Source organism: Engystomops pustulosus, chromosome 11 (assembly GCF_040894005.1).
Source record: "Engystomops pustulosus chromosome 11, aEngPut4.maternal, whole genome shotgun sequence".
Taxonomy (NCBI): domain Eukaryota; kingdom Metazoa; phylum Chordata; class Amphibia; order Anura; family Leptodactylidae; genus Engystomops; species Engystomops pustulosus.
Window position 1 is genome coordinate 9939944 of NC_092421.1, and position 144179 is coordinate 10084122.

The 144179-nt window shown below is 45.7% G+C and overlaps 3 protein-coding genes across 5 annotated transcripts in view; 2 read left to right on the plus strand and 1 right to left on the minus strand.

Moving 5' to 3' along the window:
* The window catches only part of RBP3 (retinol binding protein 3), a 21698-nt gene extending 6011 nt beyond the window's left edge, over positions 1–15687 (plus strand). Inside the window, exons 2-4 of the mRNA XM_072130171.1 lie at positions 4318–4508; positions 12403–12545; positions 14873–15687. Coding sequence (XP_071986272.1) covers positions 4318–4508; positions 12403–12545; positions 14873–15201 — 663 coding nt within the window. The 3' untranslated portion in view covers positions 15202–15687. The remainder of the gene's footprint in view (positions 1–4317; positions 4509–12402; positions 12546–14872) is intronic.
* Positions 15688–20855: 5168 nt separating this feature from the next.
* On the minus strand, positions 20856–33486 carry ZNF488 (zinc finger protein 488). 3 transcript variants are annotated; one of them, XM_072130394.1, is made up of 3 exons: positions 33465–33486; positions 23969–24189; positions 20856–22261 (listed from the first exon to the last, which is right to left on the minus strand). In XM_072130394.1, exons 2-3 carry the CDS (start codon positions 24117–24119, stop codon positions 21510–21512), a joined length of 903 nt encoding a protein of 300 aa, XP_071986495.1. In that variant the 5' UTR covers positions 24120–24189; positions 33465–33486; the 3' UTR covers positions 20856–21509. The 3 variants fall into 3 exon arrangements, with proteins under 3 accessions (XP_071986495.1, XP_071986493.1, XP_071986494.1); XM_072130392.1 differs by lacking the exon at positions 33465–33486 and adding an exon at positions 33083–33225; XM_072130393.1 differs by lacking the exon at positions 33465–33486 and adding an exon at positions 26521–26864.
* A 29931-nt stretch (positions 33487–63417) lies between these two features.
* ANTXRL (ANTXR like) lies at positions 63418–111234 on the plus strand. The gene is made up of 18 exons (XM_072130305.1): positions 63418–63594; positions 78690–78761; positions 80520–80591; positions 81561–81642; positions 82352–82385; positions 82548–82627; positions 82995–83063; positions 86756–86836; positions 87176–87236; positions 92579–92677; positions 97536–97605; positions 97784–97862; positions 104902–104997; positions 105900–105938; positions 108212–108310; positions 108819–108986; positions 109067–109147; positions 109307–111234. Exons 1-18 carry the CDS (start codon positions 63476–63478, stop codon positions 109529–109531), a joined length of 1626 nt encoding a protein of 541 aa, XP_071986406.1. The 5' UTR covers positions 63418–63475; the 3' UTR covers positions 109532–111234.
* The last annotated feature ends 32945 nt before the right edge of the window (positions 111235–144179 follow it).

Sequence of the window (144179 nt, forward strand, 5' to 3'; positions counted from 1 at the left end):
CCGGTGTAATGGAGTGCCGGTGTAATGGAGTGCCGGTGTAATGGAGTGCTGGTATAATGGAGTGCTGGTGTGATGGAGTGCTGGTGTAATGGAGTGCTGGTAAAATGGAGTGCCGGTGTAATGGAGTGCTGGTATAATGGAGTGCTGGTGTGATGGAGTGCTGGTGTACTGGAGTGCTGGTGTACTGGAGTGCTGGTATACTGGAGTGCTGGTGTAATGGAGGTCTGGTGTAATGGAGTGCTGGTGTGATAGAGTGCTGCTGTAATGGAGTGCTGATTCATTCGTGTGCTGGTGTAATGGAGTGCTGGTGTAATGGAGTGCTGGTGCAATCTAGTGCTGGTGTTATGGAGTGCTGGTGCAATCGATTGCTGGTGCAATGGAGTGCTGGTGCAATGGAGTGCTGTTGTTATGATGTGCTGGTGTAGTGGAGTGCTGCTTCATTTGAGTGCTGCTTCATTTGAGTGCTGGTGTAATGGAGTGCTAGTGTAATGGAGTGCTGGTGCATTCGAGTGCTGGTGTACAGGAGTGCTTATTCAATCGAGTGGTGGTGTAATGGAGTGGTGGTGTAATGGAGTGCTGGTGTACTGAATGCTGGTGTAATGGATTTCTGGTGCAATCGAGTGCTGGTGTAATAGAGTGCTGGTGTACTGGAGTGCTGGTGTACTGGAGTGCTGGTGTACTGGAGTGCTGGTGTAATGATGTGCTGGTGTACTGGAGTGCTGGTGTACTGGAGTGCTGGTGTAATGATGTGCTGGTGTAGTGGAGTGCTGCTTCATTTGAGTGCTGGTGTAATGGAGTTCTGGTGCATTCGAGTGCTGGTGTACTGGAGTGCTGGTTTAATGGAGTGCTTATTCAATCGAATGCTGGTGTACTGGAGTACTGGTGTAATGGAGTGCTGGTGCATTCGAGTGCTAGTGTACTGGAGTGCTGGTTTAATGGAGTGCTTATTCAATCGAATGCTGGTGTACTGGAGTACTGGTGTAATGGAGTGCTGGTGCATTCGAGTGCTAGTGTACTGGAGTGCTGGTGTAATGGAGTGCTTATTCAATCGAGTATTGGTGTAATGGAGTGCTGGTTTAATTGCATGCTGGTGTACTGGAGTGCTTATTCAATCAAGTGCTGGTGTAATGGAGTGCTGGTGCATTCTAGTGCTGGTGTAATGGAGTGCCGGTGTGATGGAGTGCTGGTGTACTGGAGTGCTGGTGTAATGGAGTGCTGGTGTAATGGAGTGCCGGTGTAATGGAGTGCCGGTGTAATGGAGTGCTGGTGTGATGGAGTGCTGGTATAATGGAGTGCTGGTGTGATGGAGTGCTGGTATACTGGAGTGCTGGTGTACCGGAGTGCTGGTGTAATGGAGTGCTGGTGTAATGGAGTGCTGGTATAATGGAGTGCTGGTGTGATGGAGTGCTGGTGTAATGGAGTGCTGGTGTAATGGAGTGCTGGTATACTGGAGTGCTGGTGTAATGGACGTCTGGTGTAATGGAGTGCTGGTGTGATAGAGTGCTGATTCATTCGTGTGCTGGTGTAATGGAGTGCTGGTGTAATGGAGTGCTGGTGCAATCTAGTGCTGGTGTTATGGAGTGCTGGTGCAATCGATTGCTGGTGCAATGGAGTGCTGGTGCAATGGAGTGCTGTTGTTATGATGTGCTGGTATAGTGGAGTGCTGCTTCATTTGAGTGCTGCTTCATTTGAGTGCTGGTGTAATGGAGTGCTAGTGTAATGGAGTGCTGGTGCATTCGAGTACTGGTGTACAGGAGTGCTGGTGTAATGGAGTGCTTATTCAATCGAGTGGTGGTGTAATGGAGTGGTGGTGTAATGGAGTGCTGGTGTACTGAATGCTGGTGTAATGGATTTCTGGTGCAATCGAGTGCTGGTGTAATAGACTGCTGGTGTACTGGAGTGCTGGTGTAATGATGTGCTGGTGTAGTGGAGTGCTGCTTCATTTGAGTGCTGGTGTAATGGAGTGCTGGTGTACTGGAGTGCTGGTTTAATGGAGTGCTTATTCAATCGAGTGCTGGTGTACTGGAGTGCTGGTGTAATGGAGTGCTGGTGCATTCGAGTGCTAGTGTACTGGAGTGCTGGTGTAATGGAGTGCTTATTCAATCGAGTGCTGGTGTAATGGAGTGCTGGTGTAATGGAGTATTGGTGTAATGGAGTGCTGGTTTAATTGTATGCTGGTGTAATGGAGTGCTGGTGTAATGGAGTGCTGGTGTAATGGAGTGCTGGTGTGATGGAGTGCTGGTGTAATGGAGTGCTGGTGTAATGGAGTGCTGGTGTACTGGAGTGCTGGTGTAATTGTGTGCTGGTATAATGGAGTGCTGGTGTACTGGAGTGCTTTTTCAATCAAATGCTGGTGTGATGGAGTGCTGGTGTAATGGAGTGCTGGTGCAATTAAGTGCTGGTGTAATGGAGTGATGGTGCGCTGGTGTACTGGAGTGCTGGTGTAATGGAGTGCTGGTGTAATGGAGTGATGGTGTGCTGGTGTACTGGAGTGCCGGTGTACTGGAGTGCCGGTGTGATGGAGTGCCGGTGTGCTGGAGTGCCGGTGTGATGGAGTGCTGGTGTGATGGAGTGCCGGTGTGATGGAGTGCCGGTGTGATGGAGTGCCGGTGTGATGGAGTGCTGGTGTGCTGGAGTGCCGGTGTAATGGAGTGCTGGTGTAATGGAGTGCTGGTGTGATGGAGTGCCAGTGTGATGGAGTGCTGGTGTGCTGGAGTGCCGGTGTGATGGAGTGCCGGTGTGCTGGAGTGCTGGTGTGATGGAGTGCTGGTGTGCTGGAGTGTCGGTGTGATGGAGTGCCGGTGTGCTGGAGTGCCGGTGTGATGGAGTGCCGGTGTGATGGAGTGCCGGTGTGCTGGAGTGCCAGTGTGATGGAGTGCCGGTGTGATGGAGTGCTGGTGTGATGGAGTGCCGGTGTGATGGAGTGCTGGTGTGATGGAGTGATGGAGTGCCGGTGTTATGGAGTGCCGGTGTGATGGAGTGCTGGTGTGCTGGAGTGCCGGTGTGATGAAGTGCCGGTGTGCTGGAGTGCCGGTGTGATGGAGTGCCGGTGTGATGGAGAGCTGGTGTGATGGAGCGCTGGTGTGATGGAGTGCTGGTGTAATGGAGTGCTGGTGTAATGGAGTGCTGGTGTGATAGAGTGCTGGTGTGATAGAGTGCCGGTGTAATGGAGTGCCGGTGTGATGGAGTGTCGGTATGATGGAGTGCCGGTGTGCTGGAGTGCCGGTGTGCTGGAGTGCCGGTGTGATGGAGTGCCGGTGTGATGGAGTGCTGGTGTGATGGAGCGCTGGTGTGATGGAGTGCTGGTGTAATGGAGTGCTGGTGTAATGGAGTGCTGGTGTGATAGAGTGCTGGTGTAATGGAGTGCCGGTGTGATGGAGTGCCGGTGTGATGGAGTGCCGGTGTGCTGGAGTGCCGGTGTGCTGGAGTGCCGGGTGTGATGGAGTGCTGGTGTGATGGAGTGCCGGTGTGCTGGAGTGCCGGTGTGCTGGAGTGCTGGTGTGATGGAGTGCCGGTGTGATGGAGTGCCGGTGTGCTGGAGTGCCGGTATGCTGGAGTGCCGGGTGTGATGGAGTGCTGGTGTGATGGAGTGCCGGTGTGCTGGAGTGCCGGTGTGCTGGAGTGCTGGTGTGCTGGAGTGCCGGTGTGATGGAGTGCTGGTGTGATGGAGTGCCGGTGTGCTGGAGTGCCGGTGTGCTGGAGTGCCGGTATGCTGGAGTGCTGGGTGTGATGGAGTGCTGGTGTGATGGAGTGCCGGGTGCTGGAGTGCCGGTGTGCTGGAGTGCCGGTGTGCTGGAGTGCTGGTGTGCTGGAGTGCCGGTGTGCTGGAGTGCCGGTGTGCTGGAGTGCCGGTGTGCTGGAGTGCCGGTGTGATGGAATGCCGGTGTGATGGAGTGCCGGTGTGCTGGAGTGCCGGTGTGCTGGAGTGCCGGTGTGCTGGAGTGCTGGTGTGCTGGAGTGCCGGTGTGCTGGAGTGCCGGTGTGATGGAATGCCGGTGTGATGGAGTGCCGGTGTGCTGGAGTGCCGGTGTGATGGAGTGCCGGTGTGATGGAGTGCTGGTGTGCTGGAGTGCCGGTGTGCTGGAGTGCCGGTGTGATGGAATGCCGGTGTGATGGAGTGCCGGTGTGCTGGAGTGCCGGTGTGCTGGAGTGCCGGTGTGCTGGAGTGCCGGTGTGATGGAGTGCCGGTGTGATGGAGTGCCGGTGTGATGGAGTGCTGGTGTAATGGAGTGCTGGTGTTTTCCTCTGGCATGTGGTTTCTGATATCCCTGTGATGTGGTCAGTGACTCCTCTGAGGCTTCTTTGTCCTTCTTTCAGATCCCGTCCCCTGAGATGTTTGAGGATCTCATCAAGTTCTCCTTCCGCACTGATGTCTTTGAGAATAACATTGGATACATGAGATTTGATATGTTTGCTGACTGGGAACTTCTCCGCCAAGTATCAGATCTGTTAGTTGAACACGTGTGGAAGAAAGTGGTTGGTACAAAGGCCTTAATCGTGGACATGAGGTAGGTCACTATGTGCGATTTGCCCTGAATTTGTGGTGAATAATGTTCTACCTTGGTTTGAGAATAGCAAAAAGCTACACTGTACACATAAATACTGTCGTACCTCTACACTGTACACATAAATAGTACCGCTACACTGTACACATAAATAGTACCGCTACACTGTACACATAAATACTGTAGTACCTCTACACTGTACACATAAATACTGCAGTACCTCTATACTGTACACATAAATAGTACCGCTACATTGTACACATAAATACTGTAGTACCTCTACACTGTACACATAAATACTGTAGTACTGTAGTACCTCTCTATACTATTCTCATAAATAGTACCGCTACACTGTACACATAAATAGTACTGCTATACTGTACACATAAATACTGTAGTACCTCTATACTGTACACATAAATACTGCAGTACCTCTATACTGTTCTCATAAATAGTACCGCTACACTGTATACATAAATAGTACCGCTACACTGTACACATAAATACTGTAGTTCTGTAGTACCTCTCTATACTATTCTCATAAATAGTACCGCTACACTGTACACATAAATAGTACTGCTATACTGTACACATAAATAGTACTGCTATACTGTACACATAAATACTGTAGTACCTCTATACTGTTCTCATAAATACTGTAGTACCTCTATACTGTTCTCACAAAAAGTACCGCTATACTGTACACATAAATAGTACTTCTATACTGTACACATAAATACTGTAGTAGCTCTATACTGTTCTCAGAAATACTGTAGTACCTCTATACTGTTCTCACAAATAGTACTGCTATACTGTACACATAAATAGTACTGCTATACTGTACACATAAATACTGTAGTAGCTCTATACTGTTCTCAGAAATACTGTAGTACCTCTATACTGTTCTCACAAATAGTACTGCTATACTGTACACATAAATAGTACTGCTATACTGTACACATAAATACTGTAGTAGCTCTATACTGTTCTCAGAAATACTGTAGTACCTCTATACTGTTCTCACAAATAGTACTTCTATACTGTACACATAAATAGTACTGCTATACTGTACACATAAATACTTTAGTACCTCTATACTGTTCTCAGAAATAGTACCGCTATATTAAGCGCCTAAATAGTACCGCTATACTGTACACTATAGTACCGTTATAATATATTCATAAATTTTACTGCTATTACACATAAATAATACCTCTATATTCACGCACAGATAGTACCATGTATAGTAGCACTATACCATAAAAATTAATAGTACCGCTACACTTCACTAATATATAGCGTCCTCATACATAGGGCCTACATAATAACCACATAAACAGTCCTAATATTATGTGCACATAAATATTACCTCTATAACACACCTCAATAAATAATAGCATTACACTGGTCTTGTAAATAATACCTCTATACTGTACTCGTATGTAATGCTTCACGAAAAAAAACCCATCAGAATATCACCTTGTTAATGTAAAGTGTTATAAATTATAATCGCAGATTGGCAGGGGCGTTGCTAGGGTGGTAAAAGATCCGGGCATGGGCTCCAATGCATGTGTAACGCCCTTACATTAATGGCCGCTCCTGTACATAACCCCCTCACATGTGGCTCTGCCAATAATAACTTCATGTATATACAGCTACAGAAACACCGGAGAAATCCCTACTTGTTACATCCGGTGCCTGCAGGTGACGCGTCCTCCATCTTCTCCATTAGGCATCACCATTTCTTATGTTCCTCATTGTCCCTACATCTTGGTTCCCTGACAGTGTTATCCTCGTGTTACCCCAAACACTCTCCCCAAATACTGTAAGGCTGTGATCTTGAATTTCTAAAATACAAGACACCAGGTGCTCGTTACACAGTTACCCCCCAGTAATGTGCCCCACACAGTTACCCCCCAGTAATGTGCCCCACTCAGTTACCTCCAGTCATGTGCCCCACTCAGTTACCCCCAGTCATGTGCCCCACACAGCTACCCCCGTAATGTTCCCCACACAGTTACCGCCAGTAATGTTCCCCACACAGTTACCTCTAGTAATGTGCCCCCACAGCAGTTTCCCCCAGTAATGTTCCCCACACACTTACCCCCAGTAATGTTCCCCACACAGGTTCCCCATACAAGAGTTACCCTCAGTAATGTCCCCCACATAGCTTCCCGGTAATGTGCCCCACACAGTTACCCCCAGTCATGGGCCCCACTCAGTTTTCCCCAGTCATAGGCCCCACACAGTTACCCCCAGTCATGGGCCCCGCACAGTTACCTCTAGTCATGGGCCCCACACACTAGGGGAGTCATGGGTCCCACACAGTTACCCCCAGTCATGGGTCCCACACAGTTACCCCCAGTCATGGGTCCCACACAGTTACCCCCAGTCATTGGCCCCACACAGTTACCCCCCCCCCCCATGTTCTCCCCCTACTTTAGCAGCTCTGCAGCTCTGTGCGCTGCTTCCTCCTGCCGGTCATGTGATCATGGCATCATCACAGGTCCTGCAGTCTCCAGGTAGTAATATTCTCCGGAGGTTACAGGACCTGCAGGGGAAAGCAGTTATGCACCAGTGATGGGAAGTCCGGCTCTTCTTAGTGATCTGGCTCATTAGGCTCCACTCACTAAGAATAGCCGGCTCTTCTGGCTCCTGAACAACTCCCTATAACATTTATAATAGGAAGCCGCAGGCCAGCGAGTCATCCTATTCCGCACCACTTTTAACCCGAATTAAATTGTTTGCTACCTACCTGCACTGACCCTCGTCAGCTCCTGTATGACTATGCAAGACCCTTGCCGATGCAATGGCGAAGGAGTGCTTGCGAATACGTCCCACAGCATGTCATCACATCACACAGGGGACATTGCAGTGGTAGCTCCTGCCTGGCAAGGCAGGAGTTAAGTGTTTTGTATGATTCAAGATCTGTCGTCCAATCACTTGTATTGCATTCTGTCTAATGTAAGCTGAGATGTAATTGGAGGAGCAGCCACCACCTGACCAGGGGAGTTACAAAACCCCTGGCCAGGAATGTTCTAGAGAGCAGTCTCTCTCAGGAGAGAGAAGAGCTCATTTCTAGTCAGACCTGAGGGTCTGCAGGATACCAGAAGAGTTTAGTTTTAGCCTAGCTCAGATCAGAAGAAGCAGACTGGGTTATCCCAGTCCAGACTCTATTCAGCCAGCATACCATACCAGAGCAGGAAGAGCCTAGCCCCTGCCTCTGAAGAGTGGAGCTAATAGATAAGAGTTAGTGAGGAAAGGGGTATCATCCTACCTTCAAGGGTGATACCTGAAGCACTCCAGGACAAGCTGAAGCTTCCTATTAGGACACAGGTACCTCCCAGCCTGCCCTCTGCATCCAGGCTGGCGATCTACCTCCTGTGGCTTCCTCCAACTGCATCTCAGCACTCCACCATTCTGTTAAAGGCACGTTGCTGCGGTTCCTGTCTGTTCCAATAAAGAACTGTAAGTTGTTTTTGTTCAACCTCTGCCTCCGTCTGGTCCCTGCTACTACGGCTGCCATCATCACAGGCACCCTGTCCACCACACAGAGACTCATACTCTAGACACCAAAGGGTTGCCCCAGGGAGATCCGCTATAGCAGCCTCTCCCTCATCATTTCTTGCCAACACCACCCTGCTGGAGACCTGCCAGGCTGTAGGACAGCCCTCCGGTTCCCCATACCAAGCACCGTGACACTAACGTGCCTAGGCCGCAACCGCCAGCCACTCAGGTACTGCGGGCCCCGGCTGACTCCAGGCCCCGAGAAAAGGCTAGGCCCCGGTGGGGGATGTTGCAAGTGGCGTCACGAACAGGATTGATACTTCTGTGCCTTTTTCCGGCATTAAAGACTATCCTTTATTGAAAAAGACTGTGCTTCCTAACCCTGCTGCCATTCGGGTTTAGGCCCCAAGTGATTGTGTGTTTCTGCATTGAACTGTATTACTGCTGCCACGTGCTGTCGAGCACCGCTCCAGCACTCAAGAGGTTAACCCCTGCAAAAAACTTTGTCAGCTCTGCTACATCCGGCGCTGCCGCGTCTGAAGCATTTTACCTCACGAAACTGTGGCGCAGCAAGTAATTCCAGCCCGCCAAAACCTTCACTGGCGGAAAACCCAGATGACACACCAAGCTCCACCCACGCGCGAAGGGCGCGAACCCCGCCTCCTGTGGCGCAGGAAAAATTAGAGCCCGCCACAGCTCTTGGCGGGAAGGACTTGGACTCCTCCCTCTGGCACGAAGCGGACTTCCTGCCCCGCCTCAACGAAACGCCAGAACTGGTGCGGATCTTGAACAGTGAGGTCAGCGCCATGTGGGGTCCTCCGCGATTCCCTCCCGTGGAACAACCGGAGTTCTTCGAGGTTCTGGAGACCATGGTTGTGGTCTCTGCTCAGCCGGTCCGGAGGCCCTTCGCTGGGCACCGGCTGCATCGAGGACTGACCCAAGCCTTCATCACCAGGAGGTATTTCCAGACGGTGACGGAGTACCAAGTACCACCCGGGCGGTTCCTCGTACCTCTCCCGGTTTCCATGCCGGTATCGCGGGCCCACGTGGAGGCGCCACGTGGGGAGGCCCCGACTCCTGTCGAGTCAGCGCCTGGGCCTACTGCTGCCGTGCCACCTGCTCCGAGGCCTACTGTCCCTGCTGTTCGGCCTGCTAGCCCTGCTGTGACGGTTCCTGATCCTCCGGCTGCACCTGCCCGACAACCACGGAGATCCGAGCCTACACCGGAGCCACGAGCCCCAGCACCGGGACCTCCGCAGCCTCGAGGCCGAGGTGAGGCCGTCCGCCAGAGACTCCGAGACGCTGTTTCAGAACAGCGACGCCGAGAGAAGGAGGCCCAGTGTTACATGGCCGGCCGGTCTGCAGCTGGAGCCTGGGTGGAACAGAACCGCACCACCGGCATGGTCCGGTACTTCGACCGGCAGCGTGGCTATGGCTTCGCCACCCAGGACTACACCGGACGGGAGGTATTTATTCCCCGCCGGTCCGTCAAGAGGCCTGACCTTCCGGAAAGACTTCACAATTTGAGACCGGGAGAGTGTATTGAGTTCTCCCTGCAGGAGGGGCCCCGAGGGCCGTGGGCGGCTGGCATGATCCGGATCCCAGACTCCGACGAAGACCGCTACCCATCGTGCGATGAGTGGTATGAGGACGACGAGTGGCCGGAATCCCCGAACACTTCTTCTTCCTCGGCTGCGAGTCCCCGGGCGGTGACCCACGTGAATGCTCCATCCACGGTGATCGTGAGTACGGGTCCCATTGCCATCCATGGTCCGGGCATGATCCAGGGCGCCACCCCCACCGTCTCCCCTGCCGGGAGCATTGCCAGGTCCCGCGGCTCTTCCGTGGGAGAAGACATCCCGGCTAGTGAACCTTGTCCGGAGGTTCCGACGAGGCCCACATCTCCACTTGCCAGTTACCAATGGGGTGACGACCCGGCCCCAGAAGAACCGGAGCTGGAAGGAGCTGCGGCGCTGCCGCAGGTTCCCATCTGTTTATTGCTGGACCCCTCCGTGGTCCCTGGCTCTGTTGAGCCCCCGGCTGGAACAGCCGACACCCCGGGCGACAGATCTCCTCCCCCCTGAAGGTTCGGAGGCTGCTGTTGAACCTGCAGTACCTGCTACTGCCACCGGGTGTCCCCAGCCGGCACCTACTCCCGCTGAGGATGCACAGGATTCCCTGCTGGAGCTGGATCCTGTCTCTGCTGAACCCAGCAACACTGAGTAACCCCTGATGGGCTGAAAGCCTTCTTCAGGTACTGTGTACATATTGTATATTTCTGCCCCTATCCTTATAGAGCCAGAAACTGTCCTGAGACCCTCACCCTTATTTATCTCAGTCAAGAGATTTTCTACTGTCATGTGCTATGATAGCACCCCTTCCTCTGCCACCGCAGAGATTCCTTCAAAGGACTCTGTCCCTCTACACAAAGAGGAGACCCTTTGCATCTTTATTGCACTTTTCCAGCCCAGAAGATGGACTTTGCCATTAAAGACCTTCTGTGAGACTTTTGCCAGATACTCCAAGGAAAAGTTGCTATTGCTATTGTCTTGCACTTAATGCCTTCCTTTTAGGTATGGACATTCTGCTTGCACTTTTATGCCTTTCCTTTTCAGGTAAAGAGACATTTTATCCTGCTACCCTAAAGTAGCCTACCTCTGTAACGTTTGTAACGTTCAAGATGTGTACCCATTGGGCTCCTAAGCCAATGTGAGTTTTGCACACTGTCAATTTATGCCAGTAGTTTGCACTAACCTTTGATAGGCTTTTCAGATTGTAGTGTGACTGTGTCGGACCGTCTCTATGTAAAACCCTGACCGCTACCTTATCCCTCAAACCGAGGTTTGCACGTGGGGGTAGTCCGTAAACTGCGGGTCTTTCGGGGACCGGGGGTGTTACAGAGATAGCACCTGGATGCCGCTCATACAAGGGTAAGAATGTTAGTCGGCAGGTACTTGTACATTGTACAATGTCTTATTGTGTCACATATGCCAATGTAATGAATATACACACATATTTGTCGCCAGGGAAGAAGTGTTTACATAACAAATATACAGGCCTTGGTGCAAGGAGTGGATTACAGGACATGACACCACACCTTTCCTACTGTACAGTTTGGTTTAATGGCGTTAGCGACCAACTGTCATGCTTCACATTTACATGTCTTTGTCTTAGTCTGACACCAACCCAGGTGCCTGTCTCCAGGACCATGGGCGGTTTGTCCCTACATATCATATAGCCTGCACTTCCCAGAAGTGCCCTTATCTACCTCTGCGCCCCAATCAGTCTGTAATCGAGCCGAGGGCGGCTCTTTCAATTGCCCCGGGGGTATGCAACACCCTCGCCGATGCAATGGCGAAGGAGTGCTTGCGAATACGTCCCACAGCATGTCATCACATCACACAGGGGACATTGCAGTGGTAGCTCCTGCCTGGCAAGGCAGGAGTTAAGTCTTTTGTATGATTCAAGATCTGTCGTCCAATCACTTGTATTGCATTCTGTCTAATGTAAGCTGAGATGTAATTGGAGGAGCAGCCACCACCTGACCAGGGGAGTTACAAAACCCCTGGCCAGGAATGTTCTAGAGAGCAGTCTCTCTCAGGAGAGAGAAGAGCTCAGTTCTAGTCAGACCTGAGGGTCTGCAGGACACCAGAAGAGTTTAGTTTTAGCCTAGCTCAGATCAGAAGAAGCAGACTGGGTTATCCCAGTCCAGACTCTATTCAGCCAGCATACCATACCAGAGCAGGAAGAGCCTAGCCCCTGCCTCTGAAGAGTGGAGCTAATAGATAAGAGTTAGTGAGGAAAGGGGTATCATCCTACCTTCAAGGGTGATACCTGAAGCACTCCAGGACAAGCTGAAGCTTCCTATTAGGACACAGGTACCTCCCAGCCTGCCCTCTGCATCCAGGCTGGCGATCTACCTCCTGTGGCTTCCTCCAACTGCATCTCAGCACTCCACCATTCTGTTAAAGGCACGTTGCTGCGGTTCCTGTCGGTTCCAATAAAGAACTGTAAGTTGTTTTTGTTCAACCTCTGCCTCCGTCTGGTCCCTGCTACTACGGCTGCCATCATCACAGGCACCCTGTCCACCACACAGAGACTCATACTCTAGACACCAAAGGGTTGCCCCAGGGAGATCCGCTATAGCAGCCTCTCCCTCATCATTTCTTGCCAACACCACCCTGCTGGAGACCTGCCAGGCTGTAGGACAGCCCTCCGGTTCCCCATACCAAGCACCGTGACACTAGCGTGCCTAGGCCGCAACCGCCAGCCACTCAGGTACTGCGGGCCCCGGCTGACTCCAGGCCCCGAGAAACGGCTAGGCCCCGGTGGGGGATGTTGCAACTGCCACTGTGTTACAAAATCATAAAGAGATTTTTTTTTCTTGCAGATTTAACATTGGTGGTCCCACCAACTCCATCCCCGCGCTCTGCTCCTATTTTTTCGATGAGGGAACCCCTGTTCTGCTAGATAAAGTCTACAGTCGGACTGCAAATGCCATATCTGATGTGATGACCCTGCCTATGATTGCAGGTAAGATACAAAAGCATAACAACAGTATAAAGCCAGATAACTATTACAAACCTTCACAGTTCTCACAGTAAATAATCAGATAGACAACGGCACATACACACAGCTTGTACAATAGAGGAAGACAATATCACAGATTCACAAACCTTATGATAAAGAAACTTTGTAGCCTCTTGAGTTTGAGCCTCTGTGATGCTTCTGTAGGGGAATAGTACGGATGGATAGGAGGAACAGAAATAGACAGTGGGTTCTGAGACTAAAACGCCCTTTCCACCTTCCATGCCTAATTGCCCAGTCTACCATAAGCGGTAGGAGACAACTGGTCGACAATACCATCCTTCAATGAAGTGCAACACAAAGATAAGACAACACAAAACAAAAATGGATAGAAGCCTCATACTTCATAGCCTTGAAATACGGGTCAGAACACAGAGGACAATATAGTACAAAATCACTCGCCAAATGGATAGTCAATGGCTCAGGCACAGGATCAGACATACTTAGATACAGAAAATATGAACACTAGAGCTCAGTGTAAGACTGTAGCAGGCAAAAAGGAAAACCTTATATAAGTTGCCAGGGCCCGGATACAGAAGATGTTTGGATCAGTTCTCAGACATCAGACAAGGTAGCGATGAGTGTGGGGGGAGATTTTTTTCCATCACAGCAGATTAACTGTTAGTGAACCAAAGCTGAGTTCACATGAAACTGATGGGTGTGGTGGAAATCCATCAATGCTGCTAGGAAATGAATAAACCAGTGTTCAGACTGGCAAAGACAGAATGAAGCAAACAAGCACGTCCTTTTTGGTGCACATTTTTTCGGTCTTGTCGGACACAGTGCAACCGGGACACAAAACTGGCGCAGACATTTTATTTGCACATTCTTTTTAGTGCAAAGTCAGACAGAAAACTGGTGCAAAAGCTTTAACAAATGTGGCCCATTATGTCCAAGTAAAACACTAAATTTTCTGGGGACATTAGTCAACCTCCACCAAGCAGGAGCTTAACGATCTCCGTCACAGGGGGTGCAACCAGTACCGGGCCCAGGGATGGAGGGGGGCCCGCAGTGGTTGGGACCTCTGGATATTGGTAATTTACTGTACTTTAGTCCTAGGCTACAATAATCAGCTGTAACAGTTATCACAGGCGTCTGTAATGAAGCTTTAGTGTTAATCCTGATTCTTATGACAACCCAACATTTTTAAAATCTGATTGTCACAGAGACCAAAAAAACTATGGCTGGGATTACAATGATAAAATATACAGTTCTGATTTACATACAAATTCAACTTAAGAACAAACTTACAGACCCTATCTTGTATGTAACCCGGGGACTGTCTGTATTAGAAAATGTATATATTGTAATAGAGAACATGGTTACATAGAATGGGGTAAAAATGAAGCAATTCATTGTGAGAAGATGAAGACACTAATCAAGCAATAATGTGTGTATTCCAAAATGCAAATAAAGTGCCTACGCACAGTAACAAGTGCCTATCAAATCACTTCAATGCACACCCATGTTAGTAGCACACCAGCAATAGTTACCCCGACACTTGTTTCAGTATACTTGCCTTTTTAAAAATGTCTACTCTGATCTTTTCCTGAATACAGTCTTTTGTAATTACATTCTATATAGTTGGCTGAATTCCTGCCCATCTAAATTGTTGAAGGTTGTATATTGTATAAGTAATGGGAGGTTAAAAGACACTTTATCAATGAGGGAGGCAGCTGGATATTGTATTGATGAGGAGAGGCTGCTTGATATTTTATGATTGAGGGAGGCTGCTGGGAACTTTATTAATAAGGAGAGGCTGCTGGGCACTTTATTAATTAGGGGGCATGCTGCCTATTTTAGTAATGATGAGGGCTGCTGGACACTTTATTAATGAGGGAAGGCTGCTGCACACTTTATTAATAAGGGGAGGCTGCTGGATATTTTATTTATGAGGAAGACTGATAGATATTTTAATAATGAAGGGAGCTGTTGAACACATTATTAACGAGGGGAGGCTGTTGGACATTGTATTAATCATGGGGGGTCTGCTGGATATTTTATTAAATAGGGGGAGGCTCATGAAAACTTTATTAATAAGGGGAGTCTGCTGGACACTTCATTACTAAGGGTAGGCTGCTGAGCATTTTATTTGTGAGGGGATGCCCCTGCTGGACAATTTATTAATAAGGAGAGGCTATTGGACACTTTATTACTGAGGGAAGGCTGCTTAGCATTCTATTAGTGAGGGGATGCTGCTGCTGGACACTATTAATGGCTGCTGGATATTTCATTAATGCAATTTCTGTTTCTTTTTCCCACATTATATGCAGGTTCCTCATATGGCTCTACAAAGCCCCTCGTCATTTTGACCAGCTCTGTGACGGAAGGGGCCGCTGAGGAGTTTGTGTACATAATGAAAAGGCTTGGAAGGGCATATGTCATAGGAGATAAAACAAGCGGTGGTTGTCACCCCCCACAGACCTACCATGTAGATGATACACACCTCTACCTTACTATACCTACATCAAGGTCAGCCATTGGAGAACCCAAAGATTTTTGGGAAGGAAAAGGGGTGTTACCTGACCTGGAGGTCCCCTCTGAAACTGCTCTGCTGCAAGCAAAGCAGATCCTGGCCTCTCAGCTACAAGAAAGTAGATAAAGTATTCTCTTTTGAGGAGCTGTATTTTTGGGGGGCAACAGAAAATAAAAAGGAATATAAAAATGTTCCCCAATTTGCACATTCTCTCTACCCTACATGCCACACATGGAAAATAAAAAATGTATACAACGCAGAATGTTCAGGACTAGAAAACCAGTTTCATCACATAGAAATCAAATCCAATAGTTATATATGCACTGCATGTAACGATAATATATAGTTGTGGTCCAAACCGAAGCAGGAGGCGTGTCTCTGACTACAAATTGTAGTCAGAGAAGGAGGGACTGGAGATCCAAGAACCTACACCAAAAATATGAAAAATGGGTCACCTAGAATTTATGTATTTGTTCCATGTTGTGAAATGAAGGTCCATTTACAGTTACAGGCGCTGACATTTGGGCTGATATTAGGCTTTTCTTGTGTATTTGTGTGTATGTGGACCACATTCAGACAGTTTATGTTTTGTGTTCATGTTTTTTTTTTTTTTCAAATAAATTAAGGTTTCAAAATAAATATTTGCAGTTTTATTTATGGTTTCGCTGGCACTTGGCACCATTGGCACACACCCTGGCACCAGCAATCAGCCCATTCACTTGTATCTGCGTCTTCAACCCCATGATTGAGAGTCTACCAATATCTCTGCTGGTAAGTATGAATACTGTCAGCAGCCATAGCCCCAAACCTCACGTAGTAGCTTACTGTATATGTCTGCCATCCAGGGCTTTACATAGTAATTTGATGCCAGTAGTCTTCTAAAAAGTACTTTTATTCCCTCCCTTGATAAAGTCAGAGAGGCGGGGCAGCTCTAACATACAGGGGCAGATTTACTTACCCGGTCCATTCGTGATCCAGCGGCGCGTTCTCTGCGCTGGATTCGGGTCCGGATGGGATTCATTAAGGCAGTTCCTCCGCCGTCCACCAGGTGGCGCTGCTGCGCTGAAAAGCATCGGAACGCGCCGGAGTTCACCGAGCCGGGCTGAGTGAAGGTAAGTGCAAGCTCCGCGACAGATTTTTTGTTTTAAATGCGGCGGTTTTTCCGAAAATTGTCTCTCAATTTTTGTAGTATTAACCAGGGAGTTGTGGCTACTATAGTCCACAGGCATACATCAGGTTTTTCCGAATCCATCGGGTTTTCGTTCGGCCACGCCCCCCGATTTCCGTCGCGTGCATGCCAGCGCCAATGCGCCACAATCCGATCGCGTGTGCCAACATCCCGGGGCAATTCAGGGGAAATCGCCGCAAATCGGAAATATTCTGGTAACACGCCGGGAAAACGCGAATCGGGCCCTTAGTAAATGACCCCCACAGTCAAGCTTCCCCGTCTCCTCTCCTCCCCTCACACTCCCAACCTGACCTTACATCGGGATGTCATTCTCTTCTGGTGCCGGGTACTCACACATGTGTGCACCCTCGTGTCTCTGGCCGGTTTCACGGGTAACTATATGCCGGTGCTCCACCGCCTACTTGACTTTATCAAGGGAGTGAATTAAAGAATTTTTTTAAGAAGACTACTAACATCAAATTATGTATAAAGCCTTGAATGGAAGACATATACAGTGAGCTATAAGGAATTTTGTGGGATTTGTGGGGGCTATGGCTAGTAACAGGCGCCCATTATTTTTGCCCTTTGTTGAAGGACTGTGGCCTTGACACCAAGATTAAAATGCAATGTTTGTCCCTTACCACCACTGATGAGGTACAGTCAATAAAATTATCATAGTCACAATCCAATAAACTTGGATAATCTCAGACCTTCTATAGAAGTGAACTTAGAGAGAGGCAGACACATGACCAGATCTCCATACACTGGACATGGGGTTTGAGGGAACCCAAACCAATGGACATGGATCCCAAAGGTGGGAGCTTTATCAACTGGACAGTAAGTGAAGGAGACAGTGAACTAAATATGTGTCTGTGTTAAGAACTTACCACCAGCTTAGTCGGTGTTAAGTTGTGAAGTTGTGACCGCATTCTCCACCATCACTCGGGTCTTCCCATTTATATGGCAGAGTTCCCATTCCTTTAGTGTCAGGGAAGGAGATTAAAAACCTGCAGAACCATTTACTGCTCTAATCACCTTTTAATGAACTAATCAGAAAATCTCTTCCACTGATTAATGGCACAGATGGCAGCTTTCCGGGCATCAAGGGAACAGTCTGTAGAGTACACGTACTTACAAAATCACATGTGTGAGCTTGGCGAAAGTTCTTTTTTCGCCCATTAATGTGCACTCTCCTCCCATCTTGACAGAAAAAGCAGAAATGTTGATATTTTTTGCTAATTTATCAAACCAGAAAAACTAAAATATCACCTGGTCATAAGTAGTCAGCCCCTTTGCTGTGACTCTCATATGTAACTTGCATGCTGTCCATTTCCTTCTGATACTCCTTGAGATGGTTCTACTCCTTTGTTGGAGTCCAGCTGTGTTTCATTAAAGTGCTTGGATTTGATTAGGGAAGGCGCACACCTGTCTATATAAGACCTCACAGCTCACAGTGCATGTTAGAGTACATGAGAATCATGAGGTCTAAGGAACTGCCCAAGGAGCACAGAGGCAGAATTGTGGAAAGGCACATATCTGGCCAAGGCTACAATGAGAAAGGGGCTGAATACTTCTCACCAAGGGATGAATACTTATCATCAGGGGCTAAATACTTATCACCAGGGGATAAATACTTATCACCAGGGGTTGAATACTTATCACCAGCGGCTGAATACTTCTCACCAGGGGCTGAATACGTCTCACCAGGGGCCGAATACTTATCACCAGGGGCTGAATACTTATCACAAGGGCCCGAGTACTTATCACTGGGGGCTGAATACTTATCACCAGGGGCTGAATACTTATCACCAGGGGCCAAATACTTATCACCAGGGGCTGAATACTTACCACCAGGGGCTGAATACTTATCACAAGGGCCCGAGTACTTATCACCGGGGGCTGAATACTTATCACCAGGGGCCGAATACTTATCACTAGGGGCTGAATACTTATCACCAGGGGCTGAATACTTATCACCAGGGGCCAAATACTTATCACCAGGGGCTAAATACTTATCACAAGGGCCCGAGTACTTATCACCGGGGGCTGAATACTTATCACCAGGGGCCGAATACTTATCACTAGGGGCTGAATACTTATCACCAGGGGCTGACTACTTATCACCAGGGGCTGACTACTTATCACCAGGGGCTGAATACCTTATAAGCAGGCATCAAATATTCATCACCAGAGGCTGAATACCATATATACTCGTGTATAAGCCGAGTTTTTCAGCATAAAAAATGTGCTGAAAAACGTCCCCTTGGCTTATACACGAGTCAATACACATACTTATATACTTAAAAAATATTTAAAAAATAATAAACTTATATACTCCTCCTCCGGTGACCCCGACGTGCAGCGCTGCTCCCCCGATATCCGCGCGGGTCCTCTTCTGGCTTCCGTGCCAGTCTTCTGTCTTCTCTAACTTCGTGTTGGGCGACGACTTGTTTTTCTCCCAGGCGGCACCTAGTATGACGTCAGCAGCGGCACGTCATACTAGGCGCCGTCTGGGGGAGAACAATGGCGGCGCCCAGCACGATGATAGAGAAAAGAGAAGACGGGCGCAGAAGCCAGAAGAGGACCTGCGCGTACTTCGGGGGAGCAGCGCTGCACGTCGGGGCAGTATATAAGTTTATTATTTTTTTTTATGCTGGGCAGTGCTGTATACTACTGGGGGCAGTGCTGTATACTACTGGGGGCAGGCTGTATACTACTGGGGGCAGGCTGTATACTACTGGGAACTGGCTGTATACTACTGAGGACTGGCTGTATACTACTGGGGGCAGGCTGTATACTACTGGGGGCAGGCTGTATACTACTGGGGGCAGGCTGTATACTACTGGGGGCAGGCTGGCTACATACTGGGGGGTCTGTGACAAATTCATTTCCCACCCTCGGCTTATACTCGAGTCAATAGGTTTTCCCAGTTTTTGATGGTAAAATTAGGGGTCTCGGCTTATACTCGAGTATATACGGTACTTATAATTAGGGATTGAATACTTTTCTCCAGAGGTTGAATACTCATCACCATGTGAGGTCTCAGTTTTTCTTATTTAGTAAATTAAGAAAATATCTACATTTCTGAGGGGGGGGGGGGTCTGTCAAGATGGGGAAAAGTGGCTTAATGAGCAATATAAATGAAACAAAGAATGAAAAATTTAAAGGGATTTTTCCACAAAGGAAAATTCTCACATGTCAATCCCCCAGTGATGTTAATACAATAAAGATAATTTTAACCTTACTTTACAATGTTACTCAGTTTTATTGCTGTTTTAGCTCCTATCACTGTCTATGATGCTCAGTGCAAAATCCCAGGGAGTGGGTGGGGCCTCTCTAGCAGACACATTACTGTATTATCCATCTAGTTCTGTGGGGTGACAATGTGGTTACATTATCAGGGTACAGGTGTATATGCACTTTCATCACTTCTGACATTGTACTAACTCACTGACATATAGTGAGAGAGATGAGACAGATCAGACATGCATGAGATGCCTATTACACACACAGCACTGCTACATCTCACAGACATGTGCCTGCCTCCCCCTTCCCCCAGATCACTTATCTCCTTGTAGCTTGTAGTTTGCAGCTTGTCTCTCCTTAGCAATTGAATCGGTGTCTGTGAGCTCCGGTGCTAGGACTGCAGGGGACGTGGCTACAGGCACAAGACACCGTAATCTCAGCAGCACTGCCTCATCCAAGATGGCTTCCCCGACCCTACGTCTGCAATTACAGGGTCGGATCTAGGGGCAACTAAAATTGTGCCCAGCAGGGCTGATAGAGACAGGTTGGAATTATATTCTGTGGATAACTGCTGCGAATTAGAATTAGAGAATGTGTTATTTTGTCTTTGTGGGAGGAATACCCCTTTAAGGGGCTGAATACTTTCTGTACCCACTGTATACTAAACATTCACTATGATACTTATTTATGAGACCATGTTCAGATACTGATACATTTATTCCCTGTGTCAGCCTTGGTTTTCACGGTGGATCATCTTCCTTCTATTTTATGTGTTTTCAATATTTTTCCTTTTTAATATATTTTTGGCTTGAATTGTGTTGTTTAGTTGATTCAGCCAGGCACATTGGGGGGTAAGTATCATACGCCGGGGCTTTGGTCCTACCCAGTGGCGTAACTAGAAGCTGATGGGCCCCAGTGCAAAGTCTGTGCCAGGCCCCCGACTATAATGTATGGTTTATAGTAATAGTCTGCTCATATGGGAAAGTGACACCATAAGGGCCCCCTAAACCTCTTGGGCCCAGGTGCGACCGCAACCTCTGCACCCCCTCACCTGGCGTAGAAATAAGCACAACCAGCTACTTCTCACATTTGAGAATTGTGGCAGAGTGTGGCAGGAACTGGGACAGGAACGTCCCCCACCGGCCCACCTTCCTGCCTGAAATCTTACAATAAACATTGACCTTGTTAGGACACACTTTTATAGGGTGACCCTATAAACTATAGTGACCCTTGTTATAAGATTACCACGTTACAAGGATAGTAGTGAGTGTCACCTGAAAACCTCCACTACCATCCTTGCTATTAATTAAGGCCATTCCAGACAAGGGTCTCAGAGAGAGACAAGTAGAACTTCTTTATTATTTCTAGACCACATGGTGTAGGGATCATCAGTTCAGTGAACTTGCAAAAATCAAATTTTATGGGGCTGAGGGTCCCGTGGCCGCATTTCCGTTGGGTTTTCCAACTTTTGGGGAATAGCGCTGCTGGGACAGGCATTTAGAAGGGGATTGCACGCAATCGGATTTTGGCGCAATCGCACCAACTTTCATGCGACAGACAATCCGACGGATTCGGACAAACAGCGGAATTTAGCGTAAAAATTGTGTCGCAAGGCATGCAGTTACATACACTGGGAAGAAGAAGGTGAACTCCGGTGGACCTGAGCGGGGAAGCGACACATGCAGGATATCGGGCGCCCGATCTAAGTGAATCGTGGAAGATGTGCATTCCAGTCGGACACTCCGGATCGGGGAACGCGCATGGACGGATAAGTAAATGTGTCCCTGTATCTTAGAGGAAGAGGGACAAGCACATTCCTCACCCCAGTCCTGTTCAGCAGATCGAGAGATACACAACAGGACTCATCAATGGACCATATTATTCCACACTGTTGACAGGGCTAGTATTATAATTTTGTGTAATCGAAGAAAAAATTTAATATTTCTTAAAAGTAAATAGACAAAAATGTTAATATTTGTCTAGAAGTCATCATGAATGCAAGACGTGATGGTGGTGGCCATCAGCAGTGGGAGGTCATGTGGCGAGACAAGTGATGGCGTTCCCTGAAGTAGGCATAGCAAACCGGACACGTTAGCTGCAGCTCTCTGGGTCTTCTGCTTTGGGTTTCGACTCCTGGATCCTTCTTATGTCTTAGTCTCATGTGAAGGACTAAGTCTGAAGTCATGCGGAAAGAGAGCTTGCACTTGGCACACCAGATCTGTGCTGTAGACCCTAAGGTAGTGAACGTTGATGGAAGGACCTGTGGTGAGGACACCGTTTCACATTTAGGCCAATTGTCTGTAAGAGGGAGGATGGTCATAGAGTTAGGGAAAGTCAAATAGTCACGTTGAATCAAGAGGTCATGATAGCCAAGGTCACCCGAAATATCTGTTGCATCTCTTGAATCACTGACCAGAAGACCTTTCCCAGACTTGAAGATGGTGTCCATTTTCCGTCCCATTCTGCTAGGCACGGGTGAGAAGGCACTTCCTGGCAAGCCACCCCTCCGCTCCCCGGCGCCCCTCATTCTGTATACTTCCGTAAATGCGCTCTTCTTGACCTCCAGCAGTTCAGCTTTCACCTTTTTCCATACTGCACTTCTAAATTCGGAGGTCATTCCCAACAGAAAATCTTCTCTTTTATTGGCTTCATTGTCAAGTAATCTCCATTTTTCTTCTCCCAAATGTCCAGTTCCCTCTTGCTCAACGTCCCTTGCCAGGCTATGGAAATTGGTGCCATGCTTAGGGCGCTTCATGGGCATTCTGTCCTTTTCTGTGAAGCATAGACAATGGAGAGAAGTCAGAAACGTCACTCTGAAACTTTTTGATCTCATACAAAAAGTAAGTTCCCCCATATACATTCCTTAAAACTTTTTTTTATATTTTTATACAAGATCTTTATTAACGGAGATTAATAACAAAACATCTACCTACATACAGTTACCTGCTGGTGAAAAACTAAACTATAAAGAAGACCCTTGAAGGGGTGAGTTATCAGAAACCCTTAAGGTATATGGGTAGATAACAGTGAGATGGATTGGAGGAGTGTGAGATGGGGCTCCAAAGAGGAGTCGGCTTCTTACAGAAAATGATGGCCTGGTCATAAGTCTTCTTTAATGCCTTGGAGACTGTCATAGCTGGAAGTAGAAGCATTTCCTTAGTGGTCTACCATCTATAATTATCTACTGCTACAGTGGCCAAAAAATTCTATCTTTGTCTCGACTGTCCTGAGCACATTGGGGCAGATTTACTTACCCGGTCCATTCGCGATCCAGCGGCGCGTTCGCTGCGGAGGATTCAGGTTCTGCCTGGATTCACTAAGGTAGTTCCTCAGACGTCCACCAGGTGTCGCTGCTGCGCTGAAGAGCATCGGAATGCCTGAACTTCACCAAGCCGGGCCGGGTGCAGGTAAGTGCGTGTCAAGCGACACTTTTTTTTTTTTTAATGCGGCGGTTTTTCCAAATCCATCGGGTTTTCGTACGGCCACGCCCCCCCATTTCCGTCGTGTGCACACGATCCAATCGCGTGCGCCAAAATCCCGGGGCAATTCAGGGAAAATTGGCGCAAATCGGAAATTTTCGGATAACCTGTCGGAAAAAACGCGATTCAGGGCCCTTAGTAAATGACCCCCATTGTCTCAGAAACTATGGTGTTTCCTAGACTTTATGGGTCGACTTTAGTCCTACCTTTCTTTTGATATCCTCCTGGAATCACTCATGTAGATGTCATTTGTGAGACCATTTTAAAGTGTTAGATGTCAGTCATGTGAGAATGTCCTGGTGGTCCTCAGAGGAACCTCTAAGGTTTATAGACTTCTTTGCCATCTTGCGTCCCTCTCTCAGACTGAATTTGCCCAAGATGATGCCATGACTTGGCCAAGATGTTTGCTATGTGACATCGTCTTCCACTTGCCGGGCAATTCATAGATGATGATAGTTCATCATTTCCAAGACTCGTTGACCACAATTTATTTATTTCTAAGGGCCTTAACGTTTGTGATTTAGGAATGGACTTATGGTCATATGGGTTATGTGAGGACACTTACTCCAACCTGGATATCTTGTTAATGATTTTAAGGGCCACCACAGGTTGAATTTGTTTGTATAGGTTCTATCTTTATATATCATTAAAATAAAGACCAGATATCGCTATCTCCACATATTGTAGTGTGGTCGTTACAGAAGTGGTGCCTCCACCACGACCCCTCACCACATGCTGAACATCCCTACCTAGTGGAGTGTCAAGAGGTCAAAAATAGGACTGTTAAAGGAGAATCCACCAAAGATAGATAGAAAATGAATTATTCATCTGATATTGGGGTGTTCTTCCAAATCATGACGGAAGATGGAACACCGTCCATCAACATATGTAGTGGGCCAACCATGATGATGAAATGTGCGTCCACCTATTCAGTAGACCAGGACATATAAGTCCTAGTGCTAGTGGAGGCGCCATATTGCACCATGAGGAGTTGACCTACCATTGTGAAGAGATCGCAGCTCATGTAGACCAAGCATTCTGGTGTATTGTCCATCATAGAATACTAATAGTGGCTCCCCCTTCTGGAGGTGACAGGAGGCTCTCAGGGGACCCCCTGCTTCATGTGTAGAGTCTTTCAGTTTATTGTCCATGGAAAACACCTATTGAGGCCCGAACTGCTTGTAGCGGTGTCACATCAGGAACCTTTGTCGTTTTGTGAACCTGGAAAAGTAAGGATCAAAGGATAAGTATGGAACAAGAAGAAATATCTAAGTCCCTTTAATTGTGCCTCTTCATGGCCATCAGCTCCTGCACCTTCCCACCTACAATCACACACCAGGAGGAAAATATTCAGCTACACTTAATGAATAGGACTCAATGCTGGTCACCGGGTCACAGTGTAACATCCCTGAGGGTTTAGAGTTTGTTACAGGGTTAATAATCTGCATTTTATAATATTCTTATCATGTCATATTCCTACAACATTGTTTAGAATGGAGAAAGGGTTAATGATTGGCATCTGCCTGATGAGACCACAAGGGGGCGCTCACTGAACAGAGATGTCAAAAATATGTCAATGTACAGTGTGCGCCCCCTTATGGTCATAGCAGGGAATGGTCACATTACAGGATCATACACACAGCGATGTCACAGTACAGGGATAATACACACAGTGATGTCACAGTACAGGGATAATACACACAGTGATGTCACAGTACAGGGATAATACACACAGTGATGTCACAGTACAGGGATAATACACACAGTGATGTCACATTACAGGATCATACACACAGTGATGTCACAGTACAGGGATAATACACACAGTGATGTCACAGTACAGGTATAATACACACAGTGATGTCACAGTACAGGGATAATACACAGTGATGTCACAGTACAGGGATAATACACACAGTGATGTCACAGTACAGGGATAATACACACAGTGATGTCACAGTACAGGGATAATACACAGTGATGTCACAGTACAGGGATAATACACACAGTGATGTCACAGTACAGGGATAATACACACAGTGATGTCACAATACAGAGATACTACACACAGTGATGTCACAGTACAGAGATACTACACACAGTGATGTCACAGTACAGGGATATTAGACACAGTGATGTCGCAGTACAGGGATAATACACACAGTGATGTCACAGTACAGGGATAATACACACAGTAATGTCACAGTACAGAGATAATACACACAGTGATGTCACAGTACAGGGATAATACACACAGTGATGTCACAGTACAGGGATAATACACACAGTGATGTCACAGTACATCACTGTACAGGGATATTAGACACAGTGGTGTCACAGTACAGGGATAATACACACAGTGATGTCACAGTACAGGAATAATACACACAGTGATGTCACAGTACAGGGATAATACACACAGTAATGTCACAGTACAGAGATAATACACACAGTGATGTCACAGTCTAGGGATAATACACACAGTGATGTCACAGTACAGGGGATAATACACACAGTAATGTCACAGTACAGAGATAATACACACAGTGATGTCACAGCGCAGGGATAATACACACAGTGATGTCACAGTACAGGGATAATACACACAGTGATGTCACAGTACAGAGATAATACACACAGTGTCTTCACAGTACAGGGATAATACACAGTGATGTCACAGTACAGGGATAATACACACAGTAATGTCACAGTACAGAGATAATACACACAGTGATGTCACAGTACAGGGATAATACACACAGTGATGTCACAGTACAGGGGATAATACACACAGTAATGTCACAGTACAGAGATAATACACACAGTGATGTCACAGTGCAGGGATAATACACACAGTGATGTCACAGTACAGGGATAATACACACAGTGATGTCACAGTACAGAGATAATACACACAGTGTCTTCACAGTACAGGGATAATACACAGTGATGTCACAGTACAGGGATAATACACACAGTGATGTCACAGTACAGGGATAATACACACAGTGATGTCACAGTACAGGGGTAATACAGTGATGTCACAGTACAGGGATAATACACACAGTGATGTCACAGTACAGGATTATACATGCTGTGATGTCACAGTACAGAGATAATACACACAGTGATGTCACAGTACAGGGATAATACACACAGTGATGTCACAGTACAGGATTATATATAGGAGTCACTGAGACAGTAGGCGTCATGAGGGGAGGTGTCAGGCCATATTGGAAAGGACCGCAAGGCGTTGCTTAGGGCTTTCACCATTCCCCGGTTCTTACTCAAATCAATGTTCTTTAGAAATATTCTTATTTCTAATAAAAACAACAACATAATGGGCACATTTACTAAGGGTCCGAATCGCGTTTTTCCGCTGGGTTTTCCAAATTATACCGTTTTGCGCCAAATTGTCCCGGGTTTTTGGCGCGCGCGAACGGATTGTGTCGCATCGGCGAAAAAGGAGGGGGTGGCCGTCGGAATACCCAACGGATTTGGAAAAATCGCGCTGTTTAAAAAAAAAAAAAGTGTCACTTGACACACACTTACATGCACCAGGAATAGGTTGGTTAACTCCGTCGGACCTTGGCGCAGCAGAGACACTTGGTGGACATCGGACACACAACCTTAGTGAATCGCCGGAAGACCCGAATCCTCGTCGCCGCTGGATCGTGACAGGACCGGGTAAGTAAATCTGCCCCATAGTATTGATATAGCATCACGTTATCCGGCAGCTCTTTCCTCCGGACACTCTGAATAATGAATGATATATCTAATGATGATAAATGACACCTCTGCTACATCATTCTCCATTCACTAGCGGGAGGTCACTGCTACATTCCCATGATAACAGGGCTGAAGGATTGTATCCAGTGTTAATAACTTCCCATGCCGGGGAGTTAGGAATCTTAGTTACTTCCTGCGACAATGGATGACTGCCAGGCATTGTTATACTCCAGCACACAGCCACAGGGCGAGCTGTCACATGTCTATATGCCTTGTTCTGTCACCAGCATCTCCACCAGCTTCTCCAATCTTTTATTATATAAAGTATATAGTATATTATAGAGCAGAAGAATCAATCCTACATGGTGGCCCATAGAAAAAGTGTCATCCGTATAATGTAACCATGACCTGGCTTCTTATCATCACGGACCTCCAGAGCCCTGAGCTGCTGGGATCCTCAGATACTTTCATAGATGTTTTTGTATTCTGGTGATGCTCTGTTACTCTTGTGGATGTTCTGGTGTACTGATAGATCCTCTGGTACTCTGGTGGGTGCTCTGGTGTACTGATAGATCCTCTGGTACTCTGGTGGATGCTCTGGTGTACTGATATATCCTCTGGTACTCTGGTGGGTGCTCTGAAGTACTGAGAGATCCTCTGGTACTCTGGTGGGTGCTCTAATGTACTAATAGATCCTCTGGTACTCTGGTGGATGCTCTGGTGTACTGATAGATTCTCTGGTACTCTTGTGGGTGCTCTGGTGTACTGATATATCCTCTGGTACTCTGGTGGGTGCTCTGGTGCACTGATAGATCCTCTGGTACTCTGGTGGGTGCTCTAATGTACTGATAGATCCTCTGGTACTCTGGTGGATGCTCTGGTGTACTGATAGATTCTCTGGTACTCTTGTGGGTGCTCTGGTGTACTGATATATCCTCTGGTACTCTGGTGGGTGCTCTGAAGTACTGAGAGATCCTCTGGTACTCTGGTGGATGCTCTGGTGTACTGATAGATCCTCTGGTACTCTGGTGGATGCTCTGGTGTACTGATAGATCTTCTATTACTCTGCTGGATGCTCTGGTGTACTGATAGATCCTCTGGTACTCTGGTGGGTGCTCTAATGTACTGATAGATCCTCTGGTACTCTGGTGGATGCTCTGGTGTACTGATAGATTCTCTGGTACTCTTGTGGGTGCTCTGGTGTACTGAGAGATCCTCTGGTACTCTGGTGGATGCACTGGTGTACTGATAGATCCTCTGGTACTCTGGTGGATGCTCTGGTGTACTGATAGATCCTCTGGTACTCTGGTGGGTGCTCTGGTGTACTGATAGATCCTCTGGTACTCTGGTGGGTGCTCTGGTGTACTGATCGATCCTCTGGTACTCTGGTGGGAGCTCTGGTGTGCTGATAGATCCTCTGGTACTCTGGTGGATGCTCTGGTGTACTGATAGATCCTCTGGTACTCTGGTGGGTGCTCTGGTGTACTGATAGATCCTCTGGTACTCTGGTGGGTGCTCTGGTGTACTGATAGATCCTCTGGTACTCTGGTGGGTGCTCTGGTGTGCTGATAGATCCTCTGGTACTCTGGTGGGAGCTCTGGTGCACTGATAGATCCTCTGGTACTCTGGTTGGAGCTCTGGTGTACTGATAGATCCTCTGGTACTCTGGTGGATGCTCTGGTGTACTGATAGATCCTCTGGTACTCTGGTGGGTGCTCTGGTGTACTGATCGATCCTCTGGTACTCTGGTGGGAGCTCTGGTGTGCTGATACATCCTCTGGTACTCTGGTGGATGCTCTGGTGTACTGATAGATCCTCTGGTACTCTGGTGGATGCTCTGGTGTACTGATAGATCCTCTGGTACTCTGGTGGGTGCTCTAATGTACTGATAGATCCTCTGGTACTCTGGTGGATGCTCTGGTGTACTGATAGATTCTCTGGTACTCTTGTGGGTGCTCTGGTGTACTGAGAGATCCTCTGGTACTCTGGTGGATGCACTGGTGTACTGATAGATCCTCTGGTACTCTGGTGGATGCTCTGGTGTACTGATAGATCCTCTGGTACTCTGGTGGGTGCTCTGGTGTACTGATAGATCCTCTGGTACTCTGGTGGGTGCTCTGGTGTACTGATCGATCCTCTGGTACTCTGGTGGGAGCTCTGGTGTGCTGATAGATCCTCTGGTACTCTGGTGGATGCTCTGGTGTACTGACAGATCCTCTGGTACTCTGGTGGGTGCTCTGGTGTACTGATAGATCCTCTGGTACTCTGGTGGGTGCTCTGGTGTACTGATAGATCCTCTGGTACTCTGGTGGGTGCTCTGGTGTGCTGATAGATCCTCTGGTACTCTGGTGGGAGCTCTGGTGCACTGATAGATCCTCTGGTACTCTGGTTGGAGCTCTGGTGTACTGATAGATCCTCTGGTACTCTGGTGGATGCTCTGGTGTACTGATAGATCCTCTGGTACTCTGGTGGGTGCTCTGGTGTACTGATCGATCCTCTGGTACTCTGGTGGGAGCTCTGGTGTGCTGATACATCCTCTGGTACTCTGGTGGATGCTCTGGTGTGCTGATAGATCCTCTGGCACTCTGGTGGGTGCTCTGGTGTACTGATAGATTCTCTGGTACTCTGGTGGATGTTCTGGTGTACTGATAGATCCTCTGGTACTCTGGTGGATGCTCTGGTGTGCTGATAGATCCTCTGGTACTCTGGTGGATGCTCTGGTGTGCTGATAGATCCTCTGGTACTCTGGTGGGTGCTCTAGTGTACTGATAGATCCTCTGGTACTCTGGTGGGTGCTCTGGTGTACTGAGAGATCCTCTGGTACTCTGGTTTGTGCTCTGGGGTACTGATAGATCCTCTGGTACTCTGGTGGATGCTCTGGTGTACTGATAGATCCTCTGGTACTCTGGTGGATGCTCTGGTGTACTGATAGATCCTCTGGTACTCTGGTGGGTGCTCTGGTGTACTTATAGATCCTCTGGTACTCTGGTGGATGCTCTGGTGTACTGATAGATCCTCTGGTACTCTGGTGGATGCTCTGGTGTGCTAATAGATCCTCTGGTACTCTGGTGGGAGCTCTGGTGTACTGATAGATCCTCTGGTACTCTGGTGGATGCTCTGGTGTGCTGATAGATCCTCTGATACTCTGGTGGGAGCTCTGGTGTACTGATAGATCCTCTGGTACTCTGGTGGATGCTCTGGTGTGCTGATAGATCCTCTGGTACTCTGGTGGGTGCTTTGGTGTACTGATAGATCCTCTGGTATTCTGGTGGGTGCTCTGGGGTACTGATAGATCCTCGGGTACTCTGTTGGATGCTCTGGTGTACTGATAGATTCTCTGGTACTCTGGTGGATGCTCTGGTGTACTGATAGATCCTCTGGTACTCTGGTGGGTGCTCTGGTGTACTGATAGATCCTCTGGTACTCTGGTGGGTGCTCTGGTGTACTGATAGATTCTCTGGTATTCTGGTGGGTGCTCTGGGGTACTCATAGATCCTCTGGTACTCTGGTGGATGCTCTAGTGTACTGATAGATTCTCTGGTACTCTGGTGGATGCTCTGGTGTACTGATAGATCCTCTGGTACTCTGGTGGATGCTCTGGTGTACTGATAGATCCTCTGGTACTCTGGTGGATGCTCTGGTGTGCTGATAGATCCTCTGGTAATCTGGTGGGAGCTCTAATGTACTGATAGATCCTCTGGCACTCTGGTGGATGCTCTGGTGTGCTGATACATCCTCTGGTACTCTGGTGGATGCTCTGGTGTGCTGATAGATCCTCTGGCACTCTGGTGGGTGCTCTGGTGTACTGATAGATTCTCTGGTACTCTGGTGGATGTTCTGGTGTACTGATAGATCCTCTGGTACTCTGGTGGATGCTCTGGTGTGCTGATAGATCCTCTGGTACTCTGGTGGATGCTCTGGTGTGCTGATAGATCCTCTGGTACTCTGGTGGGTGCTCTAGTGTACTGATAGATCCTCTGGTACTCTGGTGGGTGCTCTGGTGTACTGAGAGATCCTCTGGTACTCTGGTTTGTGCTCTGGGGTACTGATAGATCCTCTGGTACTCTGGTGGATGCTCTGGTGTACTGATAGATCCTCTGGTACTCTGGTGGATGCTCTGGTGTACTGATAGATCCTCTGGTACTCTGGTGGGTGCTCTGGTGTACTTATAGATCCTCTGGTACTCTGGTGGATGCTCTGGTGTACTGATAGATCCTCTGGTACTCTGGTGGATGCTCTGGTGTGCTAATAGATCCTCTGGTACTCTGGTGGGAGCTCTGGTGTACTGATAGATCCTCTGGTACTCTGGTGGATGCTCTGGTGTGCTGATAGATCCTCTGATACTCTGGTGGGAGCTCTGGTGTACTGATAGATCCTCTGGTACTCTGGTGGATGCTCTGGTGTGCTGATAGATCCTCTGGTACTCTGGTGGGTGCTTTGGTGTACTGATAGATCCTCTGGTATTCTGGTGGGTGCTCTGGGGTACTGATAGATCCTCGGGTACTCTGTTGGATGCTCTGGTGTACTGATAGATTCTCTGGTACTCTGGTGGATGCTCTGGTGTACTGATAGATCCTCTGGTACTCTGGTGGGTGCTCTGGTGTACTGATAGATCCTCTGGTACTCTGGTGGGTGCTCTGGTGTACTGATAGATTCTCTGGTATTCTGGTGGGTTCTCTGGGGTACTCATAGATCCTCTGGTACTCTGGTGGATGCTCTAGTGTACTGATAGATTCTCTGGTACTCTGGTGGATGCTCTGGTGTACTGATAGATCCTCTGGTACTCTGGTGGATGCTCTGGTGTACTGATAGATCCTCTGGTACTCTGGTGGATGCTCTGGTGTGCTGATAGATCCTCTGGTAATCTGGTGGGAGCTCTAATGTACTGATAGATCCTCTGGCACTCTGGTGGATGCTCTGGTGTGCTGATAGATCCTCTGGTACTCTGGTGGATGCTCTGGTGTACTGATAGATACTCTGGTACTCTGGTGGATGCTCTGGTGTGCTGATAGATCCTCTGGTACTCTGGTGGGTGCTCTGGTGTACTGATAGATTCTCTGGTACTCTGGTGGGTGCTCTGGTGTACTGATAGATCCTCTGGTATTCTGGTGGGTGCTCTGAAGTACTGATAGATCCTCGGGTACTTTGGTGGATGCTCTGGTGTACTGATAGATCCTCTGGTACTCTGGTGGATGCTCTGGTGTACTGATAGATCCTCTGGTACTCTGGTGAATGCTCTGGTGTACTGATAGATCCTCTGGTACTCTGGTGGGTGCTCTGAATTACTGAGAGATCCTCAGGTACTCTTGTGGATGCTCTGGTGTACTGATAGATCCTCTGGTACTCTGGTGGGTGCTCTGAAGTACTGAGAGATTCTCCGGTACTCTGGTGGGTGCTCTGGTGTACTGATAGATCCTCTGGTACTCTGGTGGGTGCTCTGAAGTACTGAGAGATCCTCGGGTACTATGGTGGATGCTCTGGTGTACTGATAGATCCTCTGGTACTCTGGTGGATGCTCTGGTGTACTGATAGATCCTCTGGTACTCTGGTGAATGCTCTGGTGTACTGATAGATCCTCTGGTACTCTGGTGGGTGCTCTGGTGCACTGATAGATCCTCTGGTACTCTGGTGGGTGCTTTGGTGTACTGATAGATCCTCTGGTACTCTGGTGGGTGCTCTGGTGTACTGATAGATCCTCTGGTACTCTGGTGGGTTGTCTAGTGTACTGATAGACCCTCTGGTACTCTGGTGGATGCTCTGGTGTACTGATAGATCCTCTGGTACTCTGGTGGGTGCTCTGGTGCACTGATAAATCCTCTGGTACTCTGGTCGGTGCTCTGGTGTACTGATAGACCCTCTGGTACTCTGGTGGACGCTCTGGCGTGAGTCCTATTGATGGATTATTTGATACTTTAAAGGATCCTCTAGTGAATCCTTAGGTAGGTTCTCCGGGTCTTCTGATATTCTGATGAGTCCTCTGTTGCTCTAAATTTTTTAATTCTTTGGCATTTTTAAGGTCCCTGCCTAATATTCATAAAACGATTCTATATACTGAGATATATATATCTCAGGTTTTGTCACAATTGTATCCAGTCTAGAAAGTCTCCTGTGAGGAGCATTAGTACAAATCTTCCTTCTTAGTTTTCTACAATGTATCAGTGCAGGCAAAGATAAGTGTATGAAACAAAGTATGTTGCAGGGGGAAGGACATGAGCTCTGGGTGCATGATGCCAAGGGGTGCCACGACAAGCCACTGAATCAAATCCTAGGAAAACCTAGCTATGACTGAGAATCAAGGTCAAAGGCAAAATGTCACTTCCCAAATAATTATCGATGAATATAGCACTTAAAGTCTAGGATCAGGAGCCCCCAGCTGTCACCTTACCTGCTGGTCCTCGCCAGTAGCAGATTCTGGGATTCTGACCTTCATCTGCTCACAGCCGGCAGCAGACAGACTGTGACAGACACTAACGGAGAGAAGGAATAAAAGAGGGAGCGGGAGGGGGCTGCCAGGACCAGCCAGTCACGAGGAAGGGCTGATGACAAGACAATGGGGTCACACACCCGCCAGCCCCAGAGGGCATCACATGGGGCACTCACTGTGCACTGTAACCACTGAACATTTGCCAATTACATTATTCAGCTATTCATAATTAACCCCCAGAGGTCTAAACTGTATAAGGAGGAAACTCCGACCTCAGAGTATTAGGAAATCCAATGTTATTGTTAGAGGCTGACCTCTATAATAGGATCCTCAGAACACTTACCCCAGAAGGTCTTCCACATGCCCCAGTGCCTGCGGCTGCCCTAGGACCTCTGGATGAGGATGACGAGGCAGGCGCTGTATTTCTCTGTCTTCCTGATTATCATAAGGATTCTGCAGCAAACCTTGTAATTGGGGATCTTCCTTCTATCCACTTTAAGGACCCTATGGCAAGCACTGTATATGGGGTCCTCTTACTGTCACTATTATGTGTACCCTATAGCGGGCATTGTATATGGGGTCCTCTTACTGTCACTATTATGTGTACCCTATAGCGGGCATTGTATATGGGGTCCTCTTACGGTCACTATTATGTGTAACCTATAGCGGGCATTGTATATGGGGTCCTCTTACTGTCACTATTATGTGTACCCTATAGCGGGCATTGTATATGGGGTCCTCTTACGGTCACTATTATGTGTACCCTATAGCGGGCATTGTATATGGGGTCCTCTTACTGTCACTATTATGTGTACCCTATAGCGGGCATTGTATATGGGGTCCTCTTACGGTCACTATTATGTGTACCCTATAGCGGGCATTGTATATGGGGTCCTCTTACTGTCACTATTATGTGTACCCTATAGCGGGCATCGTATATGGGGTCCTCTTACTGTCACTATTATGTGTACCCTATAGCGGGCATTGTATATGGGGTCCTCTTACGGTCACTATTATGTGTACCCTATAGCGGGCATTGTATATGGGGTCCTCTTACGGTCACTATTATGTGTACCCTATAGCGGGCATTGTATATGGGGTCCTCTTACTGTCACTATTATGTGTACCCTATAGCGGGCATCGTATATGGGGTCCTCTTACTGTCACTATTATGTGTACCCTATAGCGGGCATCGTATATGGGGTCCTCTTACTGTCCCTATTAAGTGTACCCTATAGCGGGCATTGTATATGGGGTCCTCTTACTGTCCCTATTAAGTGGACCCTAGGACAGGCACTGTATATGGAGACTCTTTTGTCATATAATGTGGACGCTATGGCAGGCACGGTATTAGGGGGACAAGTTGCTGACACTATAATGTGGACCCTGGGACGGACACTGTAGGGCATCCTCTTAAGTTGTCTTCTTCCTGTTACTATTATGTGTACCCAATTGGAGGTACTGGGGCTCATTTACTAAGGGTCCGCGGAGTGCATTTTCGTCTGGTTTCCCGACGATTTCCGTTTTGCGACGCATTTAACAGAGGATTTTGGCGCGCCGGCTTGCACGCGACACAAAACAGGGGGCGGGCCGTCAGACAACCTGTCGGATTCGAACTATGCACGTGATTTAACATTTCGAATTGTGTCGCAAGACACACACTTACAAGCATCGGGAAGAAGAAGGTGAACGGATGCAGGAACTCAGGCGTACGAGCTTCGTGAATCGTGCCGGACTTCATCTTCGTCAGACCGTCCGAATTGGGGATCGCGACAGGACCGGGTAAGTAAATTTGCCCCACTGTGTTAGGGGTCACCATTATGGGGACCCTATAGCAGGCAGTGTATATGGGTTCCTTTTGCTGTCACTGTTATGTGGACCCTATGGCAGGCACTTTGTCAGGTGGTCCTCTTGTAGTCCCTATTTTGTGAATGCCATGGCAGGCACTGTATGTGGGGGTCTTCACTTCTTGCTGTCACTTTTATGGAGATTTTGTAAAGGTTTAGTATTTTGGGGTCGGCCAGTCTATTTGGGAGTACTTCCACAAACCTAGCTTTTCTTGCACCCTGGTGCTTCATCCTACATGCATATAAGGTTGGTCTCGTCCCATTCTTGTGGGGTACACCTGACTGTTTAAGGAAGGTACCCCTAGAAGGTACCCTAGATGCAAAGGGGTAAACGTTTGGGTACTATTGCACTTTAATAGGGTTGGTGATCTGTGCCTTCAAGATGTGTTCTCACTCCTCCCCTGTTTCTTACCTCATGACCTCCTCCCCTCCTTCAGGACCTGAGGCTATATATATATGACTGATCACTCAAGAATAACTCCCTCTTTTAGGTGACACTCAAGCTGTCCCTCCCTCCCTATGTTATTAAGATGTTATGTAACTTGGAAATGTTTTACCTTTGTATTTTATAGTTAATTTCAAGTCACTTATACGGTAAAGTTTACTGATATTTGTGTTATGGGTAATCAATTAAAGTGCCCTTACAGGTGGTTCACATAAGGTGTTCTGTTGCCCTCCAGTCTCGGACTCATTAGTGATTGCCATTGCACCTTATTACCTGCCCTGGTCTCTTTCTTCATCTGTTCGCACCGGAAGGGCTGGTGGACACTTACCTGTTTGTAGCTGGTGAATATACAACATCCTCCCACTGGGTCCTGACCTAATGGCATAGGGGCAGCTGAAGTCCCCTTGTACCTGAGTGGTTGGCCTTAGCGCAGCCTAACGCAAGCTGGGTCATATTCCAGGTGGAACAGGCCTCGTCCACGCCGGATAGCCATAGTGATGATAGCACTTGTGAAAGTGCGCCACTTGAGCCGAAGAGGAGCTGAAATGAAGGCTATCGCAACTACAGTGTTGCTTGAGAAAACTCGGTGTCTAGAATCGGCAGTTTGACTGCGGTTTGACCCCCAAGAGTTCATACTGCTGGTGACGGGAATGTGTGGGGGACCTGCAGTCATGTTCCCTGTGGGCTGTAGATACAGAGGATAAGGAAATTGCACTCCAGCACTCAATCGAATAAAAAGTACCAAGGTACCATGACTAAGACTACATTTAGTCGAAACGCGTCAGTGTAAATGATGTATAGTATGTGCATAAGAAGAAACTTTTTATTCGATTGAGTGCTGGAGCGCAATTTCCTTTTCTACATGTTTGGCACCCGCTTCGCGGTGGAGATCCCTGCACCAGTCGTAAAAGTGAGGGGCAGGTGAGCTGGTTTAGTTGATTTGATAGAGTACAGAGGAGTTGCAATGACATCTACATTTTGAAAGGTAGCATTGGGCGACCTGCTACCCCTCAGGGAAGATGAGCTGGCCCCTGAGACTGAGATAAGGGCAGAAGTGTGCTGGAGACATTATGGGGAGAGGAGTGGTGGAGGACTTAGCTTGCTAGGGATGCTGGAGACGAGCCCTGGGCCCATGGGGGTAGGAGGAGGATTATGAGGATACGTGGGAGTTGCTGCTGGACTTGGGCTGACCAGGGCAGTATGAGAGGCAGAGGGGGAAGTATGTACGTGTGAGTACAGCTTACCCCAATGGCGAGTAGCGTCAGGCCGGACGCCACGCTGATCATGCTGCTGGCGGGGAACGGAGAGGACATGTGCAGGAGAGGCAGCATTCTTCTTTGCACCCACACCATGTCATTTACCAGGCACAGGTGAGCCGGGGCTCAAGCAATCCGGTGGACGGTGCTGTGCTCCTAGCTTTTATATCCCCTGGGTAAACCCCCTGGGCTGACTGAGCCCACCCCTTGATGACCACCCAGGGAAAGGGGGAGGCAATCGCCGCCTTTCATTTTAACAATTTTTAACCCCCACAATCCCCCGCAGTCCCCAGCCCCTTCTCTAACTGATTTGGGGCTATAGAAAACCACTCAGAAAATAACATCTAATCGTCCGTACTTCAACTACATCTCTAAGGATATTTGAAATGTACAAGGTTCATAAGGGATCCGTCAGGTGGCCCATTACAGATATTTACCTGCCCCTGGTAGCTGGAATGTCCAATATATTTATCTATGTGTAATCTGTGTGTTGGGACTGTGCTGTCAGTCAGGAGTCACCGAAAACATGGCCAGTTTTTAAGAATACTGTCATTTGGTGAATGTACACAGAACATAAAATGATAATAACATAAAATGATGTGCTCATAATGCAGAACTGGATGGCGCCCATTGCCACCAGGTGACCTGTTTCCACATGAACGCAGACAGGAACATACTGCAGTCACATCTAGAAATGCAGAAGCTCGGGGCTGAATGTTCACTGGGAAGGAGCAGAATTGTGCGCAGGTGATCGGATTTGATTTATGCACGCTAACTACACACAACTTTTACAGAACTGTCTTATAAAACATATAGGGGCAAATTTACTTACCCGGTCCATTCGCGTTCCAGCGGCGGCTTCTCCGCTCTGGATTCGGGTCCGGCCGGGATTTAATAAGGTAGTTCTTCCGCCGTCCACCAGGTGGCGCTGCTGCGCTGAAAGTAAACTCATCGCGCCGGAATGCACCGAGCTGGACCAGGTGAAGGTAAGCGGTCCTTATGCGACACATTTTCGGTTTTTAAATGCGGCGGTTTTTCCGAATACGTCGGGTTTTCGTTCGGCCACGCCCCCCGATTTCCGTCGCGCGCATGCCAGCGCCGATGCGCCACAATCCGATCGCGTGCGCCAAAATCCCGGGGCAATTTAAGTACAAGCGGCGCAAAACGGAAATATTCGGGTAACACGTCGGGAAAACGCGAATCGGGCCCTTAATAAATGACCCCCATAGACAGTTGTGTGGAGGGTATATATGAGGCACCTGTGACCAAGTGTGAAATCTTCACTGGTCAAGATGAATGCCATGACTAAGAGCGTGTAACGCGCTCGAAACGCGTAGGCTTGAGCCTGTAGCCTACCTCTTGGACGCAGTGCTGTAGTGCGTTTCTCTATGTATTGCCCTGTCTGGAGTTTACAATAAAACTTGGAGGCACTTTTAACCTTGTGCGCTGGACCGTTTTTCCTTTTGGATTTCTATACTCGCTGAACACGCTGGTCACGTGAGGATCCGTGCTGCCCGACTGAAAGTCCTCCCTGAAAACCATCGGAACAGGTGAGCCCTACATACCTTCCATGCAACATTTTTTCTATAGACTTTTTTGCTGCATACTGCAGCAAAGACTTACTTGTAACGCCCGCTGTTATCCCGCACATCACCGCTGGCAAAGCTGCCGGCAGCTTCAAAAGATGGCAGCACATGGGCGCCGCCATCTTGGTGAAGATCATCGCTCAGTCTCGGGTCTTCTATCAGTAAACCTTTATTGTATGAGTAACTTCCAAAATATGTCAGACACTTCTTGTCAGGTAGAAAATTAGGTCACAGCTTTATTTTTTTTATATAATCTATATGTTTCTGAGCCCTGAGCCTCCCAGCTGGCAAGTCGGCCAACCGAGCAACCACCATCTCAAATCTTCCACCATTCCACCTGTTGTGACTTGAAATCTAATATATAAAGCTCGATGCATGTGTGTATGTGTGATTGCCCGCTAAAGGAATATGCACCGTCGCATTTGCAGTCACCAAATTTTGCACAGCCGCTCTCTGTGACACAGGGAATGACATAGACTCGTTGGAAGCTGAGCCGTGATTGGTTGCTGTTCTGCTACAGGTCGTTAATATGAGCTCTGAGCTTTAATTGGTTACTATAGGCAATGAGTATAAGACCACTTATGTGTGTGGTAATATGGATAGGGAAACTATCTGATAAATCCCCCCATAGACAAAGTGACAGTCAGAGACAAATACAGTGATGGTCAGAGACAGTCACAGTCAGAGACAGACAGCGATAGAGACAGTCTGAGAGAGTCAGAGACAAAGACAGAGACAATAAGAGACAGAGACCATCTGAGAAACCCATAGTCATAGACAGAAAAAGAAAGTCGGAGACAGACAGACAAAGTCAGATACAGTCAGAGATAGACAGACACAGTCAGAGACAGACAGACACATTCAGAGACAGAGACGGTCAGACAGTCAACAGAGACAGAGAAGTTTAGGTAGTCAGTCACAGAGACGGTCAGTGCCAAAGACTGTCGAAGACAGATAGAGATAGACAGTCAGAGACAGAAACATTCAGAGACAGTCAGAGAGAGGTAGATACAAATAAAATATTTTTTGATAGCCTATCCTATTTTGATACAGCTAACAGCAGTTATTTACTATCCTGGGAAATGCCTATCTACTTCCTGGTGCTAGCGCCCCCTGCAGCCTATGTATGAGATACTCCTATACACATGACAGACAGCCCGTAAAATGATGTGACCCTCCTGGCGCTGGCTCCAGTATGTGCTTCCTGGTGCTGGCACCCCCTGCAGCCTGTGTCTGTATGAGATACTCCTATACACATAACTGACAGCCTGTATAATGATGTGAAAGTCCTGGTGCTGGTGCCCCCTGCAGCCTGTGTGTGAGATACTCCTATACACATGACTGACAGTCTGTATAATGATGTGACACTCCTGGTGCTGGCGCCACCTGCAGCCTGTGTGTATGAGATACTCCTTTACACATGACTGACAGCCTGTATAATGATGTGGCCCTCCTGGTGCTGGCTGCTCTATGTGCTTCCTGGTTCTGGCGCGCCCTGCAGCCTTTGTGTGTATGAGATACTCCTTTACACATGACTGACAGCCTTTATAATGATGTGGCCCTCCTGGTGCTGGCTGCTCTATGTGCTTCCTGGTTCTGGCGCCCCCTGCAGCCTTTGTGTGTATGAGATACTCCTATACACATGACGGACAGCCTGTATAATGATGTGACCCTCCTGGTGCTGGCTCCTCTATGTGCTTCCTGGTGCTGGCGCCCCCTGCAGCCTGTGTGTATGAGATATTCCTATACATATAACTGACAGCCTGTTTAATGATGTGACACTCCTGGTGCTGCCGCTCCCTGCAGCCTGTGTATGTATGAGATACTCCTATACACATGACTGACAGCCTGTATAATGATTTGACCCTCCTGGTGCTGGCTCCTCTATGTGCTCCCTGGTGCTGGCGCCCACTGCAGCATGTGTGTGTATGAGATACTCCTATACACATGGCTGCATCATGTATAATGATGTGACACTCCTGGTGCTGGTGCCCCTACAGCCTGTGTGTGTATGACATACTCCTATACACATGGCTGCATCCCGTAGGAGTTGTAACAGCCTGACATGCTGTTACTCCTATAAACTACTTGTGTAGCTGATGTCTGTGTCTCACATATGTATCATAGTTTATACGGTTGAAAAAAGACACTTGTCCATCAAGTTCAACCAAGGAAGGGCAGGGATTGGATGAGGAAGGGATTTATGGGAAACAATTCTATATAACATAACCATCGATGTTATTTAGGTGTAAAAAGGCATCTAGACCCTTCTTGAAGCTCTCTGCTGTCCCTGCTGTGACCAGCGCCTGAGGCAGGCTATTCCACAGAGTGACAGTTCTCATAGTAAAGAAGCCCTGTCGCCTCTGGTGATTTAACCTTGATTTCTCCAGACGGAGACAGTGCCCCCTCGTCTTTTGATTTGATTTTATGTGTATTGTAGGAGAGAGCAGGTCAGCAGATAAAGATCAGACACTGGCAATGCTTTACTATACATTACACACAGACATGAGCAGGGGGAGGAGAGGGGAGGGGTAACAGGGGTGACATCCCTGCCTCTAACCATGTGACCAGCCTCATTTACATAATAGAGAAAATTAGATTTTATAGTGATTAATGTATGAATTGACTATATAAAGGCTGGGATGGGATCCTTGTGAGCTGCTCCAACAGGTAGTAGTGACAGAAATACAGACAGAGACCTGATGACAGGTGTCCTTTAAAAAGAACCTGTCACGAACCCGACTCACCGGAGTTCACACACGGGGATACCTACTCTATGGAGTCCCAGAATTTAGCCCTTAAGCTCCGCCCACTTCCACAAAATGGCGTCCTTACGCTAAATTTACTCCACAGAATCCGCACTGCCACCACCCACGAGTTACTTACACAAAGAAGGCCGTAGGCACCTCAACCACACAGACAATGCCCCCTGATGATAACTCAGCACATGCACTCACTACTTACACGATATTACAATTATAAACTCACACCGAACATGCAATCGCTTACTACATGGACTATGCTAATAATGACCTCTGGTAACGTGATTCCCTTTAGAGACTCAGATTCTTTAAGGCTACAAGCAGAGGCTTATTAAAAAGTTTTAATTTACATAAAAATGCAGTACACTCAAAGAGTTAAATTGTCAGATAAAATGAAAAAAGGATTAAAAACAATACACATACAATACTTACAAACAGTGAGGGAAGAAGAAACAAAAAATTCTTGCTAGTGGAGTAGGAAGAAATTCTTTGGCCCGAGGACAGGGCATAAGCATCGATCCAGCCTTCTATTGTCATAGAGTCTCCCAGACTGAACACTATTATGTGGCTGCTTCATTAATTTAAACCCAGGTGATTTTTTGACCCCCACCCCTGGCTGTGATGTCACTGTGAGGGGGATTTTTCTATCCCCCTCCCATCAGTGAGCTACTTTTTGGGTCTGGGTTTTTATCAGAGCCCCATAACTTTTGATTGGAAGATGGCACAATTGTGCCATGGCTTCCAACCAAACGGGCATGTTATTCCCATTAACCCCATACCAAACTCGGGGTGTCTTAGCCTAATATCAGGGGTGTTCTGCTATTGGCTGCCTTCCATTGCAGCTAATGTTCTGATTTTCGGTCCAGGAGTGTGTCTAGACCCCATAACTGTCCTGTGTAACTTGGGACCTATAATTATGAATTATGTCCCAGTTATGGACAGCTATGATATTCCCCTTTGTCTGAATTTGGAGGGAAAAACATGCAGTCTGTGGCTTCTTTTCATCCCCCACTAGCTAGACTACTCTGGCCGAAAGGTGTTAATTTTACCACTTAGGAAGACCATGCTTCTCTGATCACACATAGACTCCCTGGGGTTTTATAACCACCCTGCCAGGCTCATCTTCCTGGCTGGTCTTAAACAAATGGAGTCTAATGATTTATAACAGGCAGAATGAAACACAAAGAAAGAAAAAAAAATATATAACAAACAAACTGTGGAGGAGTAATATTATTATCACAGAACCTGTCACCAGGTTTTACCCAATGTAACAACTAGTCTCCCTCAGGTAGAATATGAAATGCCCTTTCTAGAATTCCTTATTTTAAGGAAATTTTATATGAAGGGGAGCTGCTGGGGCGCAAACTAAGAGGGGGAGCTGCTGGGGACACACAATAAAAGGGGGAGCTGTTTGGGGCGTCAAAATAAGAGGTGGGTCTTCTGGGGGGAGGGGGTGTAAATAAGAGAGGGAGCTGCTTGGAGGGCACAAAAAGAGATAGGGATTCGAGCAGGAGTCGGGGGAGATGAAGGGCACTGACGCCGAAAGTGAGGGTGGAGGGAGCAAAAGGCATGACTTATGGAAAAAAAATATTTTGTACCTCTTTCTCTGCTATGAAATTTCGGAGGTATGTTAACAGTTCACTCCTTCAGCATAGGTAACCTGCTGTTTTAATATTATTGGCCAGTAGATGGTGCTGTTTCACTTGGCCTGCAGGCAAAAAGTGGTGAAATAGGGGCAGTTAAAAAGAACCTGTCAGGATGCTTTGGGACAGTAAACCACCTACAGGTCCTTATGGATTGGTGGTTCATTGTCCCATTCCATATAGATTGTGACCTCACCTCATGTCTCCATCTACCCTCCATATAGATTGTGACCTCACCTCGTGTCTCCATCTACCCTCCATATAGATTGTGTCCTCACCTCGTGTCTCCATCTTCCCTCCATATAGATTGTGACCTCACCTCATGTCTCCATCTACCGTCCATATAGATTGTGTCCTCACCTCATGTCTCCATCTACCCTCCATATAGATTGTGACCTCACCTCATGTCTCCATCTACCCTCCATATAGATTGTGACCTCACCTCATCTCATGTCTCCATCTCCCTTCCATATAGATTGTAACCTCACCTCATGTCTCCATCTACCCTCCATATAGACTGTGTCCTCACCTCGTGTCTCCATCTACCCTCCATATAGATTGTGCCCTCACCTCGTGTCTCCATCTACCCCTCCATATAGATTGTGTCCTCACCTCATGTCTCCATCTACCCCCCATATAGATTGTGACCTCACCTCGTGTCTCCATCTACCCTCCATATAGATTGTGTCCTCACCTCATGTCTCCATCTACCCTCCATATAGATTGTGTCCTCACCTCGTGTCTCCATCCACCCTCCATATAGATTGTGTCCTCACCTCATGTCTCCATCTACCCTCCATATAGATTGTGTCCTCACCTCATGTCTCCATCTACCCTCCATATAGATTGTGACCTCACCTCGTGTCTCCATCTACCCTCCATATAGATTGTGTCCTCACCTCATGTCTCCATCTACCCTCCATATAGATTGTGTCCTCACCTCGTGTCTCCATCTACCCTCCATATAGATTGTGTCCTCACCTCATGTCTCCATCTACCCTCCATATAGATTGTGTCCTCACCTCATGTCTCCATCTACCCTCCATATAGATTGTGTCCTCACCTCATGTCTCCATCTACCCTCCATATAGATTGTGTCCTCACCTCGTGTCTCCATCTACCCTCCATATAGATTGTGTCCTCACCTCGTGTATCCATCTACCCTCCATATAGATTGTGACCTCACCTCATGTCTCCATCTACCCTCCATATAGATTGTGTCCTCACCTCGTGTCTCCATCTACCCTCCATATAGATTGTGACCTCACCTCATGTCTCCATCTACCCTCCATATAGATTGTGTCCTCACCTCGTGTCTCCATCTACCCTCCATATAGATTGTGACCTCACCTCATGTCTCCATCTACCCTCCATATAGATTGTGTCCTCACCTCGTGTCTCCATCTACCCTCCATATAGATTGTCTCCTCACCTCATGTCTCCATCTACCCTCCATATAGATTGTGTCCTCACCTCGTGTCTCCATCTACCCTCCATATAGATTGTGACCTCACCTCATGTCTCCATCTACCCTCCATATAGATTGTGTCCTCACCTCGTGTCTCCATCTACCCTCCATATAGATTGTGTCCTCACCTTATGTCTCCATCTACCCTCCATATAGATTGTGACCTCACCTCATGTCTCCATCTACCCTACATATAGATTGTGTACTCACCTCATGTCTCCATCTACCCTCCATATAGATTGTGTACTCACCTCATGTCTCCATCTACCCTACATATAGATTGTGTCCTCACCTCATGGCTGCATCTACCCTCCATATAGATTGTGACCTCACCTCATGTCTCCATCTACCCTCCATATAGATTGTGACCTCACCGCATGTCCCCATCTACCCTCCCATATAGATTGTGACCTCACCGCATGTCTCCATCTACCCCCCATATAGATTGTTACCTCACCTCATCTCTCCATCTACCCTCCATATAGATTGTGACCTCACCTCGTGTCTCCATCTACCTCCATATAGATTGTGACCTCACCTCGTGTCTCCATCTACCCTCCATATAGATTGTGTCCTCACCTCATGTCTCCATCTACCCTCCATATAGATTGTGACCTCACCTCATGTCTCCATCTACCCTCCATATAGATTGTGTCCTCACCTCATGTCTCCATCTACCCTCCATATAGATTGTAACCTCACCTCATGTCTCCATCTACCCTCCATATAGACTGTGACCTCACCTCATGTCTCCATCTACCTCCCATATAGACTGTGACCTCACCTCATGTCTCCATCTCCCCTCCCATATAGATTGTGTCTCACCTCATGTCTCCATCTACCCCCCCATATAGATTGTGTCCTCACCTTGTGTCTCCATCTACCCTCCATATAGATTGTGTCCTCACCTCATGTCTCCATCTACCCTACATATATATTGTGTCCTCACCTCATGTCTCCATCTACCCTCCATATAGATTGTAACCTCACCTCATGTCTCCATCTACCCTCCATATAGATTGTGACCTCTCCTTGTGTCTCCATCTACCCTCCATATATATTGTGTCCTCACCTCATGTCTCCATCTACCCTCCATATAGACTGTGACCTCACCTCATGTCTCCATCTACCCTCCAAATAGACTGTGACCTCACCTCATGTCTCCATCTACCTCCATATAGATTGTGTCCTCACCTCGTGTCTCCATCTACCCTCCATATAGATTGTGTCCTCACCTCATGTCTCCATCTACCCTCCTTATAGATTGTAACCTCACCTCATGTCGCCATCTACCTCCATATAGATTGTGACCTCACCTCGTGTCTCCATCTACCCTCCCATATAGATTGTGACCTCACCTCATGTCTCCATCTACCCCCCATATAGATTGTGACCTCACCTCTTGTCTCCATCTACCCTCCATATAGATTGTGTCCTCACCTCGTGTCTCCATCTACCCTCCATATAGATTGTGTCCTCACCTCATGTCTCCATCTACCTCCATATAGATTGTGTCCTCACCTCGTGTCTCCATCTACCCTCCATATAGATTGTGACCTCACCTCATGTCTCCATCTACCCTCCATATAGATTGTGTCCTCACCTCGTGTCTCCATCTACCCTCCATATAGACTGTGACCGCACCTCATGTCTCCATCTACCCTCCATATAGATTGTGTCCTCACCTCGTGTCTCCATCTACCCTCCATATAGATTGTGTCCTCACCTCATGTCTCCATCTACCCTCCATATAGATTGTGTCCTCACCTCGTGTCTCCATCTACCCTCCCATATAGATTGTGTCCTCACCTCGTGTCTCCATCTACCCTCCATATAGATTGTGTCCTCACCTCATGTCTCCATCTACCCTCCATATAGATTGTGACCTCACCTCATGTCTCCATCTACCCTCCATATAGATTGTGACCTCACCTCATGTCTCCATCTACCCTCCATATAGACTGTGACCTCACCTCATGTCTCCATCTACCCTCCATATAGATTGTGACCTCACCTGATGTCTCCATATACCCTCCATGTAGATTGTGACCTCACCTCATGTCTCCATCTACCCTCCATATAGATTGTGACCCCACCTCATCTCTCCATCTACCCCCCATATAGATTGTGTCCTCACCTCGTGTCTCCATCTACCCTCCATATAGATTGTGTCCTCACCTCGTGTCTCCATCTACCCTCCATATAGATTGTGACCTCTCCTCATGTCTCCATCTACCTCCATATAGATTGCGACCTCACCTCATGTCTCCATCTACCTCCATATAGATTGTGACCTCACCTCATGTCTTCATCTACCCTCCCATATAGATTGTGACCTCACCTCTTGTCTCCATCTACCCTCCATATAGATTGCGACCTCACCTCATGTGTCCATCTACCCTCCATATAGATTGTGTCCTCACCTCGTGTCTCCATCTACCTCCATATAGATTGCGACCTCACCTCATGTCTCCATCTACCTCCCATATAGATTGTGACCTCACCTCGTGTCTTCATCTACCCTCCCATATAGATTGTGACCTCACCTCTTGTCTCCATCTACCCTCCATATAGATTGCGACCTCACCTCATGTGTCCATCTACCCTCCATATAGATTGTGTCCTCACCTCGTGTCTCCATCTACCTCCATATAGATTGTGTCCTCACCTCGTGTCTCCATCTACCTCCATATAGATTGTGACCTCACCTCATGTCTCCATCTACCCCCCATATAGATTGTGTCCTCACCTCATCTCTCCATCTACCCTCCATATAGATTGTGACCTCACCTCGTGTCTCCATCTACCCTCCATATAGATTGTGACCTCACCTCATGTCTCCATCTACCCCCCATATAGATTGTGTCCTCACCTCATCTCTCCATCTACCCTCCATATAGATTGTGACCTCACCTCGTGTCTCCATCTACCCTCCATATAGATTGTGTCCTCACCTTGTGTCTCCATCTACCCTCCATATAGATTGTGACCTCACCTCGTGTCTCCATCTACCCTCCATATAGACTGTGACCTCACCTCATGTCTCCATCTACCCTCCATATAGATTGTGTCCTCACCTCGTGTCTCCATCTACCCTCCATATAGATTGTGACCTCACCTCGTGTCTCCATCTACCCTCCATATAGATTGTGTCCTCACCTCATGTCTCCATCTACCCTCCCCCCCTCCATATAGATTGTGTCCTCACCTCATGTCTCCATCTACCCTCCATATAGATTGTGACCTCACCTGGTGTCTCCATCTACCCCCCATATAGATTGTGTCCTCACCTTGTGTCTCCATCTACCCTCCATATAGATTGTGACCTCACCTCATGTCTCCATCTACCTCCATATAGATTGTGACCTCACCTCATGTCTCCATCTACCCTCCATATAGATTGTGACCTCACCTCATGTCTCCATCTACCCTCCCATATAGATTGTGACCTCACCGCATGTCTCCATCTACCCTCCATATAGATTGTGGCCTCACCTCATGTCTCCATCTACCCTGCATATAGATTGTGTCCTCACCTCATGTCTCCATCTACCCTCACCCCCTCCATATAGATTGTGTCCTCACCTCATGTCTCCATCTACCCTCCATATAGATTGTGACCTCACCTCGTGTCTCCATCTACCCCCCATATAGATTGTGTCCTCACCTTGTGTCTCCATCTACCCTCCATATAGATTGTGACCTCACCTCATGTCTCCATCTACCTCCATATAGATTGTGACCTCACCTCATGTCTCCATCTACCCTCCATATAGATTGTGACCTCACCTCATGTCTCCATCTACCCTCCCATATAGATTGTGACCTCACCGCATGTCTCCATCTACCCTCCATATAGATTGTGACCTCACCTCATGTCTCCATCTACCCTCCATATAGATTGTGACCTCACCTCGTGTCTCCATCTACCCTCCATATAGATTGTGACCTCACCTCATGTCTCCATCTACCTCCATATAGATTGTGACCTCACCTCATGTCTCCATCTACCCTCCATATAGATTGTGGCCTCACCTCATGTCTCCATCTACCCTCCATATAGATTGTGACCTCACCTCATCTCTCCATCTACCCTCCATATAGATTGTGGCTTCACCTCATGTCTCCATCTACCCTCTATATAGATTGTGTCCTCACCTCATGTCTCCATCTGCCCTCCATATAGATTGTGACCTCACCTCGTGTCTCCATCTACCCTCCATATAGATTGTGTCACCTCATGTCTCCATCTACCCCCATATAGATTGTGTCCTCACCTCATGTCTCCATCTCCCCTCCATATAGATTGTGTCCTCACCTCGTGTCTCCATCTACCCTCCATATAGATTGTGACCTCACCTCATGTCTCCATCTACCCTCCAAATAGATTGTGACCTCACCTCATGTCTCCATCTACCCTCCATATAGATTGTGACCTCACCTCATGTCTCCATCTACCCTGCATATAGATTGTGTCCTCACCTCGTGTCTCCATCTACCCTCCATATAGATTGTGACCTCACCTCGTGTCTCCATCTGCCCTCCATATAGATTGTGACCCCCACCTCGTGTCTCCATCTACCCTCCATATAGATTGTGACCTCACCGCGTGTCTCCATCTACCCTCCATATAGATTGTGACCTCACCTCATGTCTCCATCTCCCCTCCATATAGATTGTGACCTCACCGCGTGTCTCCATCTACCCTCCATATAGATTGTGACCTCACCTCATGTCTCCATCTACCCTCCATATAGATTGTGACCTCACCTCGTGTCTCCATCTACCCTCCATATAGATTGTGACCTCACCTCATGTCTCCATCTACCCTCCATATAGATTGTGTCCTCACTTCATGTCTCCATCTACCCCCCATATATATTGTGTCCTCACCTCGTGTCTCCATCTACCCTCCATATAGATTGTGACCTCACCTCGTGTCTCCATCTACCCTCCATATAGACTGTGTCCTCACCTCGTGTCTCCATCTACCCTCCATATAGATTGTGACCTCACCTCATGTCTCCATCTACCCTCCATATAGATTTTGACCTCACCTCATGTCTCCATCTACCCTCCATATAGATTGTGTCCTCACCTCGTGTCTCCATCTACCCTCCATATAGATTGTGTCCTCACCTCGTGTCTCCATCTACCCTCCATATAGACTGTGTCCTCACCTCGTGTCTCCATCTACCCTCCATATAGATTGTGACCTCACCTCATGTCTCCATCTACCCTCCATATAGATTGTGACCTCACCTCATGTCTCCATCTACCCTCCATATAGATTGTGACCCCCACCTAGTGTCTCCATCTACCCTCCATATAGATTGTGACCTCACCTCATGTCTCCATCTACCCTCCATATAGATTGTGTCCTCACCTCATGTCTCCATCTACCCTCCATATAGATTGTGTCCTCACCTCATGTCTCCATCTACCCCCCATATAGATTGTGTCCTCACCTCATGTCTCCATCTACCCTCCATATAGATTGTGTCCTCACCTCGTGTCTCCATCTACCCTCCATATAGATTGTGTCCTCACCTCATGTCTCCATCTACCCTCCATATAGATTGTGTCCTCACCTCGTGTCTCCATCTACCCTCCATATAGATTGTGACCTCACCTCGTGTCTCCATCTACCCTCCATATAGATTGTGACCTCACCTCGTGTCTCCATCTACCCTCCATATAGATTGTGACCTCACCTCATGTCTCCATCTACCCCCCATATAGATTGTGACCTCACCTCGTGTCTCCATCTACCCTCCATATAGATTGTGTCCTCACCTCGTGTCTCCATCTACCCTCCATATAGATTGTGACCTCACCTCGTGTCTCCATCTACCCTCCATATAGATTGTGACCTCACCTCGTGTCTCCATCTACTCTCCATATAGATTGTGTCCTCACCTCATGTCTCCATCTACCCTCCATTTAGATTGTGTCCTCACCTCATGTCTCCATCTACCCTCCATATAGATTGTGTCCTCACCTCGTGTCTCCATCTACCCTCCATATAGATTGTGTCCTCACCTCGTGTCTCCATCTACCCTCCATATAGATTGTGACCTCACCTCATGTCTCCATCTACCCTCCATATAGATTGTGTCCTCACCTCATGTCTCCATCTACCCTCCATATAGATTGTGTCCTCACCTTGTATCTTCATCTACCCTCCATATAGATTGTGACCTCACCGCGTGTCTCCATCTACCCTCCATATAGATTGTGACCTCACCTCGTGTCTCCATCTACTCTCCATATAGATTGTGACCTCACCTCGTGTCTCCATCTACCCTCCATATAGATTGTGACCTCACCTCGTGTCTCCATCTACCCTCCCATATAGATTGTGTCCTCACCTCGTGTCTCCATCTACCCTCCATATAGATTGTGTCCTCACCTCTTGTCTCCATCTACCCTCCATATAGATTGTGACCTCATCGCGTGTCTCCATCTACCCTCCATATAGATTGTGACCTCACCTCATGTCTCCATCTCCCCTCCATATAGACTGTGACCTCACCTCGTGTCTCCATCTACCCTCCATATAGATTGTGTCCTCACCTCATGTCTCCATCTACCCTCCATATAGATTGTGACCTCACCTCCTGTCTCCATCTACCCTCCATATAGATTGTGACCCCCACCTCATGTCTCCATCTACCCCCCATATAGATTGTGTCCTCACCTCATGTCTCCTTCTACCTCCATATAGATTGTGACCTCACCTCATGTCTCCATCTACCCTCCATATAGATTGTGTCCTCACCTCATGTCTCCATCTACCCTCCATATAGATTGTGTCCTCACCTCGTGTCTCCATCTACCCTCCATATAGATTGTGTCCTCACCTCATGTCTCCATCTACCCTCCATATAGATTGTGACCTCACCTCATGTCTCCATCTACCCTCCATATAGATTGTGTCCTCACCTAGTGTCTCCATCTACCCTCCATATAGATTGTGACCTCACCTCATGTCTCCATCTACCCTCCATATAGATTGTGACCTCACCTCGTGTCTCCATCTACCCTCCATATAGATTGTGTCCTCACCTCGTGTCTCCATCTACCCTCCATATAGATTGTGTCCTCACCTCATGTCTCCATCTACCCTCCATATACATTGTGTCCTCACCTCATGTCTCCATCTACCCTCCATATAGATTGTGTCCTCACCTTGTGTCTCCATCTACCCCCCATATAGATTGTGTCCTCACCTCATGTCTCCTTCTACCTCCATATAGATTGTGACCTCACCTCATGTCTCCATCTACCCTCCATATAGATTGTGTCCTCACCTCATGTCTCCATCTACCCTCCATATAGATTGTGTCCTCACCTCGTGTCTCCATCTACCCTCCATATAGATTGTGTCCTCACCTCATGTCTCCATCTACCCTCCATATAGATTGTGACCTCACCTCATGTCTCCATCTACCCTCCATATAGATTGTGTCCTCACCTCGTGTCTCCATCTACCCTCCATATAGATTGTGACCTCACCTCATGTCTCCATCTACCCTCCATATAGATTGTGACCTCACCTCGTGTCTCCATCTACCCTCCATATACATTGTGCCCTCACCTCATGTCTCCATCTACCCTCCATATAGATTGTGTCCTCACCTCGTGTCTCCATCTACCCTCCATATAGATTGTGACCTCACCTCATGTCTCCATCTACCCTCCATATAGATTGTGACCTCACCTCATGTCTCCATCTACCCTCCATATAGATTGTGTCCTCACCTCGTGTCTCCATCTACCCTCCATATAGATTGTGTCCTCACCTCATGTCTCCATCTACCCTCCATATAGATTGTGGCCTCACCTCGTGTCTCCATCTACCCTCCATATAGATTGTGACCTCACCTCGTGTCTCCATCTACCCTCCATATAGATTGTGACCCCCACCTCATGTCTCCATCTACCCTCCATATAGATTGTGAGCCCTCCCGACCAGGGTCATCCTTCTACTTGTTCCTGATCATTGTAGTTTTGTATTTGTACTTGCATTTGTTTTCATCTTAATGTATGTGAACCAATTCCTGATTTTACAGCACTGCTGTTTTATAAATAAAAACAATTATAAAATCATGCATCTTTTAATTTGCGTTTTTTTTCTTTTCTTTTTTTTTTTTGTTTAATTTATGCATTTTTTGCCAGATTTATCCTTGATCTGCTGCTGGCAGATGTTAGCGCATGATTTATCACTGGTTTGCACCTAAAAATTAGCAAAAAAATTAGCAAATACACTCCAGTCCCCACAAGGCGTAGGAGACTGTTTGGAATAAATTGTTTTACAATGCACAAAATTTCAGAAATTGCCCAAAAAGAGGTTTGAACTCACGTCACCTTGCGGGCGCGTGCAAATTTAGCAGCCCGATGTGCCGGACAGCTTTCTTTTCTAGGTGATCCAGGTGTGTGAGTGACAGGGATCAAGGTGAAGAGGAGCGGAGGAGAGTGTTTGAAGGTTTTTTCTAAATGTTTTTTAACTGGTTGATTTCCTTTAGTGACTATAAACAGATTTTTTTTAACTTTTTTTGTACTCATTCTGTTTCTAATCCTTTACTCCTTTAATCCTTTACTAATCCTTTACTAAATCGTTATAAAGATTTTTAGAAGTTCTGTACAAATGCTCCTCTATACCAGTTCTCATTGACGTGAAGAAGATATCAACCCAAAAGCAAAGTCTTCTCCTAATAAAATCCAGTCTTACACTTATTTGCGCTACAAACATCCTATTAAATTGCATAGCAAAAAGATAGCAGCATTTTACTCAATGGAGAGTCCCGACAGCTACATAATAATGAGGAGCAGCTCCGGGGGCAGTACCCTCTGAGTGCACTCCACATCTTATATACGTGGCACTGAGGCCGCACCTCCCGCTCCACACTCACATCTCTCAGGATCTCATAGTCAGCAACTCAGAGGTTCCCACAGGACTACAAGACCTACGACCATGCCAGGGGGGAGAGGGGACAAGTCATCAGATACAATCTATCCAAACCCACCTATCTATCTCATCCAACCATTTATGTATCTTATCTATCTCATATCTATCTATCTATCCATCTCATATCTATCTATCCATCCATCTCATATCTATCTATTATCCATATCTATCTATCTATCTATCTATCTATCTATCTATCTATATCATATCCATCTATCTCATATCTATCTATCCCATATCTATCTCCTATCTATCTATCTATCTATCTATCTATCTATCTATCTCATATCTATCTATCTATCTATCTATCTATCTATCTATCTATATCATATCCATCTATCTCATATCTATCTATCTATCTCATATCTATCTATCTATCTATCTATCTATCTATCTATCTATCTCATATCTATCATCTATCTATCTATCTATCTATCTATCTATCTATCTATCTATCTCATATCTATCATCTATCTATAATATCTATCTATCTATCTATCTATCTATCTATCTATCTATCTATCTATCTATCTATCTATCACATATCTATCTATCTATCTATCTATCTATCTATCTATCTATCTATCTATCTATCTATCTATCTATCTATCTATCTATCTATCTATCTCTATTCACCCATCTCTCTATTATCGGTCTATCCATCTAATATGTAGTTATTTATCTAATCTATCTGACCCACATACCATACCAAACTCAATTCCAGTTTACCTTACTCTGAGGAAGTCACAATCGAGAGACGAAACGTGTGGAATCTGCCCCCCCCATGCCCTCACTACATGCTGATGCACTGTTACATGTGACATGTCTACATTGGTGTGTTGTATATAGATACTACTGTAGCTGGCTGGATGTTTGTTTGTCATTTCTTTAATTGTGTGATACCGGGCATGAACTAGGGGGCCTTGGGACAATGCTTGGTATTCTCCATTTTTGCATCTTTTTAAGTGTTTTTATTCTTTGTTTGCTTTGTATCTATTCATTTTTGTAATGAGTAAAGATTTGCCAATTATTGCATTGTGTATATTTATATATGATTATATCCAGTAGCGACCTTTAGGCCCGTTCCCCACTTGCGAGTGTGATGCGATGAACTCGCATCACACTCGCAACGCAAGCTGCCGGGAACGCACGGCCTGAACGCTGCACCGCGGGAGTGAACTGACATGCTGAGTTCACTCCCGCGGTGCAGCGTTCAGGCCGTGCGTTCCCGGCAGCTTGCGTTGCGAGTGTGATGCGAGTTCATCGCATCACACTCGCAAGTGGGGAACGGGCCTTAGGCTCACACTGAGCCTTTTTCAAGCTCTCCAGACTCTATTCAAAGGTGAAATTTATTCCATGTGTGAGCTGTGAGTCCATCATCAAGGATAGTTTATTGGGGAGATTGATCAGTGCTTCTACGCCAGTTTTTGGGGGATATTAATCATAGGGGGTCTCAGGTTCGCCTATTTTTGCGCCTGGTTTGTTCTTTTTTTTTGGCTCCTGATCTATGATGGATCTGGTTCTGCCTTAGTAAATGCGCTTTGGAATTGTCGCATGTCCGATTCATTTGCGCCTAAATTTGTCTCTAATTTTTACCCTACAAAGTTAATCTCATTTGAGACTAATAGTGGAACGAGATTGAAAAAATGTGACAGAACGTTCTGGGCTTCATCTCTGTGCACATAAAGCTTGTACAATGTCCGGAGCACATTGTGATGTAACTGCAGGGACTAAAAGTGACAGAGATGTAAAATAATTCTTGCTGAAATGAGTCTTTTCCTTTTTTATTATAATGTACAGTAAATGGAGACTGATAATATTCTCAGATCTGTACAATAAGACAATAATCACTCCCAGAGATGATCCCATAGACAATGATGAAGTCGTTACTGGAGAAATTGTAATTTTAAAACTGCTCCGAAGGATTTTCCATGTTGCATAGAGGGAATTCTTCATTTGGGAAACAAAAACCTTTGTTTTTAGTAATGAAAAGTGACTTTTTTTTGAAGTGCAGCTGCTCAGAGTAGGAGCACATTTGAAAACACATGTGTTCTGACGCATGAGTCCTGGTGTTTTGACCTAACCAAAACGCTGCATGTGAACATGCCCTTTGGGTTTAGTCTCCCTAGTTTGTCGAAAAACATAATGGGGCACATTAACTTACCCATCCATGCACGTTTCCCGAGGTGCGTTCCCCGACGAGAATGCACAGCTGCCGCGATTCACTGAAATCGTGTGCCCGGTTTCCTGCATGTGTCGCTTCCCCACTCAGGTCCCCGGAGTTCACCTTCTTCCTGGTGCATGTAAGTGTTTGGCTTGCGATACAATTTTGAAGTTAAATCCCGCGGTTTGTCTGACGGCCCATGCCCCCCCCCCATTTGTGTCACATGAAGCCGACACGATTGCGCCAAAATGCAATCGCGCGCAACTCAATCCCCTTCTAAATCCCTGTCACGTCGGCGCGATCCCCAAGTTGGAAAACACGACGGAAATGCTGCTGCAGGACCATTAGTAAATAAGCCCCAATGTACCCCATCAGATTCAGATTAAACTCACTAAAATGAACCGTGGACACTTCTCCTCTGACCACGCAACATACTTTTCAGAAAAGCTGAGTCCCGCCTTTTGATTTTTTCTGCTATTGTGAGGTTTGGTCACTGTTTTGGTCATGGCTTTCAGCCCAAATGCTATTAACACCTTAGCGCTCTGCGCCGTAGCTGTACTGCGCTGAGTCCCGCGATTAGCGCTCAGCGCAGTACAGCTACGGCGCAGAGACGATGCCGGTTCAGCGCTGTATAGCAGCCGAACCGGCATCGCTAGCCGCGGGATTTCAGCGGTAATCTACCGCTGACATCCCCGGCTAACACCCGCTGTCGGAGTGGGCTCCGATCGCGGGTGTTTAACCCATTAAATGCCGCGGTCAACGCGACCGCGGCATTTAACATGCCTTCTGGGGGTCTTTACCCCACGATCGCCCCCCCCCCCCCGCACCGTTTTCGGGGGGGGCGATCGCTGTTTTGGCTCCTCTGGGGTCCGATCGGGACCCCAGAGAAGCCTGGAGGGTTTACCTTTAAGATGGCGTCTGTGACGTCATCTTAAAGGCAAAGTGTCAGCCTATGCATCTGCATAGGCTGGCACTGATAATACCCTGCAATACATTAGAATTGCAGAGTATTATCAAGAACAAGCAATCAGATGATTGCTTGTTCATATCCCATGGTGGACCATGTAAAAAATGTACAAAATAATGTTTTTCAATAAAAAATTACTTTATAAATCACTAAAAATGCCCATAAGCCCCAAAACATATAAAGAGACATATAACGCTCAAAAAAGTCTAAATCATAACACAAACCCCACATATATAGTATCACCGCGTCCGTAACAATCCATAGAATAAAACGAAATAACTATTGAACCCATATGATGAACGCCGTAAAAAAAAACCCGTCAAAAACCCGCCAAAAATTATGATTTTTACCTATTATATCCCACTAAAAATGCAATAAAAAGTGATCAACAAAACATATGTACTCCAGAATGATATTGTTGCAAAGAACAACATGTCCCGCAAAAAACAAGCCATCAACCAGCTCTGTAGCCAAAAACGTAACAATGTTATGCCACTTGGAAGACGGTGATGCAAAAATGATAGATTTTTCCCCACATTTGGGTTTTATTTGGCAAATTTAGTAAAACATAAGAAAAAATATTCATGTCTGGTATCCCCGTAATCGTATCGACCCATAGAATAAAGATAACAGGATTATTAGGATATACGGTGAACACGGAAAAAAAAAAAGTAAAAAATCCAGTACAGAATTGATGCTTTTCTACTCATGACCTCAAAAAAAGTTCCAAAATTTTCAACAATAGGTGATACCAACCCCAAAATGGTAACACTGGAAAAAGCATCTCGTCCCGCAAAAAAAATGCCGTCACATGGCCCAAATAACGGAAAAGCAAAAATTTTATAGCCTTCAAAAGGGGGCAACCAGAAAACTAAAATCCTGGCAGCTGCAGGGCCCTCCTTCCCTTCTGCACCTCGCTGTGCCCCCATAACACAAGTAACGGCCACGTGTGGGGGGTCGCTGCACTCAGGAGAAATTGTAGAACAAATTTTATGGTGAGTTTTCTCTTTTTATCTTTTGGAAATGTGTAAATTTTAGGGCTAAATGAACGTATAACAGACAAAATTTGATAAATTTGAAATTTCTAAATTTCACCGCCATTTTGATTCAATTACTATGAAGATCTCAAGGGGTTAACAATCTTTGTAAAAGCTGTTTCTGATAGTTTGAGGGGTGCAGATTTGAAAATGGGTTGGTTATATAGGGGGTTTTGTTGCTAAATATGTAAAATTTGATTTCAAACAGTATTTATCCCCAAAATAGTCAATTCCGAAAATACGGAAAATCGCTATTCGATTTGTAGGCCGCGTGACGTCAAAATAAATTATCCAAACATTTCAAAAATTATGAAAATGTAAAGTAGACAAATGGGAAATGTTATTCTGCAAGTTATTTAGGTGGTAAATCTATCTGCCTGAAAACGCAGTGATTTTGAATTTTGAAAATGGCAAATTTTTCTAAAAATTCATCATTTTTTTCATTTTTTTGTAAATAAACGCAAAACTTATCAGCCAAAATTTACCACTAAAATGAAGTACAACATGTGGGGAAAAAACAATCTCAGAATCGCTTTGATAAGTAACAGTGTTCAAAAGTTATTACCACAGGAAGAGACACTGGTCAAATTTCAAAAAAAAGTTGCGAGCCTTAACCTGCAAACAGGCTGCGTCCTTAAGGGGTTAAATGTCGAGACACAGTGGGGGTCATTTACTAAGGGCCCGAATTGCGGTTTTCCGGCGGGTTACGCGGATTTTTCCGTTTTGCAACGATTTTCCCAGAATTGCCCCGGGATTTTGGCGAACGCGACGCATCGGCGCTGGCATGCATGCGACGGAAATCGGGGGCGTGGTCGTACGAAAATCCGCTGTATTCGGAAAAACCACCACATTTAAAAAAAAAAAAGTGTAGCTTGACAAGCGCTTCCCTGCACCGGCCCCGCTTGGTGAACTTCAGTGCATTCCGAGGAACTTCAGCACAGCAGCGACATCTAGTGGACATCGAGTGAACTACCTTAGTGAATCACCGGAAGACCCAAATCCTCCACACAGAACGCGCCGCTGGATCGCGAATGGACCGGGTAAGTAAATCTGCCCCAGTATGACAAGACACATTGTTACCCAGTTCAGTGCTGAACTGGTGACAATTCCAGCTGCAGTGATAAAACCATTACCCATGGAGATTCCCCGCATTATCCTGTCCTCTCTTGCATTTGTCTTTCGGGGTGACGAGCCTTCATTGGGGCTTGAATGGGTTTGTAATGTTGGAAAGATGCAATATTCTAGAAATCACAGACTTGGAACAACCAACTTCTCTTGCTATGGCTGATAGGGCTGATTTGTGTATAGGAGTATGAGTGAATAGATGTGTGTGTAGGAGTGTATACATGTGTGTATAGGAGAATGAGTGTATACATGTGCGTTTAGGAGTAGCAGTGTCTACATATGTGTATAGCAATGTATACCTGTGTGTATATATCAGTATGAGTGTACTCATGTGTGTATATAGCAGTGTATACATGTGTGCATATCTGTATGAGTGTATACATTTGTGTATAGGAGTGTATACTACAGTTTATACATGTGTGTTTATCAGTATGAGTGTGTATGAGTATACTCATGTGTGTATATAGCAGTGTATACATGTGTGTATATCAGAATGAGTGTGTATGAGTATACTCATGTGTGTATATAGCAGTGTATACATGTGTGTATATCAGAATGAGTGTGTATGAGTATACTCATGTGTGTATATAGCAGTGTATACATGTGTATATATCAGAATGAGTGTGTATGAGTGTACTCATGTGTGTATATAGCAGTGTATACATGTGTGTATATCAGTATGAGTGTGTATGAGTATACTCATGTGTGTATATAGCAGTGTATACATTTGTGTATATCAGTATGAGTGTGTATGAGTATACTCATGTGTGTATATAGCAGTGTATACATGTGTGTATATCAGAATGAGTGTGTATGAGTATACTCATGTGTGTATATAGCAGTTTATACATGTGTGTATATCAGTATGAGTGTGTATGAGTATACTCATGTGTGTATATAGCAGTGTACACATGTGTGCATATCAGTATGAGTGTGTATGAGTATACTCATGTGTGTATATAGCAGTGTATACATGTGTGTATATCAGAATGAGTGTGTATGAGTGTACTCATGTGTGTATATAGCAGTGTATACATGTGTGTTTATCAGTATGAGTGTGTATGAGTATACTCATGTGTGTATATAGCAGTGTATACATGTGTGTATATCAGAATGAGTGTGTATGAGTATACTCATGTGTGTATATAGCAGTGTATACATGTGTGTATATCAGAATGAGTGTGTATGAGTGTACTCATGTGTGTATATAGCAGTGTATACATGTGTGTTTATCAGTATGAGTGTGTATGAGTGTACTCATGTGTATATATAGCAGTGTATACATGTGTGCATCTTAGTATGAGTTAATACATTTGTGTATAGGAGTGTATACGTGTGTAGGAGTGTATACATGTGTGTATAGGAGTGTATGTATGTGTGTATATTTAAGTATGTGTATAAATAAGAGTGTACATGTGTGTAATCCAGAAATATAAACATAACATACACATATCTTACAAGTTTCTTGAAATACTTTTGGAGTCTTTTTTGCTTTAACATTGGCAGTCTTTCTGTATGACAGGCGGTCCCCTACTGAAGAACAACTGACTTACAGACGACCCCTATTTACAAACAGACCTCTAGATGTTGGTAATTCACTGCAATTCACCCTAGGGCTATAATGATCAGCTGTAGAGGTTATAAATGTTATCTGTAATGAAGCTTTATTGTTTATCTGGTTCTTATGACGACCCAACATTTTTAAAATCTGATTGTCACAGAGACCAAAAAAAAATTCTGGCTGGGGTTACAATTATAAACTATACAGTTCTGACTTACATACATACTGTACTTAAGAAAAAACCTACGGAGATTATCTTGTACGTAACCCAGGGACTGCCTGTATAGGTAATCTCTATGAGTCGTGATGGAAGACAGAAAGGAAGCAGACAACACTGTCCATTGTATTATGTTACATTGTGACTGTTACATTGTTACAGGCTCAGCTACTATTCACTTCAGTGAGAGCCTCCCTGCAGTAGCCCTGCACCACCACTACACAATGGACAGCGCTGTCTGCTTCTGTTGCTGATCAGCAGTGCCCGCAGTTCTCACATCCATCATCTCATACTGATAATCTATAAACTGAAATGGTTGGGGCAGCACGGTGGCTTAGTGGTTATTACTACAGCCTTGCAGCGCTGAGGCCCTGGGTTCAAGTCCCAGGGTCAACATCTGCAAAGAGTTTGTTCTCTCTGTGTTTATGTGGGTTTCCTCTAGGTCCTTCAGTTTCCACCCACACTCCAAAACATACTGCACCGATTGTGAGCGTAGGGACAGGGACTGATTTTGCAAGCTCTGTGTGCGCTATATAAATAAAGAATTATTATTTTAAAAAAAAGACTTAATATTTTGTGGGTCGAAATACTTTACTTAACCCCCTTACCGTCATGTGACGTAGTATTACGTCACTCATAAAAATGTTTGCGTACGTGGGGGCTACATTCGCCCCCATCGCCGTACCTCTCAATTGCACGAAAAACGTGTCCTGGAAAAGAAAGTAATTACACGTTAGTACCAATTCAAGCAATTCCATCGCCAAATTGATGACATCATCACCATAATCCGATTTAGCCAGTTTACTTCTCACTGCTGCTAAACCTCTCTCGTGACTAATAGACATGTACAGACTTACTACGTCAAAAGAGGCCAAGATGATGTTCTCATTTGCAGCAACATCCACCTTTTCCAATTTTTGCAAAAATTCTGACGTATCTCGACGTATGAACGAAGCAGTATTGATAGCAAATGGTCTTAAAAGCTTATCTAAAAAAATAGCAATTGTATTAAAGATGGAGCTGCCACTATGGGTCTCCCTGGCGGATTCGCCAGACATTTATGGATTTTGGGCAGTAAGTATAAGACTGGTGTAACAGGATGATCCACTTTCAAATAATTAAACAAAGCTTCATCGGTAAGATTCGATTCTTTGGTTCTATCAAGAACACCTCTGATTTTTTTGATAAATTCGAATTTTGGATCGGAGTTTACTTTCTTATACACAAGTTTATCTGCCAACTGTCTCTCTGCCTCACCAACATAAGTCTGCTTGTCCATGACGTTGACCGCACCCCCTTTGTCGGGTTTGATAATGAGGTCGCTGTCATGGGCAAGATTTTGCAAAGCCTGCCATTCCTGGCTAGTAATGTTCGAATGTTTCAACAATCCCAAGGTATTGCTTTCCTTGAGTTTCTGTATACCTCCTTTGACCCCTTAATAAAACCTACACATATTTGGTATCCCAGTTATTGTACCGACCCAAAGAATAAAGTAGACATGTCATTTGGGGCGCACGGTGAAATCCGTAAAATCCAAGCCCACAAGAATGCTTAGTGAATGCATTTTTTCACCAATTTCATTGCATTTGGAATATTTTTCCTGCTTCCTAGTACACGGCATGGAATATTCAATATCGTCACTACGAAGTGCAATTTGTTACGCAGAAAATAAACCACAGCACAGCTCTGTACATGAAAAAATAAAAAAGTTATAGATTTTTGAAGGTGGGGAGTGAAAAATGAAAACGCAAAAACGAAAAAGGGCCTCGGCGGGAAGCGGTTAGAATATATATTCTGCAGCAACATGCAGGTATAATGGGGTGGGGTCATGTTTAAGAATAAGGGGGCCCCATTTAGAAGTCTGCTATGGGGCCCAGCCTCTGCTAGTTGCACCTCCCGTTCAGGGTCAAATCCGGGTCCTTGATCAGATTTTTTCACGATGTTTGGACGACTTCAAGAAACCGGAATGTAAGTCATCTTCTTGTATGCTCTACAAGCGCTGACCTCGCCCCTGGGCTCATCACTCCCCTCAGTCCTCCCTCCACAGCCCATCCTTCTTCACTCCACCTCGAAAACAATCCACAGATTGTAAGACTTTGACTGATTGTTTTCAGTTTGTCAATTGGAGCCCAATGTCTGATCGTACTCTATAGATCTCAGCAAAAAAGGAGACAATTTATATCAAGGAAAGACTTACAGAGAGAAGTGAATAAGATAATGATCGAGAAATATGATTTATTTGAGCACTAAATGGTAAAATATTGTAGGGGCATAAATAGATATTAAATTAACGCAAAACACCGGCGGCTCGTTCCCGATCGCAGGCGTTTCCATAGAAACGCATATGCGATCGGGCCGAGGCCCGCCCCGGTGGGCGCGACTTTGTCTGCGTTTGCGTTTGCAAGCGCAGACAAAAGCGCCACGTGTGGCGCCGGCCAAAGGTGGAATTCAAAAGTTGGTGATCTTTATTGAGGCAAGTGGCTAGTGGCTTGCCTCAATAAAGATCACCAACTTTTGAATTCCACCTTTGGAGTGCTGCTCGCTTTTTCCAATTTAGATAGATAGATAGATAGGAGATAGATAGATAGATAGATAGATATGAGATAGATAGATAGATAGATAGATAGATAGATAGATAGATAGGAGATAGATAGATAGATAGATAGATATGAGATGAGATAGATAGATAAATAAATATGAGATAGCTAGATAGATAGATATGAGATAGATAGATATGAGAGAGATACATAGATAGATAGGAGATAGATAGAGCTAGGCTGTAGCATGGAGGCATTATATTGTCATTGAACAATGCATTTACGACATTAGTTTGATTTGGATACTGTATGTATTATCTACATGGATATTATTGCAGTATTATATGTAGTATGCAGCTGTCTAAATTATTACTTTTTGGGTTACTTGGCTATGATACCAACACCGATGCCAAGGTGATTCCCTACATCTTTTACATGAATTGATGTAGAAGCCAGAGTTACATGACAAACTCCGCTCTGCTACGTCTATGCACTTTAGTTGTGGGATGTCCAGGGCGGGACCTCAAAGTTCAAAGTCTTGCATCTCCCCTAAAGTTTCTTGAGGTAGTTTCCCATATGCATGTGACTGTGTAGTGAATGGGTTAATGTGCTCCCCCCTGGGTTTAGCAGCATAGACAGACATTCCTCTCCTCCTCCCTTACATCCTCTTCCTCCTCCATCCCTCTCTCCCACCCCTGGCTGCTGCCCCCACTCCTCCTCCTCCTCTGCCTCAGTCCTGGGTGAGAAGAGGCAGGGACACACTGGGCCATGAAGATTGGGATCCTAGTAGCCCTTGTGGCCCTGCTGCCCCTGTGCTGCCCGACAGAAGACACTGAGGAGCAGCGCTCCTGTGATGGGGCATTTGATCTCTACTTCATTCTTGACAAGTGAGTGTCCATAGGGGGACATGAGGGGAGCAGGCAACAAAGGCGACTACACGGGACACACACAAGTTTAGAGCTGGCACAAGATACCAGGACCAGAGAGATGTATATATCCACATTTACCGTATACTCATCACCTATACTTATCCATATACCGTACCTGTATTCTATATATGCATACCGTTGCCATATATTCTACTCATATACTATATCCACATTCCATACCTTTATACTATATCTATATACTCCAACCATATGATTTATACAATATCATATACTCCGCCTGCATATTGAATCCATATTACATCTGTGTAATATTCCAAATATCCAAAATAAAATCTGTATACTCTATCCGTATACTGCAGCCATACTGCTCTACCTCTTTACTGTAGCCATTCTACTACATCTATATCCGTATACTCTTTATATACATATGCTATTATGAGCATACAAAGTATATGTTTACTCTATCCATATCCAATACCTGTATATATTTATCCATGTTACTCTATTCCTATACTCTACCTGTATACTGTAACCAATTACTCTACAAGTATACAGTATCCATATTCTCTACCCATGTAGTATGTCTGTATACTCCACTTCCATACTATATCTGTCTGTATACTCTGTCCCTGAGCTGCCCCCATATATATATCCATCCGCATCCTATATGTATGATCTCTGCAGGCAGCCATGATGTGTAGCCATAGTCAGGCCCATAGTCTGACAATACTCAGGCTTCTTTGGGATCCGTTAGACTAGACAGCACATGACATTGGACCTCAGAGTTGTTCAGACATGTGGTGGCAGCTCCCTGGTATCTGTTATATGAAGCACATGGGTACTTGTTATGGCGCTGCACACAGCTGAGGTTTGTGACAGTGTGCTCTCTAGTGAGGCAGCTGGTGGGTCCGTGCCCATAAAACATAAAACTTTCTTTGTTAGATTCCTGTAGAAGTGACCTGATGCTGCGTCAGCAACTGAGCTGCGGTATACAGTGTGTGTACAGACAACTCCAAAGACCGCCAACACACAGGCACAAATATACTGTATTACCTAAAAGACACACACAATCATATATACACACTTATACCTCACAGACACGTGTACCACACAGACACACACACACACACACACATATAACTTCACAGACACACACATATATACCTCACAGATATAACTCACAAAACACACATATATACCTCCCAGACATGCATACCTATGCCACAAAGAAACACACATATACCTCACTGACACATATACCACACTGACACACACATATACTTCACAGATATACATATATACCTCACAGATATAACTCACAAAAGCACACATATATACCTCTCAGACATGCATACATATACCACAAAGAAACACACATATACCTCACAAATGCACACCTCTACCTAAAAGACACAGACACATATACCTCACAGACACATGTACCACACAGACATACACATATACCCCAGAGATCCACACCTCTACCTAAAAGACACAGACACACATATAACTCACAGATGCACACCTCTACCTAAAAGACACAGACACACATATACCTCACAGATGCACACCTCTACCTAAAAGACACAGACACACATATACCTCACAGACACATGAACCACACAGACACACACATATACCCCAGAGATCCACACCTCTACCCAAAAGACACACATAATCATATATACAAACTCATACCTCACAGACACACATTTACCTCATAAATACACACATATACCTCACATATACCTCACAGACACACATTTACCTCATAAATACACACATATACCTCACATATACCTCACAGACACACATTTACCTCATAAATACACACATATACCTCACGGACACACATTTACCTCATAAATACACACATATACCTCACGGACACACATTTACCTCATAAATACACACATATACCTCACGGACACACATTTACCTCATAAATACACACATATACCTCACATATACCTCACAGACACACATTTACCTCATAAATACACACATATACCTCACGGACACACATTTACCTCATAAATACACACATATACCTCACGGACACACATTTACCTCATAAATACACACATATACCTCACAGACACACATTTACCTCATAAATACACACATATACCTCACGGACACATATACCTCACAGACACATGTACCACACAGACACACACATATACCCCAGAGATCCACACCTCTACCCAAAAGACACACATAATCATATATACAAACTCATACCTCACAGACACACATTTACCTCATAAATACACACATATACTTCACATATACCTCACAGACACACATTTACCTCATAAATACACACATATACTTCACATATACCTCACAGACACACATTTACCTCATAAATACACACATATACCTCACATATACCTCACAGACACACATTTACCTCATAAATACACACATATACCTCACATATACCTCACAGACACACATTTACCTCATAAATACACACATATACCTCACATATACCTCACAGACACACATTTACCTCATAAATACACACATATACCTCACGGACACATATACCTCACAGACACATATACCTCACAGATACACACATATACCATACACACATATTACCTTAAAAGGCACACACACCTCACATACACACACCCACACACATATATACCTTACAAAAACACACATATATACCCCACAGACACACATACATATACCTTACAAACAGACACACATATATACCTCAGGGTGGTCACACACGTGGTGTTTTTAGGCCATTTTTGAGCCGTGTTTAGTTTTCAGATTGTAAAAAACGAATGCGTTTTTGACCAGTTTGAATTAAGATAATTGGTCAAACCTGTCAAAAACGCTTGCATTTTTCAAAAAGCGGCGAGCATACATCGGCGCTGCGGAGAGGAGCAGGTGATGAGTGCCGCTCACCCCGCCCCTCTCCATAGGCATATAAAGCGCACGGCACCGTATCACGTAGAAGGATAGCACATGTCCTATCTTTTCCCGGGCTACAGAGCAGTACGGCGCCGCAGGTGTGCTGCACCGTACCGCTCCCGTACAGGGCCGTGAGCCCATAGGAGTGTATAAGGGACGTATATTGGGATTATATACGGCGGCCGTATGTACGTCCCCCATACATGTGTGTGAATGTAGCCTAAAACAGCTGAGGAGAGGTGATTTCCCTAAAGACATTACTGTTAACATTTGCATTTACAAAACACAACCGTTAACGCGATGTTAACATGTCAACATCACATTTACATTGCTTTTTGTAAATGTAAACAGTAATGTAATTGGGCAAATCACCTCTCCTCAGGTGTAGTAATGCGTTTCACGGCCTCACAGACACATATGTATCTCATACACCACAGAAACATGACACAAACATAGAGACATATTCACACAAACATATGTCACCCAGACACACATATCACACACAAACGCAACAACAGCACATAGAGAAGATTCTGGTGTTTATTGTGTTACTTGATGCCTGTCCTATACATCCTCATTGTATAGATGTATACATCCTGATGCTACATCCAGGGCTTCCTTCCTCTGCCCAGCAGTCTCTGCTTTACGTCACGTTTATTTCTGGAAAAATACAGCAACATAATGGGGCAGATTTATCAAGCAGTCTGAAAGTCAGAATATTTCCAATTGCCCATGGCAACCAATCACAGCTCAGCTTTCATTTCACCAGTGCTCATGAATATTTTAAAGGGGAGCTGTGATTGGTTGCCATGGGCAATTGGAAATATTCTGACTTTCAGACTGTTTGATAAATCTGCCCCAATATTGCCAATGCTGTGCTTTACTGACCCAGTGATTATACCCTGGGCAACTGGAGCAGGTCCACTTAAAGGGGTTGTCCACTTAAAGTCGTTGTTCACTTTGGATGACCCCGGTGCATCGGCTGCTTCCCCTGACAATGAGCTCATCCTCTCGAATTCCAAATTCTTTTGGCTGTAAATCTGATCACTGTAAAATCCTAGATGAAATAGACAACACCCTCTCGCGATGAAATAACTGTGGCCATCATTGATGAGGTCCCTACACCCTGCGCTCAGTCATGTCAGTCTTTTGTATTGTAACTATGGTGCCAACACAATTGGTGACAATAAGGGTGATGTCACACGTGGCATTTTGAACGCGGTTTTGGCCCGTTTTTAAGCAGTCCGTCAAAAAACGCATGCATTAAAAAACGCATCCGTTTTTGATAGGTTTGACCAATTATATCAATTCAAAATGATCAAAAAATGCATGCGTTTGCTTAAACGGACTGCTTAAAAACGGGCCAAAAACACGTTCAAAACGCCACGTGTGCCATCACCCTCAATGTGATATGTTTCTAATGATCTGGAAATCTGTTTTTTTAACGCATGCGTTTTTAACGGACTGCTTAAAAGCGGGCGAAAAACGCGTTCAAAACGCCACGTGTGGCATCACCCTTAGGGTGCGTTCACACGTTCAGTTTTTCAGATGCAGTTTGACAAGCCAAAAGCAGGTGTGGATCATAATGGGTGAGAACATAATGGGGCAGATTTACTTACCCGGTCCTGTCGCGATCCAGCGGCACGTTCTCTGCGGAGGATTCGGGTCTTCCGGCGTTTCACTAAGGTAGTGCGCCTGATGTCCACCAGGTTTTTTTTTTTAAATGCAGAGTTTTTTCCGAATCTGTCAGGTTTTCTAATGGCCACACCCCCCAATTTCCGTCGCGTGCATGCCGGCGCCGATGCGCCACAATCCGATCGCGTGCGCCAAAATCCTGGGGCAATTCAGGGAAAATCGGCGCAAATCGGAAATATTCGGGTAACACGACAGAAAAACGCCATTCGTGCCCTTAGTAAATGACCCCCATTATTTGTTTTCGCTCCACCCCTGGTTTGGATATCAAAAACTGCATCTGAAAACCTGAACGTGTGAACACACCCTTAGTGGCAGATTAGCAGGGTGGTGACCTAAATTATTCCTATAATTAGTAGGGATCTTGATGGTTGAAGCTCCAATACCGGCCATGTACGGCGCTGTGCCCAGCTTTGCCCCCTCATAATTGACAGCATGCTGGGAGTCGGGCCCCTTAAAAAAGAAATATGAGACATTAATATTAAAAGGGAATCTGTCAGCAGGTTTCACTACGTAAAACTGCCAGTGTTTTGCATTGTCCCTGGTGATCTATGGAATCATACCATTGTGTATGTTGTTAGTAGCAGCAGGACTGTGAATTGTGGATTGATATTCCAGGCTTGTCCTTACACAGCTGTGCTCTGTGCTCTTTGCAGATATAGGCCATGGAAAGCTGTGAAATCATAACTTTGTTTATGGGAAAACAAAAAACGGAGCAGTCAGGTCACTCACGGCACTCAGGTGATAAGCACATTCACTGTGTGCGCGGATGAATGAATGACCGCGTCGGGCAGTCAGCAACTTCCAACGTAGAAAATGTATAATCCAGAACTCCATCATTAAAATATCTAGTTTATTTTCTCTTGATTAAAATAAGTTTGTGTATGTTGTCAGTAGCAGCAGGACTGTGAAATATGGATTCATATTCTGAAACTGTAGCTTCTCCAAGTGCAAGGTGGGCTTGTCCTCACACTAGTGTGCTTTGCTCTCTTTGCAGACAATCATACCTCACACTGCTGTGCACTTTGCTTTCTGCAGACAGTGTTATATATTGACCCTGGAGAGTTGTGGTATTATACCTCACACTGCTGTGCTCTCTGCAGAGAGTGCTATGTATTGTCCCTGGAGATATGTGTAATCATACCTAACACTGCTGTGCCCTCTGCAGCCAGGGTTATGTATTGTCCCTGGAGAGTTGTGTAATCATTCCTCACACTGCTGTGCTCTCTGCAGCCAGGGTTATGTATTGTCCCTGGAGAGATGTGGTATTATGCCTCACACTGCTGTGCCCTCTGCAGCCAGGGCTATGTATTGTCCCTGGAGAGATGTGGTATCATACCTCACACTGCTGTGCTCTCTGCAGCCAGGGCTATGTATTGTCCCTGGAGAGATGTGGTATCATACCTCACACTGCTGTGCTCTCTGCAGCCAGGGTTATGTATTGTCCCTGGAGAGATGTGGTATCATTCCTCGCACTGCTGTGCCCTGTGCTCTCTGCAGCCAGTGTTATGTATTGTCCCTGGAGAGATGTGTAATCAGACCTCACACTGCTGTGCTCTGTGCTCTCTGCAGCCAGGGTTATCTATTGTCCCTGGAGAGATGTGGTATCATTACTCACACTGCTGTGTTCTCTGCAGCCAGGGTTATGTATTGTCCCTGGAGAGATGTGGTATCATACCTCACACTGCTGTGCTCTCTGCAGACAGTGTAATGTGTTGTCTTTGGAGAGGTATGTTATCATACCTCACACTGCTGTGCTCTCTGCAGCCAGGGTTATGTATTGTCCCTGGAGAGGTGTGTAATCATTCCTCACACTGCTGTGCTCTCTGCAGCCAGGGTTATGTATTGTCCCTGGAGAGGTGTGTAATCATTCCTCACACTGTTGTGCCCTCTGCAGCCAGGGCTATGTATTGTCCCTGGAGAGATGTGGTATCATACCTCACACTGCTGTGCTCTGCGCTCTCTGCAGCCAGTGTTATGTATTGTCCCTGGAGAGGTGTGTTATCATACCTCACACTGCTGTGCTCTCTGCAGCCAGGGTTATGTATTGTCCCTGGAGTGATGTGTAATCATACCTCACATTGCTGTGCTCTCTGCAGCCAGGGTTATGTATTGTCCCTGGAGAGGTTTGCTATCATACCTCACACTGCTGTGCTCTCTGCAGCCAGGGCTATGTATTGTCCCTGGAGAGATGTGGTATCATACCTCACACTGCTGTGCTCTGCGCTCTCTGCAGCCAGTGTTATGTATTGTCCCTGGAGAGGTGTGTTATCATACCTCACACTGCTGTGCTCTCTGCATCCAGGGTTATGTATTGTCCCTGGAGTGATGTGTAATCATACCTCACATTGCTGTGCTCTCTGCAGCCAGGGTTATGTATTGTCCCTGGAGAGGTTTGCTATCATACCTCACACTGCTGTGCTCTCTGCAGCCAGGGTTATGTATTGTCCCTGGAGAGATTTGTAATCATACCTCACACTGCTGTGCTCTGTGCTCTCTGCAGCCAGGTTTATGTATTGTCCCTGGAGAGGTGTGCTATCATACCTCACACTGCTGTGCTCTCTGCAGCCAGGGTTATGTATTGTCCCTGGAGAGGTGTGCTATCACACCTCACACCGCTGTGCTCTGTGCTCTGTGCAGCCAGTGTTTTGTATTGTCCCTGGAGAGTTGTGTAGCTTCTGAAGTATATTGGGAGCGTGACCTCACACTGCTGTGCTCTAAGCTCTCTGTATTGAGTTGCTCCACGGCCCCTCCCATCTTGCTCAGAGCAGGGGGTCCTTGTAGTATGAAGCAGATGGTATGGATGTGCTATTGATGCATGGATCCCCCTGTGGTTCTCCTCCGGCAGCTTTCCATGAAATGGTTACTGATGGATGCTGGAGCCTGCAGTCAGCCACTTGTGACCACAGAGAGCTGGGCCGGTGCTGAAGCCTTTACAGGACACTGATAGAAGGACGTCCGCGGATTCCCATGTCACGCCGATGATCCTATCTCACTGCCGCTTCCTCCCGGCGGATGTCACTCTGCAGATAATTCCAGGACCTTTCATCCATCCTATAACATTATGTGGCGGCAGCCTTAGGAGACGTCACCCCTGCTGTATAGAAGTCATGTGACCCCCAGCTCTCTGTGACTGTAATATTTGGGCGCAGTATATTGGTATTGATTGGGCACTGATTAACGGTATTATATCACATCTGTGTGATTACTAGGAGTAATGTATTATTCTGTATTATTTTGGAACTATGTGATAATAATATTGGGCACTGTATTATAATATTACCTAGGCCAGTGATGGCGAACCTATGGCACTGGTGCCAGAGGTGGCACTCAGAGCCCTTTCTGTGGGCACTCAGGCCATCACCAGAGATGACTCCAGGTATCTTCCTGCAGTCCCAGACAGCCCAGGACTTGCTGTGCAGTTATTTTAAAGTGACAGCTCAACCTGGGACTATTTTCTGCTTTATTGGTGCCTCAGGTGCTGGTATCAATGATAACTGTGACAGAGAAGGGAGTATAAATCACAAATTAAATTTTTGTGTTGGCACTTTGCGTTAAATAAGCGGGTCTTTGTTGTAGTTTGGGCACTCTGTCTCTAAAAGGTTTGCCATCACTGACCTAGGCACTGTGTGATAGCAATATTAAGGCACTATATGATTCTAATATTTGAGCAGAATATGTTGGTTTTATTTGTACTCTTCATGTGTGGGCAGTGTAAGATGGTATTATGTGTGCACTGTATGATGGTATTATTTGTACACTGTATGATGGTATTATTTGTACACTGTATGATGGTATTATTTGTGCACTGTATGATGGTATTATTTGTGCACTGTATGATGGTATTATTAGTGCACAGTATAATTTTTTTGTGTGCACTGTATGAAGGTATTATGTGTGCACTGTATGTTGGTATTATTTGTACACTGTATGATAGTGTTATTTGTACACTGTATGACGGTGTTATTTTTACACTGTGAGATGGTATTATTTGTACAATGTATGATGGTATTATGTGTGCACTGTATGATGGTATTAATTGTGCACTGAGTGATGGTATTATTAGTACACTGTATGATGGTATTAATTGTGCACTGAGTGATGGTATTATTTGTGCACTGTATGATTTTATTATGTGTGCAATGTATGATGGTATTATTTGTGCACTGTATGATGGTGTTATTTGTGCACTGTATGTTGGTATTTGAGCACTATATGTTGGTATTATTTGTGCACTGTATGATGCTATTATTTGTGCACTGTATGAAGGTATCATTTGTACACTGTATGATGATATAATTTGTACACTGAATGATGGTATTATTTGTGTACTGTATGATGGTATTATTTGTGTACTGTATGTTGGTATTGTACACTATATGATGAAATTATTTGTACACTGTATGATGGTGTTATTTGTGCACTGTATGTTGAAATTATTTGTGCACTGTATGATGGTGTTATTTGTGCACTGTATGATGAAATTATTTGTGCACTGTATGATGGTGTTATTTGTGCACTGTATGATGGTGTTATTTGTGCACTGTATGTCGCTATGATTTGTGCACTGTATGATGGTATTATTTGTGCACTGTATGATGAAATTATTTGTACACTGTATGATGGTATTATTTGTGCACTGTATGATGAAATTATTTGTACACTGTATGAAGGTATTATTTGTACACTGTATGTTGGTGTTATTTGTGCACTGTATGATGAAATTATTTGTACACTGTATGATGGTGTTATTTGTGCACTGTATGATTGTATTATTTGTGCACTGTATGATTGTATTATTTGTACACTGTATGTTGGTATTTGTGCACTGTATGAAGGTATTATGTGTGCACTGTATGTTGGTGTTATTTGTACACTGTATGTTGGTGTTATTTGTACACTGTATGATGGTATTATGTGTACACTGTATGATGGTATTATGTGTGCACTGTATGATGGTATTATTTGTACACTGTATGTTGGTATTATTTGTGCACTGTATGATGGTATTATTTGTACACTGTATGTTGGTACTATTTGTGCACTGTATGATGGTATTATTTGTGCACTGTATGTTGGTATTATTTGTGCACTGTATGATGGTATTATTTGTGCACTGTATGAAGGTATTATTTGGGCACTGTATGTTGGTATTATTTGGGCACTGTATGATGTTGTAACATTACTGGAGCGCTGAACTCTACTATTACTGGAGCATGGAACAGTTGTATTACTGAAGCACTGAATGGTATAATTACTGGTGTACTTAAATGTAGTATTACTGGAGCACTGAAAGGTTGTATGGAGCACTCATTGGTAGCATTACCAGAGCATTGTATGATAGTATTACCGGGACAATGTTTGATACTGGATACAGTAATACTGGAGCACTGCATGGTAGAAAAAGGGGAGTGCTGATTGGTAGTATTACTGGAGCAGTGTGTGATAGTATTACTGCAGCACTGACATATGGTATGAATAGACCTCTGATTGGTTGTATTACTGGAGAGCTAAACAGTAGTTTGAATGGAGTACCATATGGTAGTATTACTGTAGTGATGAATGGTAGTATAACTAGAGCACTGAATGGTTATATTAGTGGAGCACTGAACAGTACCTTTCCTGGAGCACTGAATGGTTGTATTACTGGAGCATTGAAAGTTAGTATTACTAGAGCACTGAATGGTAGTAATACTGAAGCAACGTATGATAGTATTTCTGGAGCACTGAATTGAAGTATTACTAGAGCGCTGAATGCTGGCTTAAATGGAGCACAGAATGTTAGTATTACTGGAGCATGAGCCGTACTATTACTAGAGCACAGAATGGTAGTATTAATAATAATAATATTTCTTTATTTATATAGCGCACACAGATTACACAGCGCTGCACAGAGTTTGCCCCTGTCCCCAGTGGAGGTCAAAATCTAATCAACCTACCAGTATGTTTAGGAGTGTGGGAGTATTACTGGAATGCTGAAAAGTAGTATTACTGAAGCCCTGACAGGAAGCATGAATAGAGAGCTGAATGGTACTATTACTGGAGCACTAAAAGGTAATACTGGAGCCATGTATGTTAGTATTACTTGAGCACTGAATGGTAGTATTACTGGAGCGCTGAATTGTGGAATGAATGGAGCACTGAATAGTATTAATACTGGAGCACTGAACGGTGATATAATTGGAGCACTGAAAGGTGATATTACTGGAGCACTGAATCGTATAATTACTGGAGCACTTAACATTACTATTAGTAGAGCACTGAATGGTAGTATTACTGCCATGTGGAGTAGTAGTATTTCTGGGTATTGATAGAGCGCTGAACGCTAGTATTATTGGAGTCTTGAAAGGTAGTAATAATGGAGCACTGAAAGGTAGTATAACTGGAGCACTGAATGGTAGTATTACTGGAAGACTGAACTGTAGTATTACTGAAGCACTGAAAGGTAGTATTATTGGAGTCTTGAAAGGTATTATTAATGGAGCACGGAATGGTAGTATTACTGGAGCACTGAAAGGTTCTATGAATGGAGCACTGTATGACAGTGTAACCAGGGCACTGTTTCATAGTATCACTGGAGCACTGAACGGTAGTATAACTGTAGCACTGAATGGTAGTATTACTCTAGCATTGTATGATAGTATTACTGGAGCGCTGAGTAGTAGAATTACTGGAGCACTGACAGGTAGCATGAATGGAGCACTGATTGGTAATATTACTGTATCACTGAACAGTTGTATTACTGAAGTGCTGAACCGTAGTATTACTGGAACACTGAACATTAGTATGAATGAAGCCCTGAATGATTACTGGAGCACTGAATGGTAGTATTACTGGAGCACTGAATGGTAGTATTACTATAGCACTGAATGGTAGTATTACTGGAACAGTGAATGGTAGTATTACTGGAGCACTGAACAGTAGTGTTAATGAAGTACTGAATAGTAGTTTGAATGGAGCGCTGAACAGTTGTAGAGCTGGAGCACTGAAAGGTTGTATGATTTGAGTGCTGAATGGTAGTATTACTGGAGCAAAGTATCATAGTATTATCAGGGCACTGTTTTATAGTATTACTGTAGTGCTTAATGGTAGTATTACTGGATCACTGAAAGGTAGAATCACTGAAGCACTGAAAGGTAGTGTTACTGGACCGCTGGATGGTAGTATTACTGGATCACTGAACGGTAGTGTGATTAGAGTACTGATTGACAGTATTACAGGAGCATGGAATGATTACTGGATCACTGATTGGTTGTATTACTGGGGCACTGAATAGTAGTATTTTTGGAGCACTGAACGCTAGCATTATATTAATATTGGATCACTGTTATTATTACTGGAGCACTGACTGTTACTATTATTGAAGCACTGAATGGTGGTATTACCGGAGTTAATAAATGAAAGTATCATCTATCACCATTCTTGAGCTTCCGTTATGAGATCCACTACAATCTGAGGGTCCATATAAGTTTTTTTTAGAATTGATCCAGCACCAAACTTTCTCATAGTTTAATTAAAGTCATTATAAAACGATACATGGAATCGGTCTCATCTTCAACAACGCGCGACAACAGCAGAGCAACGCGTTTCAATCACTGCACCAGAGGGTCGGCCTCAGTCCTCACTGGGCACATCTCTAATACCTGTGATATAATCTACCTGTAAACCCAGCAGCATCCAGGCGGCCTCTACACACTTCATGTATTAAAGCTTCTGTGCCCCGCGCCATAACTGTATGTGCCAGGTACCCCTCTAAATGTGTGCGATGGCTTCACTGGGGGGGACTTTTAGGACTTTGATGGCACCGGAATAGCTCGGAGGCGTCCTGCACAGATGTTGTCCAGCGCGTTGCGCTCGCAGTGCTGACTGATCCGCTTTCCAGTTGTTTGCTCGTCTCTCCGCCGCCCACATTCATCTGATAAGCAGTTTTGCACATAATTCCCTGGTTAGAAAAACCTCAAAGATTTGTTAACGTTGCCAAAAAAAGTTCATCTCTGCAAATTTTTTTGTCTGAATGGTGACCAGAGGATTGTTGTTTGTTGAGGCTCAGTGTCTGTGAGTGCGATGGCTGTGGACATCCGGCGACTAGTACAGAGCTGTGTCTGCCGTGGATTATACTGACAAGGCTGCAGTGTAAAGCAGGGGGAAGAAGACGAGGATTCAGATGACCTCTGACCCCCTGTACAAACACCCTGACTACGTTCATTTATCTCCTCTCCTGGTCTTCTTGGCTTCTAGTTCTTCCATGAGGACACGGATGAGACCTTGGCCGTATGTCTTGGCAATATTTCACCGATTCTGTGATAACGCTCCTAAAGGGGGGAAACGTCCCCGTCCACTGGGAAACCTTTTCACTTCCACATTTCGTCTAGATCCCTATAGACAACAACATGTACCAGGTTCTGCCCGGCTCACCAGGGCCTGCCTTTCTGCCAGGATTAATATGTCCCTAATTGATATGGAAAGTATAGATGAGCACTTAGGTGTAGACAGCCTAATAATCACCCTATTTGTATGGTTGGATCCTACTATTTTTATTGAACTGTCAAACCCTGACATGAAGCTGATACAACGTCCAGCACCATCACCTTATATTATACTAGCTGTAGCTCCCAGCGTTGCCCGGGATAGTAAATAACTGCTCTTATTTATAATAAAATAGAATGGGCTAACAAAATTTTTTAAATATTTTACATGTATCTATAGACTCTCTGACACTGACCGTCCCTTTTTTATAAACTTTTTTGACCGTCTCTGTCTTTGACTGTCTGTCTCTGGCAGTCTCTTTCAGTGACTGTCTGTCTCTGGCAGTCTCTTTCAGTGACTGTCTGTCTCTGGCAATCTCTTTCAGTGACTGTCTGTCTCTGGCAGTCTCTTTCAGTGGCTGTCTCTGGCAGTCTCTTTCAGTGATGTCTGTCTCTGGCAGTCTCTTTCAGTGGCTGTCTGTCTCTGGCAGTCTCTTTCAGTGACTGTCTGTCTCTGGCAGTCTCTTTCAGTGACTGTCTGTCTCTGGCAGTCTCTTTCAGTGACTGTCTGTCTCTGGCAATCTCTTTCAGTGACTGTCTGTCTCTGGCAGTCCCATGGAAATCATGGCTCAGCTTCCAGCTGCCACAGCAGCAGCAGACCTGTATATGGTGGGTAATAACTGGATTTTGGAAAGTGCGGGATGAAAATTTCAGATCAAAACCGAGACTATAACATTCCCTGAGTCACAGAGAGTGGCTGTGCAAAATTTGGTGATTGTTAAAGCAATTGTTAATGCAGATTTCCTTAGAGCAATGGTCCCCAACATTTTTTTTGCCCAAGAACCGGCTGTAAACATACATATTCTCCAGAGACTGGTGGGTGGGGGGATGCGGTCTGGTGTCATAGTTTCATAGCCAAAAATGTATATTTGCATAGACCACCATAACTCCCTTCCTGAAGAAGCACCCCCACTTATATTGTCCCCTTTCCTGTAGCATGCTCCCCTCGAAAGTCCCGTTTCCTGCATCATGCCTTCCTCCCATGTCCCCTTTTCCATATGAACTAAAAAAAAAATACTCACCTTCTTCATTCCCCTGCAGTAGTCTTCTCTTCCTTCACCTCTTATCCGCATTAATGCATGGTTCTGTTGTCGGTAGACAAGTGATGACATTGTGACGCTCGATGTCAATAGAGCAGTGCATTAGCGTGGAAATTAAGGAAGAGAAGACTGCAGGGGAATACGGTAGGCGAGATGTTTTTTTGTTAGAGGTCGGCCGCAGTCTTGGGCCGCGGATCGGTGGTTGGGGAGCACTGTTTTAGCGGACATACACACACACATATATACACACACATACACACATACATACGCACACATACATTCATACATACACACATATATACACACACAAACATACATACACACATACATACACACATACATTCATACACACATACATACACACATATATACACACACATACATACATACACACATACATTCATTCACACACATACATACACACATATATACACACACATACACACATACATACACACATATATACACATATACACACACACATATATATACACACATATATATACACACATACACATATATACACACATATATACACACACATACATACACACATATATACACACACATACACACATATATACACACACATACACACATATATACACACATACATACACACATATATACACACACATACACATACATACACACACATACATATATAAACACACATACATACACACATATACACACATATATACACACACACATACACACACTCTTTATATATTAGATTGCCGGAGCTGATAGGTGACATAGACATCTCCTTTCAACATCGTGACCTCTATATAGATACATGTCCACAAGGCCCTGGTGTCTTCTGATGTTTATGTAGCTACATGGAAGGCCATGCCAAGTGTAACCACCAGTAATGGACACAATTATGACCTCTCTCTAGGTCCGGAAGTGTGAAGAACCACTGGCATGAAATTTACTACTTTGTCGAGAGTCTTACTGAAAAATTCACAAGGTAAGTCCTATATGAGGAATACTTCATGATCCACTGTGCAGGGCTAGGATCATCTTATTGAACACGTGATACGGGCCCCGTCTCTGTTTGTAGTCCACATGTGTTTCCAGGTTTTTATTGGAGAAGATCGGTTTTGTTGAGGTATGTGGTCATCTATGAGCAGATTCAGTTTTCAAGCTGATGTCCAAGCTAGAGGCCCAACTGCCCAGTCCCTCAGATCTGTCCCTTATCATCTGTTCTGTCCTTGATACATTTGTACGCTTTTTATTATTCATGTTTAGATTCTATAACCTCAGGGTTCCACTTACCTTGCTGTGTTTGCTATTACTCCTGACTTACACCTTGGGAGAGGGTAAGTGTGAACAGGTTCTGACAAGCCTCTGCCAGGTACCTATGAAGGCAACGTAATAACCACCTGGTCTGTAAGATTCAAGATGGCCGATCCTTAACTTTCTCCGGCTACGACTGTGGGAACCTCCCATTGTGTCCATGGACCTTTTTATATGACCAGGAGGAGAGGACGAAGCTTCAGTATATTATTAGGATAGTTACTCCCATGTGAGAAAGGTGGAAGGTTTTCCATCCAGCATAACAAGTCCACATGGGATCCATTAATGTGTGAGAACGGCAGAGCTCCTCCAGCTGTAGGATCATGGTTGTGGGAAGCTCTCAGATGACCTCACAGTTACCGCTGCTTCCCCCGTCCTCCCACAGTAGGAACACAGACTCTAAAAGCATCGGACTTCTTACACTTCCCAGAAACCAGAACCATCTACTGACATTTCTTCATTATCATTTTGACTTATTAAAACTAAATAACTAAATGTTCCGCTCATATTGTGCCCCCAGGTTCCCACCACATTGTAGCCAGCAGCTCCCCCTTGCATTGTGTCCACCAGCACCCATCATATTGTGGCCCCCAGCAACTCCTCACAATGTGACCCTCAGCTCCCCCTGATATGGTGGCCCTCTCATATTGTGTCCCTAGGCCCCCCACATTGTGGCCCCCAGCTCCACCCCACATTGTGTTTTCCAGTACCCACTCATATTGTAGCCACCGGTGTCCCCTCGAAATATGGCCCTCAGCTCCCCCTGATATGGAGGCCCTTGCATTTTGTGCCCTTGGCTCTCCAAATTGTGGTCCCTAGCTCCCTCTCTTATTTTGGTTCTCAGAATCCCCTCACAATGTGACCCTCAGCTATGGTGGCCCTTTCATACTGTGCCCCTAGGCCCCCACATTGTGGCCCCCAGCTCCCCCTCACAACGTGTCTACCAGTACCCACTCGTATTGTGGCCCCCAGTGTCCCCTCACAATGTGCCCCTCAGCTCCCCCTGATATGGTGGCCCTCTCATACTATGCCCCTAGACCTCTGCGTTATCACTATATTCAGCCCTCCCCTGGACTTCAATAGAGTTGATACCGGCCAGGACACAGATCGAAATCTGGGAAGTTTGAGAGATATGGCAGTAGTTGGGAACACCATGAAGTCTCTCTAGGCATGCTAAGTGCTGATAGAGGTCGGAGATAATCATCCATTGGTAGTAGTGAGCACACACTGCTCTACCATAGAGACCATACAGAAGATCATATTTGGCCAACTGTAAGGCCGACCTCAGGGAATTTTCTTAAACATTAGAAATAAATATGGCAATGATCCTCAGATGATGTCTCAACCCACTGACTGCATTTTTTGTGTAGTTTTGGTGCTGTGTTTATTGGATTTTGCTGATGTTATGACTGTTTGTATCTTGATGTAGTCCTATGCTCAGGATGTCCTTCATCGTCTTCTCCTCCCGGGCCACAACCGTCATGAAGCTGACTGAAAACAGGTAGAGTCCTACTACTGCAATAGCTGTGATTGATATTTTTCCTCTAATAGAGACCCATTCCTTGTCCACATTTTTAGACTTTTTATATTACTTTTGAGGTCCCGTATAGGTTAAGATACAACTATAGAGGAGTGGAGGTCTCACCATGACCTGTAAGCTTGATCCTTGTGAGGAGACCTAGAAAAGTGTCATAGCAGACCATAACCACCATAAGACAGAAAAGGGAAGGGCAAAGCCATTAACCTTTAAATTGCAGGTCATGTCAGATCCTCTTCCTCTGGGAATCCATGTGCCTGGGATGTCTTTTATCCAGCTGGTCAGGGCTTTCCCAAGAAATATGGTGATAGGATGAGGACACACAATGGGGGTCATTTACTAAGAGCCCCATTCGCGTTTTCCCGACGTGTTAGCCGAATATTTCCCATTTGTGCCGATTTCCCCTGAATTGCCCTGGGATTTTGGTGCACGCGACCGGATTGTGGCGCATCGGCGCTGGCATGCACGCGACGGAAATCGGGGCGTGGCCGAACAAAAAACCAGACGGATTCGGAAAAACCGCCGCATTTTAAAAAAAAATCTGTCGCGGAGCTTGCACTTACCTTCACTCAGCCCGAGCCGGTGAACTCCAGTGCGTTCCGATGCTTTTCAGCGCAGCAGCGCCACCTGGTGGATGGCGGAGGAACTACCTTAATGAATCCCGGCTGGACCCGAATCCAGTGCAGAGAACGCGTCGCTGGATCGCGAACGGACCGGGTAAGTAAATCTGCCCCAATATGCCTCGCTCCATGTCTTGCTCCATGTCTTGCTCCATGCCTTGCTCCATGTCTTGCACAATGTCTTGCTCCATGTCCTGCACAATGTCTTGCTCCATGTCTTGCTCCATGTCTTGAATTGTCGTGCACCGTGAACATCTCCAACGCCTTAGAGTAGAGTGATCTTTCATTATGGTTGTGTGCATGTTCCCTACAGGGATATCATACGCCAAGGGCTCAAGAAGCTCCGAACAGAGGTCCCTGGAGGAGACACATTTATGCATGAAGGATTTAAAATGGTAAATAATGTTTTTGTTAAACGTTCCATGAAGATCCTGAAACTTTGTATATGAAAGATAATCTCATGGACATCCCTTAAGGGTTAGTGAAGCTGATGGAGTAAGTAAAGCTCATTGACAGATGCCTAAAACTCATTAACTGATGCCTAAAACTCATTACTTGGCAACTATGAGGACCCCAGAACCCTTAGTTGCACCAAATGGTCATTGGAGCCCAATAGTAATCTCCATCTAGGATTTGTAGGAGTCCATCTAGGAGTCCTCAGCCTGGGATCTCATCTTCAAACCATATGTAAGAGGACCAGGACTGAATATGTTTCACAGGGAAACTTAGACCTGGGCTCATCTTTCCAGGGTGATCAGGTGATTGTTGTCCCATTTGTACATATGATCATCACAGAGGGGGTTGGAGGTAGACCTCTAGATTGGGACCACCATGGATGAGTCAAAGTGATCAGTCTTGGCCTATCCATGTGCTGCCCTTATACTAAAGGCAGCAGTGTTTCCGGGGCGTCAGCTATGGGGTTGTCTGTTGTAGGTGTCCCCATTATACCCAACACTAGTGATGCCATCATATCCATGAGCTTATGTATGGAGGTGCAGGTCTAGAAGGCTTCATAATGATATAGCAGGACTTGCGGAGAGTAACGTCTCCACATGTCCACTCATCCGGCCTGAGATCCTGACCGACCCTTACTATTTCTTACAGGCGAATGAACAGATCAATTTAGAGAACAGCGGAAGTAAGTCATTATTACTAATCATTCCTTATCTCTTTCTATCCTGTAACATGGGGGAATTAGGGAAAGACCAGGTGAGGTCCATGCAAGCAGAGTATATAGAGGTTACATTGTGCCGGGGGATACAAAGGAAATGTCATAACCGAGGTTTACCCTATCCCCCAGGTAACAGGGCGGCCAGTGTCATCATAGCGCTCACTGACGGGGAACTGCAGCAGAACCAGTTCCACTATGCCGAAAAAGAGGTAGGTAGAGCGCCACCCTCCGACTCTCTGACTCCTCATCCTGTCGGACACGTTCACCCTCTCTTTTGTCGCTCTCTGACCACTGATGAAGGAGTGGCAGGCAGTTTGCACTATCCAGCCTTTCATTTTACTGTAATTCCCAGTGGCCACCACAAGGGCCGCGCCCTGTTTCTGCTGGTCCCGCATGCCACGGTGTTTTACAGGAAGGGGCAGTTGCATGTTTTTCCATTGGACACCACTTGAAACACTTGAGACTCTTTGGGTAATCGGTGAACTTCCTGAAATACACTGCATTTTTCCGTGCTTTTCCCACATTTTATGGGAATGTTACAGCTGAGATGACGGCTGTGGATGATTTATTTTATAGGCGGACAGAGCTCGCAATCTGGGTGCTATGGTGTACTGCGTGGGAGTAAAAGACTTTAATGAAACACAGGTAAGTACCACTAATACACCGGGTGCCCCCCTCCTGCATTCAACTCCTCAATATTTCCCCTGCTTTACCTCGTGGAACAATTGTGGTTTCCCTATAGTGAATACAGGCAGTCCCCTACTTAAGGACACCCGACTTACAGACGACCCCTAGTTACAGACGAACCCATTTGCCCCCTGTGACCTCTGGTGACCTCTCTGGATGTTACTATAGTCCCAGGCTGCAATCAGCTGTAAGATGTCTGTAATGAAGCTTTATTGATTATCCTTGGTCCCATTACAGCAAAAATTTTTGAAACTCCAATTGTCACTGGGGCAAAAAATTTTTTATGTCTGGAGCTACAATTATAAAATATACTATACTATAGACTTGCATACAAATTCAACTTAAGAACAAACCTATGGAACCCAACATGTATGTAACCCGGGGACCGCCTGTATTGTAGCAGTCATGTTACTCTATGAGTAATATAATTTGCATGTATGTAGATTTTGTATATTATGAATTGTCATTTTTGTATACTGAATGATAGTATTATTTAGGGATTGTATAGCAGAATTATTTGTACACTGCATTGGAGTATTTGTCTGATTTGCATAGTGGTATTATTTGGACAATATATGGAGGTCCTTTTCAGGAAAGACAGGGCCCCATAACAGACTTCAGAATGGGGCCCCCCTTCCCACTTTAAAATGTACATATTACACTCATATACTGTATATACATATATTTATGTACATAAACATACAGTTCTTCACTCATACACACATTTATACACTTACAACATATAGAGCATATACACATCACATATAGTGCCATATACAGACGTACAGCATATATACATCACATATATGCTATATACATGTTATAATGTACAATATGCAGAAAATTATGTATATAATGGTGCACATCCTCTATTCTTTAGTGTTAGGTTGGATGACGGGGCCCCCTGACACTGTGGGCCCCATAGCAATTGCTATGGCTGCTTCCACTGTAGTTATGCGCTGGGTCCTTTGTCATATATTTTTTATTGTTTCTCCTGGGGGGGGGGGGTGATTATTTATCATATGGGTTTTGGGTAAAATGTGTTCAGTCTCATGTTTGGTTTTATTTTTAACTTGTGAAAGTCCTCTGATCAAAAAATTGGAATTTGCGCCTTTTTTCTTCATGGAATAGTTACTGGAAAAGTTTTGTGCCCTTTTTGCTGCAATTTTGATGATTTACACCAAAAATGATGCAAACCAATCAAACTTCTACAATTTTACCCAACCACAATATGGGATCATTCGTGACAAATTGTATATTATGATAATGTTTGTGCACTCTATGGAAGCGTTTTATATGAATATCATGGAAAAATTGGTATGATTTTTATCAGTTGCTACATTATTATTTGTAAACTATATGAATACAGGCAGTCCCCGGGTTACGTACAAGATAGGTTCCTCCGTTTGTACTTAAGTTGAATTTGTATGTAAGTCGGAACCGTATATTTTATAATTGTTGCTCCAGACAAAAAAATTTTTTCTGCCCCAGAGTTTCAAAATTTTTTGCTGTAATGGGACCAAGGATAATCAATAAAGCTTCATTACAGACACCTTACAGCTGATCATTGCAGCCTGGGACTATAGTAACATCCAGAGAGGTCACCAGAGGTCAGAGGGGTCTGTCTGTAACTAGGGGTCGTCTGTAAGTCGGGTGTCCTTAAGTAGGGGACCGCCTGTACATTATTTCTGCGTATAGTGCATTATTTTTATGCTGTATAATATTTTTATTTAGTTTTTTGTTATTTGTCACTTGGTATCATAATAAATTGGATTGAATAAAATCGTGATCCAATCCGTCCTATATGAGCCAGAGCAAGACAAGAAACCTTTTAAGGCTGATGCCAGGTACTTCATAGTAGGGAAAAAATCCTTCGCAACCCCAATACATCATCAGAACAAATCCCTGGATGAATGAATATTTCCTATAATGTATAACAATGTTATTCACACAATGTATGATCTATAGGACTATTAGTAATACAAAGGAGTATTATAAACTACATTCAATTACAGGCGATCCCCTACTTAAGTACACTCGACTTACATACGACTCCTAGTTACAAACAGACCTCTGGATTTTGGTAATTTTCTGTACTTTAGACTAGACTACAATGATCAGCTGTAACAGTTATCACAGGCGTCTGTAATGAAGCTTTAGTGTTACTCCTGATTCTTATGACAATCCAACATTTTTAAATTCCAATTGTCACAGAGACCAAAAAAGTTCTGTATGGGATTACAATGATAAAATATACAGTTCCGACTTACATACAAATTCAACTTAAGAACCTACAGACCCTATCTTGTATGTAACCCGGGGACTGCCTGTATATGGTATTTATGCAGCGCATGGGAATACAGGCAGTCCCCGAGTTACATACAAGATAGGGTCCGTCGGTTTGTTCTTAAGTTGAATTTGTATGTAAGTCGAAACTGTATATTTTATAATTGTAGTTCCCAGTGACAATTGGGGTATCAAAATTTTAGCTAAAATGGGACCAAAGATTATCAATAAAGCTTCATTACAGACACCTTACAGCTGATCATTGCAGTCTGGGACTAAAGTAAAGCCTCCAGATAGCTTCACCAGGGGGCAGAGGGGTCTGTCTGTAACTATGGGTCGTCTGTAAGTCGGGTGTCCTTCAGTAGGGGACCGCCTGTATTATTCTTGGCAGTGTTGTGCAGGTAATAGACATAGCCCTGGGCACTGTATGTTAGTATTTCTTGAATAGTAAATGAGTACATTACTCAGACATTGTACCATGGTATATAACGTCAGCATACAATGTCTATCTGTATGACAGATCATGCTGGTGACCTTGTCCCTGTCCTATGTGACATGTCACAGAGCTGACAGGTGTCCTCTGCTCCTCTCTGCCCATCCTTCCCTCTACTATTTTGTTGCACATTTTTGCTCCCTTTGGTTGGCGCTGCGGGAGGCCCCTTGCTGCTCATTTGTTCCCATCTTGTCGGGAGCCTTTCATTCCGTGTTACATTCAATCCCGGAGTCTGAATCCATGATATGAAGCAGCAGGACAGAGGCAGCCGTGGGCAGTGAGGCAGATCCACATGGACACAGACAGGATGGAAGCAGCCGGATATGTGCACCGAGGGCTGGATATTATTATACATGTGATGGAATACCGTCCATAGTCATTAGTATGGAAATACTGGGTGCTGACCGCTATACACTGTCCATATATTCACTTGGGCCGCTTACAGAGAATTGCTCCAGACACCACTACCATACCGTACTCATATAACACTGACATAAGGCTGTCATTCTGTGCCCAATGAACCCCATTCATGACATCCATATAATACTCCCATACAGTCTGCCATGATGACTACACAACACAATGGCATATTTCTGCCATATAAAGCCTACATAATATCAGTTTGTGTCCATATAATACCGCTACATACTGTTCACATATTATCACCATCGAGTCTGATTCAGCTAATACAGTGCACTCCCCGGATAATGCCGTCATACAGTGTATTTATTAGTCTTTAGAGGACCGAGAGTATTGATGGGAGACACCACTGAATGGGGGCGGGGTGACTCAAAATTTTGGGTCTGGTGTCACATTGTATGGTCAGTTGATGCAATCTGTAATATTTAAGAACTTTCCATCTCTCCCACAGCTCTCCACCATTGCGGACAGTCTGGAAAATGTATTCCCAGTGACTGGAGGGTTCCAGGCCCTACATGGAGTCATTGACTCGGTGAGTGTACAGTATACCTGCAGCTACGGAGGTGGCCATATTGGAGACCCCTCCTTCCCTCCTGTGTAGCCCCCAGGGGTGCATGTGCTTTATGGCAGCTGCAGTGAAATGGAAAATTGGATCAGTCTTTGGACAATCTCCTTAAGAGGTAGAATAGATTTCTAGACAACGGGGAGGAGCCATAGTGCCACAACCCATCTGGTGCTCTTGTATTCCCTGTACAGTATATGCTCCGCTATTTCAGCTCTGGCGAGGAGGACAGGACTGACTTGTGGCCTTGTATAAGCAGAATCCGCCGCTGCCAGGAGATGCTAAACAGAGAACTGCTTCATCTTTCAGATTCTGAAAAAATTCTGCATTGAAATTCTGGCTGCGGAGCCGTCCAGTGTCTGCGCTGGGGGTGAGTACATAGTCACCACAGGAATGAAAAGCCTCGAGGGTCTGCAGAAAAATAGAAATATTCTGCATCTTCACAGGGTGATGAGGATACGAGCTATATTCTACTAGAGGGGGCTCCATGACCAATGTGATGGAAGGGTCTCATACCATCCCCAGCACGGGTGACAGATGTGCATCAAAATCACCACTTGTGTATTGTAGACTACATCCATCTCAGTCCTGGGGCTGGTTTCATGTAATACAGTATTAGTTTAGTATTGGTTTATGGCCAGAACCACATCTGCTGCTTAGCTAAACTGAACTCTGCATGAAGCCTAATGGCCTAGCTGTGCTCGCAATACAGGGATAACCACAACTTTCTCTCATAGGCATGCTCATAGCGTCCTCCAATGTTTTTTCACCCAATATTTCCATATAGGTATGCTGACAACATTCTCCCATGAGCATGCTCACAACATTCTCCCATGGGCATGCTCACAACATTCTCCCATGGGCATGCTCACAACATTCTCCCATGAGCATGCTCACAACATTCTCCCATGGGCATGCTCACAACATTCTCCCATGGGCATGCTCACAACATTCTCCCATGAGCATGCTCACAACATTCTCCCATGGGCATGCTCACAACATTCTCCCATGGGCATGCTCACAACATTCTCCCATGGGCATGCTCACAACATTCTCCCATGGGCATGCTCACAACATTCTCCCATGGGCATGCTCACAACATTCTCCCATGAGCATGCTCACAACATTCTCCCATGAGCATGCTCACAACATTCTCCCATGAGCATGCTCACAACATTCTCCCATGAGCATGCTCACAACATTCTCCCATGGGCATGCTCACAACATTCTCCCATGAGCATGCTCACAACATTCTCCCATGAGCATGCTCACAACATTCTCCCATGAGCATGCTCACAACATTCTCCCATGGGCATGCTCACAACATTCTCCCATGGGCATGCTCACAACATTCTCCCATGGGCATGCTCACAACATTCTCCCATGGGCATGCTCACAATATTCTCCCATGGGCATGCTCACAACATTCTCCCATGGGCATGCTCACAACATTCTCCCATGGGCATGCTCACAATATTCTCCCATGGGCATGCACACAACATTCTCCCATGGGCATGCTCACAACATTCTCCCATGAGCATGCTCACAACATTCTCCCATGGGCATGCTCACAACATTCTCCCATGAGCATGCTCACAACATTCTCCCATGAGCATGCTCACAATATTCTCCCATGGGCATACTCCCAATATTATTATAAAGGTATGCTCATGGGCACGATCACAGCATTACCCTACAGACATGCTCAAAGCATTCTCCCTTGAGCATGCTCAGATCATTACCCTTTAGGCATATAGGGTATATTAAGAGCCGTCTCATCCCAACATACCGTACTATGCATTTGAATTCCCCAGAGGAGACCTAAAATTTCTCAGTAATTGGGTCTTATTCAAAAAGTACATCTGCTTATAGCCCCTCCTGTCCCAAATGTCCATAAATCAAGAGTTTGTGGACATGAGATCCCCAGATATCTGCCAGGGATGTTCAATTATATTTCTCAGGAATGGCCAAAGTAAGGCAGGCTCATCACAATAATATATAATCATCTGAAAGGGAATATTGTGAGGATATCTATAGAGGGATATTGTGAGTGTGCCCAAAGGAGAACGCTGTGAGCATGCCTCTAGGGTAACGCTGTGAGCATAACCAAGGGAGAACGCTGTGAACATGCCTATAGGGTATGAGCATGCTCACAACATTCTCTCATGAGCATGCTCAGAGAATTCCTCTTACAGACATATTTACAGCATTACCTCATAGGCATGCTCACAGCGTTACCCTATGGGCATGCTCACAGCGTTACCCTATGGCCATGCTCACAGCGTTACCCTATGGGCGTGCTCACAGCGTTACCCTATGGGCGTGCTCACAGCGTTACCCTATGGGCATGCTCACAGCGTTACCCCATGGGCATGCTCACAGCATTACCCCATGGGCATGCTCACAGCGTTACCCCATGGGCATGCTCACAGCGTTACCCCATGGGCATGCTCACAGCGTTACCCGATGGGCATGCTCACAGCGTTACCCTATGGGCATGCTCACAGCGTTACCCTATGGGAATGCTCACAGCGTTACCCTATGGGCATGCTCACAGCGTTACCCTATGGGCATGCTCACAGCGTTACCCTATGGGCATGCTCACAGCGTTACCCTATGGGCATGCTCACAGCGTTACCTTATGGGCATGCTCACAGTGTTACCCTAGGGGCATGCTCACAGCGTTCTCCCTTGGGCATGCTGACAGCGTTACCCTATGGGCATGCTCACAGCGTTACCTTATGGGCATGCTCACAGTGTTACCCTAGGGGCATGCTCACAGCGTTCTCCCTTGGGCATGCTCACAGCGTTACCCCATGGGCATGCTCACAGCGTTACCCCTTGGGCGCACTTACAATATCCCTCTATAGACATCCTCACAATATTCCCTTTCAGCTGATGATATATTATTGTGTAGAAGAACTGACTTTCGGCTGAGCCTGGCTTACACCTCCCTTTCCTGAGAAATATAATTGTACGTCCCTGGCAGATATCTGTGGATCGTGTTGTCCACAAACTCTGATTTATAGAGATTTGGGACAGGAGGAGTAATAAGCAGATGTACATTGGAAAGAGACCCAATTACTGAGAGGGTGTGGGTCTCCTCTGGGGATTTCGATGCATAGTACAGTATATTGGGATGGGACGGCTCATTATATAGAGGGGCCTTTCATGTCCGCATACTATGAGCATGATGTCATCGGGATGACCTCAGCACAATAGATCTCATTGTCCCAGCGGCAGAAGGTCTGTATATGTGAGACCATACAGATCACCACAAGGACCTATGATCCCGGAGGACAGGGCATGGACTGGATTTTGACATTTTAGATTTTTGTGGTCTTGGTGCATGTTTCCGTATCTACAGAAATATAGCCCCCCAATATAGATCACACTGGGCCACTATTTACTTATCATGATCCCTAAGTTCTCGGCACCCCATGGTAGAATCAGGACCCCCACAACTGGTCCCCTGGACCCACACCCCAGTGTCTGATGGGTAAATGGCAGCACAATCATGTATTCATACTAAAATATTCCAAGACTCTTTCCAGCTGTTCCTCAGATGGTGACCACGTGATGAGGATCGCAGGGGCCGCAGCCAAAATCTGTCAGTACAGGACAGACAATACGCGTCCTGTTGCTATGAACAATGCTGAGATTGAGGCGCACATCAGCAATGTGTTTCCGCTCCGGTGGGGTGGCAGCTTGTTGCTGGCGTGCGAGACATGTCTCCATCACTCGTCTCCATCTCCCACCCTGCCGCAGAGATTGGGGGAGGGGGCACTCACTACTGATTAGATTTACACTGTGACCTTTTCCAGTCCTCGTCACGTCCCTGTCACAGTCAGAGTGATGATAAGTGTGGGGAATAGCATCTGGGAAGTCACACAACCATTAGCCTCTGAGAGGAGCCGCTCCGAGAACTAGAACATCAGGGGATGACCAAAAGTCCACATGAGATAGATAGTCGGGATGGACCCTCTCACAGTCCTGTTAGTATACTCAGGTCCCTATGGTCCGCCTGGAGATAGATAGATAGTCAGGATGGACCCTCTCTGGGTCCTGTAAGTATACTCAGGTCCCTATGGTCCGGCCTGGAGATAGATAGATAGTCAGGATGGACCCTCTCAAAGTCCTGTTAGTATACTCAGGTCCCTATGGTCCGCCTGGAGATAGATAGATAGTCAGGATGGACCCTCTCACAGTCCTGTTAGTATACTCAGGTCCCTATGGTCCGCCTGGAGATAGATAGATAGTCAGGATGGACCCTCTCACAGTCCTGTTAGTATACTCAGGTCCCTATGGTCCGCCTGGAGATAGATAGATAGTCAGGATGGACCCTCTCTGGGTCCTGTAAGTATACTCAGGTCCCTATGGTCCGCCTGGAGATAGATAGATAGTCAGGATGGACCCTCTCACAGTCCTGTTAGTATACTCAGGTCCCTATGGTCCGCCTGGAGATAGATAGATAGTCAGGATGGACCCTCTCTGGGTCCTGTAAGTATACTTAGGTTTCTGTGGTTGGTTCTGGAGATAAGATAGATAGTCAGGATGGACCCTCTCTTGGTCCTGTTACTATCCTCTGGGTTCCAATGGTCGGGCCTGGAGATGAGATAGACAGGATGGACCCTCTCGTGGTCCTGTTAGTAAGCTCGGGGGCCCTTTGGCCAGGCCTGGAGATGGATAGATAGAAAGACAGGATGGACCCTCTCGTGGTCCTGTTAGTAAGCTCGGGGGCCCTTTGGCCCGGCCTGGAGATGGATAGATAGACAGGATGGACCCTCTCTCATGGTCCTGTTAGTATCCTCAGGGTTCCAATGGTCGGGCCTGGAGATGAGATAGACAGGATGGACCTTTTCGTGGTCATGTTAGTATCCTAGGGGTTCCAATGGTCGGGCCTGGAGATGAGATAGACAGGATGGACCCTCTCGTGGTCCTGTTAGTAAGCTCGGGTCCCTTTGGCTCGGCCTGGAGATGGATAGATAGATAGATAGATAGACAGGATGGACCCTTTCGTGGTCATGTTAGTATCCTAGGGGTTCCAATGATAGGGTCTGGAGATGAGATAGACAGGATGGACCCTCTGGTGATCCTGTTAGTATCCTTGGGTCCCGGTGGTCGGGCCTGGAGATGGGATAGACAGGATGGACCCTCTCGTGGTCATGTTAGTATCCTAGGGTCTGGAGATGGATAGATTGTCTTGTTAGCATCCTGGGGTCACTGTAGATAGGACCCTCTCATGAGGTCAGGTCCTGGGTGGTGAGGTATGAGCAGCCTCCTCTGCTGACTGCTCTGTTTTGCCGTTCTGCCAGATCTGCACTTTGTATTATACGGAGGAAGTTGTGGTGAGGCCGGATTCCTGCAGCGAGTATGTGGTGTGTACATAGAGACTACATCATCTGCTGCTCACACTACACACAGGGGAGGGGGCGCTCCAACATCACAGGAACAGCACCACACCGCTCCACAGGTTGTGGCTGGTACTGCCCCTCATGCTGTGTGATCCAGTCTTCTGGGCTTATTACATAGGACATAGACGATTAGGGGCAGTGCCCCTTCTGCCCCCCCTGCTTACTGGAGCCACTTCCTTTGTGATTCAGGCCTCAGTCATGGGATGTTGGCCCTCATGATGGGTCACCGCGGGTCCAGTGAATGGCCCTTTTATCTCTGAGCACCTTGTAAATGTTGTTCTTTGTGTTCTCGTTTCAGAGTCCTTCCAGGTGGTGGTCAGAGGGAATGGATTCCACAGCGCCCGCGACATCAGACAAGTCCAGTGCAGCTTTAGACTGAATGATACCTACTTTACAAGTGAGAGCTGCGCAGAGCTTCTCCCCAAAGGGGTTAAACATGGCCCACGTTCTGCAAATTAGGATGCAGGCCCTGGTGCACTGCTGTTCTCCGAGCCACCCAATACTTCCCTGCACTCTCAAGAGTGCAACACGTGCTTGGCCTGGACCCAATAGCCAACTCCAAATTGCCCCCAATGCATCTGGGAGTGCTGTGTATGTGGGAGCGCTGTGTATATGGGAGCGCTGTGTATGTGGGAGCGCTGTGTATGTGAGAGTGCTGTGTATGTGGGAGCGCTGTGTATGTGGGGGTGCTGTGTATGGGGGAGCGCTGTGTATGTGAGGGCGCTGTGTATGTGGGAGTGCTGTGTATGTGGGAGTGCTGTGTATGTGGGAGTGCTGTGTATGTGGGAGCGCTGTGTATATGGGAGTGCTGTGTATGTGGGAGCGCTGTGTATGTGGGAGCGCTGTGTATGTGAGGGCGCTGTGTATGTGGGAGTGCTGTGTATGTGGGAGTGCTGTGTATGTGAGGGCGCTGTGTATGTGGGAGCGCTGTGTATGTGGGAGCGCTGTGTATGTGGGGGCGCTGTGTATGTGAGAGCGCTGTGTATGTGAGAGCGCTGTGTATGTGGGAGCGCTGTGTATGTGGGAGCGCTGTGTATGTGGGAGCGCTGTGTATGTGAGAGTGCTGTGTATGTGAGAGCACTGTGTATGTGAGAGCGCTGTGTATGTGGGAGCGCTGTGTATGTGGGAGCGCTGTGTATGTGAGAGCGCTGTGTATGTGGGAGCGCTGTGTATGTGGGAGTGCTGTGTATGTGGGAGCGCTGTGTATGTGGGAGCGCTGTGTATGTGGGAGCGCTGTGTATGTGGGAGCGCTGTGTATGTGGGAGCGCTGTGTATGTGGGAGCGCTGTGTATGTGGGAGCGCTGTGTATGTGGGAGCACTGTGTATGTGAGAGCGCTGTGTATGTGGGAGCGCTGTGTATGTGGGAGTGCTGTGTATGTGAGAGCGCTGTGTATGTGGGAGCGCTGTGTATGTGGGAGTGCTGTGTATGTGGGAGCGCTGTGTATGTGGGAGCGCTGTGTATGTGGGAGCGCTGTGTATGTGGGAGCGCTGTGTATGTGGGAGCGCTGTGTATGTGGGGGCGCTGTGTATGTGAGAGCGCTGTGTATGTGGGAGCGCTGTGTATGTGGGAGTGCTGTGTATGTGAGAGCGCTGTGTATGTGGGAGCGCTGTGTATGTGGGAGTGCTGTGTATGTGGGAGCGCTGTGTATGTGGGAGCGCTGTGTATGTGGGGGCGCTGTGTATGTGGGAGCGCTGTGTATGTGGGAGCGCCGTGTATGTGGGGGCGCTGTGTATGTGTGAGCGCTGTGTATGTGGGGGTGCTGTGTATGTGGGAGCGCTGTGTATGTGGGAGCGCTGTGTATGTGGGAGCGCTGTGTATGTGGGAGCGCTGTGTATGTGGGAGCGCTGTGTATGTGGGGGCGCTGTGTATGTGAGAGCGCTGTGTATGTGGGAGCGCTGTGTATGTGGGAGTGCTGTGTATGTGAGAGCGCTGTGTATGTGGGAGCGCTGTGTATGTGGGAGTGCTGTGTATGTGGGAGCGCTGTGTATGTGGGAGCGCTGTGTATGTGGGGGCGCTGTGTATGTGGGAGCGCTGTGTATGTGGGAGCGCCGTGTATGTGGGGGCGCTGTGTATGTGTGAGCGCTGTGTATGTGGGAGCGCTGTGTATGTGGGAGCGCCGTGTATGTGAGAGCGCTGTGTATGTGGGAGCGCTGTGTATGTGGGAGCGCTGTGTATGTGGGAGCGCTGTGTATGTGGGGGCGCTGTGTATGTGGGGGCGCCGTGTATGTGTGAGCGCTGTGTATGTGTGAGTGCTGTGTATGTGGGGGCGCTGTGTATGTGGGAGCGCTCTGTATGTGGGAGCGCTGTGTATGTGGGAGCGCTGTGTATGTGGGGGCGCTGTGTATGTGGGAGCGCTGTGTATGTGAGAGCTCTGTGTATGTGTGAGCGCTGTGTATGTGTGAGTGCTGTGTATGTGAGAGCGCTGTGTATGTGGGAGGGCTGTGTATGGGGGAGCGCTGTGTATGTGAGGGCGCTGTGTATGTGGGAGTGCTGTGTATGTGGGAGCGCTGTGTATGTGGGAGCGCTGTGTATGTGGGAGTGCTGTGTATGTGGGAGCGCTGTGTATGTGGGAGCGCTGTGTATGTGTGAGCGCTGTGTATGTGGGAGCGCTGTGTATGTGTGAGCGCTGTGTATGTGTGAGCGCTGTGTATGTGTGAGCGCTGTGTATGTGTGAGCGCTGTGTATGTGTGAGCGCTGTGTATGTGGGAGCGCTGTGTATGTGGGAGCGCCGTGTATGTGAGAGCGCTGTGTATGTGAGAGCGCTGTGTATGTGGGAGCGCTGTGTATGTGAGAGCGCTGTGTATGTGGGAGCGCTGTGTATGTGAGAGTGCTGTGTATGTGAGAGCGCTGTGTATGTGGGAGCGCTGTGTATGTGGGAGCGCTGTGTATGTGGGAGCGCTGTGTATGTGGGAGCGCTGTGTATGTGTGAGCGCTGTGTATGTGTGAGCGCTGTGTATGTGAGAGCGCTGTGTATGTGGGAGCGCTGTGTATGTGGGAGTGCTGTGTATGTGGGAGCGCTGTGTATGTGTGAGTGCTGTGTATGTGTGAGCGCTGTGTATGTGGGAGCGCTGTGTATGTGCTGTGTATGTGGGAGTGCTGTGTATGTGGGAGCGCTGTGTATGTGTGAGCGCTGTGTATGTGCTGTGTATGTGGGAGTGCTGTGTATGTGGGAGCGCTGTGTATGTGCTGTGTATGTGGGAGTGCTGTGTATGTGGGAGCGCTGTGTATGTGGGAGCGCTGTGTATGTGGGGGCGCTGTGTATGTGGGAGCGCTGTGTATGTGGGAGCGCTGTGTATGTGGGAGCGCTGTGTATGTGAGAGCGCTGTGTATGTGGGAGCGCTGTGTATGTGTGAGCGCTGTGTATGTGGGAGCGCTGTGTATGTGAGAGTGCTGTGTATGTGGGAGCGCTGTGTATGTGAGAGTGCTGTGTATGTGAGAGCGCTGTGTATGTGAGAGCACTGTGTATGTGGGAGCGCTGTGTATGTGGGAGCGCTGTGTATGTGGGAGCGCTGTGTATGTGTGAGCGCTGTGTATGTGTGAGCGCTGTGTATGTGAGAGTGCTGTGTATGTGGGAGCGCTGTGTATGTGAGAGTGCTGTGTATGTGGGAGGGCTGTGTATGTGGGAGCGCTGTGTATGTGGGAGTGCTGTGTATGTGAGAGCGCTGTGTATGTGGGAGCGCTGTGTATGTGGGAGGGCTGTGTATGTGGGAGCGCTGTGTATGTGAGAGCGCTGTGTATGTGGGAGCGCTGTGTATGTGGGAGCGCTGTGTATGTGGGAGCGCTGTGTATGTGGGAGTGCTGTGTATGTGAGAGTGCTGTGTATGTGGGAGCGCTGTGTATGTGGGAGCGCTGTGTATGTGTGAGGGCTGTGTATGTGTGAGCGCTGTGTATGTGGGAGCGCTGTGTATGTGGGAGCGCTGTGTATGTGTGAGCGCTGTGTATGTGGGAGCGCTGTGTATGTGAGAGTGCTGTGTATGTGGGAGGGCTGTGTATGTGGGAGCGCTGTGTATGTGGGAGTGCTGTGTATGTGGGAGCGCTGTGTATGTGTGAGCGCTGTGTATGTGGGAGCGCTGTGTATGTGGGGGCGCTGTGTATGTGGGAGCGCTGTGTATGTGGGAGCGCTGTGTATGTGAGAGCGCTGTGTATGTGGGGGCGCTGTGTATGTGGGAGCGCTGTGTATGTGGGAGCGCTGTGTATGTGGGAGCGCTGTGTATGTGGGAGCGCTGTGTATGTGGGAGCGTTGTGTATGTGGGGGCGCTGTGTATGTGGGGGCGCTGTGTATGTGGGTGCGCTGTGTATGTGAGAGCGCTGTGTATGTGGGAGCGCTGTGTATGTGGGGGCGCTGTGTATGTGTGAGCGCTGTGTATGTGTGAGCGCTGTGTATGTGGGAGCGCTGTGTATGTGGGAGTGCTGTGTATGTGGGGGCGCTGTGTATGTGGGAGCGCTGTGTATGTGAGAGTGCTGTGTATGTGGGAGCGCTGTGTATGTGTGAGCGCTGTGTATGTGGGAGTGCTGTGTATGTGGGAGCGCCGTGTATGTGAGAGTGCTGTGTATGTGGGAGCGCTGTGTATGTGTGAGCGCTGTGTATGTGGGAGTGCTGTGTATGTGGGGGCGCTGTGTATGTGGGGGCGCTGTGTATGTGGGAGTGCTGTGTATGTGGGAGCGCTGTGTATGTGTGAGCGCTGTGTATGTGGGAGTGCTGTGTATGTGGGAGCGCTGTGTATGTGGGGGCGCCGTGTATGTGGGAGCGCTGTGTATGTGGGGGTGCTGTGTATGTGGGAGCGCTGTGTATGTGGGAGCGCTGTGTATGTGGGGGCGCTGTGTATGTGTGAGCGCTGTGTATGTGTGAGCGCTGTGTATGTGAGAGCGCCGTGTATGTGGGAGCGCTGTGTATGTGGGAGCGCTGTGTATGTGGGGGCGCCGTGTATGTGGGGGCGCCGTGTATGTGGGAGCACCGTGTATGTGGGAGCGCCGTGTATGTGGGAGCGCCGTGTATGTGGGAGCGCCGTGTATGTGGGAGCGCCGTGTATGTGGGAGTGCTGTGTATCTGGGAGTGCTGTGTATGTGGGGGTGCTGTGTATGTGGGAGCGCTGTGTATGTGGGAGCGCCGTGTATGTGGGAGCGCCGTGTATGTGGGAGCGCTGTGTATGTGGATACTGGGTGACGCTGTATATCACTGTGTCTCTGGAAGTGATGCTATATGGTGGTATTTATCAGATTGCTGAGGGCAGGTTTTCCTATTTGTGTCTTCCAGGTGAGAAGCCATCAGTGATAGAGGACACCTACCTGCTGTGCACTGCTCCGGTCATTGAAGAGGTTGGACAGTATGTATTGTAGTTGGTCTTAGCATATACATATATCCCCATGTCCTGCGGAGGGGTAGCTGCTGGCTCAGGATGACTTCTGGTAGGGTGGGCTCCACCATGGACCCCCGGGTAGCTACTCCTCTGGGTACAGTAAGTACTGTGACGCTGTGCACTCTCATGCTTCTCCTCTTTTCAGGGTGATGTATCTGCAGGTTAGTATGAACGAGGGCCAGAACTTCATCTCCAGCTCTGTCAGCATTACCAGCATACACTGTGTAAGTATCATGGCGCTACTCACCTCCATGTGTACGGTATAGTCACCTCTTCACTTGTATGCTACTTACATACTCACCACACTTACCACACATAGATACTAAGCTGTGATACATTATTATTATAGGGCTTCATTTCTGTATTACACTAGAGGTATAGTATATTGTAGTATTACACTAGATGTATAGTATATTGTAGTATTATAGTAGAGGTATAGTATATTGTAGTATTATACTAGAGGTATAGTATATTGTAGTATTACACTAGAGGTATAGTATATTGTAGTATTACACTAGAGGTATAGTATATTGTAGTATTACACTAGAGGTATAGTATATTGTAGTATTATACTAGAGGTATAGTATATTGAAGTATTATACTAGATGTATAGTATATTGTAGTATTATACTAGATGTATAGTATATTGTAGTATTACACTAGAGGTATAGTATATTGTAGTATTACACTAGAGGTATAGTATATTGTAGTATTACACTAGATGTATAGTATATTGTAGTATTATAGTAGAGGTATAGTATATTGTAGTATTATACTAGAGGTATAGTATATTGTAGTATTACACTAGAGGTATAGTATATTGTAGTATTACACTAGAGGTATAGTATATTGTAGTATTACACTAGAGGTATAGTATATTGTAGTATTATACTAGAGGTATAGTATATTGAAGTATTATACTAGATGTATAGTATATTGTAGTATTACACTAGAGGTATAGTATATTGTAGTATTACACTAGAGGTATAGTATATTGTAGTATTATACTAGAGGTATAGTATATTGTAGTATTACACTAGATGTATAGTATATTGTAGTATTACACTAGAGGTATAGTATATTGTAGTATTACACTAGAGGTATAGTATATTGTAGTATTACACTAGAGGTATAGTATATTGTAGTATTACACTAGATGTATAGTATATTGTAGTATTACACTAGAGGTATAGTATATTGTAGTATTACACTAGAGGTATAGTATATTGTAGTATTACACTAGAGGTATAGTATATTGTAGTATTATACTAGAGGTATAGTATATTGTAGTATTACACTAGAGGTATAGTATATTGTAGTATTATACTAGAGGTATAGTATATTGTAGTATTACACTAGAGGTATAGTATATTGTAGTATTATACTAGAGGTATAGTATATTGTAGTATTACACTAGAGGTATAGTATATTGTAGTATTATACTAGAGGTATAGTATATTGTAGTATTACACTAGATGTATAGTATATTGTAGTATTACACTAGAGGTATAGTATATTGTAGTATTACACTAGAGGTATAGTATATTGTAGTATTACACTAGAGGTATAGTATATTGTAGTATTATACTAGAGGTATAGTATATTGTAGTATTACACTAGAGGTATAGTATATTGTAGTATTATACTAGAGGTATAGTATATTGTAGTATTACACTAGAGGTATAGTATATTGTAGTATTATACTAGAGGTATAGTATATTGTAGTATTACACTAGATGTATAGTATATTGTAGTATTACACTAGAGGTATAGTATATTGTAGTATTACACTAGAGGTATAGTATATTGTAGTATTACACTAGAGGTATAGTATATTGTAGTATTATACTAGAGGTATAGTATATTGTAGTATTACACTAGATGTATAGTATATTGTAGTATTACACTAGAGGTATAGTATATTGTAGTATTACACTAGATGTATAGTATATTGTAGTATTACACTAGAGGTATAGTATATTGTAGTATTATACTATAGGTATAGTATATTGTAGTATTACACTAGAGGTATAGTATATTGTAGTATAATACTAGAGGTATAGTATATTGTAGTATTACACTAGATGTATAGTATATTGTAGTATTATACTAGAGGTATAGTATATTGTAGTATTATACTAGATGTATAGTATATTGTAGTATTATACTAGATGTATAGTATATTGTAGCATTACACTAGAGGTATAGTATATTGTAGTATTACACTAGAGGTATAGTATATTGTAGTATTACACTAGATGTATAGTATATTGTAGTATTACACTAGAGGTATAGTATATTGTAGTATTACACTAGAGGTATAGTATATTGTAGTATTACACTAGAGGTATAGTATATTGTAGTATTATACTAGATGTATAGTATATTGTAGTATTACACTAGAGGTATAGTATATTGTAGTATTACACTAGAGGTATAGTATATTGTAGTATTATACTAGATGTATAGTATATTGTAGTATTACACTAGAGGTATAGTATATTGTAGTATTACACTAGAGGTATAGTATATTGTAGTATTATACTAGAGGTATAGTATATTGTAGTATTACACTAGAGGTATAGTATATTGTAGTATTACACTAGAGGTATAGTATATTGTAGTATTATACTAGAGGTATAGTATATTGTAGTATTACACTAGAGGTATAGTATATTGTAGTATTACACTAGAGGTATAGTATATTGTAGTATTACACTAGAGGTATAGTATATTGTAGTATTACACTAGAGGTATAGTATATTGTAGTATTACACTTGAGGTATAGTATATTGTAGTATTATACTAGATGTATAGTATATTGTAGTATTACACTAGATGTATAGTATATTGTAGTATTACACTAGATGTATAGTATATTGTAGTATTACACTAGAGGTATAGTATATTGTAGTATTACACTAGATGTATAGTATATTGTAGTATTACACTAGAGGTATAGTATATTGTAGTATTATACTAGATGTATAGTATATTGTAGTATTACACTAGATGTATAGTATATTGTAGTATTACACTAGAGGTATAGTATATTGTAGTATTATACTAGAGGTATAGTATATTGTAGTATTACACTAGAGGTATAGTATATTGTAGTATTACACTAGATGTATAGTATATTGTAGTATTACACTAGAGGTATAGTATATTGTAGTATTACACTAGAGGTATAGTATATTGTAGTATTACACTAGAGGTATAGTATATTGTAGTATTACACTAGAGTTATAGTATATTGTAGTATTATACTAGAGGTATAGTATATTGTAGTATTACACTAGAGGTATAGTATATTGTAGTATTACACTAGAGGTATAGTATATTGTAGTATTATACTAGAGGTATAGTATATTGTAGTATTATACTAGATGTATAGTATATTGTAGTATTACACTACAGGTATAGTATATTGTAGTATTACACTAGAGGTATAGTATATTGAAGTATTATACTAGATGTATAGTATATTGTAGTATTACACTAGAGGTATAGTATATTGTAGTATTACACTAGAGGTATAGTATATTGTAGTATTACACTAGTTGTGTAGTATATTGTAGTATTACACTAGAGGTATAGTATATTGTAGTATTACACTAGAGGTATAGTATATTGTAGTATTATACTAGAGGTATAGTATATTGTAGTATTACACTAGAGGTATAGTATATTGTAGTATTATACTAGAGGTATAGTATATTGTAGTATTACACTAGAGGTATAGTATATTGTAGTATTATACTAGAGGTATAGTATATTGTAGTATTATACTAGATGTATAGTATATTGTAGTATTACACTAGAGGTATAGTATATTGTAGTATTATACTAGAGGTATAGTATATTGTAGTATTACACTAGATGTATAGTATATTGTAGTATTACACTAGAGGTATAGTATATTGTAGTATTACACTAGAGGTATAGTATATTGTAGTATAATACTAGAGGTATTGTATATTGTAGTATTACACTAGAGGTATAGTATATTGTAGTATTACACTAGATGTATAGTATATTGTAGTATTACACTAGAGGTATAGTATATTGTAGTATTACACTAGATGTATAGTATATTGTAGTATTACACTAGAGGTATAGTATATTGTAGTATTACACTAGAGGTATAGTATATTGTAGTATTATACTAGAGGTATAGTATATTGTAGTAGTATACTAGAGGTATAGTATATTGTAGTATTACACTAGAGGTATAGTATATTGTAGTATTATACTAGAGGTATAGTATATTGTAGTATTACACTAGAGGTATAGTATATTGTAGTATTACACTAGAGGTATAGTATATTGTAGTATTATACTAGTTGTATAGTATATTGTAGTATTATACTAGATGTATAGTATATTGTAGTATTACACTAGAGGTATAGTATATTGTAGTATTACACTAGAGGTATAGTATATTGTAGTATTATACTAGAGGTATAGTATATTGTAGTATTACACTAGAGGTATAGTATATTGTAGTATTACACTAGAGGTATAGTATATTGTAGTATTACACTAGAGGTATAGTATATTGTAGTATTATACTAGAGGTATAGTATATTGTAGTATTACACTAGAGGTATAGTATTTTGTAGTATTACACTAGATGTATAGTATATTGTAGTATTATGCTAGATGTATAGTATATTGTAGTATTATACTAGAGGTATAGTATATTGTAGTATTACACTAGAGGTATAGTATATTGTAGTATTATACTAGAGGTATAGTATATTGTAGTATTACGCTAGATGTATAGTATATTGTAGTATTACGCTAGAGGTATAGTATATTGTAGTATTACGCTAGAGGTATAGTATATTGTAGTATTACGCTAGAGGTATAGTATATTGTAGTATTACACTAGAGGTATAGTATATTGTAGTATTACACTAGAGGTATAGTATATTGTAGTATTACGCTAGAGGTATAGTATATTGTAGTATTACGCTAGAGGTATAGTATATTGTAGTATTATACTAGAGGTATAGTATATTGTAGTATTACACTAGAGGTATAGTATATTGTAGTATTACGCTAGAGGTATAGTATATTGTAGTATTACGCTAGAGGTATAGTATATTGTAGTATAATACTAGAGGTATAGTATATTGTAGTATTACACTAGAGGTATAGTATATTGTAGTATTACACTAGAGGTATAGTATATTGTAGTATTACACTAGAGGTATAGTATATTGTAGTATTACACTAGAGGTATAGTATATTGTAGTATTATACTAGAGGTATAGTATATTGTAGTATTACACTAGAGGTATAGTATATTGTAGTATTACACTAGAGGTATAGTATATTGTAGTATTACACTAGAGGTATAGTATATTGTAGTATTATACTAGTTGTATAGTATATTGTAGTATTATACTAGATGTATAGTATATTGTAGTATTACACTAGAGGTATAGTATATTGTAGTATTACACTAGAGGTATAGTATATTGTAGTATTACACTAGAGGTATAGTATATTGTAGTATTACACTAGAGGTATAGTATATTGTAGTATTATACTAGAGGTATAGTATATTGTAGTATTACACTAGAGGTATAGTATATTGTAGTATTACACTAGAGGTATAGTATATTGTAGTATTACACTAGAGGTATAGTATATTGTAGTATTACACTAGAGCAGTGATGGCTAACCTATGGCACTGGTGCCAGAGGTGGCACTCAGATCCCTTTCTGTGGGCACTCAGGCCATCACCAGAGATGATTCCAGGTATCTTCCTGCAGTCCCAGACAGCCCAGGACTTGCTGTGCACAGAGCTATTTTAAAGTGACAGCTCTACCTGGGACTATTTTCTGCTTTATTGGTGTCCTCAGGTGCTGGTATCAATGAAAACTGTGACAGAGAAGGGAGTATAAATCACAAATTAAATTTCTGTGTTGGCACTTTGCGATAATTAAGCGGGTCTTTGTTATTGTTTGGGCACTCGGCCTCTAAAAGGTTTGCCATCACTGCACTAGAGGTATAGTATATTGTAGTATTACACTAGATGTATAGTATTTTGTAGTATTACACTAGATGTATAGTATATTGTAGTATTATACTAGATGTATAGTATATTGTAGTATTACACTAGAGGTATAGTATATTGTAGTATTACACTAGAGGTATAGTATATTGTAGTATTATACTAGATGTATAGTATATTGTAGTATTATACAAGAGGTATAGTATATTGTAGTATTACACTAGAGGTATAGTATATTGTAGTATTACACTAGAGGTATAGTATATTGTAGTATTATACTAGAGGTATAGTATATTGTAGTATTACACTAGAGGTATAGTATATTGTAGTATTACACTAGAGGTATAGTATATTGTAGTATTACACTAGAGGTATAGTATATTGTAGTATTACACTAGAGGTATAGTATATTGTAGTATTATACTAGAGGTATAGTATATTGTAGTATTACACTAGAGGTATAGTATATTGTAGTATTACACTAGAGGTATAGTATATTGTAGTATTACACTAGAGGTATAGTATATTGTAGTATTGTACTAGAGGTATAGTATATTGTAGTATTACACTAGATGTATAGTATATTGTAGTATTACACTAGAGGTATAGTATATTGTAGTATTACACTAGAGGTATAGTATATTGTAGTATTACACTAGAGGTATAGTATATTGTAGTATTATACTAGATGTATAGTATATTGTAGTATTACACTAGAGGTATAGTATATTGTAGTATTATACTAGAGGTATAGTATATTGTAGTATTATACTAGATGTATAGTATATTGTAGTTTTATACTAGAGATATAGTATATTGTAGTATTACACTAGAGGTATAGTATATTGTAGTATTACACTAGATGTATAGTATTTTGTAGTATTACACTAGAGGCATAGTATATTGTAGTATTATACTAGAGGTATAGTATATTGTAGTATTACACTAGATGTATAGTATATTGTAGTATTACACTAGATGTATAGTATATTGTAGTATTATACTAGATGTATAGTATATTGTAGTATTACACTAGATGTATAGTATATTGTAGTATCACACTAGATGTATAGTATATTGTAGTATTATACTAGAGGTATAGTATATTGTAGTATTATACTAGAGGCATAGTATATTGTAGTATTGCACTAGAGGTATTGTATATTGTAGTTTTATATTAGAGATATAGTATATAGTGTCGGAGCTGTGATTACATGATCTCCTCTCCTCCGCAGCGCACCGGGATCATCTTGTTCATTGCCCTCCTCATACTCTTCCTCCTGCTTTTCCTGGCTCTTCTTTGGTGGTTTTGGCCACTCTGTTGCACTGTGGTAAGTACTTGTCATAGAGTCACATGTAGATAATATATTCGGTGCATTTATCTCCGCTTGCAGCCATCAAATAACAACCTTGAATGTTTCTTGCACATGTCCCAAGTTAAGGACGATTCTACCCTAGGGCCAAGCAGATGTCTATAACTAGCTAACATTCAGCTAATCGCTCAATAACGGTCAATAAGTCCAGAACATTGGAAGCCATTACATAAGTAATGAGTTATCGGGACTTTGTAGGCCCCCATGATGATGGTGGAGGTCGTGCTTCACAAGGATCACACAAGATCATAAGGAATGACAGGGACCAGAGACGACGGATCAGCTGATGGCAGCAGGTTTGGATTCAGAAACCACTATTAATCAGTAATGATCGCTGCCGGACGTGGTCACATATAACTTAGAGAGGCCCCTACTGTGCAGATTGGGTACTACAAGTCAGACTATGGGGCTCATTTACTAAGGGTCCGAATCGCGTGATTCCGTCGGGTATCTCGACGATTTCCGATTTGCGCCGAATTCCGCCGGGATTTTGGCTCACGCGATCGGATTTTAGCGCAATCGTGCCGGGTTGCATGCGATGGTAATTGGGGGGCGTGGCCATCGGAAAATCCGACGGATTCGGAAAAAACGCAGTATTTTTTTAAAAAAAGTGTCGCTTGACACGCGCTTACCTGCACCCAGGGTAGGACAGTGAACTTCAGTGAACTCTGACGGACTTCAGCGCAGCAGCGACACCTGGTGGACATCGGGGGAACTACCTTAGTGTATCGCCGGAAGACCCGAATCCTCCGCAGAGAACGCGCCGCTGGATCGCGACAGGACCGGGTAAGTAAATGAGCCCCTTTATATCTTGATGGGCAGATCTTCACCCTCATATATCTGTCTTGTTTTCTTGCCAGGTGATTAAAGAGCCGCCACCGCCTCCTCCCCCAGCACCGGTGAGTATTCATCCCTCTATACCTGGGTAATAATGGGCCGGACATCACCACCATATAACTCACAGGAGTCACGGTTGTTTATCTTGTCATTTTACTGCTTAACGATATTACTTCCCTTCCTCATCCCTTCCGTGGTTGTACTTGATGGACTTACGTCTTCTTTTCATTCGTATTAACTATGTAACTATGTAATGTGACAACAACAATTCAGAGAAAATATCAGGAATCTCTGGGGAAAAAAACTCTGGAAAAATTCCTGTAGTGGAATGTAAGGGGTTAATGGCAGGTCAGCCATGTCTCATCTACCCCCAACAAGGTCCTCATTCACAGCGCTGCTATACATTATGGAGAGTCCCCCGGGATACAACTGCAGCTATGTATATACTGCTTTCCTTTCATTCATCCTTATATATGACTTTAGGGCTCCAGACAATGCCCCCCCTTGTTCTATCACATTAACAACTTCAAAAACCTCTGGGGGTACAGTATACGGCCCTTTACTCCATGAAGTGCCCCATCTCTGTAGATGCCATGTACACATGACATACATGTATATCCTGATGGATGACTCCAGGTCCAGCCATGTGCAGTATAATCATCCTCCACCCTATTAAAGAGCGAGGCCTGCAGAGCCGGAGTCTGTACAGCGCCTCCCAGGGGTGAACCCAAACTCTTGAAGGGCACCCTCTGTGATTCTTTGTGCAATGTCTTACACCCATGCTTGACATTAGGTGTGAAGAGGCTCTATTTTTATGTGGCAGATCCGGCTTTGCTGCACCCCTGGTGCTCCCTGAGGCAAATGGCTCAACTCGCCTCATGGCTGGTGCTTGCCTGGCGCCTCTGACAGTGAAGAATTATGCTTATCACTTCATTTTGGTATCAGAGGACCTACCGTATTTTTTGGACTATTTTTAAGGCGCACAGAAAATCCTTTGTTTTCTCAGATATCAAAGGTGCGCCTTATAGTCAGAGGCCTCAGAGACACAAGGATAAAGGGAATAGAGCCCAAAAATAGACATTGCAAAACTGGCCTCGTGCCCGACAGAAACCAATCCCAACCCACGACGTTCAAGACAATAAGTAGCAGTAATTTTCCTCCTCTGCCTTGTGGTTGACGTTATAGTTGAGCCAAATTGGACATTATTACAGTTGCACGTTATCTGCCCGGCAGGTGACCATAGTGGGGGCAGATGGATTCCCTGGTACCTGAGTGGCTGGCTTGTAGTTGCGGCCTAGCGTCAGGATTTGTCACGGATAGCTTGGTCCAGTTGAACAGGCCATGTCCACGCCAGTCAGGCCCAGTGAGGAGAAGCAAGAAGAGGGGGAGGCCACAACATAGAGAAAGTATCCACAGTCTCTTTAATGGCAGACATAGTCCACAAAGTAGCAGGTCACAGGCTGTAAATGGTCCTTCCTGCAGGCACACAGAGCGGTGGTTTGGTTGGTGGTATTGATTTCAGTGTGAAGTAGAAATTTAATAGTACCTCAGCCTTGACCTGGGTATCAGAGGGTTGGAAATAGGAGTCAGATTGGCTCTGCTGCTTGAGCAGCAATCTGGATAATGGCAGTGATGAAGACGCACTAATAATTTCATGAGTGAGACTGACCAAGAGCCCTAGACAGAGCTCAAATATATAGACTTACTCTGTCCAGACAGTTCTGGAATATTCTAAACTTTCCAACCAATCATAACCTTGGCTCGTCACATGAATTATAAACATAACATAAATAGCTCATTAACTCCTTAGTGCGATGCATGATGTAATGCATTTGTAAAAGCTCCCTTTAGGCAAATCAGTATTGGATAGCTTTAGTAGAGACCAGATGAAAATCAGAGTGCAATAACAGCATTAAAGGTGATGTACGCTTAAGGGTGCTGAATATAGTGATGACCCGTCCAGCGGGACATTACACAATCAGTCATTTCCATAATCCACATTCTAACAAACTTAGGAGAGGAAATTGGATTCAGGTTGAGTCAAATCTGAATCCCATTTCTGCATGCAAAAATGTTGGTACTGACCCTCCTCTGACGTCTGTATGAACAAGTGGTCACAACCATGGATTGTCACCAGAGAGGACTGAGAACATTTATACCCGGTGAGCCTGGTGGCCTCACCCAGAATATCAGTAACCTGGATGAAGGAGCCCTTACCACCTCTCTGACATCACTAAGGAGCTGTGGTCTTCTTCAGTGGACATGTACCACGTGCACCACTATTGCTTGATATGAAGTTTATGATGATCTTCCATGTGGTTTCTTGTTTACTCAGGAATCTGATGATGAGGATGGTTTCCCAAAGAAAAAGTGGCCAACTGTGGATGCGTCTTATTATGGAGGAAGAGGAGTTGGGGGTATTAAGAGGATGGAGGTAGGATGACCTTCCAGTAGGGTCCGGATACTGACAGCAGGGACACAACCTATGGAGAATATAACTAAATATATAATAGAGTGACAATACAATGTAATTTTACCATAATCCTTATGTTATAACTGCAAATGGGGTGTCAGAATTTTTGACCTTCTTATGTTGCAGACATTATTCACCCTGGTGGTTGTGGCAGCATACCTTTGTGTGTGTTATGGTGACAAATTGTATTGTATTGTGACACTGCTGTGCTCTGTGCGCTCTGTATTGATGTGCTCCTTAGCTTCTCCTCCCTGATAGAAGAGGTAGCATCCTGCTGGCTAAATACTAGAGCAATCAGTCAGAGCAGAGCAGTCAGTAGGAGCAGACTTATGGAAGTTCATTGGGGAGAGCTAAGAGCACAGCAGTGTGAGGACTTGTCCTAATTGTGCTTGGAACAACTACATCCATATCAGGATATTATCACATGGATCATCAGGATACAAGATGTTGTAAAAATATTTTTCTGTAGGTGAGATGGGGTGATAAGGGCTCCACAGAGGAAGGAGCAAAACTAGAAAAACCCAAAAATGCCGTAATTACGCTGCCAGAGCAAGAGTTCGAACCCTGGGAACCGAAACCGAAGAAAAGCTCCCGTCGTAACAACCCACAAGAGAGGAAATGGTACAGTCCAATCAAGGTAAACGCAACGTTACCTACCAGCAACTCTGGGTCCTGGAGGCTTATTGTAGGGGATCCTGACATTATGTTTCCTCCTAGGGGAAGCTCGATGCAATTTGGGCTCTGCTGAGGAGAGGATATGACCAAGTGTCACTGATGAGGCCGCAGGCAGGGGACAAGGTAAGAGCAGAGGACAACGTGTCACTCATCAGCACAAGCCTTGTTCTTCAAGAAGCTCTGAAGTCCTCAAGGCCACCAAGACTAGTGCATTGGTACAAGCAGCTGCCCACTTGCCTCATTTTTGGCCAAACTTTGTTTTCTCTCTCCTTTTTCCTCTAGGGGCGCTGTATTAATTTCACCAGGGTTAAAGCTGATGGAAGCCAGGCTATCTATAAGCCACCAGCCAGAAGTGCTTCACCATCTCCTCCACCTCCTCCAAAGCAACTTCCTAATCAGCCACCTCCAAACCAGCCACCACAGCGACAGCCTCCCCCGGGTCCTCCACCCTCACGAATGCCTCCAGGGCCTCCCCCTTCCCGTCCTCCGCCGCAGCCTATGAATTGAGCCAATGCTGTTGGCTTCCGTACGCTGGACTGGACATTGTTAGAGCAGCTGCACGACCACCGTAAAAGACCAGATGTTTATCGGTAGTAGGTCCTGAAACCAATGTATTTAACGACTGGACGCATCATATATCCGTATATCTTCCCTGATAGAATAGGTGGGAATAATTCTTTTTCCAGATGGCAGATGCCCACATAGGACCTCCCCGAACCCATGACGTGCAGCTGCGTCTAACATTCTCGCTGTGCGGAGGTCAGTCTGGCAGACAAAGGGTTTCATGTACTCGGTCTATTTATTCTGTCTATTGTTATTATATGTTAGAAATGACAAATGGAGTTTGTTGCTGGCCAGCAAAATGTGCCCCATTTGTGCTCAGGTGACGGCCTGACCTCAGCCATCTCCTCTCGTATCATGTAAACTCTCTGCAGTTCAGGTTTTCTGCTTCATTTTCATGTACTAAGTTCCATTAAAGGAATAGCACTGGATACCAGATTGTACTGTCAGGCGTCCCAGTAACGACCCCCTCCCTGATAGTTACCCTTGTCCCACTCTTATTATCTCATCACCTACTGAACAAGGAGCCGCTCCCATGCTAAAAAGACCTTGCACCCAGCTGAGGTAAGAGACAAGGTGGAGGCGATCGCTCGTCCAGTTCAGTTTCATCTCAGTCGGCCGTGCCATGTGGTTCCGAGTCACATAGTAAACGTATGTATGATGTCAGCATAGAGCACTGCTGGGCAGTTCAAGTCATCTATAAAGATGTGCCGACAATCTTCATAACCCCCATCCCTGTAGCTGGAAGTCACAACCGGTTGGGGACAATCCACATGCCATTTCTTTGTTTGGGAGTGTCACTGGACTTCCACTATTTTTGGCCTCTGTGGGTCCTACATTGCATTATATGACCTCTCCAACAAGACTTGGATCTGAAGTAAGTTTTAGGGCAGAGTATCGGGCAGTGGTCATCTGTCTATATTTTTATCGAAGTTATGAAACCAAATAATGAGCAGCTTCCAACTAGTTGAATGGATTCAAGAGGAACAGATCAAAATGATGCATAGCCAAAGGACAGTACGTTCAGACGGGTTGTTCTTCCAGCCCGACAGAACAGATTAGATTAGACTGGATGGTAGTTAGTAGGTATTTTCGAGAAGGCGTAGTAAAACTTGAGAAGAGCAAGATTACCCTGGACAAATCCGGAACGTGAGGTCCCACTTCATGATAACCTGAGGAGGACAGTAGGTCCATGAGAACAGAAGGTCAGCCGTATACATATGTAACAATTATGGTGCCCACTAAAGCCCCTAATGGGTCGACCTGCACCGTGCAATTGCAGAACTAATGGAAGAACCAAAGCTGGGTCTCCTTTCTGCAAGCCATCTATGGCAGGTCCATTTCTAGTGATTATTGGGTCATGGTACTGGAGCTGAAAGTCCCAAATGTGTATCCAAAACCTTTGGATGGACATTTGTCATTTGAAGGTGGCTCCAAATGACGTTGAGAGATCACCCCACCAATCAGACCCAGGACTTTTGTGAGCTTATACAAGTCGATGAGAACGTCTATCGGAAGTGACAAGTTATAGATTATGTACAGAATCGCATAAAGTTGTTTTTAGAAAGAAAAAAAAAAACATTTTTTTAACAAAATCTCTTCACTCCGTTGTAACGGAAGCCGTCATGTTTACTGGACTCAACTCAACATCGGAGGTTTAAATACTTTCCGTACCGTAACGTAAATATTTTACGTTCAATTTTTTCTGATATTTAGAAACTAAGCAGTTTTTTTTTTTATACTTTATACTAAGCTTTGTTTTTTTTTTTTAAATCTCTGTATTAATAATTCCGTCAGGGGGTTCTCGGTTCTGTTGTTTGTTGTTGGAGTTGGCACACGGTCGCCTTGAGATCCCACGTGTTATGTCAGATACACATAAGATGGAACCATATTAGGTCCCATGGCTGGACCCAACTATGGACATCAAAGTCATCCGTCTATCATCAGATATCGGGACAACACTGGACAACATGGAAGGGAAAGAGTCAAAATAGACTCCATCGTGTTGCTGGGTCTCATCACCAAGGACAATGGACCTTGGTGTATGTTTCTATCCTTGTCTCTTCCGGGCCCAACTATTGTTTCCAGAGGGAAGTTCTACCCAGATTCTTGGTAACGGTGGCTTTTTCCGAGGTCCCAATAGTAGCCACATGGTGGACGGATGATGGTCTCCAGGGGTCTGCCGCAGGATCTTTTGGGCAATGATCAATAGTCAATATTTTAGATACTATTTGATGATGAATTGATCATTTCTGGTGCAGTCAGACCACTCCAATCACAGGTTAAACAATAACTTTTTTTAGGTCTATATCATTGTAATTTTACTGCTTTTTTATATATATATTAACAAACATTTAAGACTTTCTTCCAAGCTTTTCTATAGCGCCATCCTACGCTATATATATACGAGAGGCTTCAGAATACAGGATACTACTGGGGAATACCACAGGCGTAACTAAAAAAATATACATAGTTATACAATCACACACCTTCATATACACACATACAGTTCTACACACACACATTACAGTATATTTGCATCTTATATGGTGACACATAGGGGGATATTTATCAAACGCCGGCACTTGTGCGCTTGAAGCCTCTTGATGTATCGGGCAGGGTGCTGCGCAGCGTTTAATCTACGCCAGGCACAGCGAGTCCGCCGGCGCGGAGAGAGTAATGCCCCACACCGGTCCACTCCTGGCCGAGCCCCCCCCCCCCCTTCATGCCCCACTGGCGTGAAGGTGGCGGATTAGGGCAAGAGGCCCTGATAAATATGCCCCATACAACATATACACATGAGATACTCTCACATATAGTATATATACACCATATACACATGTATACAAATCACAAATGAATCATATAACACATAAATACAGCATATACCCAGCATACAGCATATACACACACACATACAGCATATATACACATATAGATACAGCATATACTGTACACACCATACATCATATATACACACATACATCATATATACACACATGCAGCATATATACACACATACAGCATATATACACACATACATCATATATACACACATACATCATATATACACACATGCAGCATATATACACACATACAGCATATATACACACATACATCATATATACACACATGCAGCATATATACACACATACAGCATATACACACACATACAGCATATACATATATAGATACAGCATATACTGTACACACCATACATCATATATACACACATGCAGCATATATACACACATACAGCATATACACACACATACAGCATATACATATATAGATACAGCATATATACAAACATACAGCATATACACATATAGATACAGCATATACTGTACACACCATACATCATATACTGTACACACCATACATCATATACTGTACACACCATACAGCATATACACACACATAAAGCATATACACATATAGATACAGCATATACTGTACACACATACAGCATATACGCACACATACATCACATATACACATCCATACATGTATACACACATGCATGTACTCACTGTCAGGCAATCTTCCTATCCCAGGGGAGGTCAGAGGCCACAGATCTGGCTTCATGCTGCCCAGAAGCTGCTGACCAGATGATAGATTCCCAGTCCTGTTATTCTGCTGTCCCATCCTGCAAAATGAATTCCCTGAGCTCCTGTGGATGATGTGCTCTGTTATATACAGGTTATGATGTACAATGTGCAGTATAATATTTCAATCATGACACACATGCTCCTTTAGTGTGGCAGGTCGGATGTCGGGGCCCCCTGACACTGCGGGCCCCATAGCCGCTGCTATGGCTGTTACCCCTGTAGTGTGTCATCCATTGCCTCTAGTTCCTGGTCGCCAATGACAAATCTATTTTGTGACCCAAAATTTGTATCCAAGTGACAAAAATGAGGGAGCGTTCAGGACACCCCTGCCCTCCTCACCATTGACCATAGGAGGTGGTGGAGTCTCATGGTAATGACTGCCATACATTTTCCCGCTCTCTCTCCCCTGATTATCCATATGAGGAGGAGGCCTCCCTATGCAGAGCATGTGACTGTGTATATCCGGGACGCACATCCAGGTACACGTGCGTCCAAGCTTGGGAACGTCATGTTGTAATCCGGTCCTATCTCACAGCCAATAAAATGTGTCAACAAAAAAGGTTTGTTTGGATTTTTTTTTTGCACAATTCACACGTTTGTAGATGATCAAATGACGACTCGAGCGATATTTCCCGTAAGCTTTATCCAGTACCTGGGAAGTGACGCACGTCGGGGTATTAATAGGCGCAGCTGAAGCCGTATATACATAGAGGGCGGCGAGATCTTCATCTTCACCAGCTGTCAAAGCCTTGAGAACTGACGGATATTATATCTATAGGGGATGGATAGTATATCTATAGGGGATGGATAATATATCTATAGGGGATGGATATATCTATAGGGGACGGATGGTATATCTATAGGGGACGGATAGTATATCTATAGGGGATGGATAGTATATCCAGAGGGGGGCGGATAGTATATCCTTAGGGGGGCGGTTAGTATATCCATAGGGGGGCGGATAGTATATCCATAGGGGGTGGATAGTATATCCAGAGGGGGGCGGATAGTATATCCAGAGGGGGATGGATAGTATATCTAGAGGGGGGCGGATAGTATATCCATAGGGGGGCGGATAGTATATCCATAGGGGGGTGGATAGTATATCCAGAGGGGGACGGATAGTATATCCAGAGGGGGGCAGATAGTATATCCAGAGGGGGAAGGATAGTGTATACATATATAATATACATATATGGGATGGATAGTATATATATACCTATAGGGGGCGAATAGTATGCCTATAGGGGTCGATAGTATATCTATAGGGCGCGATTGTTACAGAGGAAATCTTGTTCATCCCCTATTTACAGTGCTTTGCTTTCTTAGGCCGGTGGCACACGTGGCATTTTGAACCTGTTTTTGGGCCTTTTTTAAAGCAATCCATTGAAAAGCGCATCCGTTTTTTTGAAAACACATCCGTTTTTTTTTCGTTTTTCCCAATTATAATGATCATAATTGGGGAGAAACGGACAAAAACGGATGCATTTTTTTTTAACGGACAGCTCAAAAACTCCACGTGTGCCACCGGCCTTAGTCGCACATCGTTAACTTTACACCCCTGCAGCCCCCAACTTCCCACATATAGGACGGAGGTGTATGTATCAGGTGCACTGTGGGATTTGTTAGGGTGTGGTCACACGTGGCATTTTAAACCCGTTTTTAATCAATCCGTTAAAAAACACATCAGTTTTTGACCGGTTTTCCCAATTATCTTAATTAAAATCGGTCAAAAACGGATGCGTTTTTCGAACGGACTGCTTAAAAACAAGCCAAAAACGGGTTCAAAACTCTACGTGTGACCGCAGCCTTACTCATTGGGTTGTTGGAAGTGGTAATTTGGGAGAGCCCATGGTGGTGACTTGTCTTTCAGAGAGTTTCCACCCCCTGCAGCCCCCAACCTCCCACACATAGGGCAGAGGTGGATGTATCAGGAGCACTTTAGGATCTGTCTCTCAATGGGTGGTTGGGAGTGGTAATTTGGGTGTGCCCATGGTGGTGACTCCTGGTATGGAGAGTCGCTGTGGTCAGCAGGTTGTATCTTTTGGGGATTTCTGATAACTAGTGAAGCTGATACCTGAAGAATATCCCCCAATGAGTTGTTCATAAACAGAAGCCCCAGTAGGGGGAGCACTTGTCTCCTTGTCCCCATCAGCCTCCCCCTTCCTGTATGAACCATCACCAGAATAGGTAACACAGCTAAGCCTCATTATCGAATTTACAACCGCCCCACATCAGAGAACAGATGGGGAATTAACCCTTACTTGGCCGACCCTCCTTTCACTAGAGCGAAAGTTCATTATATTGGGGGTAATTCATGAGGTGCACTCTTTGGGGGCATTTGTGAATAACACAAGGTTGGAGCACTGCCTGGGGGGGCCACATCTAAGCCACTAGTAGGGAATGTGCACCTATTGATGTATTTAACAGGGGTCTAAAACTTATTGGCCCCTTCCATTTACACATACATGAGCTGTAATACCAGTCACAGCCATTGCTGTTAAAGGGAACCTGTCACCAGCTTTTACCTAAATAGACTCCCAGGTCTGGGAAGAAATATCCTTTCTAGAATTTTATGTGAAATCTCATTTACCTATAAAAAAAAAAAAATACCCTGCAAAGTCATGTGAGCAGAGAAGAGTCATAGTTTACCTAAGATGAGTCAAGTTTTGAGGCTGCAGCATCATTTCATAGGTCCTACAGTACTTACACTGTGTAATGTTGGTGTCATATTAAAGATAAGGATCTCATCTTTAAGATCACATCAGGCTTGTGGTTCTGTGATGTGCAAAACCAGAAATACAGGCAGCTAATGAAACGGGCAGGAACTGGATCTGTATCTGCAGGTCAAGTCTCTGTGACTGTCTGTATCTCTGTAGATCCCAGAACCACAAGCCTGATGTGCTTTGAAAGATGAGATTCTTTTCTTTGAAATGTTGGTAGTATAGAACAAAGATAGGGGCTTCTGAAATTACCCTTTCCCTGCAGCCTCTAATCTTGACTCATCTCAGGTTAAGAGGGAATTCTAAAAAAAAGGACATTTTAACCCGGACCTGAGGGGCTAAGAGTTTAATGGGGTATAACCTGGTGACAGGTTCCCTTTAAGGTAATAATAGCCACTGCTTTCTTATTCTGTAGTCCATGTCATTATGTGCTGTGCCATATGAGCTGACAATCTAGGGGCAGCAGTGTGTGCATTCATCCATAAGCCTCAGCTGTCATCATGGTACAGCAGGAAGCTTTATAGGAAATAAAAGAATTGTCGCTTCCTTCTTGCGGTAATGAAGGGACGTCTGCTAAGAAATGGCCATCGTCCCTGTGACATCTTATTGAAAGCGTCATGTGGAGACGGAGACGTGGCCTGCGCCGCTGTCATGGTGGAATAACACAAACGCTGGCTGACTTCTCAGCGAGCCTCGTACCCGCAGGACACCCGCCTGCCACATAGCATCAGTCAGCGGAGGCCGCGCGCCTGCCCGTGTCATGCTGAAGCCTTCATACGCCTCACAGAGCCGGCCTCACACATGACTCGCAGCCAGACTGCATTATGGAGAGGCTCAAGCCAAGGGTGAGGCTGGTGCCAGGCACGCGGCCGGGTCAGATGTGCCCCCTCTTACACAAAGAAACACACAGATCTACAAATCAAATAAACTGATTCTAGGTTCTGATAATAATAATAATTCCTTTATTTATATAGCGCACAGAGATTCTGCAGCGCTGCACAGAGCTTTCCAAATCAGTCCCCATGGGGCTCACAATCTAATCACCAACCTGTATGTTTTGGAGTGTGGGAGGAAAGAGGCGGACCTGGAGGAAACCCATGCAAACACGGAGAGAACATACAAACTCTTTGCAGATGTTGACCTGGTTGGGACTTGAACCCAGGACCCCAGCGCTGCAAGGCTGTAATGCTAACCACTGAGCCACTGTGCTGCAAGACTGTAGTGCTAATGCAACATCCCCCACCGGGGCCTAGCCTTTTCCTGAGGCCTGGAGGCAGCCGGGGCCCAGAATACCGGAGTGGCTGGCGGTTGCGGCCTAGGCACACTAGTGTCACGGTGCTCGGTATGGGGACCGGAGGGCTGTCCTACAGCCTGGCAGCTCTCCAGCAGGTGGTGTGTGCAAGAAATATGGAGGGAGAGGCTGTGGTACTGGTTCTCCCTGGGGCAACCCCTGAGTGTCCATAATATATGTCCCTGGGTACTGGATGGGGAGCCCGTGGTGGTAACAGCCGTATCCAGGGCACAGACGGAGGCAATGTAAATAACACAAAATAACTCACGGTTCTTTATTAGAACCATTCCAGGCAACAGGCCAAAATGATCTTGGTGCAGATTCCGGATTACTGGGGATTCCGGATTACTGGAGATTCCAGATTACTGGGGATTCCGGATTCATGGAGTGGTCATGGAGAGTGGTCCTCAGGAATTGGGTCAGGGGCAGGCTGGGATGGAGCTGTTTTCAGTACTGGAAGCTGCAGCTTTGTCCTGGGTTTAGCTGAGTGTTAGTGCTGATGGTGCACAGACACTGTTTCTCTCCTCTGTGACAGGATGTGCTCTATAGTGAGAGCTGAGGCCTAAGGCCGGCGGCACACGTGGCATTTTGAACCCTTTTTTGGGCTGTTTTTAAGCAGTCCGTTAAAAAATGCATGCGTTTTTGACAGGTTTTACCAATTATCTTAATTAAACTCATTAGATGGGTTCTAACAGGTTGAGGGCCTAATTTGCAACTACTCCTCTCCCCATGGATTGGCAGGGGTGTTGCACTAACCACTGAGCGGTGACTGCACAGGAATGATGACGGTCCTTAGTAATGCCCCCGCTAGACCCGATCCAACAAAACTGACGCCCCCAGCAACTTACCATGGCTATGATTGCCCTTGACTAGAAGCCAGGGGCGTTAATTTGGCAATATGTCCCAGTCACATGGCCGAACCCCGAACCTGGATGCAAGTGTCACATGCCCTCATCTCTAGCTGTAACTATATATATATATGGGACAACGTAAAAAATGTGTACCAGGTCCCTCCAGTAATCCTTATAGGGGTTGAGGGGTTATAAAAGAACCGGACCCAATACATATGTATGGAGTTCTCCGCGTACATGACGCCTGCTCTACGTGTTACATCCAGTGACATGGGGGTCATTGTGGAGTATTCTCATGAATAGTATTTATGACATATATACAGGAGATTTTACACTCGATACGTCGGGTTCCCACCTGTGACCCAAACCTGCAGCCGGGTAGAAGCTTTTTGTGCATGTGCAGCCGCTCTGCATTCAAGTCTATGGGAATTCCCACTGAAAGGACCTAGTATTATCAACACTGAGTAATGGCCACTCGCACACTGATGCCAACACACGAAAGTGCCCTCCATATGCCCTGAGCACATGAATCTCCAGGACGAGGCACAGAGACGTCCTGCTCCAGGCTGCTGTAGTGATGTCATCCTGCCCCATGGTGCTGCAGCATGGGATTTTATAACCACCAGGTAGCTACTGACATAGAGATGGACACTTTTGCAACACCTACGCATTGTCAGGGGTGTTGCAAATCCAATTTAAATGCTGCGAAAAAAAAAAAAATGTCCGCAGCATAAGGACATGTCCCCCCTATTCCTGTAGAGAGAGGCGCATACAATGGTCTCTTAAACATAAACTTGAGATGATGAAATGAGTAAGCTGTTATTTTTCAAGCTCAGGGTACATTCACACGGCGGTATGCCCCTCCTCCCTCCATAGAGAATAGCGGCGCACGGCCGCACACACGCCGAAAGATAGAGCATGCTCTATCTTTTTGCGGTGTGCGGCGCGCCGCTATTGCCGTCTTTGGGGACGTACATTTGCGGCCGCATGTACGTCCCCGCAGACAGCCATGTGAATGTGCCCTAACTCACGGCTCTATAACTTAGGCCCTGGGTCACAGGTGGCGCATGCGCCATGGACTACAGAGACAAAGAAGTGTCCGGAGTCAGGACCCACTAGGGCATTGATGGCAAACCTTTTAGAGGCCGAGTGCCCAAACTACAACAATGACCCGCTTATTTATTGCAAAATGCCAACACAGAAATGTAATTTGTGATTTATACTCCCTTCTCTGTCACAGTTTTCATTGACACCAGCACCTGAGGACACCAATAAAGCAGAAAATAGTCCCAGGTAGAGCTGTCACTTTAAAATAGATCTGTGCACAGCAAGTCCTGGGCTGTCTGGGACTGCAGGAAGATACCTGGAGTCATCTCTGGTGATGGCCTGAGTGCCCACAGAAAGGACTCTGAGTGCCACCTCTGGCACCCGTGCCATAGGTTAGCCATCACTGCACTAGAGAATCTGAACCCACCTGGGGATATCCAGGGATTAGGCCAAACATCTGGAGACTCTGCTCTGGATCCTTTGACCTGGCAAATACCTGAGCAATAAAGGGGTTAAAAGCTTAACCCTGAGCCATCCTAGACGCAGCAGGACAGTCCCAGATTTAAACAGCTGTCCTGCTATGTCAGTCCCACAGAATAAGAGTTTTGTCACACAGAATGGCATTTTGTTACTAAAATGGATTATTTTGTGCCCCCAGCCACCTTTCGTTGCAAGGCATTTTGTCATTCAGAGTAAAATAAAATTTTGTGATACAAAATTGCAGTTTTAAGGCATAAATAAGATATTGTTAAAGGGGTTATCCGGGTTTTAAAAATTTCTTATGGCCGGGCTGGGGAGGGCTATTTAAACATAATAAGCATGTACTTACCTCCTCCGGCGCCGCCGATGTCCCACGCCGCGGTCCGTTTGATCCGTGCCCCTGTTTGTTTACAGGGGCACAGAAGCCGCGCACAGGGAGCCTCCGGTCCGCGATGTGGACGGCTCCTCCCATCCGTCCCTATCTCTCAGCGTTGTAAGCGCTGGAAGATGGTGCCGGATGGGAGCTTCCGGCCGACCGGAAGCTCCCTGTGCGCCCTTGTACTGAAACCGGCGCACAGAGAAGACCGTCTGCGGCTCGGGACATTGGCAGCGCCAGACGAGGTGAATACATGTTTATTATTTTTAAATAGCCCAGCCCGGCCCTCAGTAATTTTTAAAACCCGGATAACCCCTTTAATTCAATACAAAAGTCACCGGGGCACATTTACTCAGAATGGCGCAGTCTGTACTATGCGCAGTTTGCCTGTGTGGTGTGCAGGGGGCGCCAGATTCGGGATTTCTGCGCACATTCCGCATCCTCTGCACTGCTCCAACAGGGGGCACTGTTTTTTTTTTTCTGTTGTTGCTCCTTTAACTTGGGACCTGGCGCACGATTCCACTGAGCGCTGGAACGCCCCCCCCCTAATCTGACGTGTGCAACACAAATCTGGCGCATGCACTTCTTAAATACCCGTGCAAGGAGCTTGTACCTAAAAGAACAGACAGAGTCCTACATAAAAAACTGGCCCTAAGTAGATGAGCCCCACTATGTCATAAAATTTTATTCTGTGTCACAAATTAAAAAAAAAAAAATGTTGTGCCTGCTAAATTTGTAAAAACAAAATGAGTTTATTTTTTTATGTCCTGTTATGTAAGCACAATGGGTGGAGCTGGACTACAGAGAGGGGGCATTATACGTGTGAGAGGCTACAAAAAAAGGGGCATTACTTTGCTTTCACTTCAATTCAGAGATTTAGGACTCAAAATCTAATTTAGAGATTTGTGACAAGTAAATGGTTAATGTGGATAGGACTGAGCTATGGGGGGGGAGGTGTGAAGATCATAAAATGTGTAGTATCACACTGCCACCTGCTGGTCGTGTCTGGTATGGTTATGATTTCAAATGATGCGCTAAGCTTCAGATAAGGACCGAAAAGGACGAGGACTTTCAGGGTAACTAGTTATCAATGGCCTATGGAGGTGCAACTTCACCACAACTGGGCCTGACCGCAGGGTCAAAGGAAGATTCAGCCCACCCGTGGGGTAGTGGCCAACTATCGGCTGCATGTTGTGGTCCGGTCACCGCTGATGCTGCAGGAGCCAGCGGATGGCGTGGAGGCTTGAGGGGGAGTCACCAAATCCATGTATATTGTGAGAATTCTCCAGAACTTAATGGTACCGGCAGAGGTCAGCAAACAGGAAATCTGAGATAGCTGATTAACCTCTTCTCTGCTGGACGGCTGCAGCGTTCGCTCTCTCCACTTGGTGGCGGTGCGTGGAAACCGGCTGGTTGGACTCAGGTTGGGCTTTTGCCACCACTGACTTTTAGCTGGAATCTCTTGCTGTGTAGTTTACCTCCTGCAATCTCCTCCTTTTGGTGTGGGAACAGCTGGATTCCCCTTGTACCTGAATGGCTGGGATCGAGCATGGCCTAATGGTTGTCGTGTCCCGGGTAGCTTGCTCCAAGTGAACAGCCCAGTCCATTCTCGTCAAGGACAGCACGAGGATGCAAGAAGAGGGGACGCACTATGGATCACACTATTATGGAAGGTTCCCCCTGGGGCACGCCCTATGTACGTGTGATAAGGGGATCCCCAGGAAGATGGTTAAGGGAGGCCCATGGTGTTAGCAGCAGCCAGGGATAAAAATTGGAGAAAGGGACGATGAACATAAAACTCCACAAAGGTCCACATTTATTAAAGCCCCTGCACCAGTTTTCTGTCCTGGTACATGTATTTATAAAGTGTCTACGACACTAAATCCAGCACATTATGGGGTGTTCCGCTGCACAGTTGGACCGTGCGCCACATTTATCATGCAGAGTCCGACAGAATTGTGTTGTACGCCCCATGTTAAAGGTGCTCCAAAAAAAAGTTGGTGCCCTCTGTTGAGGCAGTGCAGATGGCGCTAGATTTATGAAGAACCTGCGCCAGAAATCCTGAATCTGGCGCACCCTGCGCTATATACACGGGCAACTGCACATAGTACAGACTGCGCTGTTTTTGATAATTGTGTGCCTCAGTCTCTTTATTCACAGATTCCAACACTGTAACAGGTAACAGGCTGAGGTAGAAAGATCCTTCGTGATTGGTCTGCTGGTGGTTGGATGCAGTCTGGCTGTAGCTCACAGCCCTGGTCCTATGGCTTTCAAGTCCTCAGAGCTGCTGTGACAGTGATCTGTGCCCCCGAAGACGGAGCAAGGAGGCCAATTGAGGGAGAGTAGGACAGCCCTCTGGTCCCCATACCAAGCACCGTGACATCAGCGTGCTTAGGCCACAACCGCCAGCCACTCCGGTATTATGGGCCCCGGCTGCCTTCAGGCCCCAAGAAAAGGCTAGGCCCCGGTGGGGGATGTTGCAAGTAGCATCACGAACAGGATATATACTTCTGTGCCTTATTATGGCACTATAGACTGTCCTTTATGGAAAATACTGTGCTGCCTAACCCTGCTGTCATCCGGATTTAGGTCCAAGTGATTTTGTGCCATACAACATAGACTGTGTTTCTGCATTGCCACGTGCTGTCGAGCACTGCTCCAGCCCTGCTACATCCTGCGCTGCAGGACCTAAGGCGTTAACCTTTAGCAGTTTGTGGTGGAGCTTCAGCACGCCAAAGTCTTCACTGGTGGGGAAAGACTTTGACTCCACCCCTTGGTGTGAAGCGGACTTCCTGCAACACCTCATCACATGGGGGAGAACTTCTGTGGAAGCTGAGCAAAGAGGTCATCAGGATGTCTGGTCCAATACCTTTCCCTCTGCTGAGGAAACGGAGGTCCTGGAAGCACTGGAGACTGTCATTGTGGTTTCCGCCCCCGCCGGTCCGTTGCGGATTGACCCAAGCCTACGTCATGTGGACCTATCTACGATCCGTGAAAGAGCGCCACGGACTACCCGGGCGGTACCTGCTTCCTCTCCCGGCTACCACGCTGGTGCACTGGGCCCGTGCGGTGGCACCACATGGAGAGGCCCCAACTCCTGTACCAGATCCAGTGCCTGTTGCGGCCGAAGCCACCCTCACCGCTCCCGCTGTCCCTGTGGAGCCTCCGGCTGTTCCAGCTCCGGTCCCGGCACCAGCCTGCCCACCTTTGGAGCCCAAGCCTGCTCCGGAGAGGAAGTCCACGACACCGGCACCCCCGCAGCCACGGGGCCAAGGAGAGGCCCTCTGCTGGCATCTCTGAGACGCTGTCTAGGACCAGCGACGACGGGAGAGGGAGGCCCAGTGGTTCATGGCAGGCCGCTCCAAAGAGGGTGTCTGGGTCCAGCATGTCAGCACGGGTCCCATTGCCATCCATGGACCAAGCCTGGTCCAGGGGAGTACCCCGGCCCAGCGGATGAGCCCAGCGGATGAGCCCCATCCGGGAGCTTCGTCGGAAAATCACTCCAGAAGATTTGGAGCTGGAGGGAGCTGCGGCGCTGCCACAGGTTCCTATTTTCTTGTTCTTGGAACCATCGATGGTCCCAGGCTCTGATGAGCCACCGGCTGGAGCAGCTGGCACCCCCAGAGAACAACAGAATGTCAGGAGGATGCTGAGGAGCCTGCAGTTTCTGAAGCTGCCACCGGGTGTTCCCACCTGGCTGTTTCTTCTTCTACACAGGATCCTGCTCTGGTCCCGGATCCTGATATTGCTGGAAGATCTGACTCTCATACAGAATAACCCCTGATGTACTTTGTATATTGTACATATGTTATTGCTGCTACATTTCTCCCAGTTGGGCTGCGCCCCATACCCACTGTGCCAGAGACTTTCCTGAGACTCTTCCCTTATTTATAACAAGTCAAGAGATTTTCCTTGAACTTTCATCTATATGTGCTACATTAGCACCCACCTCTGCTGACGCAGAGTCACCACATTTACAAATGACTCTGTCCCTCCACCTAAAGAGGAGACCCTTAACGTTTAAGTCATTCATCCATTTGGCTGCCTAAGCCAATGTGCGTTTCTTATGCTTGCACAACTGTCATAGTATTGCCAGAAAGATTGCATGTAATGGGGCAGATTTACTTACCCGCTCCGTTCACGATCCAGCGGCGCATTCTCTGCGCTGGATTCGGGTCCGGCCGGGATTCATCAAGGCAGTTCCTCCGACGTCCACCAGGTGGCGCTGAAGTTCCCTGAAATGCACTGAAGTTCACGATCCTATCCTGGATGAAGGTGAGTGCAAGCTCCGCAACACAATTTCTTTTTTTAAATGCGGCGGTTTTTCCGAATCCATCGGGTTTTCACGCCCCCCGATTTCCGTCGCGTGCATGCCGGTGCCGATGCGCCACAATCCGATCACGTGCGCCAAAATCCCAGGGCAATTCAGGTACAATCGGCGCAAATCGGAAATAATTGGGTAACACGTCGGGAAAACGTGAATCGGGCCCTTAGTAAATGACCCCCAATATCTTCATAGGCTTTGCAGGATTGTAGCTAAGGCTGTAACGGAACGTCCTTTATATGTAAATCCTGACCGCAGGCTTACGCCTAGAACCTGATCTCAGTCATAGTGTGGCCTCTGTAAACCGCAGGTCCTTAGGGGGCCATGGGTGTTCACGTAGAAGCAGCTAGATGTCATACACCAGGGTAAGACTGTCAGATGGTAGGTAAATTGTATTGTATGCACTACATATACTGTTATGATTATTGTCGCCAAGGACGAAGTGTTTGCGAACAAATTGTCAGGCCTTGGTGCAAGGAGTGGACTACAGGACACCACACCTTTCCCTCACCAACAGTTGGTTCAAGGGCATTAGCTACCAACTGTATTACTTTCATTGCATTTTGTGTACCCAGTCCGACCCCAACCCAGGTACCTGTAGCCAGGACCATAGACTGTTTGTCCCCTACACTGCACAAAGCACACACTTCCAGTAAGTGCAACCTTTACCATCTACATCCCTACCTGTTGTAATGTGCATGGACCCTCTGGAGGCCATCTGCTGCTGGTCAGCATTGGTTATCCTTCAACCATCTGGTCCATAGCCGAGCTGTGGGCGGCTCTTTCAATTGCCTAGGGGGGTATGCAGCACCCCTGCCAACGCATGGGCAGAGGAGTGTTTGGGAATGAGGCCCTTTATCTGTATCTCCCCAGCAGGTGAGCCTGAGCAACCCATCTTAGGGACAATGCGGTCATTCTTAGGCATCAGCAGCTGTAGATACTGCCTGTACAGGCAAGGGTTAAGTTATGTGTGATATGTCATCCCATTGTATTGCTTTATGTGAACTGGAGTGTGATTGGAGAGTGAGCCACCTCCTGACCAGGAGTTTACAAAACCCTTGGACAGGGAGGAGCCTTGTCTCTTAGGCCTGAGCCTTGCTTCTGAGCACATGCTCTCACCACATGAGCAGTTCTTAGGCCCCAGCTCTCCTAGAGAGCACATCTTCCAGAACACACACTGAGAGAAAGAGACAATGGGGGTCATTTACTAAGGGCCCGAATCGCGTTTTCCCGACATGTTACCCGAATATTTCCAATTTGCGCCGATTTCCCCTGAATTGCCACGGGATTTTGGCGCACGCAATCGAATTGTGGCGCATCGGCGCTGGCATGCATACGACGGAAATTGGGGGTCGTGGCTGAACGAAAACCCAATGGATTCGGAAAAACCGCCGCATTTAAAAAATGAAAAGTGTTGCGGAGCTTGCAATTACCTTCACTAGGAATAGGCCGGTGAACGTGAGTGCGTTCCGATGCTCTTCAGCGCCGTTGGAGGTGGACGGACGCCGGAGGAACTGCCTTAATGAATCCTGGCCGGACCCGAATCCACCGCAGAGAACGCTCCGCTGGATCGCGAATGGACCGGGTAAGTAAATCTGCCCCACTGTCTGTGCACCACTAGCACAGACACACAGCTAATCCCAGGACAAGGGCTGCAGCCTCCACAAATGGACACAGTTACATCCCAGCCTGCACCTACTACCAGGCTGGTGAAGCCACTCCTCAGGATCACTCTCCATGACCACTCCAGTAATCCGGACTCTCCAACAATCCGGCACCTGTTGTGAGATCGTTTTCGCCCGTTTCCTGCAGTTGTTCCAATAAAGAACTGTGAGTTATTTTGCACAACATTGCCTCTGTCTGATCCCTGGATACGGCTGTCTACCACCACGGGTTCCCCATCCATTCCCCAGGGACATATATTACAGACGTTAAGGGGTTTCCCCAGGGAGAACCAGTACATCAGCCTCTCCCTCATCTAATTTCTTGTACACACCAACTGCTGGAGACCTGCCAGGCTGTAGGACAGCCCTCCGGTCCCCATACCAAGCACCGTGACCACAGCGCGACCTAGGCAGCAACCGCCAGCCACTCCAGTATTCTGGGCCCCGGCTTCCTCCAGGCCCCAAGAAAAGGCTAGGCCCCGGTGGGGGATGTTGCATTACACTGCGATGTCAGCTTTTGGATACAGCTGATATCCAGTGATATTTAGATGCCGGCTCTGATCTCGAGCTGTCTCGGCATCAGCTCTGCGTCCGCTATATTGGACGCTGAGAGCTAAGTTACAGCACTCAGCGTCATATATATATCGAATGCAGGTCATTAAGGAGTTAAAGGATATCAACCAAAAATGTCAAGACTAGTGAAGAACACTGCCGGGTGTTTTGTTTTTTCAATCGGGTGATTTCATCCTTTGCCTCAGGCAGATAGTAATTACGGCTGCAATACCCTAAATAAGGAGTAGATGGAGGCAAATACTAGGGAATAGTCCACTGGAAAAAGCTCATTATCCTTTAGATGAGAAGCAGAGGTGATCGGGAGGCAAAAGGGAGGCAAAAGGGAGCGGGTTTGGTTCATAATGACCATTTGGCGAACCATTAGTCTCCCAAGACATATGACATACGCCCAGCGCCGGCGTATGATAAATATCCCCCAATATGTTACTTAGGGTATACGGTCAACACCAAAAAAAAGGCAAAAATCTGTTACACAATTTATGTTTTTTCTACAACCCTCCCACAAAAAATGTTAATACATTTTTAGCATTAGGGCATAGCCACCCCTATATTACCACTGAAAAATGCATCTCATCCTGCAAAAAATAAGCCCTCACATGGCAACATTAACAGAAAAACAAATATTTTATAGCTCCCGAAAGTGCCCCATGTACCAACTGAATTCGATAGGGTGAAACTGTCTGCTGCTTCATATACACAAGATACCAAGTCTTAAAGGAATTTGTTGATGTCACCATTGGAGCATCTGATGTTACAAGCATCGAACATTGGGATGTGAAGCAGTAAAATACAGCAATAAGATTCAGATGAGACAATCCTTCACTTATTTTGTGTTTGATGCCAGGTTCTTCCTCCAGACCTAAGGAACTGCCATGGGGGCGGCGAGCACGCCAACTTTCACTTACTTGTTTCCTGGGTGGTGGGAGGCACAGCTGCTATTTGAAGAAGAGTTGCAGGAGTTTACCCGTTTTACCCATTATTATCTGGAAACATTATACATACAATGAGAGGCCACAATATGAAGGGGCAATAAGGGTTCACAATACGAGGGAAGATGAAAAAGACACAATAGAAAAGATTTCATGCTTTTATTTGTTGAAATAAATAAAAATTATAGAAACAGAAAAGGCCAAAATATGAAGAGAAAGGAGAGGGGCCACAAAATGATGGAGAGATGAGAGGCAATAATATGAGGGGGTCTTAATATGAGAGGAAGATGAGGGGCCACAATATGAGGGAGAGATTAGAAGCCACACTATAAGGGGATCACAATAAAAGGGGGCACACAATATGATGGAGAGATGAGAGGCCACAATATAAGGGTAAATGAGAGGCCACAATATAAGGGTAAATGAGAGGCCCCAATATGAGGAGGAGATGAGGGACCACAATATGAGGAGGGTCATAATATGAGAGTGAGATGACTGGCCACAATATAAATTGGGTCACAATGTGAGAGGGAGATGAGGGGCCTCATATGATTGGGAAAAGGGGGGATCTTTACTGCTTAGGGGTGAGAAAGAGGCAGTGAAAATGGTGTGACTTAGAGATAGGTGGGTAGCTATGCTGCACTGGTGCTGCACTGGTGCTGGTACTGGTGCTGCACTGGTGCTGGTGCTGCACTGGTGCTGGTACTGGTGCTGCACTGGTGCTGGTACTGGTGCTGGTGCTGGTACTGGTACTGCACTGGTGCTGGTGCCGGTGCTGTGATGTAGTTCTGTCCATCCTGATGATGTTATCCTGTAACGCTGCTCTGCATTGTGGGGTCAGAATGTGAGACCCTATACCAGTGGTGGCACTCGGAGCCCTTTCTGTGGGCACCCAGGCCTTCACCCCAATTTAGAGTTTGCCAGACAGGACTCAAGGCTTTCCCCTGTGATCCAATACAGCCCAGGGCGTGCCGAGCTCAGCGCTATTTTAAGGCAACATCCTTGGCTGCCAGGACTACAGGAGGAACAAGAAGGTGCGGATAGAGATGGATTGTCATTGGAACTCCTGCTCTGGGTCCCCCGATCCTTCCTCTTCAGGGCACCCTGGAGGGAAGCTACAATCCACATTTCTCCATCATCTTTCTATTGTATTGGTGAACTCAGGACGCCAATACAATTAAAACCTGTGATACAGCAATGGATCAATAAGTTACTGTTTAAATTGTCATGTTGCCACTTTGCGACATATAAGGGGGGTTTGGTTGTAGCTTGGGCACTCTGTCTCCAAAATGTTCGCCATCACTACCCTATACTAACTGAGCTGACTACATAAGGGTTAACAGCGCATGCTGCTTCCACTGAATGTCTCTTAATTTGTTGCAAATATCTTGTGTAATTGTGTAATGAGGAGGGATGGGGGAGCGCGGTGTACTGGAATGGGATGAGGCATGGTTATAGTCCTGTTAGCCGAGCGCTTATTACATTAGTAGGACAGACTCGTCCATCCACCCTGCAGGTGCTTCATTCATTACAAGAGATGAATGATTGTGTCCATGTAGGAAAGCTAATTGTGGGGATCTGCGGCTGCAGAGTAATTAGGGGGATCTGCGGCTGTAGAGTAATTAGGGGGTTCTGCGGCTACAGAGTAATTAGGGGTTTCTGCGGCTGCAGAGTAATTAGGGGGATCTGCGGCTACAGAGTAATTGGGGGATCTGCGGCTGCAGAGTAATTAGGGGGATCTGCGGCTACAGAGTAATTAGGGGGATCTGCGGCTACAGAGTAATTAGGGGGATCTGCGGCTGTAGAGTAATTAGGGGGTTCTGCGGCTGCAGAGTAATTAGGGGGTTCTGCGGCTACAGAGTAATTGGGGGATCTGCGGCTGCAGAGTAATTAGGGGGATCTGCGGCTACAGAGTAATTGGGGGATCTGCGGCTGCAGAGTAATTAGGGGGATCTGCGGCTACAGAGTAATTAGGGGTTTCTGCGGCTGCAGAGTAATTGGGGGATCTGCGGCTACAGAGTAATTGGGGGATCTGCGGTCGCAGAGTAATTGGGGGATCTGCGGCTACAGAGTAATTAGGGGGTTCTGCGGCTGCTCTGGTATCGGAGAACTATGACGCATTGTTGTGCTGAAAGCTTTGTTATTGGAAAGGCTGAAATTTGACTGCATTATTCTAGGGTGGTCTGCAGTGCTACTGTGGTGGTCTGGGGCTGCAGTGTTACTGCGGTGGTCTCGGGCTGCAGTGTTACTGTGGTGGTCTGAGGCTGCATTGTTACTGTGGTGGTCTCGGGCTGCAGTTTTACTGTGGTGGTCTCGGGCTGCAGTGTTACTGGGGTGGTCTCGGGCTGCAGTGTTACTGGGGTGGTCTCGGGCTGCAGTGTTACTGGGGTGGTCTCGGGCTGCAGTGTTACTGTGGTGGTCTGTGGTTGCTGTATTACTGCGGTGGTCTCGGGCTGCAGTGTTACTGGGGTGGTCTCGGGCTGCAGTGTTACTGGGGTGGTCTCGGGCTGCAGTGTTACTGTGGTGGTCTCGGGCTGCAGTGTTACTGGGGTGGTCTCGGGCTGCAGTGTTACTGGGGTGGTCTCGGGCTGCAGTGTTACTGTGGTCTCGGGCTGCAGTGTTACTGTGGTGGTCTCGGGCTGCAGTGTTACTGTGTTGGTCTCGGGCTGCAGTGTTACTGGGGTGGTCTCGGGCTGCAGTGTTACTGGGGTGGTGTCGGGCTGCAGTGTTACTGTGGTCTCGGGCTGCAGTGTTACTGTGGTGGTCTCGGGCTGCAGTGTTACTGTGGTGGTCTCAGGCTGCAGTGTTACTGGGGTGGTCTCGGGCTGCAGTGTTATTGGGGTGGTCTTGGGCTGCAGTGTTACTGTGGTGGTCTCGGGCTGCAGTGTTACTGGGGTCTCGGGCTGCAGTGTTATTGTGATGGTCTTGGGTTGCAGTGTTACTGTGGTGGTCTCGGGCTGCAGTGTTATTGTGGTGGTCTTGGGTTGCAGTGTTACTGTGGTGGTCTGAGGCTGCATTGTTACTGTGGTGGTCTCGGGCTGCAGTTTTACTGTGGTGGTCTCGGGCTGCAGTGTTATTGTGGTGGTCTTGGGTTGCAGTGTTACTGTGGTGGTCTGAGGCTGCATTGTTACTGTGGTGGTCTCGGGCTGCAGTTTTACTGTGGTGGTCTCGGGCTGCAGTGTTACTGGGGTGGTCTCGGGCTGCAGTGTTACTGTGGTCTCGGGCTGCAGTGTTACTGTGGTGGTCTGTGGTTGCTGTATTACTGCGGTGGTCTCGGGCTGCAGTGTTACTGGGGTGGTCTCGGGCTGCAGTGTTACTGGGGTGGTCTCGGGCTGCAGTGTTACTGTGGTGGTCTCGGGCTGCAGTGTTACTGGGGTGGTCTCGGGCTGCAGTGTTACTGGGGTGGTCTCGGGCTGCAGTGTTACTGTGGTCTCGGGCTGCAGTGTTACTGTGGTGGTCTCGGGCTGCAGTGTTACTGTGTTGGTCTCGGGCTGCAGTGTTACTGGGGTGGTCTCGGGCTGCAGTGTTACTGGGGTGGTCTCGGGCTGCAGTGTTACTGTGGTCTCGGGCTGCAGTGTTACTGTGGTGGTCTCGGGCTGCAGTGTTACTGTGGTGGTCTCAGGCTGCAGTGTTACTGGGGTGGTCTCGGGCTGCAGTGTTATTGGGGTGGTCTTGGGCTGCAGTGTTACTGTGGTGGTCTCGGGCTGCAGTGTTACTGGGGTCTCGGGCTGCAGTGTTATTGTGATGGTCTTGGGTTGCAGTGTTACTGTGGTGGTCTCGGGCTGCAGTGTTATTGTGGTGGTCTTGGGTTGCAGTGTTACTTGAGAGGTCTCGGACTGCAGGACCTGAAGGACAAGGACGTTGGCTGCTTTGGCAGGAGTTTAGGCTAGCGCTTTGTGTAGTGAGGCAGAGCTGCAGGCCTGATGGAGGGGAAGCCATCCCATGGTATACAGCAGCACGCGGCTAGTCTCTGCAGACCTTGTATTGTGACTGGTAGAACTCTCTAGAAGAACTCTAAGAGAAGTCTCCCATACACAGACCAGAGGGAGTATTAATAAACTTCCGTCTGCGACGAGTTTCAGGCATCCAACCAATGGTGGACCTCATAGCTGGGAAGAATAAACGTTGGGCCACATTTATCACTTTTGTGCGCCTAAGTGTAGTAGTTGTGCCTAAATTCTGGTGCAGTGTTTTGCCAGAATTATCACCAACTGTGATAAGGTAACTTCCTGCCTCTTATTAATCACTTTACTTTAACACAGTTTAGGCGACATTTTGGCGCAGTTCAGGCGCAATGTTAGATTCGGGCACTTACATGTCATCCTGCTACAAGCTCCTCTCTGCTTCTCCCACAGCCCAGAATGGAGATAACACTCACAGCAGCACCCAGGTGTGTGACACCCTGCACCCAGTCACCTCCTCAGCAGCACCCAGGTGTGTGACACCCAGCACCCAGTGACCTCCTCAGCAGGGGCTTCTCCTGGAGGGGATCCCCCAGTGCTGGTCTCCTGCTGCACCCCTGTAATTCTGCACAGATTCCCCCTCAGATACACTGGTGATACTGTGCAGAATTACAAGGGGGACACTTGTATGTAGTATCTGCAACATTCTGCAAACTTGTGCAAACTTCTCTCCTCTCTTGCTGTGAGCTCAGCGTTTTGCAGAATGTTTTGTAAATAGAAAGTGATGAACTGTAAATAGAGTCAGTTCCTGTCTGCAGAGCATCTCATGTCTGTATTATATGTTCTAGTGCAGTGGTTCTCAACCTGTGGGTCGGGACCCCAGCGGGGGTCGAACGACCAAAACCGGGGGTCGCCTAAAGCCATCGGAGCCGAAATTTTACTGTGTTTTTACTGCGAGTTGCATAGTTTGGGGTCACCACAGCATGAGGAACTGTATTGCGGGGTCACAGCATTAGAAAGGTTGAGAACCACTGTTCTAGTGTCTGGCTGAGCTTTGCTTCTAGAAATGAGCTGTTCTGCAAAGGGGCTCAGTGCTTTCTTCTCAGATAACGCCACCTTCGGGCTGGAGTGTTTTTGCGCCCGTTTTTGCGCCTAAATGAAAACGTTGCAAGTGATGAATATCATTAGGCGCAGGAAAACATCTGGATTGGTAAGATAGATGAGGGAGAGCTGCTTATTTTTGCTGCGCGGCTAGTTTGGCGTTTAGTTGCAAAAATGGCACAAAAAACGGTGCGCCTGAATGAAAAGGCGCAAAAACAACTGAAAAAACAAGTGATAAATGTGGCCCATTGTTTAACATTTTTATATTAACATAACTTTAACTCTTTCCTTCAGGCAAATGGTAAATACATCTGCATTACTAGACTAGAACTAAAAATGGCCCAAAAATGTCCTAAAAACGCTGTGTGTGTCTCCACCTTTAGGGTGATGCCACACATGGCGTTTTTGGTCTGTTTTTTAAGCATGCATTTTCAGTCTGTTTAAAAATTCGTGCTTTTTAAAAACGCATCTGTTTTTGGCTGTTTACCATGCATGTGGCTGCTTACAACCTGTTTATCTATTATGATAATTGGGAAAAACAGATGCGTTTTTTTAAACGGACCAAAAACGCCATGTGTGGCTTCACCCTAAGGCTACATTCACACTGCTGTATGGGGGACGTATATACGGCTGACGTATATCTCCCCGCGCGCCTCCTCCTCCTCTCCCCGCGCGCTGCCGTTGCCCGCCATACTAGGGTACGGTGGGCAACGGCAGTGTGCATGTAGCCTAAGGGTAATGGCTCACGTTAGTGTCTTGATTAAGTTTTTGTAATGGAATCAAAACTCACTGGGGCGGCCCGTGGCCGATCACATATGCACTTCTATGCAAACGCATGCGATCGTCAATCACGCATGCATGTCTTGTATTGTGTAAATGCGGGACACCGGGTACTGATTGTCAATCGCATGCATTTGCATACAAACCCATTTGTGATCAGCCACGAGCCACCACAGTGCGCTTTGATTCAGTTACAAAATGGAATCAAAGCGCTAACGCGCGGCATCACCCGGAAGGGAGCCGGTTTAGTTTGTAGTGCACGATTGGTTGTCTGTCAGGTGTCATGGTTATTGTGGGTTGTGTGACCGTTGCTGTTGCTTGACATCTGAGGTCTTTTGGAACTGCTATTTGAGCACCTATGTCCCCAGCCTTTTCTACAATGATGACATCACACTGGCAATATATGACCAACGCAGCCAATCATTGGCCTTCAGCAGTGCAAATCCAGATGGGTAAATCCCCAAAGATATTTTATTTGGTACAAAGCCAAAGAATGCAGAAAGTAGTAAAATAACATCAATAAAGCTTTAGTAAGTTGCCTTCAGGACACGTTTCTCAACTCAAGGACCCTTCTTCAAACATATATAGAGAGAAACCAGCCCATCTCTAACTCTGTTGATCTCAGTCCTGGTGGCGTCTTATTTTGGCACCCGGTACTACTCTTCCTATGCAATCACCCATGAAATGACAGATTTGTCTCTTTCTTGTGTGGATAATCCATATTTCATAGTCTATATGCACTCAAGCTGATGAACTCATCCTATGTACGAGGGCAGCAAGCTGAACCTATGGTTATTTTATTACGCCTAATGCCTGTCATATTTACTGAGTGGCTTATTTTATTGGGCTGGAGAACATCTAGTAGCAGATGTTGAGTTTCTTTAAATGGTTACATTACCCAGAGCTTTTTAATGACTTCCAAATAGCTCACTCCAGGGAAACGTATTAGCCTCCATGCATTTAACAGCATATTCGTCAGGAGAAGACTGGGTTATGTATGGTAATTAGCGGCAGAACACGCTGATGAAGATTAGTCTCTTCCCTATCAGAACATCTCCAGTGAGGAGGCCTCACACATCCAGAGAACATTGTGATCTGAGAACACAACTTATCATAGGAGATAACCTGCTGCTGCTCAATGACTCTACCATGACTGCGCTCCTAAAATAGAAGCTATGTGAAGCTTGTTAAACACCATTGATCTTCATTGATCTAGTGTTGTCTTCCGATACAGTCATACAACTCCACCTGATACATCTGAAGCCCTCGACATCAGGAACAGCTGTCACACAGTGCCCTGGACAGACTTCAGGTCACCTTTGTACTCACGGGTTTCTCATTCTCAGAATCATTGATGTTATCAGTGTACGTCCGTCAGCAGAGGTTTGACCATTGTCAAATCAATGAAGTAGCAAAAATACTAAGAAAGCGTCACTCAAAAGCAAACACATGGACATTGGAAACACATGGGACCACATTTATCACTTGTTTTTTCTGTTGTTTTTGCGCCTTTTCGTTTAGGCGCATAGTTTTTGCGCCATTTTTGCGATTAAACGTCAAATTAGCCGCGCAGCAAAAATAACCAGCTTTCCCTCATCTATCGTTCAATTCCAGATGTTTTGCTGCGCCTAATGATATTCATCACGTGCGACTTTTGCATTTAGGCGCAAAAACACTCCAGCCCGAAGGTGGCGTTATCTGAGAAGAAAGCACTGAGCCCCTTTGCAGAAGAGCTCATTTCTAGCAGCAGAGCTCAGCCAGACACTGGAACAGATAATAGATACATTAGATACACTGCAGACACTGGTACATATAATAGATACAATTAGATACATTACAGACAGGAGCTGCAGACTCTATTTACAGTTCATCACCTTCTATTTACAAAATATTCTGCAAAACGCTGAGCTCACAGCAAGAGCAAGAGAAGTTTGCACAAGTTTGCAGAAGCTTGCAGAATTTTGCAGATACTGCAAACAAGTGTCCCCCATGTAATTCTGCACAGTGTCTGAGGGGGATATTGTGCAGAATTACAGGGGTGCAGCAGGAGACCAGCACTGGGGGATCCCCTCCAGGAGAAGCCACTGCTGAGGAGGTCACTGGGTGCAGGGTGTCACACACCTGGGTGCTGTTGTGAGTGTTATCTTCATTCTGGGCTGTGGGAGAAGCAGAGAGGAGCTTGTAGCAGGATCACATGTAACTGCCTGAATCTAACATTGCGCCTAAACTGCGCCTAAACTGTGTTAAAGTAAAGTGATTAATAAGAGGCAGAAAATATACTTATCACAGATGGTTGTAGCTTGTGATAATTCTGGCAAAACAGTGCGCCCGAATTTAGGCGCAACTACTACACTTAGGCGCACAGAAGTGATAAATGTGGCCCATGGATGATTGGAAACAGCCCAAGAGTATCGCTAAAGATAACCAAAAGAAATACGCTGTAAAACCTGGGGTGTTTCATAAAATATATGTTCCCCTTATGAAAGATCCAGTACACAGTGTAGAATACTCCAGTCTCTGGTCTGCTTCAGATCTTTGATCTAAGATGAATACTGCTTCACTCCACATCCCATCCAAATGAACATTGTTGCTGGCGGGGAAAGGGCTAGGTTAGAGATTAAAAGTTGTAAAATGGGGCAGAATATAAATGTTAAAGGTGGTAAAATATGTTGGTGTTGGTAAAGTTTGGTAATTATTAGGATATTTGATTTTCAGGCTCATTCAAGGGGTGAACCCTGAGTAGCTGGTTGGTTTACTATTTTGGTTTGTTTAGTCACATCTGCTCACACCACCTGCTCAGAGGTTTTGAATACAGTTCTCCAGAAGTTGAGGTCTACGACCCTCCATAAGACCACTCAGAACTATACCCTCACTTTCAGCGGACCATCTAATAGCAGTGTAGAAGGTTGTAATATGTCCTTGCTCATTGATTCTAATCATTTGTAGCCAATGTCCCATCCACATCCCATCCAAATGAACATTGTTGCTGGCGGGGAAAGTGCTAGGTTAGAGATTAAGAGTTGTAAAATGGGGCAGAATATAAATGTTAAAGGTGGTAAAATATGGTGGTGTTGGTAAAGTTTGGTAATTATTAGGATATTTGATTTTCAGGCTCATTCAAGGGGTGAACCCTGAGTAGCTGGTTGGTTTACTATTTTGGTTTGTTTAGTCCCATCTGCTCACGCCACCTGCTAAGAGGTTGGTCCTAGAGGATTCAGTAGATGTTTCTTTCATGACCCAGCTTGGTGACATCATCCGGGAAATCAACTTGATGTATAAAGTCTAGGAGGCGGAGAGTTTAACATTAAAGTCAAGCTATCCCTGCCTCTGAACTCCTCCTCCCATGTGATTGACATCATGTGCAGAACTTCAGGAGATCTTGTCAATGATGTCCCTGGATGCAGGACCGTCAATAACAGCAAAGGGGGCGTTCTAATGCAGGAAAAGCTTGACTTCAGGGTTCAACTCTCCGCCTCCTTGACTTCATAAAACCTTTTTACATCTAACTTCAAAGTTGATTTTCTGGATGATGCCACCACACTGGACTATGTAGGAATTATAATCTAGAAGCTGCTCAGATGCTTGACAACATACTGCTAGTGGTTTATTTGGCCAATTTCTGATGACAGGTTCCCTTTAAGATAAATTCACTGCCGAATAAAGTAAAAGTGTTCGCTCTTTGGACGGAAAGCCAAGAAAAGTTATTTTTTGTTAATGACCAGGAGAGAACCATCCTCCACATCTCCTATAACAAGTGCAGAGACCCAAAACAGAGCCAGGAATATCAGCCCCAGCTCGGAACAAGAAGCAAAGGTAAAATTCACTTGAGTGCTCACTCCGCACTACACGACTATGCAACAAGCAAAGTAACAGGTTTAGACTAACATATGGTACAATAATGTCACAGAATGTGATCATTCAGCCCCCAGCACATCGATAACCAGTGTAAAGCACACGTACCAACTTTACTTCCCCCCCCCCCCACAAAATAGTGGGCAATCTCCCAAGCCCAACAAGATTCATTAAGATTTCATATGTGACTTAGGCAGGTTGTCTACAGGTCCCAAAGAGAGGCATGAAAAGACCAGAGACAGGACGACCACTGCCACTTCCCTACCCCAAAGTGCAACGAGTGCAGGAACTATACAAAATCATTGTATAAAAGTATGCAAAAAGTTACAAAAACTATTTAGCTTATTGTGGATGCCGGAATTGTGAAGACTGAGGCTTGATAAATTCTTCTCACCCTATTGAAAGAAAAAAAAAAAAACGATAATACGACTTTTTCCAATTAAAAAAATAATATACTATGTAATCATTCACAAAATTATTAAGACTAACACTGGGACAGGTATTTAGAAGGGGATTGTGTCACATGTGATTGGATTTTGGCGCAATCGCGCCGACTTTCATGCAACAGAAATCGGGGGCGAGCCGTTGGACGATCCGACGGATTCGGACTCAGCGTGGGATTTAACTTTAAAATTGTGTCCCATCCAATGCACTTACATGCGCCAGGACGAAGAATGTGAACTCCGGGGACCTGAGCGGGGAAGCGACACATGCAGGATATCGGGCGCAGGATCTTAGTGACCCCCGCACAGCGCATTATACACGGACAATGCACTTACATGCACCAGGAAGAAGAAGGTGAACGCCGGGGACCTGAGCGGGGAAGCGACACATGCAGGATATCGGGTGCAGGATCTTAGTGACCCCCGCACAGCGCATTATACACGGACAATGCACTTACATGCACCAGGAAGAAGAAGGTGTCGGACCTGAGCGGGGAAGCGACACATGCAGGATATTGGGTGCAGGATCTTAGTGACTCCCCGCACAGCGCATTATACACGGACAATACACTTACATGCACCAGGAAGAAGAAGGTGAACTCCGGGGACCTGAGTGGGGAAGTGACACATGCAGGATATCGGGTGTACGATCTTAGTGACTCCCTGCACAGCGCATTATACACGGACAATGCACTTACATGCACCAGGAAGAAGAAGGTGAACTCCAGGGACCTGAGCAGGGAAGCGACACATGCAGGATATCGGACGCACGATCTTAGTGACTCCCTGCACAGCACATTATACACGGACAATGCACTTACATGCACCAGGAAGAAGAAGGTGAACTCCAGGGACCTGAGCGGGGAAGCGACACATGCAGGATATCGGGCGCACGATCTTAGTGACTCCCAGCACAGCACATTATACACGGACAATGCACTTACATGCACCAGGAAGGAGAAGGTGAACTCCAGAGACCTGAGCGGGGAAGGGACACATGCAGGATATCGGGCGCAGGATCTTAGTGACTCCCCGCACAGCGCATTATACACGGACAATGCACTTACATGCACCAGGAAGAAGAAGGTGAACTCCGGGGACCTGAGCGGGGAAGCGACACATGCAGGATATCGGGTGCACCATCTTAGTGACTCCCCGCACAGTGCTTTATACACGGACAATGCACTTACATGCACCAGGAAGAAGAAGGTGAACTCCGGGGACCTGAGTGGGAAAGCGACACATACAGGATATCGGGTGCACGATTTTAGTGACTCCCAGCACAGCACATTATACACGGACAATGCACTTACATGCACCAGGAAGAAGGTGAACTCCGGGGACCTGAGCGGGGAAGCGACACATACAGGATATCGGGTGCAGGATCTTAGTGACTCCCCGCACAGTGCTTTATACACGGACAATGCACTTACATGCACCAGGAAGAAGAAGGTGAACTCCGGGGACCTGAGTGGGAAAGCGACACATACAGGATATCGGGTGCACGATTTTAGTGACTCCCCGCACAGCGCATTATACACGGACAATGCACTTACATGCACCAGGAAGAAGGTGAACTCCGGGGACCTGAGCGGGGAAGCGACACATACAGGATATCGGGTGCAGGATCTTAGTGACTCCCCGCACAGCGCATTATACACGGACAATGCACTTACATGCACCAGGAAGAAGGTGAACTCCGGAGACCTGAGCGGGGAAGCGGCACATGCAGGATATTGGGGGCATGATCTTAGTGAATCGTGGCACAGTGCATTATTGTCAGACAACACACTTTGGGGAATTCCTCCGGACGGGTAATTAAATGTGTCCCATTGTGTTATGGCTGCACATTAGCGTTCCGGAGCGTTCTCCCACCGGCCGTCACATTTATATCAGCAAATCCGACTGACAATGCGGCGCACGCCCCTCGTACTGACTCGGATTTTTGTCCATTTTCCCCTCTTTTCTTTATTTCAGATGATGGTCTCCAGGAAGCCGGTGGCCCCATGACCCCAGGTGACCTCCACAGTCACTTTCCTTGGGTTGGAGCTTAGACCATTGTCTTCTTGTGTTGTGCGTGTGACATGAGCACAGTATGTCCTTCTCATGGGGCAGATAATCCCCGAGGTAACACTGGATGTAGATGCTTTGTCACTTATACAAATGGACACTGCAAACAGTAGAGTGCCCTCCCTTTGTGCAGGATGTTTTCCTTTCCTAAAGATTGTATAGAAAATGGTGAGTACAGCTTTTACAGTAAACGTAGAGATCTCCAGGTGTGTCCCTGGGCCTGGATATAACATACCAGGGAAGCTCGGTTATACACAGCAGTGGCACACAACTAGTCACCTTAAATTGTGGAAAAACCGTGACTTAACCACACAGTGTGAATGGGCTCATAGTGAAAGAAAAAACACTGTATCAATTTGCCTGGTATATCATGCTCTTCCAAATATGTTCTTCTAGTCTAATAATAAAAATTCTTTATATAGCGCACACAGAATACACAGTGTTGCGCAAAGCTTGTCAAATTGGTCCCTGTCCCCATGGACAATCTAAACAACCTAACAATATATTTTGGAGTGTGGGAGGAAACTGAAGGACCCAGAGGAAACCTACGCTCACTCCAGACACAGGGGGTGTCAGCTGTATTACACAGTTTACACCCACCTGTAACTGCCTTTGTTGAGGCTGTTACTGTCTGCATGAGTTAACCTGTTAAGTACCGCTGTCAAACCAGACCAGACCTAACAGAGCTGGAGGTTGCCGCCAGCCTACAGTCTTATAGGTGTCACGGGTGCCCCTGCGATCCATGTTCCGGGTCGCAGGCGCACCCGTGTGCCTCCCTATGCCCTCGGAGCTCTGCAGATTCACTTACCTCGCCGTGCTCCAGCGACGGTCCCCTTGCTCCGGCGTGCGCATCCCCACCTCCTAAGTGCCAGAGCACCAATGAATGGCGCTGGCCAACCACCTTCCCAGATAAATTCCTGGCCTCTTCCTGTGCCCCCTGCCGGTCCTCGTGCCTTGCGCCTTAGAGAAATCTTGCTCCTGATGTCCCTTGCGTTTATGGTGATTTTCCGTTGTGACCTCGGCTCCATTCCGAACTTTGCTTCTTTGCTGCCAGCCGTGACCTTCTGCTACGTCCCCAAGTCTGATCCCGTGCTGCCTGTCCTGACCTTATACCTGACCAGAGCTACTTTGGAAGCATGATCTTAGTGAATCCCGGCAGCTCCGAATCCTCGTCGGACATTCCGGATCCGCGGCGTCAACGGAACGGGTAAGTAAATGTGTCCCATTGTTTGTTACAATGTTCCACTGGCACATTATAACAGATCTTCAAAAATTATACAGCCTCTGGTCTTATAAAGATGTCATGGCGACAGATTGTTGCTCCCTGATGACATCAGAAGCGACAAGGATCTAAGCCAAGACAGCAGCAACCACGCACCACTGATAGCAATCAAAGGGTTAACACCAACTCCCAATGCCGCCCTGTCTGATGTCGGAGAACTGACTCCATCACCTTCCGGACCTGGACTTTTGTTTGTCATATAAGTTTCTATGGATCAGTGCTCTTTATACTTGGCTGTGTCATTCTGTATTCCAGTATCTTTGACCATGTATTGCTTGTATTCTTGACTATCTGTTTTGTCTAGTGATTTTGTACTGCTTTTTTCTCTAGGTTTTGACCCATATTAGGCAACTACTCCTCTCTACTTTTATTCTCTTCTTTTTATCTCTATGTGTGCACTTTTGCACAAAAAAATGGAAAGTATGCCAGTTGTCTACTCACTGCCTAAGCTCGTCCGGGCAAGTAGGCAGGGACAGATTGGAAGAGGGTTTAGTCTCCGGGCTGTTTCCTGACATTGCATAACTATAATTTATTACATTTTCACCAATGAACAGGACATTATGTGTTTGTAAACTCTATAAAAGATCTTGTTGATAATGTCTACGGGCTGGAGGGCCCCATCTGTCGGCCCTAAGTACGTGAGGTATCACTTTTTTAATGGCTATTTCACTAATGATTAAACAATTGAGGCATTTCCTCCATAGTTGTTATGCTCACCGCTTGCAAAATTACTAATCTGGAAGTAAACTAGTACGGAGAAGTCTAGATAAGGACGGCGGTTGTGTCCCGGAACAAACTGAGGTCTCACAATAAGGGATCGGTATTAAATAGAGTCTTTTGTGTAGGCTGAATGCACAGTTTGAGCTGTTCCTCTGTTCTTTCTGTCTCTTTACATTCTCTGTGTTTACTGTGGGACGCAACGCTACGACTAGAAAATATTTACTCTGCCGACCGTGATTAACCCTCGAGGGCAAATGTCTCCATTGGTAGATATGGAGCAACTTATTCAGTCTTCAGACAAATGCGAAGTTATTTTTGAATGTTCCACCTTGTGTTTATAGACTATAGAGCAGGGGGCCCCAAACTTTTTACATAGGGGGCCGTTCACTGTCCCTCTCCGGACCGTTAGGGGGCCAGGCTAAAGTTAAAAAAATAAACTTGTGACCTCTTCCGTAATACACTGCCCCCCCCCTCAATTAATGATTTAATATATTGCACCCCCTTGTGAACTATTTTATATATTGGCCCAATGAATTAATTTATTGGGTCAATTAAGTATTAAATATACTGGGACCCCTCTCCATTAATTATTGAATATGCTGCCCTCCACCATTAATTATTTCCTATGCTGCCCCCCACCATTAATTATTTCCTACGCTGCCCCCCACCATTAATTATTTCCTATGCTGTCCCCCACCATTAATTATTTCCTATGCTGCCCCCCACCATTAATTCTTTCCTATGCTGCCCCCTACCATTAATTATTTCCTATGCTGCCCCCCACCATTAATTTTTTCCTACGCTGCCCCCCACCATTAATTATTTAATGTGCTGCCCCTCATAATTGATTGTTTCCTATGCTGCCCCCCACCATTAATTATTTCCTATACTGCCCCTCCACCATTAATTATTTCCTATGCTGCCCCTCCACCATTAATTATTTCCTATGCTGCCCCCACCATTAATTATTTCCTGTGCTGCCCCCCACCATTCATTATTTCCTATGCTGCCCCCCATAATTAATTATTTCCTATGCTGCCCCCCACCATTAATTATTTCCTATGCTGTCCCCCCACCATTAATTAATTCCTATACTGCCCCCACCATTAATTATTTCCTATACTGCCCCCACCATTAATTATTTCCTGTGCTGCCCCTCCACCATTAATTATTTCCTATGCTGCCCCCACCATTAATTATTTCCTGTGCTGCCCCTCCACCATTAATTATTTCCTATGCTGCCCCCCACCATTAATTATTTCCTATACTGCCCTCCACCATTAATTATTTCCTATGCTGCCCCCCCACCATTAATTATTTCCTATACTGCCCCCACCATTAATTATTTCCTGTGCTGCCCCTCCACCATTAATTATTTCCTATGCTGCCCCCACCATTAATTATTTCCTGTGCTGCCCCCCACCATTCATTATTTCCTTTGCTGCCCCCCATAATTAATTATTTCCTATGCTGCCCCCCATAATTAATTATTTCATATGCTGCCCCCCACCATTAATTATTTCCTATATTGCCCTCCACCATTAATTATTTCCTATGCTGCCCCCCCACCATTAATTATTTCCTATACTGCCCCCACCATTAATTATTTCCTGTGCTGCCCCTCCACCATTAATTATTTCCTATGCTGCCCCCACCATTAATTATTTCCTGTGCTGCCCCCCACCATTCATTATTTCCTATGCTGCCCCCCATAATTAATTATTTCCTATGCTGCCCCCCATAATTAATTATTTCCTATGCTGCACCCCACCATTAATTATTTCCTATACTGCCCTCCACCATTAATTATTTCCTATGCTGCCCCTCCACCATTAATTATTTCCTATGCTGCCCCCCACCATTAATTATTTCCTATGCTGCCCCCATAATTAATTATTTCCTATGCTGCCCCCCATAATTAATTATTTCATATGCTGCCCCCCACCATTAATTATTTCCTATACTGCCCTCCACCATTAATTATTTCCTATACTGCCCTCCACCATTAATTGTTTCCTATGCTGCCCCCCACCATTAATTATTTCCTATACTGCCCTCCACCATTAATTATTTCCTATGCTGCCCCTCCACCATTAATTATTTCCTATGCTGCCCCCACCATTAATTATTTCCTAAGCTGCCCCCCACCATTAATTATTTCCTATGCTTTCCCCCACCATTAATTATTTCCTGTGCTGCCGCCCACCATTCATTATTTCATATGCTGCCCCCCATTAATTATTTCCTATGCTGCCCCCCACCATTAATTATTTCCTATGCTGCCCCCACCATTAATTATTTCCTGTGCTGCCCCTCCACCATTAATTATTTCCTATGCTGCCCCCACCATTAATTATTTCCTGTGCTGCCCCTCCACCATTAATTATTTCCTATGCTGCCCCCCACCATTAATTATTTCCTATACAGCCCTCCACCATTAATTATTTCCTATGCTGCCCCCCCACCATTAATTATTTCCTATACTGCCCCCACCATTAATTATTTCCTGTGCTGCCCCTCCACCATTAATTATTTCCTATGCTGCCCCCAGCATTAATTATTTCCTGTGCTGCCC

Coding starts and splice junctions, on each gene's coding strand:
- ANTXRL (XM_072130305.1), top strand. CDS start 63,476: ATGAAGATTGGGATCCTAGTAGCCCTTGTGGCCCTGCTGCCCCTGTGC. Junction 108,987..109,066: donor AATGGTACAGTCCAATCAAG/GTAAACGCAACG, acceptor GTTTCCTCCTAG/GGGAAGCTCGATGCAATTTG. Junction 109,148..109,306: donor GGCCGCAGGCAGGGGACAAG/GTAAGAGCAGAG, acceptor TTTTTCCTCTAG/GGGCGCTGTATTAATTTCAC.
- ZNF488 (XM_072130394.1), bottom strand. CDS start 24,119: ATGGACAATAAACTGAAAGACTCTACACATGAAGCAGGGGGTCCCCTG. Junction 22,262..23,968: donor GCTGCGATCTCTTCACAATG/GTAGGTCAACTC, acceptor TATGCTTCACAG/AAAAGGACAGAATGCCCATG.